The sequence below is a fragment of the Dermacentor silvarum genome, chromosome 8 (assembly GCF_013339745.2).
Source record: "Dermacentor silvarum isolate Dsil-2018 chromosome 8, BIME_Dsil_1.4, whole genome shotgun sequence".
In the NCBI taxonomy this organism is placed as follows: Eukaryota; Metazoa; Arthropoda; class Arachnida; order Ixodida; family Ixodidae; genus Dermacentor; species Dermacentor silvarum.
In genome coordinates this window covers 36,871,828-36,980,909 of record NC_051161.1, presented here as the reverse complement: position 1 = coordinate 36,980,909, position 109,082 = coordinate 36,871,828, and the positions used below count along the sequence as shown (strand labels likewise).

Genomic DNA, 109,082 nt, shown 5'->3' with positions numbered 1-109,082 from the left:
CAACGTCAGGCTTGGAGCAGACGACGCCGCGTACTTCTGCTGCTGCTCCACGGTTGACGGAAAGCAACGGCAACAGTAAGCTTTGCCTAGTGCTGCATTCAGGGATATTGACCTGTCGTGGCGTCGGTAGTCGACCCGAAGACGAGAGTTGTTGCCCTCATCTTTCCTCGCTTCTGAACGGGTCGTCGCCCGGCACCGGGTAACGCAAGAGCAGAGGGAGGGGGCCAACCGGAACACGTTACCTCGCGCATTCGCCCAGGTGTGTTCCTTTTCCTGGTTGCCTCATCTCACTTCTGTCTCCGTTGCGCTCTCTGCGGATCTCCCTCTCCCTTCTTGTGAACTTGCTTCTTTGTTTTGTTTCTGTCGTCTTTTCACTGCTTATTTTTTTCGTCCACGACTTCCTCGTCTGCTTTTGGAGGAGGTTGTGACGTCGCCACACGTAGGCTAGACCAGCTGGAAGACAGCCATCTGGCCGATTTCAATTTGTTGCGTAATCGATGCGTGGATGGCGCGCGTGCAACGTTATCGGAGGTTCGTGCCCATTTTAAACTATTTCTTCGACCTTCTTCCGGTAGAAAAAACGCTCTTTTGTTTAGTATTTTTTGGATGCGACCTCTCGTACACAGCCACTTTGGGTTGTGCCTTTATGCTGGTCTTGCAATTTTAGCATATGTATCTTGGAAGTACAGGTCGTGTGTGCCCTTAGATCCAAGCCTCGCTTGGCAGCGTTTCGCGTCGAACTTAAACGTTTCAGATTCCCAAACTGGCGCCCGACCTATTGCTTGACGGACCAGAGAAATTGTTTTTGTTTTCCTTCACGTTCTGGTCTTTCTTTCGCTTCTATATTATTTTATTATTTATGCATTTGCTGTTATATTTTTTATGTGAGCTGTAGATGTAGATGTAGGAACTATGTTTCAGGAACAGTACACAAAATGGTTCGTACGACAGTGGTATCAAAGTTTAAAAAATGGGCAAAAATATTGCCACATTTAGAGAGACCGGTTAAAGGGAAAATGAGACATCCACCCAATCGTAGCAATTGCTACAAAGGAAACCCATACGGATTCCACGAAACAAAAGTCCTCGAGTCCCGGACCAGGACGAAATTTTCTTCAACTGCTAGGCTTTTCTTTTGTGGAACCCGTATGGGGGTTTCCTTTGAGTGGGTTCCCGGGAAGATAGAGAGAGAAAAAACAAGAGATCAAAGACGAGAGAAAACAAGAGATCAAAGACAGAAAGGTTAACCAGCTTAGATGTCCTGTTGGCTACTCTGCACAGGGAGATGGGATAAGGGCAGAAAAAGGAAAAAAAAAAAAAAAAAAAAGAAGAGACGATAAAAAAAAAAAAAAAAACATCAACATTCACACACTATAGCTTTTTTATCAGCCCCGTTGCTTCTAAAAAGCATACTAGCGCTTCGTCCCAGCCGACGTCGGCCCGAACTGCTTTCAAAGCCCGGGAAGATTCGCCAAGAAAGCTTCGCTTCCAAACTTCTTACGCTAGCACTGTTCTTAAGAGCAACTGCCGGCGAGTCGTAATATTGCACGTACTATTAGCGGCCGGCATATAGAAATGAGCAGGCTTGCGAACGGAAAACTTTGTTCAATTGGCTGCCTGGTTGTGTTCGCAACTTTGCAAAGGTCTCACGGCGCCCCTCACACTGTGTGGCCAATGTGGTCTGTTTCTTCAAGTGCTGCGGTTGGGTTGGAGTGGCCGGGAGAGTTTTATCGACAAGCCGCAATGATGTAACCGCCACTTCACTATCACCGGTGCTCTCCCGTCTCCTATACGAGTGGTCGCAACTGCCACCTGGATATCTTCGACGTCGGCAGTGACCTATACAGTGTCGCAAGCATCAGCACTGATAACGCAGACGGGAGTAGTAAAGGGGGGGAAGGCAGATTGACGAGGTGCAAGGTCGTCTGCCGCAACAATGTCGCGGCTGCGGTATATATATATAAAAAAGAAAAGTGTAACAAAAGTCAAAACGTCGCTCGACCTTTTGTTGTCGCGTCTCGGGTTGCGGAAACGCGAACGCACTACACCGGAGCGTGATGCACAAGCTTCATTTATTAGTCCGTCACCGTTCTCGGCACATGTCATCTTGAGCAGATATGATGGATGATGATTATGCCGATAAAGACGAGACAGCTGAACAGTTATTAGGCACGCTTTTCGAGACAAAGTACAACTGAAGACACTCCTCAGGATTCATTTTCCCCAGTGTAGAGTAGCACTCCATAGCAAGTTACAGCTCAGGCCGACCTCCGTGCCTTTGTATATATATATATATCCTGAGGATAGAAATATCCTTTTAGGCACTCTTCTGAAAGGAGGAATGCAGTTTCCATGCTACACTGCAAAAATATTTGCTGGTAGCATTGCATTGTACACAGTATACATATACATTATATTGCTTGTGGCTATGCTTACATTGTTGCTGTGGTACCCTTATGCGCAGTTTGAAGCAGGATTGGCGGGTTTCTCAGTGTTTGCGCCGCTTCATTTTCAAGCCTGAATTATTCTGGCTCGAACGCTGACTGTATGGTGAGCGGTGCAAAGTCGGTGATGACATCAATACTGTTCTTCTCTCTGCATCACTTATTGAGCGCTGTTGAGGTTAGCGTTGTCCGTCAAATTAAACGCTAATAGCTTGCTCTGCTGATTTCTAAATGGTCTGCTAGAATGGAGCGCTACTTTGCAACTGTACTCACAGCGTTTATCGCTAGAAGCCGAATTCCGTATCTGGAGTGATGAGGATTGGTAATGCTTTGAAGCCGAGATATTGTCGGCGTTCGACGCCAATGCGGACGTGCTCTGCTGCTCGTAATGACCTCAGCTACGACCTCCAGAGTTGCATTCAACTGAACAGTACGACTCATCGAAGTGCACGCCAGTTTAATCTGTCCGTCCGAGCTGTACTCGAGTAGTAAGGGCGCGTAACCGTGTATGACGTTCCAGATAAAATGATGTGTTGGTCGTTTCGACATTCACGTCACAGTTTGAGTGCACTGTATCCGATTGCAATTTTATCGAGGCCCCGCGAACGATTGCGCGAGATAAAAGGAACTAATTCCACTGGGAGCCCGTGCGTCGACTCACCTCACGCCCATCTTAAGAGTGTAGATCTGGTAATTGACGTCGAGATTAGCAACACCGACTCTCGTATAAACAACGTTTAGACGAGTCCCCGATAAAACGGCAGTGGAAAATACCGGTGGGCGCGACTGAACCGGTAATTTTTTGGATGCATCATCATCTCCTGTCGTCATATCATACTTTGGGCAGGACATTTTTAAGCAGGAAGGCTGTTGTGATGATCATCTACCAAATATATCTTCAATTAGTTTAGCTATCTGTTTAGCTATCTTGGTGTCATTGTTTGTTGGCTTCTTGTGATATGATCTATATATATATATATATATATATATATATATATATATACATACATACATACATACATACATACATACATACATACATACATACATACATACATACATACATACATACATTCATTCATTCATTCATTCATTCATCATTCATATCATATCATTCATCATACATGCATGCATTCATGTGTGTATGCATGCAGACTCAACTGAGGTGATTGTTTCATGCGTTAATGTACGGCGATGTTATATTACTTCATACTTTTCTCTTGATTTTCTTATTTTTTTCCTTCAGGCGTAGTGCTCCTTTAATATCATATGTAGTGAGTTCTGGATAGCGTGCCCTATAAAGTGGTCTACCTCCCCAGTCACCTCAATTTCCTAAATGACGACGAGAAAGTGCTTTTAAAAGCACATTACTCCGGTTACCGACATTAACATTTTGAAGCAGGTTTGCGATCCGAATTAACGACTGAACTACGAAGATTTAAAGACCAATATTTTTTTTTAAGAACGGCCAGTTTGAAGTGCTCCGCAATAACCAACTCGCAGCTGGGAGACCATTCGTCCGGCTCCAGACCGGAAGGCCTCTTCATTTCACCGGAACGACTTACTCGCTGGTCATCATTCATCGACGCCTGCCAGCGGTCGGACATCTGCCTCAAACGCTGGTATACTCGACGTCCTAGCCACGGCGCGCCCAGTGCTAGCCCTTTGTGTGGACTATACCGGACGCGTGGCCACGAAGGCATCCCCCGGAAGTTGTGGGGGAGCGCTTTTCAGTGGCTGGCGCGCATATGTATTCACGTAGCCCGCACGAGGCTCGGAAGCAATATCGTTGTGGCCACGGGTGGGAGAAAAGAAACACCACCAAGTGCACACCTGGGAAGCAAACATTATTGTCAACAATGCTTTCGACTGGGCGTCATAATCGGTTGAGTTCCTGGGGCCAAAGTCGCAATGCTTGTCGGCCAGTATTCACGAAAATATGTTCTCACGCTAGAATTGGCCGTAAGATCAGATTGGCAGCCAATCGCAATGTTGGACGTAATATTGCCGCAGGCGACAAAGTAATGGCGAACAGCACCTATATGAACAAGCTTTATGAAATCGACCTTTCGGCCCGTATTCACAAGAAGCGGTTACGCTGGATTTGTTAAGTGCAGATTCTAGCCAATCATGATACTCGACATATTATTAGCGAATGCTGCCAGCCAATCGCAAAAAGCTTTGTGAATTCGGCTCTCGTTCATAAGTGCTATTTGCCATTGGTCGGCTACATTCGCTAATAATATGCCAAGCATCAGGATTGGCTGGAATTTTCTCTCACGAGCAATTCGAGCGTCAAAAGTTATTTGTGCATACGGGGTCCAGGATCCTTGCGCTAGCGTAAAAACACACTGGACAGAGAGGGAGAGAGAGAGAGAGAGAGAAAAAAGGAAGAAAAGGCAAGGAGATTTTATCGGCTGGCTACCCTGTGCGGGGGAAAGGGTAAGGGGAATAGAATGTGATAGAAGAAACAGGACACGTACATGAAAGAACAAGACTGAAGTTCGAGGACATCATTCATACAGCCTTGTTCCTTCCTGTATAGCTCGTGTCCCCCGTCCTTGTGTTACGCTAGCGCAAGAGTAAAACGTTTTTTGCCCGTGTTTGTAAAGAGGACCGTATACTCCACCACTTTATTCTAAGAGGAGATGCCAGCTAACCACGACGTTGGACATATGATTGGAAAATACGTCCGGCCCCTTAATTTCCGGGCCGACCCTAAAATCTCAGAACAACGTGCTGAACGCGGAGATATTTTCACATGCAAGTACATGCTTTTCCTTAATTTTTTCCCCGCATTTCCCATACTTTCTAAAATGAACCAACCAGTCCACCGTCACACCCTTTTGTGAAGGTCTGCGTTCTTGAAGGTTATATTTTGTCAAAATCGGAAGATGTTTTTCGGAATTATTTCTTTCCGCAAGAAAGTCAGAGCTTACCAGACACTTGTTTTACGGCGCAATAAATTTCGAAAGGTTTATCGGTGATTTTAGCGCTATATAATTTCGCCCACGCCCCAATAAACAGTCTTGATAGCTTAAAAAAAAAAAAGAAAGAAAAGAAAGCAATACCCCGCAGGAAGGGTTTTTCTTTTTCGTTTTTTTTTTGTACAGTAAACATTTACCATAAGGTTTACCGCCGTAACAATTACTGTAATGCATTTATGCATTTTTACCAATGCCGGAATCGGTCATCGCGGCGCGACTGTTTCCGATTTATGAAACGAAACATTCCGAACATCCTTTCGACCATCGGGTTGTATAGCGCAGATGGAGTGACCACAAAAAGAAAGACAAGACGACACACAGAGCGCAAATGGTGCTCTGTGTCTTGTCTTTTTGTGGTCGTTCCCTCTTCGCTATACACCCCGATGATCATGAACCAACAATCCTAAACCCTTCGCGCGAACTTTGAAATCAATTCGAAGTTCGCGCTAGATAAAGGAAAACTCAGTAGATCCAGTGCAGTACATGAAAGAATGGCCAGTCTCGGGCATGTATCTACGGGCTCGATGAACGGTCTCTTCAGCAGCGTATGCAGATAATTACTCACACTTTCCAGAAACGTAGCGTCATGCCCCGGTGGTAAAACGGTAGAAAACAACTGCTCATGCTTGTCGAACGCTTGCTGGCATTCCTACGTTCATTTCTTGGTTTCACGATCTAGGTGCGGTACCGAGCGTCTCAAGATATCACCACATGTCCTTCAAACGTCATTCCATAGACTTAGCGGCACCTGCATACGCCCGGCAGGGAGACGGTGAAGATCATGCAAATGAGTAGGCACATGTTATAGTTTGTTGAGAGCAGTTCGACGTTTTCTTTGGGAACCTCGGCTTGACGAGCAAGTTGTGCGAGGAGTTTGTTGCCGCAACGAACGCCTTCAGCTTCAGCTAGTCACGGCACGGTAACGTGACCACAGCTGAGAGACTCGGAATTCGGAGTTTCTCAAATGAACTAGAATCGTCAGTTTTCTTTTTACCGGAGAGCGTCTTTATTGTTTATCCGATTAATCGAAAAACGTGGTACTATAATCGTGGGCGAGCTGTGTTGTGTTCACTGGTGTAATTGTGTTCACTGATTGTACCGAGAAAAAAAGAGGTATGAAGCAGCATGACTACACACGACTGACCGGACATTGTGGCTACTGGCCTTGCTCCGGCACTGTGTATCGCGTTTTGTATAACGAGAAAAGAGGATGATACAGAAATGGCGAAGCTGCAACAGTTCTGAGACTTCATCCACTAATTGATGTTGCATTCCAGCGTACAACCAGCGGAATGCATGACGTGCGACACAAAACATTTGAGTCTGCCGAGTTTCTGTAGTAACCCCATGAAGCGACTGGCAGTGCAAGGTTGAGGTTACTTATATTTTAACAAATGAATTCACTTCAAGCAACCACAAACTATCTAGTATAAGGTTCAGAACTAATTAGAACTCGCAGTAATGACGTCACTCTGGCGCTATCATCGAAGCAGCCTTTCTCTTTCTTTCCTGCTGATTCCTCTCTCTCCTTCTCACTACAAGAACGCCGATTAGAGAGCGTGACGTGCAATGCCCGTGATATTGCTCCAGTTATATGCGCAATCATATGAAGCCTTACATTTATAGCCGACGCCCCTGCGAATGTGGTTGCCTCTTCAAATTCACGAAACACGTGAACGGTTAGGTTTCATCGTCAACAACATGGTCTCATGCATTCGGACGCGATTGCGTACTCGGACGAATAAAACTGCACGAAAGGGAGCGCAAAGATGTCGCAGTGCCTCTTTCGCGGGGCTATTAAACTCGAATGAGAGCAGAGCATGTTACCGACGTCGCCACTGTAAGCCATTGAAAGTAAGAAAATTGATTTATATTTCGCGAAAATAAAAGTTGGCAAAACAAACTAGAAGTCTGTTGCTGGGCCTGTTGGTACATACTTGTATAAACGCTCGTAGATTCCCGATTCTAGATTGTAGAAGCGATTGTAGATTCCCAGCATGTGTCCGTCTACTTCTGTCCTGGTGTTTGCGTCTTAAAGGCTGGGTTCCATCGTTTCTACAAAAGAAGCTATTTGAGAGTGCAAGTATATTCTTCATTGCGCTACGTTTTCGTAAATCAACGATGTTCGCTGAAGTCTTGCGGTTCCTATCTACCGTTGTTCGTAATTTGGTGACACGATCGAAGTTGCCGGAGTTCAGCGATGAAATGCGGTCACCAGAGCGTATTTATTTTCGGTGCATTTCTACTTCAATTAGCAGAGGGCTACAAGAGAAAACGCCGTTGCTTGACGAGCTCCCGAGCTCTGCACAATTCGACAGTATTTTGAAATCACGGCAAGAAGGACACAAAAACTGACCACAATCTAGGATTACGTAGAAAATTGCAATAGGTACACATAACTAACTAATGCAATTAACAGAAAGACAACTTGTCTTAAAAAAGGAAAACAAGATAGACTAGAAACGTATACAATGTAGCAAAATACAGAGCATTTCTGAATTATCAAGACAAGGAAACGATTAATCAAAGAGTAAATTGAAAACCAAAAAAGTACATGTTTGCATTCACGAGATCAAAATAAATATTGTGCAGCACAAGTAATTTTGCGAAATGACAACGGAGTTCAGCATTCCTATATCAAATCCTGCAAGTATAATGCTGTTGAGCAGCTTAGGTAAATAGTTAGTATTTCAGAAACTGTGAGCCATAGTGTGTATAGTGTGCTAGTGCAAAAAGCATTTTACACGGCGTAAGGGGTACGATGGTAAGGGTACGATGAAGGGCAAGTGCAGCTGTGTAAAAAAGAATCGAAATGTTGCCTATGTGTTCATGTTTGTAGTGAAACGAAAGACGTACATCGCAGACGCTGAATACCTATAGGATATGTTTGTATTAAGAAAAATATCTGCACTGGGACAGTTTTCTAGGTAGATTAAATATAATTCTTAGGGCCCTATTTTTTCTAGAAAATATAGATCGTTAAGGCTCGTATCAATAGGAGTTTCCCAAACAAGGTAACAGTAATGAAGATGCGACAGGAATAATAACTGAAAGAGAAGTTTCACATTGGTAGGAAAATGCTTTCCGTGGCGATGGCTATATACAATACCAACAATACGATCAACATTAAGGCTGATGTAGTCAACATGCGCGCATCCCACAGTATAGCCTATCTGAGAATTATACGCTTAAAGTCTAGAACTTGGTTACGATTTCGATATCCTTTGAGAGTACTCTTGCGTAATTAAGTGGCTTTCCTTTAGGGTGACAAAACGTTGATTTAGTTTATGACGCATTAATGCATAAAGCATTACAATTTGCTCTGCGGTGAATTGTAGAAAGGGTAGTGTATGCTGCACTACATTAGGTACTCTGGGTCATTTTCACTAAAGAATATACTTGTGTCGTCGGCATATACGGTATAATAAAAAATCAGTTTTTGTTAATATTTTAACGACTTCATTAATGTAGACTAAAGTAGCCCTAAAACACTTCATTGAGGTACCCCGCTCCTGAATGGCATTGTTCACGACATGTAACATGCATTGACGTCAACATACTGATGCCACTCAAATAAAAACGTACAAGTTGTCGCATGGCAGCTGATATTATCTTGTTCAACTTTTACAAAAACTGGTATCATAGTTTACGCAATCTAAACCATTCTTACAGTTTATAAAAAACTAATGTAAAACAATATAAAAAGATCAAATCCAACTTCACGATTGGTTCATATCTGCTCTAGCTTACGAAGAGATTTAGCATAAGCATGTTTTTTTTTCTTTTTTGGTTGAATGCGGGATCAGCTGAATCGGCGCAATTTGTCTGACCTGTCTGTACGGCATCGCCAAGAGAATGCTGACCAAAATGGCGGTAAAATGGTCGAGTGCCGGTAAAGCTTCGTACAAGCAATTAATTCGCGTCCTGCGGCCGCATTCACAAAGCGTTTCGTCCGTAAGCGTTTTTTTTTTTGCCATTTAACCGACCACCTTCGCTTACAATAGGTCCAGCAGCAGTATTGACTGCAATTTTCTATTATGAACAATTCTAGCTTAAGAGGCTTTTGTGAATACGTGCCCTGAGTTTTCGGGAAATTCTCCGTTTCACCGGTGTTAAAGCAGCGTCATAGGCTACGTAGCAATGATATGCTGAAGCAGACTACGCTTTTGTTTTGCTGAAATCACGCGTGCAACTTTTCCTGAGGTGAGTCTTGCCCCACTTGCACCTAGACAATGTCCCGGGGTGGAGTATGAGTGCTTCTTTTTGTGTGTGTGTGTGTGTGAACAATGGAGCCACACATTGGCGTGCGCATGCCCGCTTGCACGGAACTTCATATGCCAGTGAACCGGTGCCCCAGCATGTGTGCAGTTGACAGCGCGCAGTGTTTGGCCACGTACTAGTGCTCGAGAGGTTTGCGTCGAGGTCACCGACCTTGTCCTTAGATTGCGTGGTGTCAATAACGGAGCCAGAATAGCATATCGCGTGATCCCAAGAGACTACTGGGAGGTTTTTAGTCCCCCTGCTGCGATTGCCTCGAAACGGCGCGGCACTTAAAAGCTTCCGCCGAGAATTGTTTGAAGAAGGTGCAACACTTATGTGCTGCTCATGGAAACGGGCTTCAGGGAGCTTGGATCCTGTGATTACAAAACCCCGGTGCATGCGAGCAACCTGCAAAAACGTTAAGAACGCCAATGCTTCTTTAGATACCTGATGCTTAAATCGGTAGGACTAGTTCGTTCTGAGAAGGGAACCTGAATATATTAAGATGCAGTGACCGAAGAAGTGAGAGCGCTTCTTGAAAAATTTTGCCCTCTCGAGCATTTTGTGATAGCCGTTCTTTGCCTGACGGGCCTATCAGCAAGAGCAGGGTATATTTGATTTTGTTCGAAGTGCTAGGTACGTTCACCCGTCTTTCAAAGCGAAGGATAGACCTGGCATAGAAAGGGTGTTATGTTTTTTTAGCTATAGAGCTCGAAGTGGGGCTGTGCCTCTTTCTTCGATGATACTCATGTGATCGCGAGACAGAAGACGGATGTTGGAAATCATTTTTGTGCCTTTTACTAGAATAATTTCCTAGAATAATTTGGAAACTAGATTAATTTTGGAAACTGCAGCCATAGCAAGGAGGGGTCAGTAAGTAAGCCATCAGTAGCATTATCGGATATAGAGTCGTCCTATTTGGAATACCCACGAGGTTTGCGCACCTACTAGTCCCTGTTTAGTGTGGTATCTAGTTATTTTTTGTTTTTTTAGTCATGTCTTTTGTGGCAAATTCGGAGTGCACCATGATCACACGGTTCTTTGATTATCAATGTGTCTGTCTAAATGTATATACGCGTATGCTTAGTTCCTTCAAAAAGTCGCTGTTTCGCCCGAAAGGCGAAGCATAGATTGCGATAGCAAATTAGTGGATAGCTATACAAAGCAAGGATATTAGTTTTACCGGCCCTATAAACCTGTAAACAGAGGCACACTAACTAAATTAACAAGCGTGGTGCCACGCGCGCACAAGTAAACATGAACGCATCTCACTCGATGACCGCGGAAACTCGCTGTCAAAACGCAGGAGTGAGTCAGCGCAGCTTCGTGCCGGCGCTTCCATCAACGCGATCGTAGCTGCGAAAACGCAGGGAGGCCGCACTCTGCCCCCGCCCGAGATGGCTTTCAAGATACAGCCGCCGGGCGCTCTACTCGCGGCACAGAACCCCCCCCCCCCCCCCCCCCACCTCAGGCCTTCCGGCCCGGCGGGAGCGCGCGGCCGCAGTAAAGCGTGGCCCCTCCACCTCCCTGCCTTCCCTCCGCAGCGTTGCACGCGACTGGAAGCCTACGCGCTTACTTCCCTCTTCCTGCCCTTGCGTGTGCGAGCCGCGATTGCCGGCTCGCCGTTGCATCCTTTCACTCGCACATACAGCGTACGGCGCGCGGCGACGATTTTATCACCCGTGGACTTTACACGGAACCTCACTACGACGACGACGGCAGAACTGCGCCTGGAGTGTCCATATAATTGATATCGCGATAAAAAGAAATCAACTTAGTTGGAAGTCAGCGCTTGTTCTCGTTCATATTATCCTCGCCTTGTTTCCGCGCAGTGAAATTACATTTCGCATAGAGACCTCCCGCACCGATCGTGTGGAGACAAGAATACTGAACCTCACATTGCAGAACACGTGCTCATGGAGACGATCACGCGCCCATCTAAACTACAGCGTATGCACGTTCACAATGAGGCAGAATAACAGCAGTCCAAAGCACTAGCATTTTGTGAAATGTCAAACGGGAGAAATGTGCAAGCTGCAAACGTGAAAACATACAGAGGAGCGCCCACTTTGAGGCGATTCCTCGAGAACGAAATATGACCTTGCGTCAAACACTCTTTGTATTCTGGGAAGAGAGGAGGTGGTGCAAAGCATGAAGATTTGGTATATATACGCGATGGACAAACAGCCCAAGCCTCCAGTTTGAAGTTCATTCCTACCACTATTACCACATCTCTTGTGATAGCGAGCTGACGCGATCAGAAGCAGACCTTGCTTGCTTGCTTCCTATGCCATGGCGCAACCCATAACGGGGGATTGGCCAAGAAGCCAGCGGTTAAACAGGTGGGTTGAAATTAAACAATGAAACTATCTGATGTTAGAGCCGTATTTTATTTTATGTTATAGGGAATTAGTGTGCTTTTTGGAAGGAGATCAATGTAGAAGGTAATAAATTTCAATCAGTTTAATTGGAATTTTCGAAATTAATAAATAATCAATCAGTAAATTAACGTAAATTGGAATTTTGTAAAATAATAATAAACAATATATCAGTAAATTAACTTGGTATTCTCCTTGTTTCACCGAGGAACTCGCATACGGCCCTGCATACGTTCCTGTGGCTAAAACCCAGTGTATATGCCCCGAAAGATAGAATATTTTCAGTGTTTATTGCGATGCCTAATTTTCGGAACGGAATTTCGAAGTATTTCTTTCTCTGGATTGCGAATCGGTGGCAGTTTAATAAATAATGATCAATGGTTTCAGGTTCATTGCAGAAATGACATAGAGGGGACATCGCCAGACCAGACCTGTGTAGATAAAAATTTAGGGGTGGAATACGGCATCGTAATTTTGTAATTGAGATTTCCAATTTACGTGTGGGACACCATTGATTATCCCAAGGGTAAAGCAAATGCTTTAAGTCTGTGATTTGGAATGTCTGTTTTGCAGAGTAATTTAAGAGACATAGTTTTCTAAACCTAGCCGCGGTGATATAAGCAGAAGTCGGCAGAACATGCATGACTGGTCCCTGTAGGGATGTACGTGCGAGTGCGTCGGCCATTTCATTTAAAAACAAACCATGGTGACCTGGTACCCATATTTAACGCACCAGACGTAAGGTCGAAGGGATTAATCTTTCTAGTTCGTTCAAAACTGTATTGTCTGAGGATGAGGTGAGTGCTGTGTAAACTGACAACGAATCAGTCATTCTATTACAGCTGTCGAAGAATTTCCAGGAAGTTTACGAAGAGCTAATATAATTGCTAATAATTCTGCCTGAAATATAGGTGTGAAATCAGGCAGTCGCATTGAATAAGACCAGGATAGCGCCTCAGAAAAAATACCTATACCCGCTTTCTCGTCACACACTGATGCATCCGTCGCTATTACAGTATTGATTTTCATTTGCGCTAAATGATCTTGCAGTAATCCGCTTAGATATTTAGTTGGCAGGAGTTTAGCATTGGAAGGAAATATGTCATCAAATTCAATTCTGATAGCATTTACGGGTTTTTTGAGGGGAATGATCTCGCGTATCTGAACCTTTAATGGTTCTAGTTGAGTTTGCACAAAAAGAACCTGCGGATTGTATAGACGGGACCATGTTTCTTCAAAGAAGGCAGATCTTTCCGTAATAAATACATACTGCGATCGTCTCAATGAAGACGCGTAAATGTTTAAGTAGGTTTTTACTGTAAGGATGCGGAATCTGATAACGAGTGTGGGTAATCGTAATCGTAATCGGGCTTCTTGATGTAATACATTATTAGCAACAAATTTTGGCAATCCAAGACAAATCCGCAGGGCCTCTTGCTCTAGAAGAACGAGGGGGTTGATCTTGTATGCTGGACCACCAGAGAATAAAACACACCCAAATTCCAATATGGGTCGAACATACATACAATAAATCATAATGAGAGTGTCTCTGCGTAGGCCAGAGCGGCGGTGACCGAGTTTTCGGATCATGCCAACAGCGCGCGCTGCCTTAGACGTAACATGTTCGATGTGGTTGCGCCAACTAAGTTTTTGATCGTATATAACGCCTAGATACTTAATAAAGTCGCGCTGAGGGATTATTTATTGACGGTATTGAAGGGAGACATTAACCGGTATATTTAAGGGAAATACAAGCAAGGCACTCTTGCTAACATTTAATGTCATACGAATATCATCAAGCCAATCTTCAAGTATTGCTAGATATGATTGTAATATTCTTTGTAGAGAGTGAATGTCACTCGCTGACACAAAGAATGCGACGTCATCTGCGTAAACATACACTTGTACATCATCACACAGTGGAATTGAGCTCATTAGAATATTAAACAAAATGGGAGAAAGAACGGAACCCTGTGGAACTCCCTTGGACTGATTATATTTTGACGTCGAAACACCGCCTTGTGAGCAATAAAATTTTCTACATCTCAGGAATTCATAAATCCAATTTGTTATATATGGAGGAAAATTCATGTTCTTTAGGATGTTGAGGAGAATGATATGCTTTACACTGTCGTATGCCTTAGCTATATCAAGAGCCACTAGCGCTGCAAACTGTCGCCTGTGACGAGCAAGCTTAATACGTCCCTCCAAATCAACGTGCGCACACCAAATCGAGCATCCCGGTCTAAATCCGATCTGACATGAGCTCAGTAATGTGTTAGTAGTTAAAAACCTCATTATACGGATGTATAACACTCTTTCTATTAGTTTCATAATGTTAGATGTTAATGCAATGGGCCTTATGTTGTCCATATGCAATCCCGCTCCTTGTTTCTTAAGTAGAGGGAGCATTTTAGCAAGCCTCCAATCTGGAGGAATCCAACTGTTTTTTAGGGAGTAGTTGATGATATTAAGTAGGTCCTGTGGAGATACGTCGAATAATATTTTTAGCATGCTCGTTGTTATGCCATCTGGACCTGGAGCTGAGGCAGGTAGCAGTCTTACAATGTGCGAAAGCTCTTCAATCGTTACATTTATAAAACTGTCCTCGGAGGCAATCTTGACAAAGTTCAATTGTAGCTGAGCTGTAAAACGGTTTTCTAGTTCTCTGGCAATTTTTTCCAATGATTCTGATAATTCTTTAGGCGATAGGATTACTGAATCAATATTTACTGGCGTTGGTATAGACTTGCGAAACCGAAGATACCTAAAAAGCGCTTTTTTATTGCCTTCTTCGACAGAAAATTATACCGTTTTTCATCATAATTACTTTTTGCTAAAGATACTGTTCGTTTAAACATAGCTGCAGCATACGTATAGTTACTCCAATTTGTAGGGTATTGGTTAAGAAGTTTCTTCCACGCAGCTTCTCGGCGTCTATAATCTCATGCACAGTCAGAGTTCCACCAGGGACAGCCAGAACTACCTTTTGCTTTCGATACTGCAAACTCGGATTTCTTTAGGGTACCCTTCAAAACCACGCAAAGGCGTATAGCTTTAGTATCCCTCTCCATACCTATCAAAGATGTTAACGTGAACTGTAACGTTTTCTTAAATTTTGAATAGTCCACAAATACATGTACTTCATTATTTAAAGAAATTAAGGGGCAGACAGTATCCATCAGTATAGGACGGTGATCACTACTTGTGGCGTCATCAACGACAGCCCAAGATGATGATGATAAACTTGAGCTAGCAAATGATAAGTCTAAGACAGAGCGCGACTGACAGCGAACAAAAGTTGCAACTTTAGTATTTAAACAAGTAAAATTGTTCGAAGAAGCCCAATCCCACAAACGTTTCCCGGATGCATCAGTGCGGAAGCCCCAAGCTACATGATGTGAATTGAAATCACCCGTGAACAACGTGTTCTTTTTGCAGTAGGTCAAGGTGACCTCAAGTGTCCTGACATCTTGTATCCCAGCAGGGAAGTAGGTATTAACTACAGAAAGTGGTGCGCAGCCTGGAAGTGTTATCTCTAATACTAAAATTTCGCATTCAGGAGACGTAGTCTGATATGAAATTTTTGCTCTATGACAAATTTTAGATGAAATGAACGAAGCCAACCCGCCACCTCGAGAAGGCCTATCCAATCGAAAGCAACGATAGTTTCTTAAATGAAAATCTTGACCAGCTGTCAATCATGTCTCTTGCAACAATATAATATCAGGAGTATGTTGGGTAGTTAGATATAATAAATCAGTAGTAGCAGAAAGTATTGACCGGCAATTCCATTGGAGTACCCTAAGGCACCCTATGTTGACGAAAGCTGAGCAGCAGCCACTGCTTGCTCCAAAATGCTCTCTTTCAGAAAGTCTGTGCTATTAAGGGAATTTTTAGCCCACTTTTTTGTTTTGGAGTTAGTAGGAGAATTAGGCAGTTTGTTAGTAGGAGTTCTGGTGCGTTTATGAATCCGAGGGTCCATGTCTACATCCTGATTGCCTAGCGACTCTGATTCCGAGTGAACTTCTTGATCAAATTGTTGTGAACTTGAAGCCCGCGCTAAATCTGTGCTCGCGGAGGGGAGTGATTTCGGCAATTGTGATTTAGGAGACTGAGAAAGAGTGGAGATCTGATCTTGGACATTACATTTTGTTACAATCTGAGATATCTCTGAGAATTGCGTCGACAGTACTTGCGCCAATGAGTCTGTCAGATTTCCTAGAAGCTTTTCTATTGCTTTTTCAACAGCTTTCTCTATTACGTTTGTGATCGTCTGGGAAAAAGATGAGTCCATACTGAGTGAGTGGCGGGCTGTGATCTCTTCTTTTCAAGTTCGCTACTAGAAGATAAAAAAGAAGCGCGAACTGTCCAAGAGGGGTGCTTCCCACTATCTTTCTTTGTCGTGACGGTGGGGCTACGTGAATCTATCTAAAGAAGGTTCTCCGCATAACGCTACCTTTGATCTACTGAGCGCCACGTATTGCGACGTGGTTCGAATAAACGATAAACGTCGGCATCTACTGTTCTTTATCGGGCAGGATAATGTTCTTATTCTTTCATTTTTTTCATTCACTGAGTGCTGCCTTAAAAGCGTAATATAAGTAATACAACAAATACATAATCGGGTACAAATACATATATGATCCGCCCACATTTTCACTGCGATCGGCAGGCCGTGAACGGTGATAAGAATGAAATAGAATAGAGCGGTAGGAATCATTTCACTATCCAGTCCTTATAGGCATTTTCACTCAGGTTCGTGTACTGTTTTGACAAGCATCATCGCTCGCAGGAACTGGTGAGGGGAATGTGCCCGCCAGTCTTGATGGTCGACCACGCTTTTATGTATTAAGTTAAGCCTGGTTTTAGTACGAGTACATTAATAATTTGCCGTCCTGCGACTCCTCAGATTATCATTTGTTTGCTGATGAATGTGTAACCTTCCAGGAAATAAAAAATAAGAACGACGTAATCATTTTACAGAATGATCTTAACGGTGTTTCAAGTTGGTGCAAGACAGGGTGTATGGAACTAAGCATTAACAGGTGTAAATTCATGCGTGTGTCACAAAGTAATCAAGTGCGACACACTTACCTTCTTAGCAACGTTCCCTTAGACACCGTGACTGGCTACAAATACCTCGGTGTACATATTAGCAGCGACATTACCCTGGCTACTCACTGCGCTTACGGTGGTAAGCAACGCTAACAGAACCTTGCGCTTTTTTCGTCGTAAGTTTTCACTTTCCCCATATGTCTTAAAAATGATGCTCTATAATACACTAATACGTCAAAGTTGGAATATACTACGTCTGTACGTCTGTTTGGGATCTCGGTCATAAAAACCTTATACATTCTCTTGAAATGGTCCACAATAACGCAGTCCGTTTCATCCTGTCTAATCATGACAGACCTGCAAGCATAGCCACCATGGAATGAAGTTTGAAATTAGCTTCTCTAGCATCACATCGCAAACAACTTCGTCTCTGTCTTTTTCATAAAATCTTTCATCACCCTGAATTATACAACGAACTGCTTCAGTCATCGCAATACATATCTCGAAAATTAGATGATGCTAACAAGGTCAGCATACCTTTTTTCAAAACAAATTCATTTTCATCTATATTTATTCCGCGCACATCAGACGAGTGGAAACATCTTCCTGAGAACGCTGCTAGAATGCTAAACCACGTGCTCTTAACAAATTACCCAGCTAATATTGCATAAATAAATCCATAACTGAAAGGAAAACTATTCCGCTAGAATTGTTTGTAAGATCATTTTCCAGGAACTCCTGACGCTGGACATATCATTAGCGAAGGAGTCCAGCCAATGGCAAAAGGCACTCACAAACGTAAATCTTTGTAGATTCGGCCCCTGAAGTTTCGTGAGTTGTATGCTTATTCGTCCCCCACTTACGCGTATGTAAGGCTTCCTGCAAGTAGATAGCTGCAGATGGTGCGAAGGAGCATGTTTCGCACCGTCTTCTCGGATCTGAGAACTTGGCAAGTAGTTTCCCGGTTCCTTCTGACGCAGCTGTCCTCCATTCGGCATCACAAAAGGTTTTTACGCTAAAACTATTCCAGAAAGTGGATATGAGCCAATGTTGATGAAGAGAGAGAAATCAAGAAGAGGAAAGGGGGAAGGAGGAAGAAAGAGAAATACAGAAGGCAGGAAGGTTAACCAGAATGACGTCCGGTTGGCTACCCTACACCGGGAGAATGAAAAAAAAAAGGAACACAAAGATGACAGGGAGAGAGGAGGAGGGAAGGAAAAGGAAAGGAAGAAGAGGAAAGGATATACTAATAGTGAAGGCGGCTGGCCGGTGCTGTGTGCTGGGCCGGCAGTCGGGGAAAAGGATTTTTTTTTTTTTTTTTGCTGGACGTCGGCGTACACTTTCACTACGTTTGGCTCAGAATAAAGAAAGCGATGCACACTCTTGGCTCGGCAACTTTTCCAGGCCGACGGATTTGCTGCTTGGCGGCTCGGGTTGCAAGGGTTAGCCATAAGTTACGCCTAATCTTTCTTGGTTGTTTCTTCAATTTTCTAGCCGCTTACTACCTTTTTCGGCGGACATACTGGGGGTTTTTCTTAATTTCTGAACTCGCACCAAACTTTAATTTGCAGCGAATCTGCTAGTGCAACTGTATAGAAGCTCTCAAAAACGTTACACCCCTGCTGTCATGGTTCTCTCTCTAAAAAAAAAGAACTGCATTAATCACGAATTGTTTATATAATGAGAAAATATGGGAATCTGCTGCCTGCTGTCCTTTTTTTTTGCTTTATACGAAACTTTTCTTACGCCATATGTTAACTCGCTGTATGACGTACTCGTACAGCGCTATATGTACGCCTTCTTCGGAAATGTTCTTTAATTTGTTATTCTTTTAACTGCAGTTGGCTAGCTGGCTAAATAAATGGAGGTCATCAAGGAGATTTAACATACGGTTCATGCATCCAGAACAGATGCCTCTTTTACGCTTTCATGCAGGTTGCCTTGATTGAGCACAGTTGAAAGCAGTGTCGCAGCTGTGCTGTAAATCGATCAGGCTCTCAAATTTGTGGGTGCAGGCATGTATACTTCCAGCCCGCAGGTTAAGGTGTACGAGGCGGACGCACATTACGAGGGAAACAAGCAAGATAGGCTCAAATCACGGCTCAACATTCGCAAAGCGCCGACAGTAGATGGCTGGCAACAGCCGCATCTGTGCCCACATCCAAAAAAAAAAAACCCTTAAGCTAGGAATTGTTTGTAAGAGCAAATTTCAGCCAACCCCGATACTGGACGTATCTTTAGCGAAGGCAGCATTCCAATGGCAACGATACTTTACGAACGAACGATAAACGGAAAATTCGGCACCTGGTCAGGAGAAGGGCATATCGTGTTCATGCTAAATGTCACATTTGGTAGATGCAGTGGTACGTAGAGGACAGTAGAGAGAGAGAGAGAGAGAGAGAGAGAGAGAGAGAGAGAGAAAGGCAAAGGAAAGACAGTGAGAATATATCTCACTGTCTCAATATTCTCAACCAGAGAATATATCTGGTTGGCTACCCTGTACCGGGGGAGGGGGAAAGGGCTGCAACAGATGAGAGAAAAAGAATACGAAAAGAAAAGAAGAAAACAAAAACACATCATACAGAACTGTTTCTGTGGGCGCTGTCACACAGTCTGCGAGTGTTGCCATGTCAACATTCCACTAATATATTCTACGTCACACAGTGCACAGTCACAACTTGTCACGCAGTCCGGTGTGCTTTAAGAGGGCAGTATGCATGCGACATGTTAAGGGAGCTAACACGATCGTTAAATCCACGGAGGTATCACCAAAGTGATGACAAATCAAAGTGTTGACAATCAGCGACCCGACTTCTAGCGCATAGCCTTCACACGACGGCGAAAATATAGGAGACAACGCAGAGCACGTCGCGTTACCATTTGCAGCGTATATAGCAAGGAAGCACAGCAGTGCTTTGGTTGCAAAGTATACATCGCTTTACGCTGTGTCAATCGAACCGCGAGTCAGACAGGACGCAGCGAAGACGACAGAAACTTCGTCCTGTCTGAATCGCTGTTCGATTACCTTCTAAGAATGCACCAACCAGCCCAGTTCAGCGCACTCTTGACGTGCAGACCGCTTTGTGCTCGTATCACAGACGCCTAAAGTGTGTAGATGTTTGACGTAAAATAATGACAGCCGTAATAAAACTGTTGCGTCTCTTTAACTAATTATAAATTAAATATTAAGATTGCGCCCCTGGGGCACATACCCTGTGGTACATTAGCCGGTGCACAAAACCAGTGGAACATGCCCACAGTGGCACACATTAAAGCGACTGGACATGTTCTCCGCAGTTAATTTCGCCCTAATTAACACCAAAGGTCGTGTGTTCGCCATCAATTTTGGTGCCATTGAATTTTCCGGGTGGTGAAACTTTCGACCCATGAGGCAATCTAAGGCTTTCGCCTTAATAAACGTAACCAATTTTCCAAAAGTTGCTATTCCAAAAACGTGCCACGTTCACGACACGTGGCGGGCCTTCCCAGGGCAGTAGGTTAAGCTCTCCAGCAGATGTCGCCAATATGTAGAGGCATGATTGACGGTCATCTATCTTCATTGCTGAAAACTCAAGGTAGACTATGGGGAATCTTACAACGGCTTCAGCGCGGTGCTAAGACGTATATCCGGAGTTAAGTACGAGAGAAAGCGGGAAGCGGCGTCGGTCAAAGAAGTGCGGAAAGTTCACAGATGCAGCCAACGAGGTCCTTCCGTTTAGGTGCTTTGACCTTATTTATTCAAGGTCGAACAGTTCAACGAAAATAGGGTCGGTAAGTGTTAAAGAAGGACAAAAGTAACATTCTAGCTTGTTTTTTTTTTATCCCCTTTTAGCTTCTTGAGCCAGCCAAAAGTGAGGGTGTGCAGCAGTGCGCCTACCCTTAAGTGGTCATTTGCGGCAAATCCCTCTTTCTCAGCCCAACGTCCTGTCGGTCCCAACCATTTCGTTGCTCCAACAGTGCTTAAACGTGCGATCTTCTTTCATACATCATACCTCGATGGCTTGTCGTAGTTAGCGACGAAATGTTCCAACAGCGAGGGGAAAGCGGTCTTCAGTAGCCGGTTCTCAGTATAGCCCGTTGTTGCCGCCTCGGCCGTTGAACACAGAAGACCGACGGGGGACGTTCGTTTTGCACGGGGCGTAGCAGAGGTGTCCTCAAAGCCACCGCGCGGTGATTCACACCGCCTTTGAAAGATCCCCGTCGTAAATGGCGTCTTGGGGATAAGCGCATTACTTCTGAAACGCTTGAAGCTTTAGCGTACACTTTTTACTACGTTCCACGGCGCGGGCGCAGTCTTGAGGTGCGTCGAGGTCTTGAAACGGCCCGCGACTGCTCCTGTGATTGAAAGACGCCAGGTTCAAGATATCCCTTTAAGCGTAATCGCTTTTTCACATCACAGTTATAACCATCACGTTCCTACGAATTTCACTTTCCTTTATGCATTCTTGTTCATGTCCTTGCCACCTATCGGCCGATTGTGACAAAAATTGGGAGGACGATTAAGCTTCGCTTTTAAGAGTGGAACGCGATAGCATTCAAAAATCCCTGACTGCTTCTCACGCTTCCCGACAACTGCAGTTTAAGCAAGCGTAATGGTTACCGGAAAACACTCGCGGCGAACGCTATGCATGAAGGCGAGCTTTCTGGTAGAAACGCGGCCTCTTGCGTGGGGTGATCCCGGAGATATTGCACAGCCGCGCCAAAAAAAATTGCATAATTTTCAGGTTTCCGTTTTTGTTTTGTACTTTTAATATTTCTGTTTGAGAAGATTTAACATAAAAGGCATGCGCTGTGGGTGTTTTGTTTCATGACATTTGTTTGCGGATTGTCATTCTCAAAATTCTGAGGAATAGCTTTGCCAAGAATGCAAGACAAGGTATGAGCAACATTAATGACGGAATGGTGTGGCATACCTAAATATATTTGGAGGGCCTGCGTGGTTGAGGATGATTTTCTCGGCCGCGGGGCTTTTAGCGCTATCGCGTTAAAATAGGTAGGCGTGGTGTCACTCGGGCCCATGACGTAGCGCAAAAGAAGGAATATAACTGGAATAGAATGTACACACGTTACTCCCGCTGTGATTTTGTAAGATCAAACCCAACAAAACTTCCTTGTTCCTTCCTATTGCTAACTTCCGTAATCTCTACGTAACAGATGGTTTTGTTAGACAACGACAACGGAGAGCAAGTAGCAGCTGGTATGCATTTGAATCAGTGAGAGCCCGAATTCAATGCTACTTTCATGTGGTCGAAAACTCTCACCGTTATTTTCCTGACAGGTATCAAACATATATACGGCCATGGTCCACGCGACATCGCTGTGTCGATGTCCAAAGTGTGACTGTCAGAACTGGTGTTTCTATTCCGGCATAACTGGTGAGCTGGTGCAGTACATAAAGGCTTTACTGAATCGCCCATTGAAAACATCATCACTTTGAAGTATTATTTTTAACCGTGCAGAGTAAATGTTGGAAAATCAACAAATACGGTTGTGAGGAAACTGATAGAAAACACACACTGCCCTCCTTGAACTATTGTGGATGAAACCACGTGCCCTCATCGGCATGTGTTTTTCATTATGTGTTCTCCCTCTCGTTGGGGACGATAGAAGTGTCGTCCGGTGTGATTCATGCCTGACATAACAAGCTACGGCTCGCCAGGTGCGGGACCTCGTCCAACCACATGGTTGTCATACCGCGACAGTCCCTTATCACTCAGACAGAGGCTGCTTGTATTTCCGGGCACTCGACCTAGAATGTTTCCCGCGTCCAGACGACACGAGTGCGGCCGAGGCGATGGCGTCAAGTGTTTTCATGTACAGCGCTGCGGCCAAGTGACGTCATGACTAGTCGAGCGTTCTCAGAAGCAACGCGAGCGCAATCGCGTCCCTACAAACGGCTTCCGCATGCCTTCTCTTGTCGAATTGTCGTCGGCTAGTGCATACGCTAGCAAGGCAGACAGAAAAGGGTGGTCGTAAAGTGCCTCGTACATGGACGCGCAAACGCAGGGCATAGCGACTTCCTAGTCGCTGTACTATACAACCGCGCACGCTGGCTGGTCGTAAATTTTTCAGACAGAGCACACGTATTACGTTCGCATACTGCGCATACTACATTAATTCTGTAAGCTTTAATGTTGGCTGTTGCTTTCTAGCGCACCACTTTATATCAATGATTTCGAAATGTGATTCATTTTATTATCGACAGTAACTTTCCCAAGTCGGCCGCCTTCCAGGTACGTGTACCTAGATCAACACGTGACTGTGCGCGTGGCATCTCGCACTCGACACTTAGCTGTTTCCTCTCTGAAATCATCTTCCTAATGGAAGTTTTGAAAGCAGTCCAGTCAACCCGGTGTTGCGTGAGTAGGATATATACACCCCCCTTTAACCATATGGTACGTATACGCTCTAAAAACAGCTGCACCCTTTGGGGTGTATTTTTGCCACACAACAATAATCTTCATCTGTCTTGCTTGCATTTCCTTTCTTGAAAAAAAAAAAAAACTGCACTTTCTACTTTCCTGTCGAGAGCGCTGTGTCACGCTGGTAACGCTCTTGCCGTTCGTGACCTGAGAGGAAAGCCACGCAATACAGATCACGAATATTGTTCTGTGACAAAAATACGCCCTAAACTGTCCTTAGAGTGTAGGAAATTAGCCGCTTTCGGAAGTCTCGGTATCAGAAAATCATTTAAGACATGTTGAGAAAGCGCGGTCTATAAAATCTAGGTCAGGGATAGCTGAAGTACGTCACACCATGTAGGAACTTTGGGAAATCGCCATTCTTGAGCGAGAGGCAGTAGCGGGAAGTTTATAATGCCAGTACAGTAAAACCTCGTTATAATGAGGTTGAAGAGGAAGCCACAATTACTTCGTTATATTCATTAATTCGTTATATCCATTATTACGTCTATTGCAATATGAACCTCTATGGGAATTTCAAATAAAATTTCACTGACTTTGTTTTATCCATAATTTTGTTATATCTGTTTCGTTATAGCGATGTTTGACTGTATTTTTCCTTTCGCACTAGCGCTCTTGCTACCTCCCGTCAAACTGTGAGCATTTGTACCTCTGGTGACGATTTATGGAGGCAGGCCATATCGCGAAGGTGTCGTTTTGGATCAAAATTGTGAAAGCGCCTACAAGTCTAAATACGAGCTTGTTCTTAACAGTTAACAGAGTGATTGGTGCCCTTAATGAGGTGAAAATAGCTGGCGAACGTGAGCGAGTTCGCGAAGAAAAAGAGCAATGACTTTGCTTACGTGCATAACTTGTTGTGGACATGACAGCTTAGCATCCGGATAGTCTGACTGATTTATAGTTACAAAAGACTCACAAATGCACACTGATTGGGAATTGATTGATGAATTCGAACAAATTGGCGAGTAGACACCAGGGTCCGTATTCACAAAGAAAGCTCTTACGCCAGAATTGTTCGTAAGAGAAAATTCCACCAAATCCCAATTCTCGACGTATCGTTTGTGAAGGCAGTCGGGAAGTAGTTAACGGTACTTACGAATGAAAAGATGAATATTACATTTACCTGTAGTGTGAGTATGCATGTAGCCAGTGATCTTTTTTTTCGATCAGTGACTCCAAGGAGGGGCAACGCTATTACGAGATTTGTAATATAATGTCAATGCATTTGTTCGATTGCCTACTTTATTGTGTTGCCCGTCTGGTCGGCCGATTTTACTTAGAACTTCTATCAGCTTGTTGGGTTCTCGAATGATATTTCTTATTCTTGTATTGTCTTGCACGATACCGCGGGTTTATTGCTTTACGTGCTTCAAGTATGCCTACATGTCTCTTCGTTGTCGATCTCAGCATCCAGGATTACGAACATAGGCGCAAAGAACGCGACAGAGCTTGTCTTCTATCAAATGTACAGTTACAATTTGCCTGAGTTAGAGAGGACAGAGATAACATTTAATGATAGCTGGAGTGGGTTAGCTAAAGATGTAAGCTTGGTTTACTACTCCAGGCGAAACAGACGCGCGAATGAAGCTACAAAAGAGAGCCCACGGGTTTCCGGCAAGAAAGCCTGGCATTTGAAGGAAAGTTTGTCTTGGTATTGCGTCTTTCCGAGTTTCACAAAACGTATTTGATTTTTAAACGAGTTCTTCTGCTTACTCGAGTACGCAAGCAAGCAAACTGAAGACCGGTTGCGCACGCACTCGCTTTTGCTTCTCGCCGCATGAAAAAAAAAAAAAAAAAAAAAATGAACAGATGCAATGCAAGAAGAGGTCGTTTGCAAGCGAGTTGAACAGGAGCGCAAATTTGCTCCTTTCGCGGTGGACTTGTGCGCAGGGAGGAAAAAGAAATTCCGCGATAAAAAACGCGGCGTCCGTGTTTACTATATGCGCACTCGGATACGTTGCGTAGGTGGCTGTGCTGAATGGGGGACCCGGCGTATACGAGGCGGGTGCCGATAGCTGGGCAACTGCCGAGTTGGCGCGATACGCTGCAGCGCTCTGTGAAAGCGAGCGTGGCTCTTTTGAGATTGCGAGAGCACCGTAAGACGTGGTATTCCCCAGCTGTACTGGCTCGCACGTGGTGAACAGAGCATCAATGAAAATGAAGGGGCTTTCGGCAGCGCAGCCTAGTTGAAGAGAGGATACCCCTAATTAGGTTCTAAGGCGAAGGCTATTTTTATTCAGTTTTGCCTTTCATCCCGGTGTCTAGTACGGCCATGTTTCTCACCGAATAGTAGTAGTAGTAGTGGAAAAAACATCTGCATTGAGGACACGCCCTCAATGCATGCGGGGAGACGGGGTAAAAAAAGCGCCACGCTCACCTGTTCACAGCAGGGAGTCCAAACTGACCTCTCGGAGCCGTGTCTGCAGGCCGTTTTCGTTCTGCGCGCTGGCTTTCACTCCCTCTTTTCCTCTATTAGACCTTTCCCTTACCCCTATGTAGGGTAGCAAATCGGACTGGTGGACCTCCCTGCCTTTCCTCTGCTATCTCTCTGCGCAAGCGAAGACAAAAGGGAGAGAGAGAAAGCTCTAGTGCGCAAACATGTGAAGCAGGTTTGCAAACGGTTGCGGAGACCTGTCAACTTGACGTGCAACGAGGTTAGGAAACCGCACATATGCGCCTGGTTTAACTCTGCGTTTATCCTCTTCTACGAATGAGCTGCCGTTATCAAAGTAATATATAAAAATGTTCATGTCTACAGAATTCAAAATGTCAGCAAGTTTCTGTCATTACACTGCACGTTATGAAGCGTACTTCATAAAAAAAAAACCCTATAGTCGAGCAATGGGAGCACATAAGCACTTGGTTCGCATATGCAGGACTCCTCGGAGAGTACGAATGATCCCTGCATAACAGGTAAAGTCTGACTCCCTGAGCTGTGTAACCCACTTCACTAGGTTCGTCCTCATGTTTTATGTATATACTATGACCGTGGGGATGAAATTTATCGTGCGTTTGCTCAAATTCTATATTTTCTTGCGCGCAGTTGACGCTTTGTAATACTCGAAGGCTATTCGAAAATGTATTCGTATTTGCAAATAGTGACTATTTTATTCGAAGAAACAGTCGAATAGGACGCTATTTGATTTGCTGTTCGAAAATTTGGAATATTCTCACGCCCCTAATATACAGGGTATGTCCGAAAAGTAATGTCAGTGAGTCGATTACAAAAAAAAAAGAAAAAAATTGCTGATCAGATCACTACAACACATTAAAAGGTTTCAAAATAGACTCCTCCTGCGTCGGAGGAGTCTATACAGTGGTTCCAGCGAGATTTCCAGGCATCGACGGCGTCATATATATAGTAGGCCTCCTCCGGAATGTCCTTTAGAGCCTTGGTGCAAGAAGCCTCTTTGACATGGTCAACTGTCCCGAAATTATGTCGTTTCATGGTAGTTTTCAAGCGCGGAAACAAAAAAGATGTCCGGGAGAGCCACTTCCAAACTGTAGGGCGGCTGGGGAACCGTTGGCACCTTTGAATCGACCAGGAAGCGGTCACGAGGAAGGCGGGGAGAGCTGGCGCGTTGTCATGGTGATGTTTCCAATCGTCCGCGTAGTTAGGGTGGACACGATGAACCCTTCGTTTGAGTGTCTTGAGTACTTCCACGCAGAATTTGGCGTTGGATGGTTGTACCATGTGGTATAAACTAATGGCGGACAAGCCCCCTGATGTCAAAGAGCACAATGAGCCTGGTCTTTACCGTTGACTTGCTCACTCTGGCCTTCTTGGGGCGAGGGGACGTCGAGGTGTGCCACTCGGCGCTTTGTACTTTTGTTTCAGGGTCGTATTCAAACACCCAAGACTTGTCACCCGTGATGACATTGTCTAAAAAGTGGGCGTCACTGCCACACAACTCCCGAAGTTCTTGGTACGTTTCAACTCGGCTCGATTTTTGGTCGTCCGTTAACACTTTGGTGCAATCTTGGCGCACACTTTTCGCGTCGGCAAATTATTTGTCAGAATATCGTGAACGGTGCTTTTTGGAATGTTTAATGTCTGTGCCACTAAACGCACCCTCAAACGCCAGTATGAGTTGAAAAGATCTCTCACACGCGCCACATTTTCATTGGGGATGGTCGTTGATGGCCATGCAACGCGGGCTTCATCGCTGACCTCTTCACGACCTTATAAAAAGGCCTTGTGCCACCGGTAGAGTTGACGTTCCGACAAACAATTATCAGAAAAGGCCGTCTTTATCACAGGAAAGGTTTCCACTGTGGACTTACCAAGTTCCACACAAAACTTGATGGCAACCATTTGTTCCAACGAGCGCTGCATTATGGCTTGTACGGGAAATGAAAACGAGTTTCACGGAAAAGCCTGTTCTTACTCTCCAAATGGTTGCAGCCAACTGAGCGACTGCGCATGCGTAAGCTAACTTCTCTCTCTACCAATTCCAACCGGTCCCAGCGCGTTACAACGTATAGTCGCTTCACAATATAATCACGGACATTACTTTTCGGACAAACCCTGTATACCATTAAATTCAGCTTGTTTTCTTAGTAAGGGAGAACTGCTGGTATTAAAATTCCGGCACATGATTGGCAGCCCACATACGAGCAGCCCATTCCACTCTGCTCAATGCACTCACGGTGAAACCAGGGCTGAAAGCCGTTCTGCGTGGTTTGCCACTTTAAGCCACGTGAAGCTCGGACTTTAAGCCACATGAAGCTTGGATTCATGTGACTGACTAACGAAAGTCGCCTGCTTCGGTTTCCCTTCTCCTCGTTAATCGTATAGAATGCCATGCCTCGCGCGGCCTGAAATAGACGCGAGCGTTTCGCGCTGGAATATACGTCAGAAATAATCTCACGTGGCTACCGCCTAAAGCAATCCGAAAATTGACGTCACGCGGCAGCGCACGCAAACGAGGGGAGACGCTGGAAATGGGGAAATGACTTTTTATATTTTATTCACAGCGTTTGCACTGAAAACGTCGGCGTTAAAGCCTGACGTCAATTATCTAAGCACTAAGGCTTTGACTATTATTGGCGGTTTTTTTAGTGACTTGTAGAACGTAAAAAAAAACCAAAAAAAAAAACAATTAAGTGGAGAATCCTCCTCGGAACGCTGAATAACATTTATGCAGCCGTGTCGCTAGAATGCACATAAGCAACGTGGAAGTTGTGTTCTTTTCGTGCTGCCATTTAGTTCGTGACGTTATTCATTTGTCTTGCATGCCTTTTGCTTCAGTTGTGTGCCATTTCGACAACCTTGTTATTTTTTATTCATTGAACCTATAGTTCATTTTCACCTCGTCATTTCCATCACTTTTTCACTTTTTATCGAAGTGAAGAAATGTGCTTGCAGTTTCAGAAATACTTCGCCGCAAACAGTACTTCAATGCGTTCAGCAGAAGCGGAGTGATTGGCAATCAAATGCACCCCTGCGCGGTGCTTCCGCTCCTTCTTCAATGCCTTGCACTGCGAAGGCTACGGCGGAGCGGTGCGTGCCCACAACGCTCCGCCTACTAGACGTCACCGTGGCGCGCAGTTCAAATGTGATTTTTTGGATGTTCACGTAGACGCCACTACTTCCGATTTTGGCGCTCATGACGCGCCAGACGTAAAGTTCCTATATAAGAAAAGTACCGCCATCCTTTGACAAATGCCGCTTCGCTCTCTCCTGTGTTATCCTGTATCTCCTATTGGACGATGATAGCGCGCGCTTTTCGCTTCTTTATATTTTCTTTTTTTCCGCCTCAGAGCCATGTTGAAAGTCCTCTGCGCAGCCGCAGTCGCCGGCGGCGGCGGCGGCGCGCGCCCGGCCTGAAAGCTTCAACGTGGACTTTCTAGGTGCGCCACCGTCGACTTGGCTTTCGCAAGCAAAAAGTAAAGAAAAAGCAAGCGCTTTAGGAGAGGAGGCAGCGGAGGAAAGAGTAGATGGCGGTACTTTTCTTATATAGGGATTTTAGCCAGACGTTGTCCTCAGCGAATCGTAGTGTGCTCAGCTAGAAAACTCGTCGACGGCACCCCGCGGTGGCCGCGGTATCTACGCTACATAGCAGACGACCGCAGTTACGTGCAGCTGTAGTAAGTATGCGCAGCGCTTGCTTTGTGCACGACAGGCTTTGAGTGTTTGCTCGCGCTCATATGCTCCAGTCTGGCCGTGCTATTGCACATGGGGCGGACCTGCTTTGGCCTGCACCAGTTTGACCGACGAATAGTAGCCTCATCCAACCTGCGCACCTTGAAGCGCTATCAATAGCTCAATACGAAGCGAAGTCTGCCAAGGCATCTAACCAGGAGCGGCCAGGAGTGGGCGTGCACTGGCAAGCGTGCGTTTGGTCTGACCTTAAGTATCGCATGGTTCGAGGCTTGTTGAGTGTTCAAAACAAGTCGACATTAGCGAGACCCAACGGCTACAACACCGATAAGCAGTTTGGCCAAAGTTCAATCCCCACGCGAGTGACTGAGGCCCAGGTTGAGCAGACGACAGTCGGCTTCATCCGGAAGTACATAAGTATTATTTAAATTCGAATGTAGATTTTCGCCGACTCGAGCCTGCTTATTAAACGTCATTGATAGAGAAAGAGAGAGATATATAAAAAGGGGGAGAGAAAGGCAGGGAGGTTAATCAAAAGAAATTCTGGTTTGCTACTCTGCATTGGGGAATGGGTAAGCGGAAATGAAATAAGGAAATAATAGCGGATAGAGAAAGGAAATGCGTGAAAAAATATAGGAGGTTGGAAACGTCCATGAGAACTATAGTCTCTCTAATGGACTACTCGAATGTAAAAACTTCAAGACTGCTTTGAAAGAAATGTGATGTGACGACAGTATAGGCCGGCGTTCCAGGACTGTCTGCTTCGAAAGTGGCCGGTCGTCAAGAAGGGCCAGCGCGGTCACGAGTGACTGCCTGTCAGCGCCGTATCCGGGACAACGTCAAAGCACGAGTTGAATAGTTTCCTCGCTGTCGTAGTGGTCACACGCAGCGCCATCTTCCCTTCTAATGCGGAAAGCAAAGTCTTTTATAAATGAGACGTTAAGCCACAGTCGGCAAAGTACTCTTGTCTCGAGTCTGGATAGTCCAGGTGTAGGACGAAATCAGACAGGGGGCCTATCGATGCAGACGTGTGTGCTGGAAACTAGGTGTGTTCCACAACGATTGTGTGACATCATTTGCAAGCACTGACATGACAACAACGCCAAAACGAAGATGGCGACTCCGATGACGTGAATGACAAGATACAGATGTTGCTCGGGATGCTTCATAAATTTTGCATTGACGTGCTTCACTTTTTGCACTGACGTGCTTCACATTTTGCGTTGACGTGGTTCACATTTTGCGTTGACGTGGTTCACATTTTGCGTTGACGTGGTTCACATTTTGCGTTGACGTGGTTCACATTTTGCGTTGACGTGCTTCACATTTCGCGTTGACGTGCTTCACATTTTGCGTTGACGTGCTTCACATTTTGCGTTGACGTGCTTCACATTTTGCGTTGACGCGCTTCACATTTTTCTGACGACTGATCTGCAAGTCAAGGCTTTCTCAACGAACACAGATGTTCAGTGTATCCGTGACAGAACGATGGAGGTGACGTGCTTGCCAGCAAAAAAAAAAAAAAAAAGTGTTGCACCTTATGCACTATACGGGTAGCTATACGAGACCTCTGGGGCCGAATTCGCGAAGCCCTTAGTTTCTAAGTGCTTTTTACCATTGGCTAGCTTATTTCGCCAATGATATATCCGACATCAGGACTGACTGACACCCCCGGTGAACAGCTTTAGTGTAAGACCGATTTGCATTAATACGGGCCCTGAACTTTAAAACATAAAAGTGGCAAGCGGTGATCACGGTCCGAGTTTATGTTGCGATGCTGTATGCACACGGAATTATCTTTCAGCTAAATTTAAAGAAAAATTTAAGAATAATTTAAAGAAAAAAATACGCTGAGTAGAAGTGAAATGCCAAGTAGCGTTTTATTTTTTCTCCCCAGCTGTTAGCCAGGCTTTATTCACGCATAGTATACACAAGAAAAAAAAAATTCAATATTTGCGCTTTACGCCTGCAGGTGTAAAGCATAATTTTCTATTTTTTTTTGTCTATGCATGACTGCTACGATTCATTAACTTAAATCAATAAGGTCTTGAACTAGTGGGACTTTTGCATCCTGACTTCATATATATATATATATATATATATATATATATATATATATATATATATATATATATATATATATATATTTGCTTGTTACGACATCACATCAGTTCAACAATTGACTTTCGGTTTTCGAGGTATATCGAGGTATATGCAGTTCACGCGCAACGTTCGACAATAAAGAACAACAATCGGGAAACGTTACTGACCGTAAATGTTTTAGAGCGCCGAAAGGATAGACACTTTATTAGTATTATTGCTTTCTTGATTCATAATATTGTTATTATGATACATGTATTATGCATTGTGTGTCATTTCTTGATTTCCCCATTTGATCACCAATCTTATAACGCATGAAGCTGCATGAAAGAACCCTTAAATTTGTGACAATGATGTTACAATCCGTCAGCAACGCGGGTGTTTGAAGCACTAAATCCTTTCTTCGGAGCCATCCAAGATCAAGAAAAAATCGGCGCCTGTACATGGTTCGAACTTGGCACAACTGTCTTTCTGGGTACTACAGTCTGCTGAACGCCGACCACGTCGTTTCATCAATATCCCTCAACCTTGCGAGTTTCTGTAGAATTCTTTTCATAATTCATGTGCTTTGCACGTGCATGAATATTAGAAAATGCAAACCCAGCCAAAGTAATCACGGCGTAGCTTACGTTCGGCGGCCCTTCAGCGTTAGCCTTAATGACGACCACCTTTTTTTTTGTCTATCAGCTCGCAACACGTGGGGGAGATGTCCGGCTAACTAGAACCGGCTGCCGCTACACCCACGGGCATGCACTTGGAGTGCTAAATGCTAAACACGTGCGCTATGCTGGCTGCCCCCCCCCCCCCCCCCCCTTCTCGTGTCCCTGTCCCATTATTATTTTAATTTTTTTATGATATGATAGCAGTAGGTCAGCAGCAGCAGCTGCTCCTTGCCTGTTGAACAGGTGGTACAGTTATAGTTATGATCGTACGCTCATTAGGCACTACGAAAGGGGACTCAGAAACAAGTACAATTCACTTCTGACTATACTGCCTGCTTAACGCACAACCGAAATACACGTGACACTCGATTTCGCGAAATATGGAAAGTTCCACGTGTCAGAAGCCACTATGGTGAACAAGGATTGCGTTTGCGGCTACCACGTCTACAAAATAAATACCTTATGCTGCGTATGCACCATATTGGTGCTGTTTTTATATCCTGTTTGTCACGTGTTGTGTACCCTAAGTATGAATTTATTGTGGATATTTTTTATTCTTGTCATATGCTTAGCTTATCTAATCATTTCCTTATATTGTAAACACTAAGCAATACTTATTGCGTCATGACTGAATTTGTGCATGTCGTTTCTTTTCTCTTTCATTTTTTGTTAAATTGTGCCTGTAAGACATGTGAACTTGGGAACGCGTACTTCGATTGTTTAATATATTCGTATGTGAAATGCTGATTGTGGATTATCTTTTGAATGCACCATTGTACTGCTGTCTATCAAATGGGATGGTGAGTGGACGCTTTCAAGCTCACTTTCGAGGCTCTTTCTCCACTCACAACATTAATGTCTTCTGATGTTGAAAATGAATTGAATTGAATGTATAGCTATGCGTACTCTTTCATATAGTTTTGTAGGAGATAGAGCGGAATAGTAGATATTGCACACCCAACGACGTTGTCACATACAAGTCAAAATAACCCTCCGACATGACAAAGAGACGCTGATAGCATTAATGCGAATAACAACACTATCACATAACACAGCTACATTAGAAAAAAAAAAAACACTCAAGCAATAATGGGGACCACAATAATATCACATCGCACACGGATATAATGCGAATAAAGAACGCTTTTATGCCGTTTTTTTACGTGCGTTAAGAATCGTACTTTTGCATAGCTCTTGTTGACCAAGGGCCCAATAATTTATTTAAACCGATTCATCTAAGGTCTAATGTCATTAAAGACTATTTAAGTCGGCGTCTTGGTGCCGTGACGAAGTTTCCTTCCGTTTGCTGGCATTTGAGCGAGCCGAAATGTCTGGGAAAGATTGCTTCAACTCTGCCATTTGTGCGCAAACCGTATGCGAGGTGGGGAAAAAATAATATCGGAACAGATGGCAAACTGATGACGCCGAGATTGAATGAAAACGAATGCTTGCGTTCCTTGGTCTTATTCTTTCTCAGCATAGCAACAGCCACATATAGGTAGAAAGCTTATGATAACCGTACGATGAATACAGTGTCTGGCAGAAATGTAAAGACTGTAAAATTTCACAAAAATTGCTGCAAAGCTATTTTTATGTTGGTAATTGCTTCGACACGCCGACAGAATTGAGTCGCAATAGAAAAGATTGCGGAAAGAACGGGCGTTTATGGTACTTTCGGTGCTGTTGGCGTAGTCACACTATACATGTACGGTATATGCATTCGTTTGGCTTGCCCTAGTGGTGTCTGTACAAAATGTGGTAAATGTATACTAAACAAATATATAAGGACGTGATTATGGTGCCAATGGTGACACCACCTGCCTGTTTGTGAGTTGTGTGCAGTGTTTGTTGGGATTCATAGCTGTGCCGTAGCGCCCAGCGCTACATTGTCGTGTTAGGCAGTACGACGCCATGTCTTACTGCTGCCCTGGGCCCTGGGTTTCTGGTAATTAGAACTAACCAGCATGTCAAAAACGGTTTACACTTGAATGATTAGTTAGAAATTTGCTGCGAGCTAAACTTTCGTTTTCCTTGAAGTACCCCCATGGTCGCTAACTCTACTGTCTTGACACACCAACGTAGTGTTCAGCATTGTCTTTGTGGTCAAAGAGCTAATCCACAAGTCTAACTAGAGCTTCCTTGACACCGAAGTTCAGTTCAGGTTGCCATGATTGGTCAGAACTGTCACACTAGACGGCTTGGAAGGCCTTATCACATACAGATTGCGGGGCGTCTGTAAAGAAGCCCGCTTAGAAATCCGCGTGTCCAATGGATATCGCGCGGGTTCCACAGCTCCCTGGCGTCCACGCCTACAGTATACAATTTTGACCTCCTAACTTCGTTCCATTGTTGGTTGGCTTCATGTTGTTGCTGCTAAAAATCGAGCCCCCTAAGTTCTGATACTTTTCGCTTATAATCATCTGCCGGTATTTCAGCAGTACTTTCTAATTAACGGGCGAGCGAAGCAAATTAACTCTGTCGACTTAATGGAAGTCGACATGAAGAATACACTGTTAATTTCAACCGACGAAAAATATACACTGCGGTTATTTACCCGAGGGAATCAAAGGGAGCCTCGCTATTGTTCCTGAGACCGGCGACTGACTATATAGACGAGACCGGTGAGGCGCCCCCACGGCATGGGCCCCCGTACAGCTTCGCCCCGACACCCATTGGATCGCGGCTAGCAAGCAGGCGGCAGATGCTGGCGCCCGACACAACATAATATAACGCGGGGCAGCGGCCGCGCTACCAGACACCCACGGGCACGGAGAGGGGCCCCAGCCAGGGTCAAAGATCCCCATCACTGAGCTGTTGGTGGTTCGGGAGGGGGGGGGGGGGGGGGGGGGGCGTTGGGGTTGGCGAAGGTCACGGACGGCGGAAGTTGGAGCAGCCGCCGGCCGGCCGGCCACTACCGGGCTTCACAATAGACGAAAAACGATCGAACCTCCCTGAGGGGGTCAGCTGAGAGGCCGAGCACGGGTGTTTCGGGCGAGAGTACGAAAGGGAGGGGAGGGGGGGGGGGGGGTAGGGGGCGCCGGTAAAGGAGCGTCTGCTGGCTTGTGGCGGCAACGAAGTCATGCGAAATGGAGGAACGGAGGGTGGCGAGGCGCAGTGGTCGAACCCCGGCCCTCGTCTACCTCAGTCCAGGTCGGACCCCTGACCACCGAAAACATAAAAAAATAAATAAAATAAGAATGGAGGCACGTCTGGAGGGGAGGGAGATGACCGGACGCGATAAGAAAAAAAAAAAAATCAGAAACATGGAAATAGAAAGCGGCAATATTGGAACATTTAAATGGAGCGAAGGCACGAAGCCAGGGATTTTGGTAGCCTTCTTTTCCTTTCGGCGGGGGGCGCTCTCGCTTTTGTGTATCGTCGGCGTAGTGCTGGGTTCCCTCGGCACGTTCAATGTCAAGGTACGACGACGTCGACGCGCCGGTAGGAGCACGGGGAGAAGGAGGTGCGTAGTAAACTGGTATGAGCGGCTGCTGTGGACGCGGGGGCAAGGGTGAGAGAGAGGTACGTGAGCGTTGACGAAGGAGAGAGAGAGAGCGGAGAGGGATGACGCCTAGTCGAGGGCGCGATTACTCCCAGAGCATCTGGTTTGGGAGCGCGCGTGTATGTACCTACCGCTCCGCGAGCGAGTAACTTTCTTTCCCGATCGCGCCGCCAACGGCTCGGTCGTCTCTCAACTGTCGTCAGTCGCAGCTCTCGCACGTGTGCGCTCGGGAGGGGTTTGCCCGATTGTCGTCGTCCTCTCGGTGGCGTGCGCCGCCGTTGCCTATTAGCGCTCCGCGCGAGATTCTTCTTTTTTTTTTTCTTTCTGTTCATTTATTACTTTTTGCTTCCTCTTCTGCGGATAGATTCTTTTTCTTCTTATTTGTGGCCAGTGATCTCCGACGCCTGTGAACTCTTGTCACAGCGAGCACTACGAGTCCGGCGAAGAGGGTGCAAGAGGGTGCTCAACGCTTTCGTCTCGAAACATCGACGAAGATATCGTGCATTTCCAGCCTTCAGTGATTGGATAATATATAGATTTTTAAATTCTGCGCTCCGACTGAGGATCGGAATGGAGGTACGTTTCTTTTTCGTTTATATGTCGTTTCTTGAGACACCTTTATGTTGGTTTGTCGTTTGTTCAACTTGTACCAAAATGCCGGAGTAAGACACAGGCCGTGGGCAATCTATGTCAATTTCAGAAATGGCTACATCAATGCGGCGACTTCACTTGAAATGATGGGAACATTGTGTTTGTGGACGCAATGTTGAACATTGTTTTCTGGTTTAGTATACAAAAACATACCGCCTCGGCCCCATAGGTACACTGAACATTACCAGATTCCGTGACAAATAGAAAGGACGGTTGAATTTCTTAGTCAATGAACATGGGACGACATGTGTTAACCGACTTATATATATTTCAAGACAGCAAGCTTTTTTTTAATGCGTTCTTCTTGCTAAGCTTATTGTAACTTTAATCAAATCATTGTAATGGCGAAAGTGGACTTACAAGTGCAATTCAGATCTGGATAATGTAACGGCTTACCTCGAATAGTTTAAGCTAGGGGTCTCCTTTGGAACAATGCGCTATAGACAGTCAGTTAGTCAACAACTTTATTTAGGTCCTGAGGAGTTTTAAGCCGTTGGAAATTCCACGCGGGGAGCTCCTCTGGCCGAAACCGTAGGCGACGCCCAAGTCGGGAAGAGACAGCCTACATTTTTTCACATGGCTTACCACGACGGGAGGTAACTCTCATTTGTCGCCTATGGCTTGGGGTAGCTTTTACCAACGCGTACTACTACCTCATCGGAATGGCCACAAGTCTCGATTGTGATGTTTGCGGGTGCAAAGAGACGATAGCGCACCTTCTGTGTGATTGTCCTCGTTTTAGTGCACGAAGAGAAGTCCTCCGCACCACGCTCGACAAGATTGACAGCCGTCCCCTTACGGAAGCCAGAATTCTTGGACCCTGGTCCCAGCCGACGTCGTCACGAACTGCTTTAAAAGCGCTAGTGTGTTTTTAAGAGAAACAGGACTTATTGAAAAACTATAGGATGTGTGAACTGATGCGTTCCTTTTTCTTTGCCTTTCATTTTTTTTAATATCTTGTCTTCTTTTCTAATCTTTTCTGCCCTTACCACATCCCTCTGTGCAGAGTAGCCAACCGGACACTTAATCTGGTTAACCTCTCTGCCTTTCACCTCTTGTTTTCTTCCTCCTCCTTCACAATAATCATCTGTGTGAACATTCAGGATGTCATCGCGAATGTTACACAAATGGTGACAAAACCGCTTCCGCGAATTACTCGTGCTCTCGAGAACTGTAGCGACATTTGCAAATCGGCCATTGCACGACATTTCGTGACGGTAGACTACTGCGAAATATTCATCGCGGAATGAAATACCGAAAGATTGGGCTAGGCACAAACTAAATAGTTCACGGTAACCACTTGCGATAGAACCTTCTTGGCAAACGAATAATTGCTCTCCTTGGATAAATGTGACGTACTTAAATAAAAATGTAAGTTATAGCAACAGTAAAAAGATATTTTGTTCTTCAATTATACCGTCTGCCTTCTCTAAAAAATTGCCAAATAGAAAAAAGTTCGAGAAAAAAAAAAAAGCTGCACGAAGCTTAGTTTTGCGCAAGTAAAACTAAGCTTCGTATACCTCATGAACTATTTGAAGTCCCTGATGTGGACGAAATTGATTTGCCATGCGTTACGTTAGGAAATATCTGTCGCTACAAAACACCACTGCCACATACCACTATTTTTTAAACAGCTTGTTTTGAAACTTCGTAACCGAATGAACAGTATTTTTAAAAGTTAACTGCTAATTTACATATTGTATTTTTCTGATTGAATCAAGTAACCAGGTGCAGTTTAAAGAATTTACGTGTTTTTGTTGCGGGGTAAGAGCTGTTAAGTTGCTATGTACACGTTTATTTTTTTAAATGTTACGAATATCTCAACTTTTCTAAAGCTTCATCTTGAAATAAAACAGCGCATAAAAACGTGAGTGGATAGAATAAGAGACATGCTCCAACTCGCCCAAGTCGCAGTTTTATTGAAGCTTTCTTCTGAAGCAGATGGGGAGTGTGTTGACAAGAAAAAAACACGAAAAAAAGTACAGTTCTTTTATGAACATCAAATATGATTCAATTAGGCGGTTGTTCAAAGCGAGCATTTCTCGTGTGACCCTCGAGTGGAAATAACCACAGCTAACGATTTTTTTTGGCCCTGTAACGTATAGTGACGATATAGTCACGTTTTATTGACGGCAAAGAACAGCAGTGCCAAAAGCGTTAGTTAAAAATTTACCTCTTGTTACAATTCCACAACAGTGGCAATCGAATGAATAACGGTCACCGTCAGGTACTGGTGGGCTTGTTGCTAGTTGATGACTTCGTTATAAACAGCGCACTTGAAAAAAGACGGCCACAGGAGAAAAAAAAAAACACGATGCGCTGAAACGCATCTATTGGTTTATAATTGAAAAGCGCTCTTTAAGTAAGCGCATGCGCTGTGACGGTAGCGTGTCGTGGTAACGAAAACAACCAGTAGACAAAGATGACCATCCCCGTGTGCGCTCAAGATGGAATCAAATGCTCAGGTAGCGGCACGCTTTTTCTTAAAATCCAATTGCTTCGGGCGTGTAAGAGCTTCGAGTATCTCTTCATTTTCTCTGTGTCTGTTCTTCTTCTTTTTTTTCAAGCGCATTGCATATAACTAGGCCGCCGTCGAGAAACGAAACTATTTACGTGTTATACGCCATCCATCGCAGCTTAACAATATCATGTTATCAGTATTCCACTTTGCTGCTAACTTATATACTTAAATGTACGTGGCACAAACATATTGCTCGATTCGAAATATTAAGCACATGCGACGTCATTACCGGCATTTCTTTTACACTTAATATTTCTGTGCGCAGCCACTGGGATAAGGTGAAAGATCGGTTTCTACGAGTTGGGGTCCTTTTGCGCAGTGAACTCTTCTCGAGAAACAAGGCAACCCTACTCGCTTTTAAACCATCGTTTTCTCACCTGACTTGTACGTTTCGCACCGTGCGCGCTGTGCTAATACCGTAAAGGTTGCAATGCAAGAACGAAATCAAAAGAAAGAAGGCAAAATGGGCCTAAACGCAGGTGGTCTGAACGTAATGGAAAGTTCTTCGCGAACTCCACTTACATGTTGTGTGTGAGAGAAATTTATTTACAGAAACGCATAGAGCTAGGCCTGAGCTATCAACCTCTATCAATTAACACGAGTGCACATAAGACGAGCTTTCTAGTTATTTCTTTTTTTGTATGGTTACTTTTTTTCTGTGTGTGCTGCGGCGTTCGTGAAATGTGTGTACATGTTATACGGGGTAATGAGCAGCTTCAATTTCTTAACTGTGTATTGGTCTAGTCGGTTCTGATGTGTAGCCTATCTTCCCCGTTCCTCAACAGTTACCAAACAATACGCAACAATTACGAGTGGCATTCGCAATGCATAGTTCGGCATGCTTTATACTCATATAGTACGCGCCTTGTATCACAACCGTTGTGGCAGCCATAACCTCGCGTGTTGCTCGTGATGGGGTGAAAAAAAAAAATTACATTTGCCTATAGTGACCAAGACTTACACCGTTTAATTATCCTTGTTTGGATTGAGTATGCATCCTTGCGACTCTCGTGCTTAGTCATAAGGAGTTTTAAGCTGATTTAAAAATACCTCATTGTATCGTATTTAGTATTAAACATGATGATGGAATTTTTAAAGCCTCTTTCATATTGAGCGTTCTTCTTTCTTTTTTTTCTATTTGCTCGCGCGACTTCACCCGTCGGACAGAAGCGCTGCCTGCCTGCACCACGTGATTAGTTGATTGATTGATTTAAATTAAATTGGAAATGTCGGCATTTGCATGACTGGTCTACGCGAAATGGTTGGTGAGTTGGGAACGGACCAACAATAAATATGCCACCCTGCTCAATGACTGTGGTTTCTAAGGAGAAACTTCGTGTAGGCGTGGATATCTGTTATGTAGAACTGGGGCTTGTAGTCTTCATGCGTGATTATCGCACCTCATAAAGCTGCATTTAAGGAAAGGTTACTCAAGTCCCACTTGCTCAGGCTGTAGCCTATCGAACAAAAGAGAAAAAGAAAAGGATCTCTACAGCAGATTAAGATTCACGAGGCTTGATATTACAGCCCACGTTACGAAAGCTCTCAAAGACGTTGCGAAAACGCTGGACAGCAACACCCCTTTGGCTATTCAGGGAGTTACTTCCAGATATAGCGCAAAAAGAGCAGACATACACACGAAGAAGACACCACCGACACGGACGAAGCGCTCGTACACGTCTGTCTGTAGCATTTCAAACAAACAACTGATGGCGCACGTCAAGCAGTGGCTCTTGTGTCTTTTTTGTTAAGATGTCGACGTGGACTTGATGGGAACTATGCACGCTATTAAGACCTCAGTTTTAAGTTTTTTTCCCCTTTCTTTCTTTTTTGTGATGTGCCTGTTCTAGGGGACGCATCTTCAATCAATTACTTTACAGGATGTCACCTTCCACGCACGTATGATTTGTTAAAGCAAGCAGATGTTGGCATAATGAATACAACGACTCGCGTTGATGGGCGTTACTTTCTCGTCGTACAGTAGTATTGACTAATGACCCTCTGCTCCAGTGAAGTGTCGCGCTTCCGCTAAACGGTAAGAGTGTGTGACATCAAAAGTAATTGATATAAGATACGGTCGGCCCTTTTACTCATCGGCGGCTTATAACCTTGATACATTGGCTATCGAGAATGCATCTGCTTGCCATTTTTCTCAGATATGTAATTTGCAGTAACTGTCGTCGATATAATCACTAACACATTGCCGGTGGCCGATTTATGTGACGTACAACGACCCAAAAAAGCTGATGTTCACATGGAGATGGAGACGATGTAATCAACAGTTGTTTCAGGTTGGATTAAAGACAGAGAGGAAGCAAGGAAAGGATACAAAGGCAGGGAGGTCAAGCAGGTGGGCGTCCAGTTTGCTACGCTACACTGGGGTCAAGAGGGATCGTGATTAGAAAGATGAAAGAGCGTGACAGTGAACACTGCGTGCACGCTTGATTATGCGCAGGACTATGTATAAACGGTCACTAAGGCCAGTGCTCTACAAAAACTGCAGTAATGCAAGAATAACTTTGTGCACCAGCGTTGGAGTAAACGTCGAAACGCTGGCTCCAGCCTGTTCGACCACTGTTGATTAGCACAACATTTGTATGTTGGGGCTCATTGAAAAACAAATAAAGAATTTGAATTGCCCTGCCCGTATCATTAAGTATAAGGGGCATACAGTGGGAATCTCGTTAATCCAACCACAGAAAATTTAGCGTGATACAAGCTAGGTTTCGTGAAAAAGTGGTCGGAGCCCATGTTTCTCATTCCAAAGGGTGCAGGTTCTGATGACGCCAGCACCGTAAAATGTATTTTTAATACAGCGTTATTTTGTATTCTCTTATGTCCTATGCAAGTTGCGCATTAATGCCAATCGATGTCTATACTGCATCGACTTTTCAAATGGTTATACAATGTGCAGACAGAAAGAACACATGAACGTAGGGGCGGGAACTACGATTCTCGGAAATTATAAGGCGAGTGTAGTCATTTGCGATCGCATTTCAGGGCATCGCATACCCCTTCGCATGTGAGACGAGTCGTTATGCGGACTTTTATCTTTGTTATCGGCCTTGGCCCGTAACATTGCTTTCGAGGCTCTTTGTAAGTTCACGTCAGCTTCACCTCCCACTGGGCTTTCGGAGATAATGCGGATGATGGTGTATAGCAGGCCCCCCGTGTTCACAAGAACTCAGCGACTATGCACGGGCGAGTCTTCACGTGGGACAACGGGGAAAAGAAAGAGTGCGGGCATTTCTAGCTAGCAATGAAGATGACGTAAAGTGAGGACTCCTTGGCAAACAGTATGGTCTGCCATCTGTCTCTATACGTACTCGAAAGAGTGCGTCTGAAGGCAACAGCGGCTGCGACGCCCATCCCCGATGGTGACGAGATCGTGTTCCTTTTGTTGCTATCCGAGATTAGCGCCGGTAATAATGACGCCTGATGATGATACACGGTGATTAAGATGAGCATTTAGAAGTACATAGGCTACCCACAACTGAATAATCAAAATCAAAATAACAGGGGAAAGAGGGGTAACATTGGTTGTGTGGACCAAAATAGTTAACAGGAAGGCGTCGCACACAGTCCAGTTGCCTCATAATGGTGAAATTCCCCTTAATGACCCAGTTTTATAGGAGTTACTCGCTGGATCGACTTGTGGTAGACTGGTGTCGAACTGGAAGAACAAAAAACTCAGCTGGCATGTTTCAACGGGATTTCAATTCAAGCCACGGTGTTCGCCTGCAACCGAGGGCCTGATGCGAGAATGGATAAGCTGTTTTTTTCATACCTTATTTTTCTTTAAAACTGATATCGTCGACAGTATTCTCGACTTCTAAACGCACGGCGTGGGCTTGAGTGACGAAACCGTGAACTGTGGTGGGGCGTACTCGATCACTCGGAGTAAAAGGTCTAGCTTTAGTAGAAGTTGGGGGCAGCATTTTCCACAGCTGCCGTCGAATGAGATTGGTATATGACGAACGAGGCACACGAAGAGATGAAAAATGCGAAGGTGTCATCTCCGGTGCCGCGTCGCTGATGATAAATTGATGCGCGCGCACAGCATAACAATGACAATTGTGATAAGATCCTCGCCGGCGATACCTCTTACGGGCGTGTGGCGTCTGAGTGGAATGTTTTTGGGTGCGCCGAAAAGTGATTCTGTTTGCACACACCTTCCTTCCACTGGGAAACACGGGAAGATGTCACTTGGAAATTTCCACTGGAAAGTGAAATAAAGTTGTTTTTGTGTTAAATGATACTTTGGTACGGAGCTGAATACATAGCTGACTAAAAATGTTAGGACTCGTACAGAACTATAAAGGTATGCAAAAACGCACGGAAATACTCTTGATATACAGTAACTTACTGATCTTTGCTTCTTTTTTTTTTCTGATTCGCAGGGGGTGCTTGTCTAGCTTCAATTGCCGGTGTGTGAGACAGGCCGCCTAGCGACCATCCCTGAGGTAAGTAAACTAGAATGTTAGGTCACAGGACCTCGCGGTACAACAACACGCCAATGATATTGATACTCGCCTTCTAACCATGCTTTCCTTTGAAATCTGTTGGCAACGCCTGCAATGATTGGATTGTTCTCGTTGTTAGCGTCTTGCTTTTTTTGTGAATTGAATTTATTCTGGAACAAAATTACACAGGTTCACGATTCGTAACTCCCATGCGATGCTATTTCTTGAAGCTATGGTGTGCTGATTATTATGGTTGTAATGTTTTGTGGTCACAGTGTGGTAGCATTACTGATGAAAAGGAGGCATCTAAAAAAAAAAGAAAAGATTGTGTTGCTGATGTTACAGCTTCAGCAATGATGACATCAACAAAAAGACTCTGACGTGAGGACGAATAGCGAGGTCTCCCGTTTGCATTAGCGTCATAGCTCAAGAGTAATCAAGAAAACAAGCAAAATGACTGTGATAAATTAGATCGTAAATTTTGCAGCGTGCGACGACCATGTTGCAACTTGTGAACTACTGCACTTCCGGGTCCGTTTCGACAGAAAAGTTCTTACGTTATAAATGTTCGCCAGACGCCAGCGAATCATGACTTTGGATATATCATTAGCGTTGGCAGCTGGCCAATGGCAAGCAGTGCTTAGAATGAAAAGCTTTGCGAAATCGGCCGCAGATTCTCCACTCTGTAGCCAACAGTTCCGTAGCAATATCTTTGTGTTCAGTGGAAAGTGGAAGCATGCCGCTCCTGCGGTATTTTCCAGATACCGAACCCCACAGACTTTCGATTGACATTTTAGCGCGTCACGCGACCAGAATATACTTTCGCTTTCTTTTTTCTCATATCGATTTAACTGACGTCACTTTAAATTGATTCCGTTTCGAGCAACGTGTAGCATGTTTTTCTGCACTCGCGAACTGTGCTCATTTATATCTTTGGTACACATTCTGCAATCATTTTTCCTTTCGCGTTGTTATCTCCTCATCTTTCTCCCTGCCACCTCGCTGGAGTAATCAGTAATCCGCATACGGAGATTCCTGTGTCTATTTTGCAGACTTGGCGATTAACTAACCAGGAAGGGCGTTCCTGCAAAACCACTTTGTTTATGCTTTCCTTCAACCCTTGGTTAAGGTACACATATTCACGTAACGTTATTCTCACTGAGCCCTGAAGGGAAGGCACGACACCTTGCTTAGGCACATGCGAAATTGCTTTCAGTTAGGCGTTAAGTGTTCTTGGAGCGTCAACTTTTTTTCCTGGATCATATTTTCTTTTTGGAGCATGGATATTTTCACCCGCCAGATTGGGGTTTCTCTGAGCAATGAGGTAGCTTCTGGTTAGCAATGGTTAAGCGTGTTGAGAGTAAGCGTTTTGGGAAATGGGCGTGCCCTCATTTTCTCGTTCTATCGGGCTTTCCTATATGTGAGCTGGACGTAGACGTTTCGGAGTCAATTGCAAGATGAATGGCGCTGTAGCTCTCCACTGTTGTGCCATAGTACGTGCCAACCCGGTCATCGCCCCCCCCCGTTCCTCGGGGTCCTGTCGACTAGTCGCCAACGGGACGCAGCGACACAATGCGACGCGGGTGCCTCAGCAACCGCCCCGTCCGGATCCTGTTAACGAGTCGCCAAGGGGACGCGACGACACAATACGGCGCGGGGGGACCTCGGCAACCGCCCCGTCTGTGTCCTGCCGACGTGCAAGCAGCCCCGGCCATCATCGCCACCCGTCCCTCGGGGTCCTGTCGACGAGTCGCCAACGCGACGACACAATGCCACGCGAGTGACGTCAGCAACCGTCCCCTCTTCCTCCTGTCGACGAGGAGCCGCCGCCAAGGGGATTTAAGGAAGAACCGGACCATTGTTAAGCCAGAGAGTCGCCACCAGCCGCCCAGTCGGTCTGATGCGCTCTTACAGCTACATGTACGCTATTGCCCACTATCTGTAAATATTGTATAAAGCTTTTCGTTTCTTCTTCGTCTGCTGAAAGAGTCCGTCTATCGTCCTCCACCCCGAAGTCACAACAGTGGATGGCAAGCTGTGGGATTCGAAGCCGGATAAACGCCCGCTACACCGCTCAACGGCAGCCACGAGATCGACCGGCGTCAGCTACTTTGGAGGGGTGAGTGCCCGACGTTTGCCTTTCGCATCGCCAGACCTCTGTCACACACGTAAATGCTCAGGACATTTGGTCAGGTATTCTGAAAGGGTTGTAGTGGTTTTGTCTTAGTTCGCTTCAAGCCTCGCATAAATTTCTGGCTTCGGAAGCAAAGCTAATTTAGAGGCAAAACCGGAGACGAGCCGTCAGATCACGATGGAGAAGCTCAGGATACAGGACCTTCTTGATGTTTGTCACGAGATGGGCATTTCTGTTGCCGCGGCAAAGCGAAAGAAAGCCATTCTTGACGTTATGAGGGCACAAGAGGTAACTGAGGAGGAAGTCGAAGAAGTTTGGGGAGAAATTCTTCAGAAGAGAAGCGAGAAAAATGTTCGCGACGAGGCAGAAGCGAAAAAAATTCGCGACGAGGCAGAGGCGAAAAAAATTCGCGAAGAGCGAGATTATGCTCTTAAAATGAGAGAACTGGAAGTAGAGCAAAGTCGAATCAGCTCGGCGCGTTCAAGTCCCCTTTCGGGTGGAGACGATACGCCTAAACTGAGAATACAGGACCTGATGCTACCGTACAGGATAGGCGGGGATATCGCACTTTTTCTCGTGAATTTCGAACGTACGTGTGAAAAGATAGGGCTGGACGAAAGCCTTTGGTCTCAAAAACTTCTTTCAGTTGTCCCAGGAGAGGCTGCGGAGGTTCTCGCACGCTTGTCTAAAGAAGACTACGAGAATTACGGGAAGGTAAAAGCCGCGCTTCTTCGCAAATACCGCCTCTCAGCCGAGGCATTTCGACAGCGGTTTAGACAGGCAAAAAGGGGCAGCGAGTCGCACACTGAGTTCGCGTATGAGTTAAAATCTAACTTAAAGGAGTGGCTCAAAAGTGCAGAAGTGTATGGCAATCACGACAAGGTGCTTGAATGCATAGCACTGGAGCAGTTTTACCGAGTTCTTCCAGAAGAAGTTAGACTCTGGCTGCAGGACAGGCTCCCAGAGGTAGACCTAGAGAAGGCAGCGCAGCTCGCGGAGGAATATTACACGCGCCGAAACTTCCAAGGAAAACCTGTTCAGGAAGATAGGCCAGAAAAAAAGGACTATTCTTTAAAGCGGTTTTCCTCTCGCAACCCACTGTTGCCGAGTAAGAAATCATCTACGAGTGACGAGTTTAGCAAAGGAGTATCGACTAAGGCTGAAGTGGCGAGGGAAGGGCTAGCAGCGACAGCCCCGTCGGCTGGGGCCGCTAAAGCTAAAACAGACGTAGCGCGCGCGTTCGAGGCCCGGAGACCAATTGTCTGCTTCCGTTGCGGAAAGGAAGGCCATATTTCCTCAAATTGCAAGGAGCAGATCGCGTTCGCCAGCATTAGCCAGTCAGACGAAAATATGAGGCTGCTCGAGCCATATATGCAGGATGTCGTGGTAAACGGGAAAATGTGCAGGGCACTTCGCGATTCAGCCGCCACCATGGATGTTACTCATCCGTCCTGTGTTTCTCCCGGGGACTACACAGGGGAATGCGCCTGGATCAGACAAGTCGCAGAAGAGCAGAGCGCGTGCTTGCCAGTTGCCAGGGTAACCCTCGATGGCGTTTTTGGAAGGTTGCAAACGGAGGCAGCCGTGAGTCCAAGTTTACCCGAACACTTTCCATATCTTTTTTCGAACAAATCGGAGCAGCTTTTAGAAAGGGAGGGCCGGTCGTTCTCTACCAGTCTCGCTTGCATGGCATTAACGCGATCGCGGTCACGCGCCCTCTCAAAGAAACTTGAAAGCTCATCTTCAAACGCGGAAACGGACAATGTAACCTCCTCACAGCAGCAGCCTGGGCCGGGAGATATGGCTCATGAAAAGCAGAAGACTCAGACTTGTGACGGATCAATTACAGGATCAGTGACAGTGGGTGAGGAGCCATTCGAGTCTCGAGAAAACGGGGCGCCTAGGGCTGAAGTAGAAGGTTCACTGCTTAGTCCCGCATCCTTTTGCTGGGAGCAGCTTAGTAGGGTTGACCGAGAGACACTTATCGCGGCACAGAAAAGTGACCCTTCGCTAACTGTTCTGCAGGCTAATGTGAATGAAGGCGTGGCCCGAAAGAACATCTCGTTCTACACTAGGTCAGGTCTCAAGTACCGGAAATATCAGGATTCCAAGGGTCGAACATACAACCAACTACTCGTGCCAGAAATGTACCGACCACAGCTTTTAGAGTTAGCGCATGGGAATGCTTGGGCGGGTCACCTAGGTATCAAAAAGACAAAGGCTAGGTTAGCGCAAGATTTCTATTGGCCAGGATGCTGGAAAGAGGTTGAAACACTTGTTCGGTCATGCGACGCATGTCAGCGAGTTGGCAAATCCAACGACAAGTGGAAGGCCCCAATGAAATTGGTGCCCATTATTACAGAACCGTTCCGGAAGCTTGTAATAGATGTGGTGGGACCCCTCCCGGAATCCCGTTCAGGTTGCCGATATATTTTGACCATACTGTGCGTGGGAACAAAATTTCCTGAGGCAATCCCACTTAAAGAGCTTAACTCCCCGTGTATTGTTGATGCACTATTGTCCACATTCGCCCGTGTTGGCTTCCCGGCGGAGATTCAAAGTGACAATGGGAGCGTGTTTACTAGCTGCTTGACAACAACGTTCTTTGAACGCTGCGGAATAAAGATAAGTCATAGCTCTATTTATCATCCCCAGTCGAATCCTGTTGAGCGGATGCATTCCGTGCTTAAGCGGGTATTGAGAGCACTTTGTTTTGAGCACGACGAAGACTGGGAGGCTTGCATCCCGGCAGCACTGTTCGCAATAAGGTCCGCGCCACATGAGAGCACTGGGTTTAGCCCCGCCGAGCTAGTTTACGGGCGTAACCTAAGGTCACCATTGAGCCTGCTGAAAGACGCTTGGGAGGGTTATCAAGGGGACCCACGTGTGGTAAGTTATGTGTTGGACCTGCTGGAAAGGCTGTCAAAAACCAAGGAGCTCGTTGAGGAAAATATTAAGGCTGCACAGAGCTCAGCAAAGACTTATTACGATAAGTCATCGCGACAACGCACGTTCCACATTGGCGACGAGGTAATGTTGCTAAGACAGTGCAAGAAGAACAAAATGGATGTTCAATGGGAAGGGCCTGCTAAAGTGGTATCGAGGCTTTCCGACACGAACTACGAGGTGAAACTCGGCAGAAAGCAAAACAAGATTTATCATAGCAATCTAATGAAACCGTACTTTCATCGTCAGGCAGTGGTAAACTTAACCTTAAATGCGCCGGAAGAGGAACCGAGTGATTTCCTGTGTTTTCCTCAGGGAGGCGACGCAGCAGCTAACGAGTTGCTGGAGCTAATCGCTGAAGAACAGCGCCTCTCGGAGAGCCAACGAGACGACTTGAGGGAAATTGTTCGGGACTTCGAACCAGTATTTTCCGACCGACCAGGGAAAACAACTCTAATCGAGCACGATATTCAGTTGTCGAGCGAACAGCCGGTCCGCAGCAAGCCGTACCGCGTCTCGCCACGGCAAAAGGAAATCATGGAAGCAGAGATCCGCCGCATGTGCGAACTGGGTGTCATTGTACCCGGAGAAAGTGATTACACTTCCCCACTTATCCTGGTTGAAGTTCCAGGTAAAGAACCAAGACCTTGCGTGGATTATCGCCGGTTAAATTCGGTAACCCTAGACCAGGCGTATCCAATACCGAACATCGAAGAAAGAGTCGAGACGGTGGCAAATTCCATGTATATCTCCACTTTAGATTTAGTGCGAGGGTATTGGCAAGTCCCACTAACCGAACGTGCGTCTCGATATGCCGCATTCATCTCGCCTTTGGGAACATTCCGTCCTGTGATGCTGAGCTTCGGCCTAAAGAATGCTCCTTATTGCTTTTCAAGCCTAATGGATCGAGTGTTGCACGGGTTGGGAGATTTCGCCCTTCCTTACTTGGACGACGTGGCGATTTTCTCCAACACCTGGGAGGAGCATGTTAATCATTTGCGCACAGTCCTAGGTCGACTGCGCGACGCGGGTCTCACTGTCAGAGCCCGGAAGTGCCATTTGGGGTGTGCTAGTGTGAGCTACCTGGGTCATGTCGTGGGGCGCGGCCAGCGTAGACCCTCCGAGCTAAAAGTTGCTGCCGTTTTGGAATACCGGCGTCCAACTACAAAGTCGGAAGTAAGGGCGTTTTTGGGACTGGCGGGGTATTATCAGCACTACGTGAAAGATTACTCGAATCTCGCTAGCCCTTTGACAGATTGTCTCCGCAAATCAGAGCCAACGATCATTTCGTGGGATGAGAAGAAAGAGAAGGCTTTCGAGAGCCTGAAACAAGCTCTGGGAGAAAGACCTGTACTTATGGCCCCTAATTTCTCTAAGGGCTTTATTATACAATGTGATGCGAGTGACCGCGGCCTAGGAGCCATACTTTGCCAGGAGGATGCCGATGGGCACGAGCGGCCCGTTTTATATTTGAGCCGGAAGCTTAGCGTCAGAGAGGAGGCGTATAGTACGTCCGAAAAGGAGTGCGCTTGTCTGGTATGGGCTGTCGATAAGCTCGCTTGTTATGTCTCGGGGTCACCATTTATTGTTGAGACGGATCATTGCCCTTTGACCTGGTTACACACCATGTCACCAAGAAATGGCCGTCTACTCAGGTGGAGCTTGTCACTTCAGCACCATAATTTCTCTGTTCGCTACAAGAAAGGGAAGCTGCATACAAACGCTGACGGACTTAGCAGAGCCTTTTAGGCTGCAGCCTGTGCTTATTCGAGAGCTTACCTTAGAAGTTAAAAGATTTAATTCTACGTTTTCATGTATACTATTGTCTATTCAGTTATTTTAGCACATTGAAGTTATTGGTAATCCCTTACGACAAAATATCGTGTGAAGGGTATCGTAATGTTAGTGTCACCGATTAAAATGAGCCTCCTGATCGTTCGAGAACCTACCGCTGCCACTAGAATGGGCTATCATTGCAGACCAAGTAACACAGAGTTCGCTCAGAGGTAGACGGGGCAAAAGAGAAACTTTCTTCGATCACCTCAGCTGTGCATGGCGTGCCCTGATGACTGTTGGGAATCGCTTTGCAATCGATTCTTTAGCTGTTTATTCTCTTTGGATGTGTCTTCTTTGAAATCACTATTTGTATAGGTCTGTATCCCGGGCTCTTTCTCGGGTACGTGTCTCGTGCTTAGTACAATAACCCTAGTGGGTGCTGCTGAGAGCACAGAGGGAGTTAGAGCGTTGGCTTTCATAGAGTTTGGTCTGGCGTTGTGGAGAGCATTGGGAGGGTGCTCACTTTCGCCGAGATGGTTGGCGTTGATTGTCGGTCATTCCGTGAGCTTTCTCAGATCCAGGCAAAGGAAGGACCAGCGGAGGAAATGGCGCCAAAGCGTTTCCCTTAGCCCCTCAAGGACGTCACTCAATCAGCACATCGCATACGTCGAGCCGCGTCGAACAGCTCGACTTCTCGATGTATTATCTGGCGGCGGGGGTGCTGTTGTGCCATAGTACGTGCCAACCCGGTCATCGCCCCCCCCCCCCGTTCCTCGGGGTCCTGTCGACTAGTCGCCAACGGGACGCAGCGACACAATGCGACGCGGGTGCCTCAGCAACCGCCCCGTCCGGATCCTGTTAACGAGTCGCCAAGGGGACGCGACGACACAATACGGCGCGGGGGGACCTCGGCAACCGCCCCGTCTGTGTCCTGCCGACGTGCAAGCAGCCCCGGCCATCATCGCCACCCGTCCCTCGGGGTCCTGTCGACGAGTCGCCAACGCGACGACACAATGCCACGCGAGTGACGTCAGCAACCGTCCCCTCTTCCTCCTGTCGACGAGGAGCCGCCGCCAAGGGGATTTAAGGAAGAACCGGACCATTGTTAAGCCAGAGAGTCGCCACCAGCCGCCCAGTCGGTCTGATGCGCTCTTACAGCTACATGTACGCTATTGCCCACTATCTGTAAATATTGTATAAAGCTTTTCGTTTCTTCTTCGTCTGCTGAAAGAGTCCGTCTATCGTCCTCCACCCCGAAGTCACAACACCACCGATAACAGGTCTGCTGGCTCGCGTTTAGGAGAGCTTTATGGTGCAAGAAAGGAAATGTAAGAAAATGAGGCGAAATACGAAATACCCAACTTTTAACAAAAAGGAGATACGCTTTGGTGTTTAAATGTTTGCGTCCTGCTGAAAGAACCGAAAGGACAAAAGGAAGTGTGCCTAAACGAACGATGTGGCACTTTAGAAAGGCCAAGGAGGGAAAAAAAAAAGAAAAACTCTGCCTAGATCAGACTGCATCTATATTTCATCGCTTTTCAGTTACGAACGGCTGCCGGTTATTAAAGTATTACAAACGTTGAAGGTTTGTACAGCACAGTTCTGTTATTCTTTTTTTAATTTTTTACGCTGAAATTTTCTGGAGCTCCAGGACTAAAGGCAAACAAGAATGCCTGACGGGATCCTGGAGCCTTGTGCTGCACTGAGCATGGTTAGCACAAAGCCAGGCAGCTTATACAATTTCATGCGTAATGAAAGGCAGGCGAGGCATGAAAAGGTAGTCTCACCAGCTATAGTCCTCTTACAACCTATTTGATTTTATAGAAGGCAAGAACTTTGAGGCAGTCGATTCGATAGTATGTTTCACCGTTCTAGTAGCCCTATTTTTAATTAGTTTATGCCTGTGAACGCATTATACTGAGATCGACGTGGCCACATCACCGCTGAACTAGTAACGCGACCAATAACTTAGTCTGCGTAAGGAGCTCATCTTTATGAACCTTCCTGCAGCTGCTACTGGCACCATGCTGAAAGATGATCTTGCAGCAGGCTTCAAGTCAACCCTACGTATTGCGAACACCCCTCGCAGTCGTAATGTTATAGAGTTCTCGCGAATGTTAGTCTCCAGTGGCATGCAGGTACGCCGATATCCGGAATATTCACGGAAAGGGCTGCCTGTTCTCTGGACTGCCTAGCCGAGTTTAATGCGTGCTAACATTCGCTTAAGTAAACCTGTCAGCGCCAGAGAGAAGCGCACGTTGCACTTTAACAACAAGACAGGAGCGATGTTAGTGTGAATTAATTCAGCGCACGTCAGGAAGAGATAGGTTTAAGGAAAGATCGTGCAGGTAGCGCGTGTGCTTTACTGCCGGTTGTTCACGTCAGTCACAGTGCATGTTGTTGTCCTTCGAGCTATCTTCTCGTTTGTGGCAGCGCCATTGCACAACTTGTTTTCGAAAGCCAAGTTTCGAGTTTCACCCTGCAAGACAGTGGCATTTTCCAGAACACTATACCACGTGCGAGTTTACTTTGCGCGTTTCCTTACGCTAGAAGGACGAAAAAAAAAGGGCAAACTTTCTGAGAGGTGACTAGAAGAAAAACACAGACCTCGTAAAATGAAACAAATTGAAGGGCAGGCGTTGCGACGTTTCTAGATTACCAGCAACTTCGCAGAATTGAGACAAAAAGAAACCGATTCCGTAGCCCTGGCTCCTTTTCCCCCAAGGTACAAGAACGCGGTCGACCTTGGTGAAAGTTGGAAAGCGCGCAGACTACCGTGATCGTAGAACCGCATCCTCGGCTCTGCGAGTGGTTTTATCTGTTCGTGTAAACAGGAGCCATATAGGAAGTGAAAGGCACAATGGCCAGAAGTCGTTTATCGGTACCTTCCAAGTGTAAGGTTTGGCACGCGCTCACGCCGCTGGCGATGGTGCAGGCGCATTGTCACACCCGGTGTGCTTATGGGCGGCATTGTCACGCGGGAGACCGCGAAATGTCACAGCTCTGAGGCCTATACGTCAAATAACTTGAAGGCCTGTTTCACATGCGCACGTATACTAACCCCCTGCGAGGCTGAGTGAGACGAATGACTGCCGCCACACGTAGTGTGCAGACGTTCGGTTAATGTGCTATGCATTCCTGCATAGACATATTCAGTTAAGGGATAAGGTGGATAGGTTGCAAGCACGTTTCTGCTGCTACTCCAATGCACTTAATATGGTAAGGCGCTGCGAGTGATGAAAATTATTGAAAACAAACGCTGATTAAAGGGGAAACAAAAAGTGGTCGCAGTTTCACCTGAAAGGCGAAGCATCAATTGCGATAGCAAACTTGTAGAGAGCTATACGGAGTAATGATATTAGCTTTATCAGCTGTATAAACTTGGACATGCAGCAGCATCGGCAACACGCAGAACTGTTGTCGACACCATCGGCGTTTTGCCCGCGTTCGCTCAAAATGCGTGCGGCGTTGGTGACTGTTGCCGGAGCCTGTGATATAAATAGGCACTTGGTGCCGCAGCTAAACGTCGCCTCCCTTCCCTCCCCCTCCCCCACGGCTTCTCGCGCGTCGGAAGAAGGTGCGTTTGCTCTACATATATGGTGATTGTAAAGGAGAAAAGAGACGCCTACTTCTGCAGCCCTTAAGCGAGCACGGCGCGGAACGCGCGTTTGTTCTCCGCCGTGCGTTCACTCCCCGTGAAAGACGCGCCCCTCGCGCCCTTTCACTCGCACATACAGCGTTCGGCGCGCGGCGACGATTTCTTCTCTAAATGACGTCATGCGGAACCTCACGGCGACGGCTACGGTGACGGCGACGCCGACGGCAGAAATCTGCTTTTGAGTGTCCATATAATTGCTATCGCAATAAAAAATGTAAGTTTCGCCCTAAGGGCGAAGCAATGAATGCGATAGCAACACAGCAATGTCATACGAAGTAAGGTGAGCGGCTTTGGTAGCAATATGAAGTGTAGTAAACACGAGCTGATTAAGTAAGCAGGTGTGCTGCGGCGTAAGTAGACCGACATGAAGAGAGACTCGATGACCACGAGAAGGCGCGTGTGAAACGGTGGTGTTGATGAGAAGCGCTTCCCGTGGGCAGCGCGCGCGAAGGGACACACCTGTAGCGCTGCACTGCCGACCCGGGCAGCATTGCATGTGTAGCGTGCGTTGGAAAATGTGGCCCGACTATTACTAGCCGATTGAACAAGCGTGGTGTGAGCGCGCACAAACAAACATGAATAGATCACACTGAATGACTGCAGACAACGACTGTCAAAACGCTGGCAGCAAGCGCATATGCCGCAGCGGGTGAAGGTACGTGCGTGCGGTCTATCGCTTCAACGGAAACTGAGCGGCGAATGCACGGCGCATAAAGGTCAGAGCCGTGTGGAGATAAGCGACGGTGCGAGCGAGCGACGAGCGCGGTTGTTGGCAGAGTAGAAGTGTGCCCCCCCCCCCCCCCCCGCTCCCTCCGGCGCTGGCTTCCCGCTTCCTTGCTTGCGCGTGGGAGATTGAGTGCGTTCGCTCTCCGTGATAGCGCGCGTCCCCGCACGCTTCCGCTCGGGCATACGGCGCGCGGCGAATATTTTATCTATAGGGAACCTCACGGCGACGGCGACGGCAGAAATCCGGTTGAAGTGTCCATTTAATTGCTATCGCAATAAAAAAACCATCAACAATGAAACAGAACCAAGTGGTATAATGACGTGATGTCATCATACTTGCGCGCGAGGTTAAAAACCGACGAATAAAAATAAAGTTCTTCCGTCGTTTTTCTCGGATTTTGCGTGCCAAAACCAGTTCTGATTATGAGGCACGCAGTAGTAGAGGGCTCCGAATTAATTTTGACCACCTGGGGTTAACGTACACTTTCAGTATGCGTATATAGTCGGTACAAAGTAACAAAGTAAATATCAAATTCAAACGCATATACACCATCAGTACTTTGAAGCAAGTTTGTACCAAACGACAAAAAAAAAAATGTTTGCAAAGTCTGGAGTCACTGAAGAAATAATCACCAAAGAATAATCACTAAAGAAAGCGCACGACGCCCCATTGTTCTGAATTTGACGCGAAGTCCTCGCCTTATACGGTCTTTGTTTTCTTTTTTCTTCTTTTTTTACAGTTCTTGTTATTTTACGGTCCTTCTTTTTTAAACTGCAACGGCAGTTAACTCAAGACAGGGTTAGCTGTTACCGTCTATCCTTTCCGTTACGTCATCGTCTACAGGCCATATACCATATCGTCATATACCAAAGAAAGTAAATTGCATTTTCTCCGATAATGCTATGCAGCGAGGCCATAGCGGGCACAATATCATGCGTAGTAAGTCTGGCACCATCTCGTGCGGTATAACTTGACGTAAGCACTCTAAGATGCAGGCGAGCAATCTCCTTCAGAGAAGAAGTAGAAAGCTTCAATGAGTGATTCTTCTAGTCAGGGTCGTATTCATTTGCGTAGGAGTAGCTTCCCGGTGGTGAAGAAGCAGAGATAGACGCCTTTCTCCTCCTCCTCTTTCATAACCTGCCTCTCGCTTCTTGCCACTGGCGTCGTTTATATTCTTTCACCGCGCCGTTGGTTTATCGATAAGCAGCAGAGCGTGGCGTCAGCCAGTCATTTTAACCAACGGCTCAAGGAAGGCAAGCACAGTATATATTTTACTGGCGCATTATTCTTTGCACTGGCAACGGCGGAGTGACTGAGAGGTAGGATTTTCGACTAGCCATCAGTGAATTTGTAGTTTAGAAAGAGAGAGAGAGAGAGAGAGAGAGAGAGAGAGAGAGAGGTGCAAGGAAAGGCAAGAAGGTTAACCATACGCGCGTTCGGTTTGCTACCCTGCATTGGGGGAATGGTATAAAGTGACGAAAAGAGATAAAGAAGGGAAGAGAGAAAGAGAGCACTATATAGTCACGCGCACACTTAAAGAAGCACACAAGGTCTACAAACGGTCGCCAACGCCTGTCGACTTCAAGTACTGTAACAACGCCTTAGTCGCGTTGAGTTTAAATCCTGGCTGCGCATTGCAACGTTCTCTCTTAATAAAAATTCTAGCAATGAATTCTAGCGGACTTCAAAACAACTAGCGGAGCGAGCCCATAACAGCTATCGCTGTAAAGAATACTTCGTGCGCCACCCGGAGGATTGAAACTACAGTTCCTCGGGCTCTGGGAGTTGGGAGCTGGGCGCGCTATCTACTTCATTCATTGCGCGGATTTGGTGCCTGGTAATTTGGGTACTTTCTTGCGCTTCGTACAGACTCTGAGCATGGTGAAATCTGTGCACGCATTTCGGACACATCAGGCAATACTATACTATATAGCGTTGAAGGACGACGTTGTGTGCATCGCGCAAAAGTTGTTTTTTGAGGGGGGGGGGGGGGGGGGGACACGCATGGACACACACGCATGGACACGCACGCACACACACACAAAATCAGTTGTATCGCAGCAGTGAAAAATGACAGCGATGAGCGTCATCAACGTGGGTTGACGACATAGTAATAATGCTTGCAGGTGTTCTTTTGCTTTATTCTTGGCTTTAGGCGAGTTGTCGTTCTGTAGTTACATTGTTTTAAAATCAATAAAAGTCAATACTTCTTGGATTATATAGGAGCTGGAGAGTTACACTTTGTATGTAAGAAGTATCAGTATTGGCTCCCTTAGCAATGTTCATTCATTCATTCAATATTTCTTCCTTTTTTTCTTTCTTTCTTTCAAGAACAAACGAAAGTGATTCGTGGTTAACGTTACATACAATGTGTGCCCAAACATTTGCTACCTCTGCATCTGTCGTTCTAGGCACAGTTTGATTTTCTAGGTGATGAGTACCGTAGTGCAAAGAGAAACAGAGTAGCTACCGTCGCCAGAGTCTGAGACTTTTGTTACATGCATATAAATTAAACTTTTACAATTCATAGCCATGACCTGCAAGTGAATCGTTATAGCAAATATGACTAGTCGATTTGGAGCAAGCAATTTATATTTCTTCAGGTATGGGGAGGGGTGACTGTTGCTTGAGTTTGCTCTGTGTTTAATCTCTCAGATTCATATTAAGAGATGCTTATTCTTACTGCTTAAGTAAACCAAGGTGGGTGGAATACGCAAAACAATTGTTGGTAATAATGGTATGTTCTCATGAACAAACAGTTCTTACGAACCATATATTCCAGCAAACCATCCTAGCATACGAATTGCTTCTGTGAGTACGGACCCCGATCTTCAGTCTATCGGACGAGCGAGCACGTCTAGTCACCAGTAAAAAAAAATAAGGCAATATGGAATGCTGGGATAGCGCATTTTTGCATTGCATTCGGCATTAGTGTATTGAGAGTGAAATTTAATTACGAATATTTGGGAACGGAGACACTCTAGACAAATCCAACAAAATGAAGTGGTCTTCCAATACGATTGTCTTCAAGTTTCGAATATAAAAAATCAAAGAAAAGTTATTTAACACATTGTAGTTTTGCGGACACAAAATTGTGTCCACCAAAGCGCATAAAGCGCAAAGGAATATCTGGGTAGCTAGGATAGCATCAGTGTAACAATTACCGATAATATAAATAATTTTGAAAGTACTGAAACATTGCAGTCCACCACAGCATCCAGCCTGATGTATTAGTAGTTCCAAACCTGGGGCTGCATTCACAAACACATACTTTGGCACTTTTAGCATTGCCCACTTTTTAATCCTGTCGCCCATCGCGATTCTGTTGCTTATAAACACACGAAACGAATCATGCAGCGGGCTTAACGTTCCATGCGGGCCGGATACGGCCGCGAGATCTTTTTACCTTACTGGGAACACAGCTATTATCATGTCACGAACCACCTGCAGGTAACTTCTAAGTGTGCCGGGCGGTGCTAATGATGATTTCCGCCCATCACTTTTATCCACGTGCACACGCCTCCGCACAACCTGCTGCCTGTATATGTTTAAACCAAGTGTTTTACGATCATTTTGAGAGCTATTATTCCTGAGCCTTCTCAAAAGAAGCGCTATATGTCATGTAAATACAATGAAAATATGATTGTGCTTGAGAGAAACTTTAATAGTAGCTGATCTCAGTTCTAACGCACCACGCTGGCTTGCCAATTGAAATGGAGGTAATTGAAATGGTGAGAATTGAAAGTAGCATGCTCGCACGCACACAAAATCAAAACAAATAGACAATGCTTAACAATAAAATAAAATGGAGCAGACCATGTTTAAATGTGAGTATGTCAAAAAGTATTCATTTTCAACCGGCGGCGGCAAAGACACGGTCGCTGTGGTTCGAATAGCATCGCCCTTACTGCCCCAACGTTCCTGGAAATTTATGTAGCCTAACCTGCACATACTAAGCGATCTCTTGGTATACTTGAGTCTAAAGTCTTCGAAAGAATGCTAATAAGGAACAGATGTGATTCCATATCATATGTGGAGTTATTGGACATGGAAGTTATTCGGCGCGTATTGGATCACCCAAAACGGAAGATTCGACAAGACCTGGTACTGGCGCATTAACTGGAAGCTACCCAGTGCGCGGAGAATGGCGGTCAGTGCTGCCAACGTGCTTTTTACTGAGCACCAACGCTACACCTTATATCTACTCGGCCAGTGCTCGCGCCCGAAAGCCAAGGAGTACGCACCACAGCCGCGATTCATTTATCACTTGAGTGGCCTGTCGACGGTTCATTACTCTTTCCCTAGTCGACCTTCGGACGCGACCTCGTGTGCGGGACTTCAGACCTGCTCGGCTACCGCTGTCAGAAGGCATGGAACTGATGTAAAAAACAGACAAATCGAGGTGCCCGAATCGGGGCCCCGAATCTATCCGAAAAACCCGCTCCGTTGCGAGCCCTGCCTGCCCACGCCCCCCATAAATTCAAGCACGAGGTAAAATGGGCGGACGACTGGGAGACGTTGACTTGGCCGCGTCGTGTGCCGGTGTTGTAGTGGAAAGGGCATTGCACTCGCCAGAGTTCGAGGCGGGTGTTACTCGGAAAGTCCACTAATCGAAGCCTGACCTGGATCGAACGAGGAGTTAGTGGCTTCTGTTAATTAGAAGCCAATGAATATGCAACAGTTGGCATAGTGCAGCGTATGACCCAACATTCACAGGTACTACGTACCGTGAATATATTGCGAGGTATTTGGCTTCAAGATAACCTGATCACGGTCAAGCGAAAGCAACTAGCAGCTGTCTCGAGGACTTGAATAGTAGCATTGAATACGCAGACGTTATTCTTCTTCTCTGTACGGCCTGTGAAAACAGGGAAAGCTGTGCAAACTCAAGCGAGCCGCGAATTCTTCTGCAGCAAGATGTCGCAGAAAATTGTGGTAGCGAAATTTCCGTTTTCTTGTTAACATCATTTGCGCCATTTCAGCGAGATTGAGGTAACATTTCCTGTTTAGTAGTTTCAAGTGAAATGGCGGTATCGATCAGTGGTTGAAGACACGGAATGCGCTATCACATTTAAAAAATTGCAAAACTGCTCTTGATACCAGAATGTCTTTAAAACGACTTACATGTAAGGGCGTACTACAGGCTGTGGCATAAAAATCCATAGTCAAACACGCGTTGTTTCGAAAAGAACATTGTGCCCTGTGACCTATTGAAATAGTTATACAGCGCATAAACCAGTATTTCAACTAGATAGCGGATGGTGCTATATTTATTTTTTATTTTGCTTAAAAGTGCAGACAATGAATAGTTTGCCAGAGCGAGCAGAAGCGACAGAGGCATCATGTAAGACTAAATGAATGTAGTACGAACGTCGTAGTTGAAAAAAAAAAATCTATATACGGGGTGTTTCAGCGAACACTTTCAAAAATTTCTAAAGGTTGCCTGTGGCAGATACACAATTCTAGTTCATGAGCTGGTCTACTCGAAGAGGCGGGCATTACTTGCACAAGAAATTGAAGTGCATAATTGACTAACAAAAATGCACTAATTAAGCTCTAAACTAATTACATTATGGCCCATATTGAAATTTACAAATTCTAGCTGTGGAGTTCACAAGGCGGATCCACTTGAAACAAATTCTCAGATTGACACCAGTTTTGAGATATTAATTCCCGAACTTTGCGGAGAAATGTATTGGTGTTCCAGCTACTCTCTTAAAAAAACGTCGTTTTATGTATTGAAGCAGAAAATAACTGGAACGCCAATGCATTTCCCCGCAAAGTTCGCGAATTAGTATCTCGAAACTGGTGTCATCCTGAGAATTGTTTCCAAATGGATCCGCCTTGCGAACTCCACGGCTCGAATTTCTAAATTGCAATATGGGCCATAACGAAATTAGTTAAGAGCTTAATTAGTGCATTTTGTTAATTGGTCGATTATGCATTTCAATTTCTTGTGTAAGTAATGTCCGCCTCTTCGTGTAGACCAGCTCATGATCTAGAATTGTGCTATCTGCCACAGGCAACCTTTAAACATTTTTCAAAGCGTTCGCTGAAACACCCTGTTCGTGTACGCCAATCAGCCTATGAATCCTTTTTGCCGTCAACTATTGGTGAAAACAGCAAGGTTAAGGTGTTTATTCGCCATGGTCTCACTTACATTCTTCAGCCTGTGCCGCCTTATGACGATAACCAATTTATATTCTTAACCGAGACTTACCGTCACAATTGTGGGTGCTTCCCTTTCTCCATCAAGTCGATTTGATCACAAAGGATTACGATACATCCTGTCATCATCTCCTGAGCCGCGGATCATCATAGGGAACTTCAACGCTTATCATACACTCCGGGGAAGTACGAAAATCAACGCGAAAGGCAGAGACTTGGTATCATTCGCCTCCGACAGCGAACTCTGGGGTTTAAATGATGGCAGTCCTACGTTTTTACGCGGCTCCACATACAGTAGGTGTCTTGACTTGTCCTTTGGGTCACGAAGTCTCGTCAGGCGTACGTACTGAATGGCTTACGGACATTGAAACGCACGGGAGTGACCTTATTCTCATGTAGGTCAAGATCAGAAGACTGTACTCTTCCAAGTCATGTGATACAATCCAAAGAATGGACTGGCTCAAATTCCAGTCTGTCATGTAAGACCTATGTCAAAATAAATTATTTCATTCCTTAGAAGACACAATCAAGAGCACAGTCCAAGACAATACGCGTACTCTCACATGCTCTTCGAAATTCACGGAATTCTATATAGAATTAGAGCTAGTTCGAGCAATCTGGCAGCGTGCCGAACGTAGATACAGACGCACGAAGCCAATGGATGATCTATGGACTGCTAGGCGCATACAAACGAAAACCTTCTTTCTGCGATTTTACGTGCCAAAACCAGTTCTGATAATGAGGCACGCCGTAGTGGGGGTCTGCGGAATAATTTTGATCACCTGGGGTTCTTTAACGTGCACTACAGCGTAAGCACACGGGTGTTTTTGCATTTCGCTTCCATCGAAATGCGGCCGCCGCGGCCTGGATTCGATCCCGCGATCTCGTGCTAAGCAGCGCAACGCCTGAGCTAACTGAGCCACCGTGGCGGGTGCGAAATAAAACCCAGTGCCGGTTAGATAAGCTGTAGTCACAACGCTGGACAGCTTTCTGTGAATCGTTCGACCTGCGTAAACCCTAATCGCACTTATGGGACGGTGCGAGGGCTCAGGACACCAGCAGTACAGCGGTCTCCATTCAAGGGTCTGGACCTCTTCCAACAACGACCAGATATTGATTTCGTAGAAGACTTCAGCGCCAGATTATCCGACCAATTCACAGCTCGCAACAATTTACGACATTCCATCAGCTTCCTGCCACCACGTGACGCCCGCGTGGATCTAGATAGAAACATAGAGAGCACAGCAAAGAACGATGTTCTAAAGTGAAGCTTTCTTTGCGAAGCCCTCCGGACTTTCCTGACCGTGACTGCTGGTTGCTGCTGCTGTCTTGCTGAATATATCACACTTAAAAAATTCAACCACTACGCACGATCAATAGGCTGGCGTGGACAATGCGCTTTCTGTTGCGTCGAAATCGTTTGTGCGTACATGGGGTTTAACGTCCCAAAGCAACTCTTGGGCTTTGAGAGATGCCGCAGTGGAGGGCTTCGGAAGAATTTTGACCACCTAGCGCTATTTAACATGCAGCTAAATGTTCGGTGCTCGAGCGTTATTAAATTTTGGCCCCCATCGAAATTCGGCCGCCACAGGTTGGTAATTGAACCCGCGACCTCTTTCATGTCAGAAGAACGCCACCTATAGCCAACGAGTCACCACGGCGTGTCTACTCAAAGGTCACCGCAAACAACTACAGAGAGCGCAGGATGGCGTGTCCCGCAATTGGATTTCACTCCCTGCTGTTCTTTCGTCCCCCGGCATTGCACGGAATTACTGGGAACGTGTCTCGCGGCGTGAAAGCGCGCTCTCGCATTTGACTTCGGCGATCCGCTGATTCCGGTTGTCACAGTATACTGCTCGCAACTGATGCGACGGTTTTTGGCTGGATGCCCACCCTTCCGGCACAGCCGCTCGTGTCGACGGCTCTTAGATGCCTGCACGCGACTAAGTGGTGGAGGACGTGCAGCATTGCAGCGGAGTTCCTAGGTCGACTTCTGGGAAACACTTGACGAACCGTGCGAGAGATCTCTCTCGCTCTGTCTTACGCCACGATGTCGTCACAGGAAACCGAGCCGCTGCTTATCTGACCTCCCTCCCTCTCGCGAGTTTTTTTTTTTTTTTTTTTTTGTCCGGTGTGATATTGTTTTCTTCCGGGTGTGCCCGTGCGCCCACTTCATGCTTTTGTTTGCCCTTGTGAAACACCCGCCGGTCGCCAGCTAAAGCTTCGCACTATTTCGCTCACGCACCTGGCGACCGTTAGGGCTTCCGAGAAAGCATTTCACATCATACCGAGCCCACAGGTTACATCTCCGTGTATTGCCCGTAAGGTGAGTCCCGCCCGATCATCAGATGTCTGACCGGAGATAAGCCATCCCAGTCTATGTGTGGAGTACGCGATGATATAGATAATAATCTGACGTTGTTAAAACTCTTGATTGCATCCATCGTGCTTGTTCTGTTGATACGCGTACGACACGAATCACGTGGTCGGCTGGTGGTTTTGCAAACTGGTAGCTGACCTTGTCAAACTACCACATCGCTTTCTTAGACGAAGAACTTACACGCAATTCGTGCTAGTTCACTTACGCGATGCAAGTAAGCTACAGTATACGCATGAAAATGCTTCGTAGGAGAAGCTAGACTAGGTGGGCAGGCGGGGTTCCTTAATTTTAACCAAACTGCCTCATTTTTCAAAATAAATATGAGCAAACTAAAGCGCATTTTTTCAATGCCCATAATTTTTGAAATTAAGTGCAATAATTAGAATAATCAACTTGTTTTGTTACTTCACTAAAATCTAACTAGATATCCCTGCTGAGCGTTTTTCTTTCTTAAAGTCGTCGAGGACAGCGGCATGCCCTTCGGTTGTAAGTACCATCACTAGGTTTGCCTTTTCGCAAAGCTTTATAAGCACATGGTTATGAGATTACGTTTTTGGGAAAGGCTGTAAGCGAGGATAAATCTTTTTCGAGGCAACGATAAATAATTTGTGAGGTAATTATTTCAGACTAATTTATATTTTACTCGTGTTGTCACCACGTTCTTTGGAACTACACCACACGAAAGCAATGTGTTAATGATGTGTTTCACAACGACTGTAACGAACTTTGTTAGCTTACTTTAACATACTGTTAACGTGCCTACTTTAATTTATTTAAAGATAATTTACAGCTTGGATACGGCTATTTTTCAGTGATAGAACTGTGACAACTTCAGAAATGCATATGGAATGTAGGTGCATTGGTGATGTTGATGTAGTAGTGATGTTTGGACTATTGTGATGTTAAAGGTTCGTGCGTCTCAAGCCTACAAATATTGATTAAAAAGCTCCGCAAGTGCTATTGCACTGATCTCTTTACCATACGTGAATTTTATTTTCTTTAGCGTGCTTCTTCCAATTCAGGGAAATTTCTTCCCTACGTGTATTGGTCATACCTAAACAGACTGTGTTTAAAATATGTAATGTCAGTTACTTGATTTACCTCTATTTGTTTAACTTAATTGTGAATTCGACAAATTTCTATTTGCTTGAGTAAGGACATTGCATTTGTCACATAAGCGCATGACGGACCGTTTTTATTTTCTTGGTGTAACTACAATTGTGAACGACGCCGCCTATTTCAACGAATTGTTTCAGCATATTGCTTCGAAAATCCTGCTCCGGTTATCTTCACGACGACCTTTTCCTTACACATGGCTCGAATGATAGTTTTCGGTGCATCAGCTTTCGCTGGTCACGTTCGAGATAACAAAAGGTCTGTGCGCTTTGGTTTTGACGGCACCGAGGAAAGCCAAAGCTCCTATTTAATGCAGGGACACTTGACATTCCGACGTAACGTCATGGCTCGGAGCGCGCTTATCTCTTCTCAGCAACGAAGTGCCGCTTCCTTGCCTGGGCTGTGAGAACCATTCTGTACCGACAAAAATATGGACATGTGATTGCTAATCTCGCCACCTATGAAACCTAATAATGTGCTCTCGGTACGCGAGCTTGTGATGAAAGCATCAACTAATAATGACGTCACTATGGCAACATGGCCGATGGGGTGATTGTGCTGCAAGTACTGTTGATTTGGAGCAGTGACTGGAACTGTATCGAGCGTGCAATGATTTTAATATGAGATCAATGAAGATCTCCGACGATAGTGAGCGTCTAGTTGGTCTCGTTGACTCATGAAAGAGAACGGCGTAAAGAATGAAAAGAAAATAGTGTGGTTGCCACTGGAAGTCTTACGCAACAACCGAATTCAGAAATACTTCCGTTTCTTAAAAAAATAGTTTAGTAATTATCCGAACGCCTTCTTAATTGTATAATATGTATTATCTTTGGCTGGCGCATGCTCCTACTAAATATTTTGATTTATGAGACCGCTTTGTGATTACGGGCCTGGAGCCGTCACTGTACCACGTTTCTGTGAGCATCAATACGTACCTATGAGCCTAAATTCCATTACTGGATAGCTGCAGCTGCTCCACATCATTTAACTGGGAAGCTCTACTTAGTACCATTAGGTAGAACGCTTTGCGTCTAAAGCCATGTATCACCTTGCACTTTTTCACACATCGCTGGCCCAGGAATGTCGCGAAGTGCACCATCCTCGGAGGAGAATGCAAAACGCGAGCGCAAGCACGCACAACGCGAACGCTGCACCAGAAACGATGCCTGAAAAACAAGGGCCGAAACTGCTGCTGCTTTTATATGTGTAACAGCGCAAGCGGACGACATAAAAAGACGAACAATTATTCAGTTGTACCAACTCGCCCAACTTTTCGCCTTATTTCATATGCTTGTTTTTATTTATTACCAATGTACTACAGATGACCTAACGGGTTCGAAATTCTTACGGGACAAAACATTTCAAGTGTTGATGAGAACGGTGTGTCTTGCCATTGGCCAATCTGTGATGTTTGCGCGACGCACTGCCACCATGTAACGTTGGAGCTAATAGCACTTCAAGCTATATCTGCAGCGTTTGCCTTGGCCTCCTCTATCGTTTGTAGTTGTTTGCAATGAAAATAAATAAATAAATAAATAAATAAATAAATAAATAAATAAATAAATAATAAATAAATAGATAAATAAATAAATAGATAAATAGATAGATAAATAGATAGATAAATAGATAGATAAATAGATAGATAAATAGATAGATAAATAGATAGATAAATAGATAAATAAATAGATAAATAAATAATGAATAAATAAATAGATAAATAAATAGATAAATAAATGAATAAATAAATAATAAATAAATAGAATAAATAAATAAATAAATAAAAAAGAAAGGCGTCGTCAAGCTTTGAGTAGTGGATGAGGAGGTTGTTCCTCAGCAAGGGAGAATCAATACGAATTGATTGAGTAGTAATGACGTCAGGGTCATCTGAGGAGATGGAGTCAGCTTCGAAGAAACAGTGGGCGCGACGGATTGGTGGGAGATGACTGTGGTGTCTCGAAAGATATGGATTGACTGGATTACATCGACAAGATTAGGATAGACACTGGTACTTTAATCCGCCGTTGTTCTCCTTACCTGGTTGCGAAATGCATGTACAGGCTCGGCTAGATATTATGGAACTACATTCACCTTTTCATTGTTGCCAACTGGCTGTAGAGACTTGGCTAGATATAATTAATATAAGGCCCTACAAGGAGGAGGGTCAGTGGCGCGGGAACGGATGCGCCGGCGGTGCGGTGAGTCCACGATGCTCGCGGAAACTCTATGTAAAATCATTTGTAATTTGAATGTTCGTTGAGTTATAGAAACCAAATTGTGCTTACAGGCTATTTATTCTAAATAATGTAGACATGTATACATTGCGTAAATGTGTTGTGCTGTTTGAGTGGAGGCACAATCGAGCGGGGTTGCACCCTAATCACGTAAACACGTAAACATACCATCGCCCTATACAGTACACAGAACATATCTGGTCAATGAAAAGTAAACGAAAGGACTGGGAAAGTAAGATTCAAAATGAATAAATAAATTAAAGATATGCGGAGGATGGCAACGAAAGAAAGAAAGAAAAAAAAGATAGAAGGAAGGAAAGAAGGAAGAAGAAAGAAAGAAGAAAGAAAGAAAGAAGAAGGAAGGAAGGAAGAAGTAAGAAAGAAAAAAAAAATAGAAAGGAAAGAAAAAATAGAAAGGAAAGAAAAAAGAATGAAAGGAAGAAGGTTCACAGGAAAACATAAATCGCAGGATGAGTTTAAAATTATGGGGGTTTTACGTGCCAGAACCACAATATGATCATGAGGCACGCCGTAGTGGGGGACTCCGGAAAATTTGGGCCACCTGGGTTTCTTTAACGCGCACCTAAATCCAAGTACACGGGTGTTTTTTCATTTCACCCCCATCGAAATGCGGCCGCCGTGGCCGGGATTTGACCCCGCGACCTCGAGCTTTGCAGCCGAACACCATAGCCACTAAGCAACCATGGCGGGTAGAGTTTCGTGCACTGGTTAGCGGACGATCATCGAGTGAAGAAGAGACGGCTGCGCCAGCGCAAAGCAGTCGTCCAGGGGTCGCATGACGACCTGTGAGTTTATAACCTTAGCCTGTCCTGGGGTCAGAACCTTAGCCTGACCTGGGGTCAGAACCTTAGCCTGACCTGGGGTCAGAACCTTTTTCCTGACATCAATTGCCACTAAAGAGAAACCTGAATTGAAATTTGAATTGAATTTTCTTTTTCTGCATCACAACTGTCTACCTGAGCAAGGCATTGCACTGAGGTTACTTCTAACGGTGACGTAACGAGCGAAAAGCAGAGGAAAGCCTCTTAAGCGATCGGTGGCAGCGAACCGAGCCGGGATTTCGCGGGGCACAGGGGGTAAGCCCACCCGTGAGCGTGAGGAAGCAATTGGTATCGCGTCATGCGCGTAATCTCCTTCCGGCAGAGCAGCCTCTCTCTTGTCCGTTGCGCCGTGGCTCGTTATTGGCAACAATGCAGCCACGAGAACGTGCACACCAGACAGGAGGGAGGGAAGGAAAGAAAGAAGTCATAAGTAAAAGAGAAACGAAACAAGGCTGAAAAAAGAAAAAAGAAATAAAACGGAGGAGAACGGTTGGAAGAAAAGAGAAGGTCGGCTGGGTGGGGATGGGTCTGTCCCTTTCCCCGCTCCATCAGGGGCGTCACAAAGCAAAAGCACGAAAAAGTAGGAAGTGCATTTTTCTACATCACCCCGGCTCGTAACTCCTCGAACTCCTACCCTTACTCTCCACCACCTCTCCCCTTTCTCAGAAAGGGGTAACGACTACACCGATGAAAAGGGTTCCCCCGCCTTCCCAGCGGGGCAGAACGCTCGGTCGTCTTTCTACCCGCGTGGTCCGGCGGCGGGACAAGAGAGGAGCTCGTATTATGTGTCGTAGTCTGCCGGTAACAAGAAGCGGTAGCCGTCACGAAAAAAAAAAAAAAAAGAAGATCGTGGTATCAGAACATAAAAGGCGGGTAAACACGAAGGCGTTCAAGTGAGGAAGTGCTGGGGCTAGGCCGGGACCAGCTGTTTCGCGTCGCGTTGCACTAACCCCAGCTCGACCCGGAGTGAACGGCCTCCGGCAAAGGCAGCGCGATATTCCCTTCCCTAGCTGGCGTGTCTCGTCGGTTGTCGTTCTTTATTTCATGTCGCCCCAGCGTTATAGTACAGCAGATGTGGCCCGCAGATTATGGTCCGCGGGGCAACGGAAGAGGGCACTGGTGTCGTCGTTTGGGGGATGGTCGCCATGGTTCAACGGCCTTCAGTGAGCGGCACGTCGTCCGCTAAATGCGAATGGCCGCAAAGGACGCCGCGCCGCTGAGGAAACAGCGCGAGCGCCGAAACACTTTAGACAAGAGGCCACTTGCGGGCGAAAAAAAGGAAGAGGGCGAGAGGAGAAGAAGAAACGTGAGCTAGCGGTCAGGAAAGCATCAGAAACCGGTGGAGAAGAAGCCAATGGCCTTGGTCGTTTTAGTGGAACTGCAAGACGACCCGCGCATCTTGTCTTCGTGGCATGGACACCGGTGTTGTTTTACAGTTTTGCCAGATGGAAGTTGAAAAATTAGACTTGCGAGGTACACGGAGGGTTGGCGCTAAATAACGCGGTATTAAAGGCTTGGCTGCGAAATAATAAAAATAATAATAAAGAAAGAGCTTTGTTTCTTTTTTTTAATATAACGGCATGAAGTGCTGGAGTTGATATTGGATGAGGTTGGTTGGTTAGAATAGTCAACTCTGAACAAGGACAGAACGACCAACTTTTCCTCAACGGTACCAATAGCTTTTTGCGTGCAACCGTCCCTCTTTCCTTCTCTTTCTTTTTTCTTTTTTGCATAGAAAGAAGCAAAAGTCTGCTTCGTTATAGATGTGTTCCTTGTTAGATGTGTTCGTTATAGATTTCTTATTTATAAGTGCACGATTGTGTTATCCCTTCGCCGTCCAAAGAAATGCGGCCGCCGCTGCAGGTAACCGAACCCACGACCGATTGCTCAGCAGCGGTGCGCCGTAGCCACTGAGCCAACGCCGAGTGCAGAAATAAATATTCGGGTGAATAATCAACAAGCAAATCTGAAAACCGCTGAAATATAAGACATGTGGCATTTGAGCGTCTCTGATCAGATAGCCACTCGATCGAGTTCTAAATCACTAAATTGAATTGAATGACTCACTGATTGATTGATTGATTTACTGACTGACTTTTAAGGTACTGGAAATATTGGCAATGAATAGGTCACCTGTTTCACCGTAATCCGAAAGTTGTATGAATGAAATGATGATCAACATATCTAAGGATTCACAGCAGAAGTTTAGGGCGGCGGATTATTTCGCACCACGCCTTTGTGGCTAACGCTTCTTCCGTAATCGGCGTTGTTACGTACCAACGAGCTTAACGATTTTTTTGCTGTTTTTTTTTTCTCTTAATCAGCTTTGTGTGCCTCGTGGGCAAGCTGACATGCGGAGAAAAACGTTGCAGACACAGCTTATCTCCGCGGTGTAGGAAAACAAGAGATAAGCCCCGCTCTGGATATTGACCTAGAAATAGGAGCCCGGAAGTGTGCTTCAGTTGCTTGGTGGAGACTTGCACGGAGTGAGGCGTAGTCGGGAGAGAAGAACCGGCAAACAAGCTTTGCAGCTACAGTGGAAACGAAACGTGAGATTGTTTACGATACTATCGAAGCTGCCTAGCTTACGACAGAGTCAACTTGACAAAAAAAAAAAAAAAAGTTACCGAGTGACTCTGCTTATAGTAATCGTGTTTTCGTAGAAACGCGCAGTCTGAATCGGCTGACTCGAGCTTGAAATCTTCCTATTAATAAAACGCATAGTATGCGATTTCACATGGTTTGCGTCAGTGGTTACGTCACAGCCATCACGAATGACATATTTGGCGATCTTCCCTCCCTTGTTGACTCCATTCACCATAACGGCAAAGTGAAGAAATGATTAGATCTGTTTTCATGGCCAAACAACGTCTTGACGTCTCAATTATCTAACCGAATTCCCCACTTAAACACATTTATTAGCAATGTTACTTCTAGACATGACAAAAAAAAAAAAAAAAAAGAAAGTGCGAGAAGAAGGGCTAAATGGCATGGGTACATTTCTACGTTACTGACGCCTCAGAGAGAGAGAGAGAGAGAAAGAAAGAGTAAAGAAACACGTGATAGAAGGGAGGACATGATGAACATTAGCACACAGTGCATGTGTGTTCACCGTATGTTTCCTTTCGTCTCGTGTTCTTTCTGTGGCACGAATACCCCTCCCTAAGAAAAAAAAAGACGAAGAAAAAGGAAAAAGAGGAACATCTGCAACAAGCACCGTTATTACGTTGAATTGGGCAAACGTAAATGGGACACTTAACAGAAAATAAAACAATTTAGACTGACAAAGCACTCGTTCAAAACTCTATATTCGTTAAATCCGTGGTAATATTTTGATTATTAGAAGAAAGGAATAAAGGCAAAGCCTACGTTTTTTCTTCTTTTTTTTTCCTTTTAATTTCGTAACGATAACTAGCGCCGGCACGTCTCGGTGACGTCATGAATCTGCAATCATTTTCTCGTACTTAGGTGTTCGGGTCGCAGTAAAAACTTCTTGAGACTTGCTAAATCGTTTTCACGTAGTCCACCTTTACAATACATAAATAATAAAAAAAGAAATTAACTAGGCTCGTGAAGGCACTGTCAAAATCCGTGACGTCAAGGCGAGCTAGTGCGAGAACTTCAAGGTGGCGTCGCCACCGGTTTTTCCTTTTTTACGCATTTTTTGTCTTACCAAGCCTCGCCACCCTATCAAAGTGCCTTATTTTTTTTTTAGTATTCTAGAAGGGTAGTTTACTGATATGCAGTTCAACCTATCTTTCTCTTTGGTGCCTTAGGCCCTGTGCAGCAAGAGTGACAAAGTCGTTGCATAGATGGAAGGGGGATATGTATAGTGGCTGGGTCGTGCGTGTAACGTACGTGAACCCCATACCACACTGCGTCGCCGGCTGGGCATGTACGCGTGGGAGCGAAGAAAACATTCTCTCCGGTGTCGGTGATAACAGGCTCGTTTTCGTCATGCGGTCCCGCTGCTACAGACGGGCAAGCTGCACCTCGATTCAGCTCTCCGTGGCGTATATCGCCTTCCGAGCGAGTCGCAGGACAGCCCTCTGCCATAGAGAGCAGGTCGTGAGAAAAATAAACGTGTCTTCTGCTTGACGGTCACTGAAGGTTTGTCTGCAGAGCGAAATTGTCGAACGTTCTCAACGTCAAAGTCTCCAAGGGTCCATCCGTAACTACGAGTTCCATACTTGCGTTTACATCCTCCGCCTAGGGGAAAAGCCTTTTCAAATTGTACGACCAGGAAAGGTAAGCGCACTGTATACGCTCAATTGTGTTTCGCAGAAGAATTGCCAGCATATCGTGGGGAGAGGTGGGAGGAATTGTCCGGGGCTCCCCCTATCTAAATCCGCCAGTGAGGTTCACATGCATGCATGGTCTGGCTTGCGTCGAGAGAGAGAGAGAGAGCAAGGAGAGGAAAGGTAGGGAGATCAACCAGACGAGCGTCCGGTTTGCTACCCTACACTGGGCGTTAGGGAAAGAGGGAATAGAAAGAGGGAGAGAGGGAGCACTGAGTGCACGTAGGAGGCTGCACAGGGACACTATAATTGGTCTTTTCAACCGGTGCACTTCAAGTAGTGTACTAGTGCACGAATCGCTTTTTGTGTCACTGACGGGTGTGGCCACGGTCCGAGTATCTTTGACTCAGAGAACGGCTTGCGTTGAAACGATGGGAAACTATAGGGAGCATGGGAGACAGTATAGGGCTGTTAACTTTGCTTTCCGGGAGAGTTTATTGTTGGGCTAGCCATTAGAACGAAACCAGCGTGCTCGAACGGTTAAACAATGAAAGGAAGCAGCACAGATCTGTCTCGTCCTGTTTGTGCGCGCTGTTTGCGTTCTAATTAACTTCCAATTACGTTTAATAAGGTTATGGTTATGAAATAAAGCGTCCTTGTTGCTAAATTATTCACGTTGGCACTTGTGAAATCTTGCCGTCACAATCTAGGATAGTTTACTCGGCCGTAGTGCCGGTTCGTATACGACGATTGGACGTTCCTCTTGAGGGCAGGAACTTGGTACCGATATCTCTAGAAAGAGTTCAGATTTGGAATTCTTTGTAAAGCTTCATAGGATATCAACAGCGCAAGCTTAGACAAAGGACTTAAACGTCCTGTCCTTGTGCTTCTTCGGAACTTCTTCCTGTTCTTTTGTTAAATAGCTTTAATTATCTCTGCATTATTTACGAGTTTCTAAATTTCCTACACAAGGGGAGTATTCACGTCAATCATTTGCTCAAAAGACGTTGTGAATTTATTTGTCTCGGCCGTAGCTCCAAACCGGCATTATTTGCCACAGATTATAGTATGTATTATGTTCTTCGTCAGTGTCCATAATACAGTGTGCAGAGACAATCGCTTTCCGTCGCGCTGAACCAGTTGGATGACCAAAAGAAAGAATTCTCCAACATTGACGCGTCTCAACATCGCATCAGAAGTCTGTGCAAGCGCTCCTGCGCTTCCTGAAATCGACTGGCTTGTGTGCACGTATGCGATCCGAACGTCTTTTCTGTTACCCATGCCTGTGTTTTTTTTTCTTTTTTTTGCGCTCTCTCTCTCTCTCTTTGCACTCTTTCTAACCCCTATATCCCCCACCCCAGTGTGAGGTAGCAAACCGGAAACTCGCTTCTGGTTAACCTCCCTGCCTTTACTCTCTCTCTCTCTCTCTCTATCATTAATTATGTAATTATGAAAGAAAGAAAAACAGGCAAGCAGTTTTGTCGAGACACCCCTCCCGCGCTCATTCGAAAGATGAAAGTTTCTGCGCTTGCTGTGAATATGTCTTCGTGAATCCGCCAAACGACGTTTTTGAAGGATCGCTCGTGTTTTCAATTTTCAAGACCCAAGTGGCCGGTAGTATAACGTTGCTACAGATTTACGTGACACGTCATGCTTAGGACGTACCAAATTACTGACGAAACATTGCGCGTCCTCATGACCTGTAGTTGCGAAGCACTCGCGTGAGCATGCACGCCGGCACGCCCATACATCTGGAAGAGGATGCAGGAATCCTACAGCCACATGACTCCTACAGCTACCAATCCTAACTGAAGAGAGAGATAGAGAGAGAACATCATGTCATTCCCTACAGATACTGCCATTTGGGGCAGTGACCACTTCGTATCTGTCTTCTGCGCTAACACAAATAGTTCGCAGTAATCACTGGAAGGCGTCACATGTCACCGCGAAGCGGCTGAGATAGAGCTTCATTCCGGGAATACGAACGCTATCCAGTTGCAGTAAGAGTCGCTTACTGTCAAAGATGAGCGACGTTAACTTCCACGCACAATCGCGCTTTGGACAGTTCGCAGCTAGAATAAAGCTCGCCGATGGTCGCAACTCCAATATATCGCTCGTATCATAGCGTGGTGAAGTCCTTTCTTTCAGATTACTTCGAAGAGGCGACATTATACGTATGTACAATATATGACCACGCAGTTGTTGATTGGCCACGACGTGATTAGAATAATCGGCGATGATGGCTAACCTGAAACAAGATGCATAATTGATACGAGGAGCCCCTGTGGGTAAGTTTTCCGAGTCTTCTCTTGGCTGACGTATGAGGAAAGAATAGCAATAAAGACTGCCAATGTGTTGTTATATCGTCAACATGCCATTATACTACGTATATTATGACACACGTGGTGAATTGCTACGCCGATCTGATGATCTAGTGACAATGAATAGTAACAGCCATGAAAAGGACCGAGATGAATACATTTATGGCGAGAGGGGCAAGATTAGCAATAGTAGAGAGGTCAAAGTCCGCACCGTTAGTGGCAGTGTGCGACACCGTACGAAATGAAATGAGTGGCAAGGTTTCGAATGACTTGGAGAATAGTAATCTTATTCAGTAAGTTTTAGGTAAGAGGGGTTAAAGTTAACGGTAGTTCGTATTAATTTAGAAGAAATACTAAACACACATGCAAGATACGCAAAAAGAAAATTGTTAAAATCAAAACGGGTGAGAGATAAACGCAAGCGAAGTAATTGATGAAAATCCGTCTCCGATATTTCGCTAGCACGAATCCTATGCGCTTTCTTCAACACTCTCCTTGTGGTGTTAGAAATTCATAACTCAAGGCACATAAAACATAATATAAGGAACGAAGAAATCGAAGTGTTTTCCACCTGCGTATATGCTAGCGCAAACGCCCACTTCCAGCTAAAAGAAACGCGAGTTGTTTCACATTCCTCCGACTCCGCGGGACGCGCTTCGCATGCGGAGTGGGCCTGTTCGAACTAGTCCACGACCGAGCCGTATAGGGGGAAGGGACTTCGCGAGAAGAGAGGATCCGCAGCCTCGCTTGACGAGTCTTTGACCTCGTTTAAACCGTGCACTGACCCCGTCCAGCGCATGCTAATGAAGAGTTGCGGTTGCGACGCCGATAACGCGGCGGTGGATCTACAACCAGTCGGCTGCCGCCGCCGTCGTCACACATGCTCCAGAATCGTACCTCGGCCGCCTTTCCCTGGTTGCGTGACTCTCATCTCTCTACGGGAGCTCTTCGCGGTTGCGAACCCTCCACCCCTGCTCCTTTGGCGACTTAGGCGAACCACCACTGCCACTTTCGATTCCGCGGAACCAGTTCGCCAGCAGGGTCAGGAAGACATGTCGAAGGAGAGAGTCCCAGTCTTAAACTGGTTCCACCGGAGATATTTATTTTTGCTTCACGCTAAATGCGTCGCCTTTTTTCGAGGTTCTGTCTCCATTCCGAGCGCGCGGGTGCTATCACGATGTGCAGAGAGAGAGAGAGAGACACTTGTAGCGAAAGCGGCTGCAAGCTCTGCACTGAATGTCTTAGCCGAGTGATTATACTACTGCCGTGCGGAAGCACTCGCTTCTGCACTAGGGCGCTGTGCAAAACGGGATTGCAGGAGCATAAGCTTCTCCTTTCCGCGGTACCTGTTTAAGGTGGAGGAGGTCGCTAGAAAGGGACGTTAGCATTCGCGTGGAGACGCGGTGCGATTGCGAAATCTGTGATGCCTGACTTAAGTAGTTTGTCGTATACGTATACGTGGTTCTTACGTTTGGTTAGAGAAGTGAAACTAGCGTGAGTGTCACCCCGTTTTCTTTTTTCTTCTTTCAAGTCTGCGCTGCCGTCGAACGTCCCCATAACAACATTCATAAAGTATTCCAGCAATATGTCGGCTGGCCCAAGCATATATCTGCTGAGCTTCGTTTGTTTAGTTATTACGGAATGGTCTGTTATATTAATATTGCTCGGACATCACTGGAAATTCAGTGCAGCAACAGCCACATCTCAAGCGGAAGTGATAAATGTCGCTTTGTGCTTTGGTGAAATTGTTCTTGATTAAGTTCAGAAAAAGTCGCAGCGCTTCCGAAGACATCCTCTTAGAAGAATATGAAGCTCTTCCCCTTCTCCCTTTCCCCAGAGTAGGGTAGCCAACCGGACTCTTGACTGGTTCTCCTACCTTCCTTATATTCCCCCCTCTCTCTCTAGACCAAGCGCGCACCAAAGGTCAGGACGACAAAAGACTGATGCCCTTTGAATAAATACCACCCGGCAATATTGTTTGAGGGCCAGAAAAGGCCTGAGACATTGTATCATCTGGAAGTTGGGCCTTGTATCTTTTATAAGAAAGAACAGGGAAACTTCATCCGGAAATTTTGGTATTGCGAAAAACCACCAGCCCTCAGCTTTAGACACTGGCGCTACAAGATGACTGAGAACAATTAGTGGATCCGAGGGGCTCGATTATTTTGTTAGTCATAACCATATAAAGTAACAGAAAATAAGTCCACAGAGAGCAATGGGAAAGTTAATTGTGATGTTTAATCGAAATGTAGAAATAGGGAAGTACAAAGGGAAATGAAAACGTACGCAAAGATAATTTGCGCAGGTGCAACCAAACCAACATCCTTCACATTACGGGTGCGGTGCTTGAATTATTGGGCTCGAGCGGTGTTATATCTGTTATATGTTATATAAGACGCACACTGGGCTTTGTTCTGGGTTGGCGATTTTGCATAATATGGAATGCTGGAATTTCGCATGCTACGCGCAAGCAAAAAAAAAAAAAAAAAATAAGAAAAACAAAAGCTTTCCGGTGTCATTCGTCTCATCAAATAGTTCATAAAAATGTTATCTGATGGCGAAATTTTCGTACTGCTCTTTATATCATTATGCTCGCGAGTATTCGGGCGACTGGAGTATGCCGTGGTAGTATGAAAATTGCATCGTACACCGTCTGGCCTTTTGCACTGGCAAAGCAGACTCTCTTATGCCCACGTTGTAATCCCACCTGAAGTCTTAAGTACACCTCGCAACCGTGTCCGTTCGCGTTGAAACTAAGCAGTTGGATTTTCTCCTTGTTATTTCGCGTTGTAGGTTACCTTTCTCGACGTCGCTGCCTTAATTAGGCGCACGATGTTATCGTGTAAGCTCGGAAGAGCCGACTGGTGGCACTTAACACAAAGAAATCAGACCCACTTGCTCCGCTCCAGTTTCTCAAATGTACTCTCGTCCTGGAAAGAAGGCATTCAGTCGTGTTCATGCACGAAAAATCTCCCTACGCAAAGCTTCACCATACCCCCCTTGCCTGTCATCGAGCATTTGTTGCAATACCTATGTTACTACAACCCATTACCAAAAAACAAAACAAGCTCCACTATACAAACAACAGAGGTTGCTGTTCAACACGTTTCTTTTTTTTTTCCAGTAGAAATGTTTCTATGCACTTTTAAGCGGGTACCCACAGGGAGTGCTGTCAGATTATTTTGAGGAAATAACTGTTCTGTATCGTGTCATCTCTATTACCGAAAGTTCTGTTCTCCTCGATAGAGACTTGTATCGCGCACACGCACACTAAATGCACCTCATAAGTGAGTATGTAGCAATTATTGAAAATGCAGTCAAATTTAAAACCGGGGCGGAGAAGCGAGCGGGCTCGGGTGCTCCCCTGTATTACGCGCAGCGCCACATGGACGAAACACTCACTTATCGATTCAATTGCTGGGCGTCGAAATGACAGACGCAACGAAAACAGGTAAGAATGCGACATCAGCATAGATTCGCAAACGCGGGTATCAGGTAGGCTGCCTGTGATAAAGAAGTGGGCTTGGAAGAGTCACGTAATCCGTTGTTGACGTTTTCGGGTGCCGTTTCGAGAGACAGCGACGAGAAAGTTCTGTCACGCACTCACGATACGCCCAATCCTTCAACGTCGCGCTTTGTGTCTCAGATCAACGCGCCTAAATGTTATCAGTGTAATAAGCAGCGATATTGCCACTATTTAATGCGTATGAGAGGGGAAAAAAACTGTCATCCGCCCGACTTTGGCACGAAGCTACAAAGGAAACCGATACGGGTTTCTCAAAGCTTTGCAGTTTAAGAGAAACTTGTCTTGGTCCGGGATTCGAACCCGGGACAACGCCTTGACTTTGAACTTACTACGTAACGCATATACCACACAGCTGGTTGTCTGTTTTAGCATAGGCTGGTTGTAGCATAGGTTGTCTGTTTTAGCATAGGAATTTTTTTTCCGGTGATAGGTTTTCGCCGATTAACAACTGTTACAGAGAGATAACGCTCGGCGCAAGGCGTATTGGAACTTTCTCGAATGTTGTCGCCGGAACTATAGCGAAATAATCTTTTCTATTCAGACTGCGTACGTGACGCACATAGTGGTGTACATTCTGGAACGTACGCTAGCGATTACTCTGGAATGTACGATGAGTTGTGTACGTATAAACGGCAGACGCACTTGACCCGTATAGATCAGCGACGACCGACGAGTGTGCTCGCCGATATCGTTGTACTTGAGTGTTACCTGTTATTCTGGGCACAAGTTCGCACAATAAAGGGTTAAGGCGCGGTTATAGTGTGGCGTTTGAATCGTGCCAAGTACCTGCCGACGAAGTTGGAAACGTCATGCTGGTGACGCGAGAATCGCCGAAAAATTCCTCCAGCGCATAGTTTGGCACACTGAACGTGGCCCGCTACGGCGCGGTAATCAGCTGTTGCCGCAGCGCACGCCCACAAGTGCGCGTTGAGCGAGCTCTTTCTCATTTGGCAAAGGCGCAAACTCGGCACACTCTCTTCCATGCACCCGAACTGTAGGTCAACATGTGGTCAGCATGTTGCCGGCCTTCCACGCTAGCGCCCGATGGACTCTGGTCTAGCGGCTCCGGCGCGAGATAGGACATATTCTATCCTCCCGCGCCGGCCACGTCAAAGCGCGCCGAACGTCGCCGATCACGCTGGCTGCCGCTAGACTGACCGCGCTCCGCCGGACTATGATCTGCGCCTTTTGTTTCGTGACTAGCAAGTTGTGCCACCATCACTACAACATGACAATATTGTTACTGCTGCTGCTGATGATGATGAGGTGATGATGACACTGGACCGACAATTTGTTAAGCGCTCTTATCGAGGAATTGCTCGTGTTATAACTTATGTGGGGCTCTAATTTACTGATTGGCTTATTGCTGATTCACTTATTTATTTATTTATTTATTTATTTATTTATTTTGCAGATGAGATGCCTACCAAGAAGCCTGCTATGCGCGGTGCATCGGACTGGGTTCCGGGAGAACAGCTCGTTAGCAGCTGCGGCGACCGAGAAGCAGCGTCCTGTGGAACACGATGTGTGCCCCGTACACGGCGACAAGCTACAGCAGTTGCAAGGCATCAGAAGCCGACCAGTAGGCGCGGCCAGCGACACCGCAAGACCGTTCCACGAAATTCCTGGCCCTAAACCACTGCCGCTGGTCGGAAACATCTGGAGATACCTGCCACTTATAGGTGAGAGTGCATTCCTTGAGACTGTTATATGCCTCGCTAACACTTAACGCAGTACTGCAAGCCCCCTTATGGGCTTTAATGAATGGCAGTCAAGGCTATCAGACTCCAGTCCTTTTACTGAGATAGAAAATAAAATAGGGACACTCCAGGCGAACTTCAGGTTGACAGTTTGCACTTTAGCTGATTTACAAAGTTCAGGCAAAAAGTGCGCGCAGTAAGGTATTCGTAAAAATTGCTGAGCTGACACAAGGTGTGGGAACTCGCGATCACGAAATTGTATTTCAGTGGGTTACCAGCCATACCCGCATAATTGGGAATGAACGAGTGGGCTAATTGGCGAAACGTGCGCACGACCATAGAGAAGAATACACCATTCTGCTGTTCAGCAACGAGGTTAGAAACATGTTATCAATACTCTCAGCAAGACGACCAATTGCGGCATGGTTTAATGAAGAGCCGAAACAAAAGAACACCTCTGCATGCCGTAGGCCTTGGGCTTAAATTCGATGCATATGTGAATATACCACGTAGTGTGGAAATCTCACCACTTTCATCTTGGTGTGGCCTACACAAAGCACTTTATCTTTAAAATCCATCGTGCAAGCTCAGCGTCTTGTTCGTTTGGAGTGGTGGACGAGGACATAGCCTACGTGTTGCTGGACTGCACCCTATACGCCCAGCAAAGGCAACTGCTGTACTTCAAGCTTATTGATCTGGGCAATAATAAATTTTCCATTGGGACAATACTTGGACTAAGACCAGTTATAGTAGCCTTGAAAGAATAGCTTTCAGTGCAGTAAAATAACATTTTTTAAAGGTACGAAGATGTGCTCGGCATACTATAGAGACGATTGTATGCAGTGCCCCACCTTCGCTGTTGGTGTTTCGTCTTTTTTTTTTCACTCTTGTATGTGTGAGTGTTTGCACGTGCTAAAGTGTCCTTTTGACGAAGCAACCTGCTGTCGTACTAAATGAGTTCAAAGAATCTCTGAACGCATTACACAGCGTGGACGCCTGTGCGACTAGCACTACGAAGGCGCTCTTAACTTTTCTAATAGACGTTGGTTTCAACGAGATAGTATGTTAGCACGTTGTGTTACGCATACGCCATGTGCCGAGTGTCGTCCTGTGTCCTGTATGTTCTGCGTGTGTCATTTTATTTATGATTGCATTGAATACCAGGAGTACCCTGTTAATCGCGCCGCCAGGTAAACCTTTACTGTTATCAGTAGTGAGCATCTCTCTCTCTCGAACTCAAAATTTGTTTCGCTTGTCGCAGGGGTGCGGGTGTGCAGGGCAGGGGGCAACTAAACACACGATGAAAACGCTGGCGGTTCACATATAAACGGTGCTTTTTCCCCGCGTTTGTCGTATAGGCGATATGGACCTGACGCGGATGCACCGGAACGCCCAGAAGCTGCTCGACCGGTACGGGCCTCTGGTGCGAGAGGTGGTCGTGGGCGACCGCGTCGTCGTGCACGTGTTCGACCCGCGGGACATGGAGCACGTGTTCCGCCACGAAGGACGCTACCCGGCGAGGCTGTCGCACCGGGCGCTGCTCAAGTACCGTCGCGAGCGGCCCCACATGTACAGCAGCGGAGGACTGTTTCCTTCGTAAGTGCGACGCCTTCCGTGACCCCACCGCGTGCAGAATCTCCCCCGGTCGTGGCCTTCGAGAGTGGGCTCGCGCACAGACGCCCTGCCCCATATCTCGAAGGACATGTAGAGAGGGCACACCGGATGCTTCAGCGAAGACCTCCAAGTTGCACTAAAACAAATATTAAGTTAACCTATAGAGTGGTGGATTACTTTTTCAAAATATTTTTGAGTCACCTACTGTGGAGGAAGAGCAAGCAGATAAAGTATAGCAGGCAAAGAGGACGAGGTATGTCCCGGCTATGAATGGGTCAGTTTTACCGTCACCAGCGGCTTAGAGCGCTAAATTAAATTGAATGTCAACGCTACATTAGAAATCTTGCGCAAGCTAGCAGTGACTTCACTAAGTTTGGCAGCGTCCGTCGGACTCTATTTGATTGTTGTACAATAAAAAAAAAATACGCATTGTGACTAAAGATAAGTAAACACCCATTCTGCAGCCTTATCTTTCTGGGACCTTTTTTTGCCGTTTGTCATTTGCTTGCGTGGTGCCATGCCACCTAAGAACAGTTTCAAAAGAACAATTAGCGGGTCGTATATCCTTGTGACTTCCGCGGCTTCGCATACGCTTGACGGTAATTTCACGATGGCCGAACATCTATGCCAATATAATTTTTTTGTCACGAATTATCGAATATTCCTACATAGAACCGCGTATAGAGAACAACGTAATCGGGGACTTCATTATCTCTCTGGCATTTCTCACGGATCCATAAAACAAATTGCTAAAAAGGTTGTAGCCTTTTTTTTTTTTTCTGGCATGTCATGTCACTTTTGCATCGCATCTTAATTGTGTTTGTATGTGCGCTCCTACATACGCAGGAATGGTGAAGAGTGGTTCAGGCTGCGGCACATGTTCCAGAAGCCGCTCATGCAACAGGGTGCCATGTCTGCCTACATCGACGTCTTGCAAGATGTCACCCTGGACGTCGCCAACCTGGTACGGCAAACGCGGGACAGCAGAACGCTCGAAGTTGAGGACTTCCTCAAGGAGCTCTACCAGTGGGCCCTGGAATGTAAGAGCCATTGATGCTTCTCTGCACGTTTTTCAATGTTTTTTTGTTCATTTACCATGTCGATTCATGAGATTCGCTGTCTCTGACCCACAGTATGGCTGCGAGGGACGCCTTAATGCGGGAGCCCAGAATTTGTTTTGACGAGATGGAGGTTCTTTAGCGTGCACCACACACATACACACATGCGCACACGCGCACAAATTCTGCACCGCGTTTTGCACCATAGTGATTACCTGCCAGCCAGTGAACACGGCCAGGTGCGGAGACCCCCACCACGTGACCCACGTGTCCGCCAATTAAACTGTTTTTGGGATTAAAGGTTTTTGCTGGCACCGTATCCAGGGTCGGGGCGCCGACTAGAGCGGGCCGATCCTAGAGACAGTACAACAGTAAACTGCCATTCACTCACCCGCCGTGGTTGCTCAGTGGCTATGGTGTTGGGCTGCCACGACGGCCACGACGGCCGCATTTCGATGGGGGCGAAATGCGAAAACACCCGTGTACTTAGATTTAGGTGCACGTTAAAGAACCCCAGGTGGTCCAAATTTCCGGATTCCCCCACTACGGCGTGCCTCATAATCAGAACTGGTTTTGGCACGTAAAACCCCATAATTTAATTTTTTTTGCCGTTCACTCGGCGAAAGACTGCCCAAGAAGAATCGGCAAAGCCCAAACCCTAGGAAAGTAGACATAAGTGTTTGCTGTATTAAAGAAATTGTGCTCTTGGTGACATATATTTGCTGCGATTAGGTTATTTAGGTATCACTTGTTTTATCCCTGCATAACTCCGCAGGAAACAAGGCGAGCAGCCAGGACACCTGTAAGGGTGGTAAATATGGTGGTGGTGTATTGCGTGCGCGCTATTCAGCAAAAGAAGAGCAGCACGTATGCCAGCCACGATCAAGAAAGTCCGGGGCTAAGAAAGCTTTTCTTTGATAATAAGGACAGATGAGATAACACGAATACTTTGTCGTGTTCCTGCATGAATGCCAACGTAGTAATCGATAATAGAGTAGTCCAGCATGAAATACGTCCATACTGGAATATTCTGCCACAGTCTTAATGCGTCAGCCACGACGAGAAATCAAACCCGCGACCTAGTGCTCACCAGCAGGACACCACTGCGAAGGGAATTAAACAAATAATTAATTCTTCTGGCCAACCACTAATTTCTTCACAAAGCGTCCCATCCACCCGCCGAGGCCGAAATGAATGTAGCCGTTGTTCATATACATTCAGCTAACGACGTAAAACTTATGCGTGTTCATCTCAGTTTCGCATTCCGTGTGCCATAACTTCCGCGCACGCGAGCAGAAGACTCTTACGTAAAAGACCTTGAAGAATGCGCGGGCTTGCGTGAGTGAAAGCATGCCGAAGAAAGAAACGGATCCAGCTGGCCAACGTCTCTATACTCGCAGTTGACCTTAACGCAACGGGGAAGCTTTACATAACAAAATATCGCATCTGTATGCGCGGGACATGTCCCTGCGGGGTTTCGCTCTAGCGCCCTGCCCCAATGGCACATTCAGAGTTCAAGCCTTATCCCAGGAAGGAATGCATTTCAGGCGTTACCAAACAAAGCCATTTTTTTTCGGGGGGAATGGGCTAAGAGGCTCTTCACTCCTTTAGGCTCATCCATTAGAAGGATGTAGCCTTGCGACCGAGAACGCCTGATGCTTTGCTATGGTGTTCAGAGTACAATACTATGTGACGCAAGTTCTAATGTAAGTGACGTCGACTTTTATTTCGTAATGATATGTATCCGAGCTGTCTTGCGGGTTTTTGTCACAATCCCGGTATCTGACGTCGTAGAAATGTGCTTCGTAGGTGGCATAATCATGTGTCATGACGCGGGATAAAGAGTATGATGCGGTTTAATGACGTCGGCGTGTTATCGTCACCGCTGTGACGTCGTTATTTACCGCGGTGGCGCCGTATCCGCATCGTTCGCGTCATTGCGGAAATCCTCATGTGTCGTTTACAGGCTACACTTTCGAAGTTCGGAGCTATATTTCTTCGTCCCGGTAGCCTCACGTTTTCTTAATATTTCCCTTGTTTTTGCTTTCGTAATTATTCTCTAACTCTCCTACTCCACGCGGGGCGATAGTTTTTTTTTAAAAGAAATTACGAGTGCTATTTTAGTGCTGAGTGGGCATGCCCGAATAAACATATAATAACAATAACAAGTCAGAAACACAACGACCAACTTTAATAATAAGAGATGAGGAGCAATGGGAGACCATGCTGCTCAGCTCGGACCCGGATGTTCAAGCAAGACGAGTCCAAATGACTGAAGACGCCGCCGCGGCTTAGGGGCTGCCGGCAGCCATCTAAAGGGGGGAGGGGGGAGGCTCCTAGTCATTAACCCCCCCCCCCCCCCCCTATAACCACATTTTGGGCAAAATAATGTCACTTCGCTCTCTCTCGAAGAAGAAGGTTTAGGCAAGAAGTTCGTCAACGAATTCGAAAGACGCTTTGGGAACTTGTGCTGAAAAATATCGCTGACAGTGACGCGCGCGCTCTGCAGGCACGGGAGTGCTGGCACTGAACACAAGGCTGGGCTGCCTTCAGCGAGGTTTAAGCAGCGACTCGGAGCAACAGCGGCTAGTGGAGGCCGCCTCGGAGACGCACCGCATCATCATGGTGACGGAGAACGGGCTGCCTTTCTGGAAGGTGTGGAACACTCCCGCCTACCGGAAGCTGGTCCAATCGCAGGACTTCATGGCCAGGTGAACACAGCACGTGAGCGGCAATTGCACGCATTAGGCACCTTGCAACCAGGCACTTGCTCTTGTCTTGGTAACCTTCATTAGAGACGCGAATAATTGATCTGTTGGTCACGTATAAATTGAAATTTTGGTGGTACATTTACTTCAGCGGTTGGGAGCAGTGAAATAACCTATAACGTCAACAAAATTACCGGGACATGGAAGCGATTACGCTCCTACATTTATCGAGAATTAACCGCATAAGCATACAATAGAAGTGTGTAGTTGAAAGTATACATAAAGGACGCATGGAAAAGTGTGCACTGAGCAGTGCAATCTTTCCCGAACAACCATCGAACTGTAACATTCTATTCCAGGTTTAGTGGGGAAGTTGCTAGAAATTTACGAGCTTCAGATTTATGGGTTCCAATAACTTGTCGTACGCTACTGAAATTACCTATAAATTGATATTGTAAAGTTCAATCGAAAGCTTAACTTCTGGAGTGGGTACTTTGACTACGCCGAAATTTCGCATTGTTGCAAAGTCCGTCACAGTCCAAAAACTGTTGCGGTCAGAGGTGCATGCACATGAAAACCACGTTATAAAACTAAAAGTGCCTGTCTCTCTGATAGCCAGCGTGTGCAACCTACACGTCACGTGATCCACAACATAGATTGTTCGAGCTTAACGTCATAGACTCGATATTAGAGAGCCCTTCAAAGGTTCGAAAGTGCTGTTGGAGACAAGCTGAAGATAAGGGGATGCGATTAGTGTGCAGCTTGCTGCCATGCTCGAACATGTCGGTCGGTGATAACGTGCGTCACAAACCAGCTTCTGTAATGAAACCTAGCGCTATAGGCACCTTGCTCTAAAGTTTTTCAGAGTTGACAGTAGCGTCCAGAACACAAAACACACCGATTGGTGGAAGTGAAATGGGAAGGACGTGATAAATATTCTCTGTGACCCCTCCGATCACTTATCACGAGGCTGTAGTATCGGCGACCCGAAAATGTTGGAAGTCAGCCTGCTCTGCATATGACTGGACACGTTTACGATCGAGATCAGAAGCAGGAACAATCGCGAGCTTGAGCTCGGCAAAGCTCGGTGCGTAATTCAGACGAGCGGTGACACGTGGCTCGCTATCCTTTGGAAGGGCGTCTAACTTTCTTCGCTTCCCTAGCGGCCGGTGTCGGCGACGCTGCGCTGACAAGGGAAAACGTCGTAGCGCCCCCTGGCCGGTGCAAATTGCCTATCTGGACAGCTAAGAAATAAAGTTGCACGCGAATAATGTCTCAGAAATACAAGACCGGACAGCACGATTTCAAGCCGACATTACCTAAATCTAAAAGAAACGGAAAGAAAGAAACATATATATTCTGGCGATGCAGTCTATTCGTATAGAAGGCTCAGCATTCAAGGGCGCCTCTGGATGGTCGTATCATACTGCCGTACGAATCGCGACAAACGTAGTCTCCCTTCGCTCGCTCGAGTGCATGGCGCACTCGAGCGTCGCGCCACATATCGTGTATCGATAAGTGCGATGGACAGCTACATTGCCACCGGAGGAACATCCCTCGAGTGCTCCTTGCAGACTCGACAGTACACTTCTCGATATCTGCAGGTTATTGTGTGTTCGTGACATTGCCCGTGAAGCCTATAGTTGCTTAAACGCGGTACAACAAATACAAACAGGTTAGCAGACTTAAATATACACTTGATTAGCCCGTGGAGAATATACTTTGGTAGTGGGTGTCGACAATGTTCGTATGAAAATAGAAGTATCCAAGCTGTCCCAGCTACCCCAACCGTCGAGGACGTCACGTTACCCAGAAGTTGCAGTGTTGCCCAACGGCTCGGTAGAGGGCGCAGACCTGCAGATTAGTTTTTAACACCAGGAGTTCCTTAAAGCACGTATAAAGTCAGTACAAAAAAGCGTTTTGAATTCCACCGTCACTGCAGTCGGAAATTGAATCCGTGACCTCAGCAGCAGAACACCTGCAGCCGCGGAGCATTCGAGCTAAAGACGTCACCCAACGACAAGTCAAGTAGTGAGCCTAGCGAAATCGAAATCTTCGACGGAGACCGTACGTCCATCGTGCTGCAGCGCCTGCACACGATAACGCATAGAGAACCCTGCACCGGCTAGCTTGAATGAAGTACCATTGCTACTCAGCTTCAACCCATACATGTCACCAGCTTCCGCTGCCCATTGAATTGTTCGCAGGAGTGTAGGAAAACGGAAGGCTTTAGGGAGCTTTAGAAGGTCAAATGGTCGAAGCGCTATGTTCGGTATCCTGTAGCTTGTGCGGTCGCGGACGAGCATGTTATATGTATTATTAAAAAGAAATTCAAATCTGTATAGTTAGTTGCTGTAATATTTTCATTTTGCTTATGCTTATTTATGCTTATTTTCATCTTGCTCTCACGCTGCAGATTTCACTGGTATGCATGTGTGAAAGGCACAGTAATCGAGTGGAAGGAAACGGTATTATTGTTTTTATCCGTTTGTGAACCTTCTTCTTGGAAAGCCTTGAATAAAGAGGAATCCCGTGCTACATTCCAAAGCCGATGAAATGCAATTAATACAAAGCAAGCCGATTCGTTCCGAACGGAATGGGAGCGAAAGCATGCTCATAAGAATAACACGGCTATTGCGGCTTACGTCATCTCACTCTTTTATTTGTATTCTCCTTTGTTTACCTTTCACCATGTGGATTGTGTTAATTAGCGGACATATTGTTCGTTATTTTTTCATGTTGGTATCCTGAAAACTAGAATGTTTATTCGGCGTAGTGTTTATAATTTCAGGCTTCTTAAAGAGCAGATTAGGTTCCTTAGGTCAACATCAAGTTCTGTCTTTCACTTACGCTACACGATGCTTCAAAGACCATGTTCTAGCAGTCCTTAAATGTAACTTTGCAATGCTGTTGTTATATTTAATAGGTGGTTGGCGTAACTGCAATATTTTAACCATCCGCCGTAATGTCAAAGTTTTGATGCGTATGTCTTCAAGTTACAGAATTTTTCTAGGCACAAGCCATTATGTTCAAAGACAGCAAGAATGTCCTTAAAAGTCCGGTAAAAAGGTTTCAGGAGTGCCCCCAGTTCCGCAAAAACAATTTTATATTAGCTTTGTTTAATATTTTGTCTTTTTTTGCAGCTTTTGTAAAAGGGTCGGCGAGTCACTATTCTGTGTATTTGTTGCGTTTTGTAGCATCCTTTAAAAAAAGCACAAGATAAAGAAAAGAAGAAATAGAAACGCGAGATTTTCGCTTTGTTCAACGGTTGTAACTGAAAACAAGCCAGTCACAATCATTGATGGCAAACTTGAACTCTAATGGCGTTTCCGCTTTCCCATTGTTTTGAAAGTAATAGCGGTAAGCTTGGCCGTGATATTTTCATGATTCGCCAGAGTAATTAATTACTTTTTGCAACTTTCATTTAACGACACCGATTATATTTACAGCCGCCCTGCCTCTTTGTGCCAAGCTGTCATAAAAGAAGCATGAATGCATACAAGCTGCCGACTTAAAGACTTATGCTTGCGCGTTATATTCTCGCGTCTCAAGAGAGGGAGTGGGAGAAGGAGAGAAAAACACAGCAAAAGGTTAAGAAATGCGGCACTCAATGCAACTTCAGCACCATACAGTAGTGCGTGTTGGTGAGGCGTTGCCATCTATATCGGTATCGATTTTGACGTCTAGTTGGGCGAGAAGAAAACAACACACAGTATTCAGACATTTGCGCAAAGGTCATACCCTTTAGCGGTAAGTGCTGATGCTTTGTGTCAAGAAGAAAAGGCCATACTCGAGGTTGCTCTGTGAATCGTTGCACGTCAGATGCAGACAGGGTGATGCACTTACTATGCACCGGTCTGTGAGGGTAGAAAAGTGTTCATTGTTTTTCTTAATCGTAAGAGAGGGCGTGCATGGATTGACCCCTGGTTAGGCTTCAATTCGGGCAGCTATATTCTGCTTGTTGATTACCAAGTTCCTGAGAGTTTTTTTTCTTTTTTATTTCTTTCTTTTTTCGTCGCGATCTTGCTGCGCTGGGCACAGTTGCAAGTTTTGAGCTGGAAAGCAGCATTGCATTCGGTCACTGCTGTTCCTCGCGAGGGTAAAATGAGGTTCTCACGTTCATAGTTACATTTTGTTCCCTTCTTTATTCTGCCGACTAGTGGACGCACAGAAAACGTAAGAGTGTTCTCGGGATACTATCGTTCGGGTGCTTTACGGAGCGGGCCCTTCAAACCCGTGAAAGCGTTTGCGGTGCGGCGAATTTCTTGAAAGCTACAACGCATTTCGGTCGAACATACGTAAATGCGTCTGGACTACAATTGCTTGTAGGCCCACCTCCGTGAATATTTCATTGTCATATGCAATGACCTACGCTCATTCGCAATCACGTGTACATATAAAAAATGTGACACATTCAATACTCTGTACGCAGACGTGAATATCGTCTGTGGCGTGCCTGGTTTCACGAGGCTTTGTCGACTAGCTGCGCTTTTATTATACCTATGTCCATATAGGGATAATATATCTAGTATTATCCCTTATTATTCTATACTTCTGCGCATTCAGCGTGCCAAGGCGCTTTACAGGAGAAGCAAGCATCTCCATTGGTTAAACACGTTTTTTTTAAACGTACAATAAACGTCTCAAGGGAGGCATTTTCATAAAAAGCGACGTGGATTAAATGTAACGAGCAGTACATGATTACTCAAGCTTTCCGCAGTCTGCTCATTATTTGCCCTTTCTCTCGGTTTTCTGTTAGCGCAGTATAGTCAGCAAGTACCTGGAGAGGACCAAAGTGACGGAGGAGAATCACGAAACCGGAAGGGAGCTCACCGTGCTCGAAAAGTTCCTGTCTATGCCTGGAGTCGACATAAAGGATGTATTCGCCATGGTACTCGACATGTTCCTAGCCGGCATCGACACGGTGAGTTCTACACGCGATCAGTGATAGTTGAGTGATTGTGTAGGATCTGTTATTGTGGCGGCGGCGTGCTGGTTTGGTTATGTTGCAACGAATGTGGAGACAAGTAGTCGGAGCTATTCGCGATGTTCACAGAAGAAACGCGGTGTCATTATAAGCAAGGCAGCATTATTTTATCTCTTCGTTTCGGTGGTAGCACTAGCGCACTCAATTGTTTCCTGCAATAACTGACAGATTAAAATCAGTAATGTGCGATAGTTACATTGAGCGCGCTTATCATATATTACACTGGTTGGCAAATGATAGCAAACCACTATTAGCATTTCTACTTTTCTTTCTTAAGCCTTGTGGCAGGTTGCATAACATCAGCGTCTGTGCGAGCGTACAAACTTGCGCGGCGACTCTGCAGCCAATTGGCACATTTCTAGCAAGTTATTTACCTTAAATGAAACAATTCGAAGATTCATCCCTGAGAGGCGATGGTTGCGGGGGTTAATATCGGTCATTTCTGGCCTATTTCGGTGGTTGGCTTTTTTGTCATGCGCATAAAGATTAAAGCATCGACTTCCGTTAGCCTAGGAATAAAAGCTGACATTGAATTCTCTTATGCAACAGGCTTCCACATGCATAATTAACGTGCAAAGTTTACGAATATTCGGTTTTCACTATTTATTGTGCATGTTGCGGGCTACACGAATGCGCAATCGAAAAAAAAAGGTAAGTATAAGAAAACTTGCTAACAGTATCGGCGCGCATCCCTACCGCGGACGTCGTTAACCATCTGGCTCAAAGGGAGCAGGTTAAATATTCCGCGGTAGAAGGGAAGTCATCAGCGCACGGCGTTCCCAGGTGGCCTACTTTCAAGCACTGACCAATCCCAGGGCTGCTTAACCCGCCGGGGTGGCTCAGTCAGCTAAGGCGTTGCGCTGCTGAGCACGAGGTAGCGGGATCGAATCCCGATGGAGGCGAAAAGCAAAAACGCCCGTGTGCTTGAGTTGTAGTGCACGTTAAGGAACCCCAGGTGGTCAAAATTAATCCGGAGCCCTCCACTACGGCATTCCTCATAATCAGAACTGGTTTTGGCACGTAAAACCCCAGAAAGAAGTGCTGCTTAACTTCGATGATGTTACAAGAACTGAGTTACCGAGAACGATGTTACGCGTTGCGCCATGGTAAATGCCATGACGTGACTGATGAAGCCGCGAAGCAGAATCGAGACGTTGCCCCATGGTAAATACCATCACGCGACTGATGATGACGTCGTGAAGCAGAATGGAAACCACGTTTCTCGTTCATTCCACTGCACATAACAATGGGCAAATATCGGCGAAGCTGCGCTTGTTCGTTCGGGCCGAAAGGGTGCTGATACGCGGCCGCATGCCTCTCAAAAAAGTGGGTCAGTGTCAGGGTCTGCTTTACGTGATAAGCGCTAGCTGTACGCGAGCACGAAAGAGAGACTGTCTTTTAAAGTGGTAGCTTTTACGGGGTCTTTCTGCTCTGGCTGCGTCTATATACCCTTGCAACAAACCAAAACAACCCACTCTCCGAGTTTGAAACCACACTATTTACCCTAGGTTTTCTTCACCAGTTCTGTCGATTGTTACAGGAATTTTGACCCTGGTGCTGCAAGTTCACTCAGCTATGTCTTAGAATGCACTGCATCTGTAGTGTGCTGTTAGGCAAAAGAATTTCACGTGTTTCCAGATGTCCAATTGAAACACCGACCATTTACGTAAAATCGCGAGCTTTCTACTTCATTCCATCCTAACTGATTATAGTCATGCGCCCGTCTAATTGTGTCCGTTCTACCTAACTCATTTGATGGTGAAACCCCAATGCTTCCGCTATCTGCGTAGCCGTCGAATGACACAACTACTATACTCCTGTATTTCCAGACAGCGTACTCGACCACTTTCATCCTCTACTACCTGGCAACGAACCGGCGGTGTCAGGACAAGCTGGCTCTGGAGCTGGGATCCCTGCTTCCAACCAAAGACTCCAAGCTCACCATGGAACAGCTTCAGGAGGCGGTGTACCTCAGAGCCTGCATTAAGGAAAGTCTAAGGTATGCTGTTGTCTTTTCTTTTAAAATGTACCCAAAGCAGCTGTGCAGCCACAATTCAGTAACGAAGAAGCCGTAGCTTTCAGCACTCCAGATACGAAGCATTTCTTTGTAAGATACGTTTGCCATTAACGCTCCTCCATCGCTAATAATTTGCCGAACATCATAATTTGCTCGCACCAGCGGTTACGAACAGTTCCAGTGCAAGAACTGAATACGAGTTCAGAAGAACATAAGGATTGAAAGCGTAGAGAGTTCGCTTGTAAGATATGGTTGAAAAACAAGCGCAATATTTCTTGTTTTAGTCGATGCTTGTGTCATGTATAGCTTTCAATGCGTCCGGTCAAAAATTTTGCACTGTTTTTTTTTTCAGCCACGGGACAAAAACACTGCGAGATACAGAAAGTTTGTGGCAATAACGTGAGCTGAACGAGAAAATATATCGCGGCAGTTTCATTGCAACATCTGTGTTTATAGAGAACCAACGTATGGATCGTGACGGCTGTGCAAATATTGGCTTGCATACTGCATATGTTTACACAATGTTGTTTGCTCCACGACAACTCTGACTGCGCAGATGATATGCGACCGAGGCAACAGAGTTCTGTATCAGAGGCCCGGCGTACGTTGTGCAAGGCAGGCCTCTGAACGTTCAGTGGAGTCCATTTGCCGTATTCGAAGTTTCTTCATTTGACTGCATATAAGATTTATATGTATATATGTAAACACTTTGCGTATAATATATCAGATTTAATACAGCTAGCATTGCGCGCACATGAAATACTCCGTTCCGTGAGATTTTTACTGGCACTGAAAGAAGATATTTGTAGTCTCAGAAAAAAAAAGGTTTGTTTGATATTGCTTAGAAAACAAATTGTTTGGTTTACACTGGTTTACACCTACTTTAAATTGTAACACTGCAGCTTTTCCTTTCCTCAGCATCACCTATGAAACCTTTGAGTTATGGATTACAAGTTTTTGCTGTGTTCACTTCTGCGGCGTTTGTATGGCTGAAATTATTTGCCGTGTACTCATAATAGTGATATTCTTGTTTTGGTAAATACATTTTTATTTGAAAGGAAATATTTGCATCAGAATATATCTGTATATACCTGCCACATGGGAATCTCGCGTTCTCGTAATGGTTCAGGAGCAGAAAAAAAAAAGTTCAAGATGTGGGAAGAGCAATTTGATTAAAATGAACGCAGCTTCGCTCATCTTTCAGACGCACGCTTTCGCATATCGTATCTAGAAGTACCAGTGTCAGTATGACAAGTATGAAGGTCAATGGTGATCTTACGCAAACAATTTGGAATCACAAACTGTTGGTGGTAGTACATTATCCTTTCTCGCATTAACTTTGTCCGCTGTTCCGCAATTTCGTTTTCTCGCCAGCTTTTTATATTGAGGCTGAAATGAAGCCGGAAAACTCGATGTCACTCATGCTTTTAAATTGACAATTGACTCAAATTTGTTCCTGCCTTATCTTTCTTTTTTTGTTTCATGCTTGACCATTACAAGATTAAGCCCCATCGCAATAGGTGTCGGCCGGGTCCTTCCAGAAGACATCGTGCTCTCGGGATACAACATTCCAGCAGGGGTAAGTTTCACTAAGCCGAATGCGTTGTTACCGGTGCATGTTGAGCTTAAGGTCATATATTCACATTACGCCAGTATGATTTCTAACGACATTACGAACCTATACTGGAATGAAGTGCACTTACGAACTGCTGCTGTACGCGATTTCGCACTGCCTTGTTTCGTTCGTTCATGCTATACGTTACTTCATCACTGCGTCGTTTGTTTGCGTCGTTTTAAATAATATGGACTGTTACGAATTCCCCGCATAATTGCGGCCTCTCGATATGGATGCGCAATTACTTGCGGTGACTATGCATGCGCAGTAGCTATCTGCATATTGGATGGTTACCTCGCAGCTTAGAGGAGATTAACACCCATTTAATAAAGCTGTATTTTCGTGTCACACGTCGAGGAATATAACATTAGCGAATGAAGTTGGTGATATGAATTCGTAGTTTTTTTTTCTTGTTATGTGCTCCCCACTATCTTCACTGAAAATGCCGGCGATTATTATTGCACTGATATTGCACAAAAAACGTACAATAATTAATGCACAGACATACTAATATTTTTTCAAACTACGCAAATACTTTCCTTCATTACCTTCACCGGCCACTTTCGCAATCACTGCCTGATTCATTCACTCGCTTATTCATTCACTCACTTACTGATTTAAACCTTAACACCGAGGGGAACCAGACTTTCTATCGTTTTTAAGTTTATCCAGAGCGATATGTTGCTTTCTGTTGGTCCTTCGCGCAGTCTCAATGGAAGGTAAAGTCACACAAGAAATAAGAGGGAATTCCGGTCATCGATTCTTAAGTCGCAGACTAAGGTACATTCGGGGTCAGTGCGCGATCACTGCGGGAACTTTTCCAGGCTTATTCAGAATAGCTGTTTGGTTGGTGACGTTCTGTATTCAGACGAAATGATCATTTGCGTGGGCAGAAAACTAAAGTGCAACGTTGTAAGAAGACTTCTGAAGCCAAGGACAGACTCAGGGCGCTTAACAGCCCGAAGCAATGACGGAGTAAGACGAACCAGGCTTCCGGTCCGGAGCTTGCTTTGAAGTGAAGTTACTTGCTCCATGACAAGTTAACTTTATGTAGAGCAATGGAGAATAAAGCAGAAAGCAATGAATACGAAAATGAGAGTAGTCAGCACTTGAATAATTTCTGATTGTTTCTGTCACCTATTACTAGCCAAAACAGCCATGCGTCGCAATTAGTTGGAACTGTTCAAAACAATATTGTCGAAGGCTTATTATCTTTTCCGCAATAAGTTGATTCATTGAGGTGTATATGACAAGCGAAAATTTCGGCCAAGAACACCCTACTAAGGCTCGCCGCAAGCCAGGTGTTCAGTCACCCTTTAAGTTAACAATAACAGCCTATGCAAAACAAACTTTCGAGCGCATGCGAAACCATCGCCCAGACCGCAAAACACACACCCGTGGCATCGGGCACTTTCATTGCCGATTGAATAGCATAATGCATCACTTGCCGACGTCGTGTGACACCACAGTGCTTTATACTTCAAGGCCCCGAAATGTATAGAGAACATGTGTTTGTTCAATATACTATCCTGTTTCTCTGATCTTCATTCTTATACAGCGTTTTTCTAGCGTAGGTTGTGCCGCCCATATTCAAAAAGTAAATCATCTCACGAAGTGCTGTCCGTGAATTCCTACTTTTCTTTCTTTCTTTCTTTCTTTCCCTCTTTCCTTCTGTCTTTATTTCTTTCTTTCCCTCTTTCCTTCTGTCTTTCTTTCTGAAGTTGGCTGCGTAGTTTTGCTCTCCCACACGTCGCTCGCTCCGAAGGTATCCTTATCACCAATTGTGCGGAGTCCTGGCGCATAACGCGCGGTGCCCGTTTGTTCACCCTTTGGCGCAGACTGTGCTCATCATGCACAACCAAGTGGCCTGCCGCCAGGAGAGCAACTACCCGGAGCCCGACGCGTACCGGCCCGAGCGATGGCTCAAGGAGCGCAGCGAGGGAGGCCGGGCGCACCCGTTCACTCTGCTACCGTTCGGCTACGGACCACGGATGTGCATCGGCAAGCGCTTCGCCGAGACCGTCATGTGCCTGCTCGTGGCCAGGGTACGTTGCGTTGGCGTCATGTCCTTCTTTGACCGCCTCAGCGTCGAGTAGAACCGAAACCACCTCGGGACGATTGTGCAGTGCTAGCCGACCAGGAGATCTGTTCGGATATGGGCACTTATGGTGCTGGCTCTATTGGTTAACGCTATGAGGCGCGTGACTGCTGTGACGTATAGAGATATGTCAGAGTGAATTCGGTAGGTAGTCGTCAATCGGCGTAAAGCATCAGAGCTTTTCGAGTGCCGTTTATGGCCACAGGTCGACGGTCTGTTTGATTGGAAGAAAAATTAAGTTCCCTGCTGACAATTATAAAAAAGAAAAGCCAAGAAATGTAATGTTCTTGGCAGCAATAAAGCTAATTATCGGCTTTCATTTGTTTGCAGTTTGGCTGCATGAGTTTGGCCAAACAAAAAAAAAATAAAAAATAAAAAAAAACGCGAAGCGCGTTCCTTTTACATGGCCCACTCTCTCGACAAATAACTGCTCAGAAAAATAGACCACACGTGCCATGGTCTGATGAAACTTCGGAGACTTAAATTCGACCGTGCCGTCGCTCTTCGTTTTGCTGTAGCACTGTAGGGACACCTTTCGGTAAGTGCTACGAACATCGATCGCCTGCAGTAGTATGTTTGACGTCGCGCTGGAGTGGCCACATGCACTTATTCATTATTGGACCACGAGCATTCTCCGAGGCGCTCTGTGTGAAGTTAGCAAACAGTGAATGTTTGTCGTTAGAAAGCGGTGAACGACTATAAGAGCTAGCACATAAATACCGTAACGCACATTAGAACCATTTGTGAAAGCAGAAAAAAGCTGCTCTTCAGCGATTGTCAAACTTGGACTCAAATTTCTTGTCTAACCCCCCTCCCCCCTCCCTCTTTTTTTTTCTCCTCTTTCCTGCAGATCGTTCGCAACTTCGTCTTGGAGTACAAACACGAGGATATCGACTGCTTCACGCGGCTCATCAATGTGCCAGACAAGCCGCTTAGAATGACCTTCATCGACAGGAATTCATGAGCCCCGAGCGTGTCAAAGACGAGCGGGCCTTTTAAGATCCTCTCAACGCTTCCCAATGAGGAAAAATTTTCGTCCTGTGCGCTGCCTGACGATGGAAGAAAGTCCAGCCAGTGCGCATTCGTCGACTAACCGCCTTCGACGAGGATGAAATAATGGAAGCCCACACTGACAATGCCGTCCGAGGTTGCATCCATTCCGTGTGAAACTCAACGATCGGGGCAGTGCCGCAGTACAGAGAAGACTGTGAATGCGTTTTCATACTTGAGAGTCACAGGTGTGCCCACAGCCACCAGCGAGCGATTATCGTTTACGCTCACATCGTTGAAAATTGTTTGAGACTAGTGAGTCATCGGGACTCCCCAAATCGCCCATATCAGTGGTTCAGCGGCAATGCTAGTCTCTGCTGCAGGGCATGAGGTCGCGGGTTCGAATACCATGTGCTGGCGAAGGAGAATGGCGCTGAACAGTTTACAGTGTCTTATTAGCCTTAAGTATACCTATGGAAGCCACCACTGCAAGTTGGGATGTATTGGCGCATTGGGATACAAAACTACACGTTATACACAGCACGAAATTGCCATTCGGCAATCTTACGTATAACTGAAAGGTACGTTGCAGCTGAAGTAGCCATACGGATGTTATAGACTGTGCAAACTCTGGGACTCGTAAGTGTGGACGTGCCCGACAAATTTTGCGCCCACCGTTTCAAGACCAAGCACTCGATTCCGGTGATGTGTTGTGACAGTCCAGTTGCGTGCACTACAAAGTGTTGTTTGTTTTAGCCTATGTATTCAAACTAACGCACATCAAATAGAAGGAAATAAGCTGTTTGAGCCGTTTATTCATCTTTCATTGTGTGTGTTTGTTAGTGACATGGGGCATATAACGCTTCTAAACCTTTTTATTGCTTTTCCGTTCTTGGATCTACGCATGCAGCATCGATGAAGGAAAAACAGTATTTTCTGAAGTTTACTTTTTATTTATTTTTTTGCTGATAAGAAGGCTAGAACACATGGATCCAAGTATGTCATCATTGTATACATGGTACCTCAGAGTGGAAGATGTCTTCTTTCAATAAGAAAAAAATACAGATGGTAGCTGATTTTACAAACAAGGATTCATCAGTTTTGTGTTGTCACCTAATATGTAGAGAATAAGGCACCTTGGACTGTACCTTTGTATTTGTCGAATGTTATGCAATGTGAACTGTGCAAGGTTACTTAAAGCTGTGGCTTACTCAGCTCTAAGGATAGAGCGACGTTAGATGTTCGCCTGTCTCGGCGCACTTTTGACAGCTACTTTCGTATAATACCAGACCTCCGCGAGCGTAGGCCAACAATAATACTCCAAGTGCACTATAGAAGCGTCCCTGTGCCAATACTTTGTGGTATGTGCTCGAACGAAAGTACTGTCAAATCGAGGATATTGTGTGTCATCATCTCGTAACGCGTCTCTGGTCTTACGGTGGTGTCTTTATAACATTTTTTCGTTGTGTATCTGCAACAGGCAGAAGCTACGAAGACATTTTAAAGATAATGAGCACGAGAAATTGTACAATTTTTGCGTCTCTTTTAACACTTTCGCATACATTTAAGCAGCACAGACTACCGCACTTGACTGGACAGGCAATGATCTGCGGTTTTTTTTATCAGAAGTTTCTCGTTATAATCAAATCCTCTGTGAAGGTCAGAGTTATTTATTCTTACAATTAGTTATATTTTATCCTAGAGAGGCACTGGTCAAAGTGGGTTGGTGGTTATGGAGTTCCGCTGATGTGGTGTGGTATGGTCGCGTGCTCGATTGTGCATCCCCAGGATTTCGGGGATTTCGGATTTCGGTTCCTAAGACATGTGAATATTTTACAATAGAGCCCATAGGCTCTATTGTGAAATATTCAAATGTCTTGGGAACCTACGTGTTCGACGGCAAGCTACTGTAACTTCACCAGAATTTCCCACTGGATCTCTATTATGTATAAGCGCAAGTCATTTTCAATAGCCAATTTTGTTCGGGAGATATCATTTTTTTTTTGTCTTTTCCTCATTCAGTTACGGTGGGGTGCGCGGCCGCCGCCGAAAGCTGGCGCGACGTGTACATGTTCCGAAATCCTGGCCACGCAGGAGGTTGTAGTTCTCCCCCACCACACTGCGATGGGGAAGAACTGCGAAAACGCTTGTGTATAGATATTTGTGTGCTATTTGAGCAATAATTACTATTTTATTTTAAGACATGCACAGATAGAGAGAAAAATTGAATAAGCGGGCTGGAAACTGCCCCCGGGAGGGGCACAGTGCCTGCCTAGCCTTCGGAAACCATAGGGGCTAGAAACATAGAAATGGAAGATGGGAAGAAGGCCAGGAACAAGATAACAAATCACAAAAGCTTATGTGAAAGAACGACAAAGGATAGAGCAATAGCGTGTCATTGGAGTTACCATAGATCCCACCACTGTGTCCTTTCACACAGTTCATGTTTGCCATTGGGACGTTATAGCTTATGAATGAATCCCGTTAAATAATTCCAGCCGGCTCTTGCGATTGATTTCAAGGATAATGTCACACGTGTGAGCCAATAAACAAATAAACACTTTTTTTCCAGCCGTGGCCTTAGACAGGAGTCGTTGCCTTATTCTTCTCTTCATGGCGGACGCAACAACTTGCAGATTTTCAATTTTTGGAACTTTTCCATGTGTGGTAGGTAACAAGAGCGAGAATATAAAAGAACTCCGGTTAATGCAACTGCTGTCGCAGATCTACACCCATTCTCTAACTGGCTCACAGCATGCAAATAAATTTCTTCTGGATACCATGGTGGAAATCTGTATATGTATATACAGGGTTTCTTTTTATGTTGTACTAGAGTTACGGGTAGCATGGTATACTTGAAGCAATAAAATGTCTGCTTCGTTAAAAACAGTCTGAAAATTCATGTGCAGAAAAGTCATAACTCATTTCCTTCACATTCGCTATCACTCGTACAAGGATACAAATTCATTGCTTTATTGCACGTAAGCATTATTTTCCTGCTTTCAGAATTTGCCCACTTTCTTCGTGGCGATGCTCAAAATAAAGCAGCACATCCACACTAATAAAAAGAAACACTCGTTGCAACATTCACCAGGACACGGTTTGCTATTCTCCTTGCACGGCCGCTGGATAAAAAAAAAGGTGCGGTCTGCTGCGTGCATCGACAACGGTGTGATCCGCCGCGGCGCCACACGCCGGGGTCTGTTGTCTGGCATCGACATAGCAAATGCATCAGTAACGCGCTTGGAACGCCGTCGCGCGTGCAAGCCGACGCGTTCCATCCCCCTCAGCTAGCGCCGTTCGGCACAGCCAAGCGGCCGACAATGCAACTACGGCCATCACGTTCGCTCCCATAGCAGCGCGCCCGACGCGGCAGGCCGCACCTTTTTTTTCTTTTTTATCCAGCGGCCACCAATTGGTTCATGCTGACGTTTTTTGGTTCATGCTGACGTTCATAGACGTTAACGCACCCGACTCTCAACGTTAACTTCAAAGCCCAATTATGCGGGCATCCCAACAACGACTAACCTGAACCATCATTACAAGACTTTACCTCCATATCGTGCACAGGAGCTTGCTATACTGTTGCATATGTGAAAGTTATTCTCCGCAAGCTAAAATAAGAGGATGGCGATTGAAGAGGCAGCATTTTGCTGCTTAGTGAGCTTAACTGAAGTTCTTGTTCACGGTAAAATTGGTAAACGAGATAACAGCAGCTCAGTTGGCCGCCCAGCAGATCAAGAACCGTGGTGAACGATGAACGCGCTGCTGCTTACCCGTGTAACTAGGACTAACCTAACCGCTGCAGATTATGGTGCAATGCCAATTAATTTGATCACTTCAGGAAGTGCGGTGAGGTAGCCTCCGAAAAAGAAAAAAAAAAACAGGGAGGACAAAAGGAAAATTAGAAATGACCGTAATCTTTGACCTAGGTGTCTGCTAGTGAGACTCGCACCTCGGCATTGGTGTACCCAGGGGTATTGTTCGGGTTAACTTTGTGTTTTCCTTCTGTTAACGTTGTGTTATAAAGTGAAGTACGACATAGACACAGATAATAATGGTGAATTCTTTATGTAAACAATGTACACTACACTACACTACACTACACTACACTATACTACACTACACTACGCTAAGCCCGGCGTTCTCGTCGCCTGCTTCCATGGCGAACGGAACGAGCGGGAAACCGCCACGCACATGGAGCCAAGCCACTACGCACATCGGTGTACGGCAATTAGTGATTTCTAATTATTTTCTAATCATCCCTGTCTTTTAAATAACTCAATTTGTAACTAAACTTACGCTCTGATGTCATATCTATCATGAACTTTATGTAGAACCATTGATCTAGCGCAGTTCTTGTTTTTAATGATTTATGTTGAATTTAGAAACATTTTTTGAATTTCGCACAAACCGGAAGTCGGTGGTAGACCAGAAGTCGCTGCTTAAGAAACAAGAGTGTCACTCGATCGCTGCTCGTGCCAATAAAAACGTGGATATTGACCTGCAAATATTTCACAAAGGCGGGAAGGAAAGAGTGGAGAAGGAAAGGCAGGGAGGTTAACCAGTTTAGCCCAACCGGTTTGCTACCCTACACAAGGGAGTGGGATGGGGGAGAATGAAAGATGGAAAGTGACTGTAGCGGCCGTAGTGTCGAAACCCGCAAATATGGGCGCCCTAACGGACACGTTATGTTCAATGGGCCAACAGGACAATTCTGAGACGGCTTTTATTTGCAGATTCAGATGTGTTGAGCTTCTCCTGCTCCGTGTCCGCGCTGGTTTACGCTTGTTAAACAAAAGACATGGCTCGGGAACTATGGACGCACCGATATTGTGTTGTCGAGGTTGTGTCGATCATATAGCCCTAAAAGTGCGATAATGCCTCAGGGTTTGAAGCGTGATTTCAGATGGAGCAGCCAGTAATGCACGATGTAGGCACTGTTACTAACAAAATGGGTACGCATAATTCCTTACCAATATAGCGCTGCGCAATAAAGGCATGCGCTATACTTTCTCGTAACATTCGCCGTGTCGTGCACGTGGCTTACGTGCCCCGGTACCAACTTAAAAGGCACCAGCTGTGCCGGCAGCGCGCGAACATTTGAACTGGTGCTTGAGCAGCCTCGTTATATGGTATAATACGAGCATGAAGCTTTGAGCCTACTAGGCTACAAGCACAAGCACAAATAACGCGACGCTTTGAAACGGCCCCATCATCTCCGCTAGTGACGTCACCTGCAGATTTGTCCAATAAGAGCTTACTGTGCCACGCGCTTTTTCGGGCTGTTCGTATTGCAATGAAAAACTTTTTTTTTCTTCCTATATAAACAATGCAAAGGTGTGCGCACGACAGGCGATGAGCCAGCAGAATAACTTCAGTAAGGACTTTTTTTTTTTTACAGCATTTTCCAGGAAATCACATTTCTGGAACACCAAAAATATCTCTTCTATTTAAGAATAAAAACTTTTCTAGCGTGATTGGCACGAGTTTTGCCCCAGTTCAAGACTTGCAAGCTAGCTTTATTATTATTTGTTATTTATTAGACACCACGGGCTACGCTTATACCATGACTGTTTCAGCCTTCAGGAGTCCTACCACTTCGTGCAAACATTTCAGGTGAGGCCTTCGAAAGAAAGGGTCGATAAGTGGGGAAAGAAACACGAAAAGATTGCCACCGAGAAAGTAAATACGAAAACCAAAGCAAAATGAATGTAGTTAAAGGAGTGACGCATTCAGTCACGCTACGTACACAGTAATATATATTTTAACATTCACACTGGGGAAAACACGGTGATCGGGGAACAAACGGCACACCACGCGCGCCCGACTTCATCGTCCTCTTCTTCCTTCGAGCCGACGCACCAAAAAGAAGTAGACGCTACAGGGCCCTTCCCCTAGTGAGGAAGCCGCGAGGCTGTTTATCGGTGCGAAAGGAAGTAATGAAGGTCGCATCTCTAGCAAAACGCGCTCTAGGACGGTGATTTGTAGATTCAAAGGCGTTTGCGGTGGTGTATGTGTGTGCTTATCGGTTCATTGTATAAATGAGTCGGTTTAAGACAGTCAATGGATGCGGTATCTTCGCGCCCGTTGATCATCGCAGGAAAGTGTTTGGGTACCCTGAATGGGCCGTCGTATGGGGATTGTAGTGGAGCAAGGACTGCGTCCCGGCGTATGAAGATGTGTGTGCCGTCGCTGAGGTGCGTGCTGACAAACGTGTTCTGACGAGTGGGGCGAACAGGTGGCGGAGCAATGGTGTCGATCATTGCTCGAAGCCGGCTTGCGTAGTTGGTGATGTCAAAGGGTACAGGTGATGACTGAGTACCAGAAAACTCTCCGGGCACGCGGAGTGCCGTGCCAAAAACAAGTTCTGCTGTAGAGCATTGCATGTCGCTCTTCAGTGCAGTCCGGAGGCCGAGGACGTCAAGAGGAAGTCGTTCTGTCCATGCATGGTGTTGTCGGAACACATTAGGGCAGCCTTTAACTGTCGATGAAAACGTTCTATAATTCCGTTAGACGCCGGATGGTAGGCAGTTGTCTTAATGTGTGTGATGCGAAGTGTTTTCGAGATGTTACGGAAAAGTGTCGACTCAAACTGACGACCACGGTCGATTGTTATAGTAGACGGTACGCCATATCGACTGACCCAGACTCCGGCAACAGCCTGTGCGACTGTTTCTGCGGTAATGTTCGTAAACGGAACAGCTTCGGGACCAACGAGTAAAACGGTTGATGCACGTTAATATGTATCTATGCCCTTGCACAGGAGGCAAAGGGCCAACAATATATATGTGGATATGACTGAAGTGGGCATCAGGAGGTGGGAAACTTAATATTGGGCCGACTGTGTGTCTAGAAACTTTAGCCTGTTGGTATTTCAAGCAAGCGCGCGTCCAGTTCCGAACATCATATTTTACACGGGGCCCCACATATTTAGAGGTTACCAGGCGTTGCGTCGCTCTCGTTCCCGAGTGTGACAGGGATTGTAGAGCCTCAAAAACGGTTCGGCGAAAAGCTGGTGGTACATATGAACGACAGCGGTTATTTGAAGTATCTAAGATAATAGGAACGTTCGTCACTGCCAGGAATGAAAACTTCTTCCAGCCTGCGGAGATCGTCGTCATCGCGCTGGGGTGCGACCTAGCGCGTGAAATCTACGCGGGGTCTCGTTACGGAGGTCGAGTCGACGTGCAGCCGAGATAGTACGTCGGTCACAGTGTTGTCCTTGCCGTTGACATGACGAATGTCGCTGGTAAACTCAGATATGTACGCCATGTGTCGAAGCACACGGGGAGTATACGAGGTGCTGTTTGAATTCAGGGCGTATGTTAGGGACCTGTGATCTATCATTATGAAGAACTGACGACCTTCGAGATAGTGGCAAGGTATATAGCCAGCTACTCGCGGCCAAAATAGCTTTAGCGCCGCTCTTGTGGTGTCGTCTTCTTGGAGAAAAAACAGAGCGGCTGCCATGTGCCAGCGACAAACTGTTAGAGGACAGCACCAACAGCCAAGGAAATCCAACTCTGAGACGCCGAATTCGTTCTTGGCGGCATTGGTAACGAGATCATACTGCAGCAGTCGCGTGAAAACTTGGCGCAGCTGACTCTTGTGCTCACATGTACTGCAGCAGAAGGCAAGGATATCATCTAAATAGATGAAGCAACAGGTGAGGCCGCGAAGTACTTTGTCAACAAAACGCTGAAATGACTGGGCTGTGTTGCAGACTATACGAACGGCATTCGAAGGTACTCGAACATGCTAAAAGGAGTGATGATAGCAGTCTTTGGTAAGTCGGATGGCTCGACAAGGATCTGGTGATACGCTTTTACCCAATCAATTTTAATGAAAATTGTACAGCCGTGAAGTGCTGCAGTGAAATCCTGTATATACGGAATCGGGTATCGGTCGGGAATGGTTACTTTATTCAAAGCGCGATAATCCCCTCAAGGTCTCCAATCACCACCAGTCCTCGGCGCATGTGGAGCGCCGAGGACTACGGGCTGGATTCGGGCCGCACAAAGCTAAGTTCGGATCATGTGCTCAAATTCTCGGCGAGCAATCTTGAAGGCGGTCTGGTGCTAGGCGACGAGGTCGTGCGGAGACCGGTGGGCCTTTCGTGACGATGTGGTGTGTCACTTTATCTACGGCAGGTGTGTCAGTGCAGTGCGAAAGGAAAATTCCGCAAATTCCGCAAGAACTGCTTACCAGGGATTTGTAACACTGGAGTACCTGTGGAGAAGCTGTAGTGGTGGAACATTCGATAAGATACCTTGGACACTCGAGTGGGTTTCTGTGTCGATGAGAAGATGTTTTCTGACGTCAACGAGTAGCCTTGAAATGCCACAAAAGGTCGGCGCCTATGATGCGAACTCGGACGTTAGCTACAAGAAAACACCAGCGAAATTTTTGCTTCAGAGTGACCGATCATTCACCGTCAGTTTTATTGGTTGCGCAATTGACGGTGATGAGTGAAGGCGTAGAATGGTCACGTCACGACGGTCTGTCAACGTAGGCGGAATAACGCAAATTTCGACGCCAATGTCTATGAGGTAGCGAACCTTGGTCACGCGATTGGTCACGTGATAGGGACGGCTGGTCCTGGGGCAGGCAACACTGGCCGTCCTCAGTGCATGACCCGGTAGTTTCCCGCGAAATTGTAAGGCGGACGGCACTGTCTAGCGCGGGTACCGTAACGAGCGTGGTACCAACAGATTGAAGACGACAGAGGCGGTGAAGGAGAAACGCGGCGGTTGAACCCATTAATTGGCGGCTCGGGTAATGAACGAGGAGCCTGTGGACGAAATTCAGCCAGCTGAGTCGTAAGCTTGTCGACCTGTCGCACGAGCTTTGCATTCTACTCAATGATGCGCTCAAAATGGTCATAAAAGGGTGATGTGTCTGCGGCAACAGCATGACCACGGTGGACTGCGGCGATTCCTGGGACGCCAACTTCCACAATTCTGTCTGCTCTCTCAGTTAAAGCTTGAAGCGAGTCGGTGGACGATGCACTTAGAATCATGCGTACCTGGTGAGGCAGTCGCTGAAGAAACAGCTCTCTGAAAATGGTAGTGTCCGCGCTGACGCTGAGTCGTTGCCAAGAAGGAGCCGCATGCGACGAAGCAACTGAGTTGGTTTTTTATCGTCAAGTGAGCAGAAGCGCGGCCTCAAAAAGCGTCGTATGAATTTTCGATAGTCAAACGCAGTCGAACTTTGACTGCTGTGAGGTAATACGATTTCGCCAGAAAAGACACTCGATGGTGGCGAACCAAAGAGCAGAGTCTGCCGGCCAAAAGTCCGGAAGCTTGAGGGTTGCAACATCATAAGCGGCGGAGAAAGCGTTGGCGTCTTGTGGATGCGACATAACTTGTTCTCTATATGAATGAAGAGTGGTGCAGAGGAATCGAAGTGCACGGTGTGGATGTATGGAACGTTGCTGTTCAAAAGCGTCTAAGGTCACCACTTGTAGGTAAAGGAGCGACGCATTCAGTCACGCTACATAGTAATATGTATATTTTAACATTCACAATGGCGAAAACATGGCGATCGGGGAACAACCGGTACACCACGCGCGCCCGACTTCATCGTCTTCTTTTTCCTTCGAGCCTATGCACCGTAAAGAAGCATACGCTACCGGGAAGACGCGCTGAAAGCGGAAGGCGCAAATGAAGCCGTCAGTTAGGGTTCGGTAAACCCTAACTGAATCGCAGCGCGAGCGCTGACGCCGCCAACGCCTACGCGCCATGGGAAAGGAGCACTGCGTTGCGAGCGTGCCAGCTCGCGACCGAGCGCAGCGAAACGGGAGCGCAACAAAGTAGTCAACAAACGACGCTGATGAGAACGAAGACCTAGAATGACGCAAAAGCGACGACAGCACAGGCCGCACGTGACGTTACGAAGACGCCGCATGTAGCATATATGCGCCGGCCTCACGAGAGCCGCTCTTCGATGCCTCTTTGACACACGGGTAACGAGACGTGGCATTTCGTCTGCATTCCGATCACGTCTCGGGTCACCGAAGAAGCGCGCTCCAGCTTCGAGCGAAAGAAGCTGCAAGATACGAAGATCTCCCGCCGTCTCCCTTCTTTCTGATTTCCTTTCTACGCGCAATGACGTGGGAAAGGCAGGAAGGAGAGATGTCTCACTGCCATCTGTGTTCAATTCCTTCTCCAAACACGAGTCCTAGAAGTATAAGGCAGAACTGTGCCGAAGAAAGCGCACTGACCAATTTCGTCTCAAGGATGGAGGGAAACCACATTCTCCGCATTTCGGACGGGCGCCTGAATGTTGGCTTGGCTCGAATGGGGGCCTGAGCTGCGGCGGGCAGGCGCGAGTAAGGAAGGGAAATGAGGAAAATGGCGGGAAGGGTGAGGAGGACGCCATATTGACCATCCTTTCCTTCGCTGTACCGCCTGTGTATACGCGTAGGCTGCTCTCACGCACCCTGTCGTATTCGAAATCAAATAACGTCCGCGCTTGGCCTCGGCCACCAGTTTATTATACGAGGGACAAGTCCCGAGTGCAGAGAGCGCGCAACAACTGCTGAGAAGCCATTTTGGTTCCTTCTTCGTTGAAATGAAAGGTTGAATGAAAGGCCCATTAAGCGTTTGTTATCTACGACGAATATAACAAACGCTTAATGTGCAACTAGCTCTGCAGGTAAACCGCAGTCTCTTGCAGCTGTACTGAGCGTTCGACGCTGTTTTAACATTTGTCAGCGAGCAGTAATCATTAGCACCTTCCACTGCTATGGTGTAGGTGTTGTCGAAATCTGCGAGAGAGAGATAGAGAAAGCAAGGAGAGTAAAGACAGGGAAGTCAACCAGACGAGCGTACGGTTTGCTATACCCAACACGATTGGTAAAATAATTGATATAGGAAAATAATGAGATAGTAATGAACATGCGCACGCCAGTGTATCTACAGCGGAGGCGAGTAAAACACCCACATCGAGTAGATTAACTGAATATATTACGCCGACGACAATACATGAACGCAGATGTATTTCGACATGACGTCGACCGTCTAAACTGCACTGACACTGTGACCTTATCCGCTCGCCTCCCCAGTAGACGCTGGTGCTACCAGGTGATTTCCGACTTTTCACACTTTATTGCAGCAGTTATACATTTGAGAAAATATGAAATATGTACACGATAGGGTGTTCCAAAGTTCATAACTCTCAGAGACACCATGCTTTAGGGGTTGAGCAGGCGCGGTACATCGAAAATGCTATAATGTCGAAGAGCCACGCTAGCACACGTCCTCGCGTCGACGGCATCCCAGGGGAAGGCGTGTGTGCTTTTGCCAGTATAAACTAAGCTAAATAAAAGAACAAAAGGGGAGGAAAACTAGACGCGCGGTGTGAATGCTCAACCATTGCTCAAGCACCGTTTCTCAACGCAGCTGATGGTCACAAGCATCACAGGAGTACGTGCAAACGAGAGTGCATCTAACCTAACAAATGGAGCTAGCGAAAAATACGCGCATCAAAATGCAACGATGCTGATTGCCGAGCGTGTTAGCCGGAGTTGGCTCAAGGTAAAGAGCGTTGCTTCATTCGCCACATATATGGATTCAGCGGCACGCTGGGATGCCAGCTGCGCTGATGCGCCTCGGTGAAAACGTTCACTTCGGGTGCGTGCATCGCCGAGCTTTTCGCCATTTGTCATTTAGCTCGAAAAGCAGCAAAGAGTGAACCACCCGCACGAAGCGACGAGTCGGGCAACATACTTGTGCTTAATTTAGCAACTGCTGCACAAGGAAAGAAGATTCCGTGTGCTCATAATTTTTTATTCATATCTGTCGTTATTTTTGTCACCAGCAGGAGGCACTGGTGAGCCACAAAAGCCCTTTATCACAGGGCATCCGAACGCAGACGGACGGACGCACGCTTGCGTGTGCGTTCGTCCACACGCTCACACACACAAACATCAGCAATAAAAAAAGTATGAGGTTTTACGTGCCAAAACCACGATCTGATTATGAGGCACACCGTAATCGGGGACTCCGGAAATTTGGGCCACCTGGGGTTATTTAACGGGCACCTAAATCTAAGTACACCGGTGTTTTCGCATTTCGCCCCCATCGAAATGCGGCCGCCGTGGCCGGAATTCGATCCCGCGACCTCGTGCTCAGCAGCCCAACATCATAGCCACTGATGATGGCGAACCACGGCGGGTCATCAGCAATTCAACCAACCAACAAATGCGCCTGAACACACGCGGCTGATCCATAGAGACGCTAACACTTAAGAAAAGCCCATTAACATCAACTAGAATACACGTGCAAGTATGCAGGTAATCATTTGCGGGTCATCTGGGCCAGCCGACCGATCCTTGCTCCCCGTCCACAGTTCCAGTGAACGCGGCATTGTTGCATTCCTGGCATCGGTTACTGTACGCTAACTTCATTATCGCATCCCATTCCATGAATGATTCGATTATGGGTTCAATGAACTATCGCGATGCAAGGGTCAGCATAGTGTGCCTGATTGACGATTCCTGTGCTGGGCGTGTCGAGTGGGTATGCAACGTAATTGCGTTACCACATGGTGCCGGGCTAGATATATATATCCCCACTATAGCAAGGGCGCCACACAGAGACTAGGTGCGCTTTAGACTTGGCATTGTGCTACTTTTTAGCTTCGTCGTTTATTAATAAGCAGATTGGTTCTAACTAG

The 109,082-nt window shown here is 45.9% G+C and overlaps 1 protein-coding gene across 5 annotated transcripts; it reads left to right on the top strand.

Moving 5' to 3' along the window:
• Window positions 1–36,034: 36,034 nt before the first annotated feature.
• Window positions 36,035–97,205, top strand: LOC119461020 (cytochrome P450 302a1, mitochondrial-like). 5 transcript variants are annotated; one of them, XM_049655140.1, is made up of 11 exons: window positions 36,035–36,492; window positions 43,489–43,551; window positions 79,029–79,296; window positions 80,673–80,910; window positions 81,775–81,968; window positions 84,496–84,697; window positions 89,459–89,618; window positions 91,511–91,680; window positions 93,199–93,277; window positions 95,152–95,358; window positions 96,262–97,205. In XM_049655140.1, exons 3-11 carry the CDS (start codon window positions 79,029–79,031, stop codon window positions 96,373–96,375), a joined length of 1,632 nt encoding a protein of 543 aa, XP_049511097.1. In that variant the 5' UTR covers window positions 36,035–36,492; window positions 43,489–43,551; the 3' UTR covers window positions 96,376–97,205. The 5 variants fall into 5 exon arrangements, with proteins under 5 accessions (XP_049511097.1, XP_049511099.1, XP_049511098.1 ...); XM_049655142.1 differs by lacking the exon at window positions 36,035–36,492 and adding an exon at window positions 38,877–39,074; XM_049655141.1 differs by lacking the exon at window positions 36,035–36,492 and adding an exon at window positions 41,379–41,438.
• The last annotated feature ends 11,877 nt before the right edge of the window (window positions 97,206–109,082 follow it).

What these genes read in the sequence shown, in the direction of transcription:
- LOC119461020 (XM_049655140.1), top strand. Translation starts at nt 79,029, where the DNA reads ATGAGATGCCTACCAAGAAGCCTGCTATGCGCGGTGCATCGGACTGGG. An exon ending in AGCGGAGGACTGTTTCCTTC is followed by an intron (nt 80,911 to 81,774) that starts GTAAGTGCGACG and finishes CTACATACGCAG; the next exon opens with GAATGGTGAAGAGTGGTTCA. An exon ending in TCGCAGGACTTCATGGCCAG is followed by an intron (nt 84,698 to 89,458) that starts GTGAACACAGCA and finishes CTGTTAGCGCAG; the next exon opens with TATAGTCAGCAAGTACCTGG.